This window comes from Rhinatrema bivittatum, chromosome 18 (assembly GCF_901001135.1).
Source record: "Rhinatrema bivittatum chromosome 18, aRhiBiv1.1, whole genome shotgun sequence".
Classification (NCBI taxonomy): Eukaryota; Metazoa; Chordata; class Amphibia; order Gymnophiona; family Rhinatrematidae; genus Rhinatrema; species Rhinatrema bivittatum.
Genome location: NC_042632.1, coordinates 47,786,784 through 47,915,317, shown reverse-complemented (window position 1 = coordinate 47,915,317; position 128,534 = coordinate 47,786,784). Strand labels below are relative to the sequence as shown.

The 128,534-nt window shown below is 46.9% G+C and overlaps 1 protein-coding gene across 2 annotated transcripts; it reads left to right on the top strand.

The window, feature by feature from the left end:
* Nucleotides 1-8,630: 8,630 nt before the first annotated feature.
* JADE2 (jade family PHD finger 2) lies at nucleotides 8,631-126,360 on the top strand. Of its 2 annotated transcripts, XM_029584117.1 has the most exons (13): nucleotides 8,631-9,370; nucleotides 17,605-17,731; nucleotides 18,505-18,562; nucleotides 23,154-23,245; nucleotides 38,240-38,397; nucleotides 76,185-76,339; nucleotides 86,361-86,572; nucleotides 86,946-87,113; nucleotides 90,030-90,146; nucleotides 100,695-101,189; nucleotides 112,956-113,073; nucleotides 120,857-120,982; nucleotides 122,536-126,360. In XM_029584117.1, the coding sequence occupies exons 2-13, from the start codon at nucleotides 17,681-17,683 to the stop codon at nucleotides 123,417-123,419; spliced, it is 2,634 nt and encodes an 877-aa protein (XP_029439977.1). In that variant the 5' UTR covers nucleotides 8,631-9,370; nucleotides 17,605-17,680; the 3' UTR covers nucleotides 123,420-126,360. The 2 variants fall into 2 exon arrangements, with proteins under 2 accessions (XP_029439977.1, XP_029439978.1); XM_029584118.1 differs by lacking the exon at nucleotides 90,030-90,146.
* Nucleotides 126,361-128,534: the final 2,174 nt, after the last annotated feature.

The window sequence follows — 128,534 nt, the reverse complement described above, 5'->3', positions numbered from 1 at the left end:
CGCCTATGGAAACTGCTGCGTTATTGCTTAGAAGGGCAATATTTTGAAAGGCCTGACTGTTCCTGCGGGCTGTTCAGGTTGGCGGAGCATGCACACGTTCATTATTCTGCCTCTGCCCCCGCAATTACCACCTGCGCCAGGATCAGGCGCAAAGCACGCAGATGTCTCTGTTGCGTGCTGATTTTCACAAAGGGCACCGTAGGGGAAGCCTGTTTTGGAAAATCTGCAAGCAGGATGCACACAGGGGTCATTTCTGAAGGCATTTCGGCAGCTAAAATGGTGCTTCGCCCACGGAGACGGCTCACTAGGAAATACGTGGATATACTTATGCAGGCACATCCTGTATACAAGTTGGTTTCACTGGGGCTGAGCGGCCATGTTCCTGGTGGCAGGGTTAGGGAGGGATTTTGCATATTTTAGCAGGCGTGATTGTGTGGGGGTAGTTTTGGTGGGATAATTTTCAAAGCGAACATAGGCAAGCACGTAAGTCCGCTTTGAAAATCGGTGTAACTTAAGTGCATATGTGCCAGGGACGTGCAGCCAGAACATATTTTTTATTGTCATTTTGTTTTATTTTTATTATTCAGTTTGGGGTTTTTTGTTTTTTTTTGGTTCATTTTCATTTTAGTGCTCTCTAAACTGAGTTAGTGCACATTAAAACTAAACCAAAAAAAAACCAAACAACAAAACGAATGTTTGCTGACTTTCTTTTGTGGATTGTTATAAAATGACCCCCCCTAAAAGTAGTTTGCAGCTATCTGGACTATTTATTGTCCCCTTAATATTTCTGTCTGAAGCATTTAACTTAGATTCTACCACTTTAGTTAGCGCTGTTAGCTCTGAGAGTGATGTGTGCTGAATATTATTATCCCCGCCCTGTGAAACATCCACAGGATAATCTCCTATCTATTTAGCCATAGAACAATCACATCTTTTTAGCATACATTAAGCTAATCATACATAAGACATGTACAAAGAGAGAAACCCCCCCCAATGTAGCATGATAACATATATGAGCAGGCACATCCGCAGATCAAAAAGCAGCAGCCATGCGTACATACTAATTATCAGTGCACATTAATCTTATCAAATCAGGCTCATCTTGCTGGAAATTGCAGCACCTGGAAAGTCTTAAATGCCTGTCAGATTACGGTGCTGTTTAGCGAGCCTCTCTGAAAAGACAAAAGGAAGTTTATGGCATATCCGAAAAAGAAAATCCCATTTTATTTCTCCCTTCCCTCCAGGGCCTACCACCCAGCAAAGCTACCAGTGCACGGGTGACCTTTGCGAGCGACAAGGTCAAGACGGCCGTCAGCAGTGCGTGGAAGCGAATGCAAGTTTTTTTTCCTGCGGTTCACTTTCCTTGCTCGCCTGGAGGCCTGCCATCGAATGCCGCTCTCTGCTGCACGGTTGTCACCGGGCAGCTCAGGTGACTTCCAGCCTTCCGCACCCCTGCTGTTAATAAGTAATGTGTGGTGAGCACCGTGCGAGGCAAGTCCAGCTTTGAGGATCAACCATCTCTCCCGTGCTCGGCGGTGGTCTCTCAACCAGAAGACTGGTGGTGTCTGGCCCTGCTCACCAGCAGAACGTCGTTGCCACAGGAATTCCTTCTGTAATAGGGAATCCTCGGAATTTGGGAGCCACTTAGGAGTCCAGAGAGTTGCATAGCAAGAAAGACATTAAACAGCATTTCTGGAGAGGGCTTCCAGTGAAACAGAGCTGGAGCCGGATGTGAGAGCCGCACGACCTGCTTAGGCGATGCATCACTTTAAGAGCACCGCGTTCGAATAAAGAAAGGGCGGTCGGCGTTTGCAATCTTTGCTGTAGATGGACGGTAAACCTTGCAAACTGTTACATAACAAATTTCCTGCTAGTAGTTTGAATATGGGAAACACATGGACAGGTTTCTGACCAGTCCCTCTCTGTGACGGCTGTAACAAATCCAGTTCTTTGCTGCTGAAATGTCAAGGATCACTCGACTGCCCTAGAACCGCACAAAGCCATACCTGTCACACGCTGAACTTTCTAGGGACCCGCGGCATTAAGGGCGTTGAATGCTTTTTTTTCTCACGTGCCTGGAGCTAAGCTCTCGGAGCTTAACGCGTTGCTGATTCCCATTGCCTCTTGACCTCTTTTTTTGGCTAAGATCCAAGAACTGGGTATGAGGTATGTGGTTCCATCTTGGCCTTTTGGATGAGACTGAGAAATTGCACAGTATGAGGGAGGGATTTGACACCAATGTTCTCTCTAATTGTTGACAGGCGACGTTTGCCGGAATTTTCTTTTGTGCAACTTTTTATAAGACGAGATCAAATTTGTAAAATGCAAGTAATATCAAGATTTCTTGTGCGTGCTATGTTTTGCCGTGTGCACGGGGTTGCTGACCTTAGCAGGAGCTGTGGTTGACACCCTAGCCGTTTAACTCCACGGGGGGAACACAATGATGTTAGTTAGAATTGTTACCAGAGCAAGAGGATTAAACCACCTGCTAAAAATAAAAAATAAAATGAAATAAAACATCCCATGCCAAAGTCGTCTTTAAAATGGCTAGTGCTGGTTTTCCCGTGGCTCAGCATTGGGGGGGGAGGGGGGGGGGTCATTTTTGTAAATTTGTGGGCTGTCATGCCCTCAGGTTACACCAATTTTCAAAGCAAACATGGGAATTTGTTTTGAAGATTACCCTGGCAAAATTATGCACACAGCGTTCCACCAGCTAGTTGGTGCCTGTACGAATGGACAGGCACACTTTTTTTTAAATCAGAAAGTATGTGCTGTAGGCCAAACCCTGCCAGATTCCGTCCCCCTGCGCGCATCCCAGCACGTGCGTCCCGTGTGCCTGCGCAGCGTTGTACGCGCATGTTGGTGGTGCAGGGTTCTAAATGCCCATTTCCAGGGGACTAGCACCACTTTAACCGCAGAAGTCCTTTTGAACATCGCCCTACATAAAACCACTTTCAACACATCACAGCCCAATAATTTGCTGGAGAACTGAAGGGACACAGGCCCGCCTACAGTATCTGAATGTAATCCGCTTTCCAAGTGCAGAAAATCAATCAATCAGTCCTCAATATCGTTCAGTAAACCCCACTATGTACGCTTACAATACTGCGATACAAATATAACAACGGCACAAAGGGCTTTCTCTGGCACGTATTGCACTCATGGGTCAGAAGTAGTGCTGTGAGCTACGACCACCATTCAGGAACAGCTTAACTTTCCGCCATGTCAAGCTACACGAACACCATTGACTATCACATTAGAACCCAGGCCTGGATTTCCCACCTGGCAGCATGGCACGGGGAGGCAGCTGCCAGGGGCACTCCTCCCCCCCCCCCCCACCGTGGCACTTTCTCGCAGTTGCTGTTTAGGCCGAGTAGCAGCATCCCATCCAGAAATGGTCCGTTAAAGGTGCAGGGACTCGCGGGCTGGCAGCACTCAGAGCGCTATAAAATAGAATCGCTGCCAGCCCCCGAGCTTCTGCATTTCTAAAACAAGGGGGGGGGGAGGGGGGGAATTTCCAGTGTGACGAGACACCTGCCGCTCAGGTTGAGCGGTGCTGGTGAGAAGGCGCCACCAGGATAGAGGAGGAGGTGCTTCTTCACCTAGCAAGCAAATCTGGACCTACCATACTGTGACCCAAGTATGTACAAAATAATTGGTTTTCATTGTGGTGGTTCTGCAGGGGCATGGACAAATCTGCACAAACCCGGCCCAATGAGGAAGGATCTCAAAGCAAACCAATGGGCGTAGGTTTGCTTTGAAAATCCTGGGTAAAGGCTGCGTTACCACAGACTTTACTGCTATGCAGTTTTGCAATCCACCGCCTCTGAATTTTATATTCAGCGGAGAAGATCATTTGTTCTGAAACTGTAGTGTAAAAAAAACAAAACAAAAGCGACAATGTGCTGACCACAGGTCATTCGCTCTCCCAGTTATTTCAACCCTGTAACTCTCCTGGATCACCTTGAAAATGATGCTAGGATGCTCCGTCTCCTGTGATGAGGTCTCTTTCAGAGTTCAGATGAATTATTCTTCTGTATTTTGGGGGGGGGATCTTGTATGTCTGCTGTATGTTATACTGTGTAACACTCTAAAAGATGTAAGATGAAACAGAATTGTATTTATTGCTCTTCAGGTGCATACATAGACCATATAGTGGACCAAATGGCCCTCATATTGTGTAACAGTAGCACACACTGGCTGTCAAAAGTGTTGCTAATTTTCATTTTATTTATAAATTGGGAGAAAACATAAAACAACAGTGATGGCAGATGCTGCCTCCATGTTTTTTTGTTTTTTTTTATTATTTCTACTTAAGTTAGCACAGAAAACCAGATATGGTGTTAAAGTACATCGACACATTTCTCAGCATGAGTGAAATCAGAGGGTTCAGGTAGAGCTTGCTCCCTGAGGTGCTAGTGCTCCTCTCTCCCCTTCCTACAGCTGCTAGCAGTAGATAAAGTCCGAGTGATGCTGGACATGTCATCTGTAGTATTTGGAGGAATGCATGCAACTTGCAAGCAAATACTTACTACTACCAGATTATACTAGTACAAGAGTTTTTTGCTGTTTATAATTATTGTCGGTTATTTTATGTTTTGTGTTTTATTATCTTAATATGAATGTCTTGGCGGGAAGGCGTGTAACAAATAAAATTGGATTCATGCAACTTTGCCCTTCCAATCTTGTGAAGTATTTCTATCTTCCTCTTTTTTTTTTTTTTTTTTTTACAATTTCAAATTCTTCCAGAAGTGAAACTGCTGATCAATATTGATCTAGATAACAGGGCTTTTCAATGCTGGTCCTTAAGGGACACACACCAGCTCTGATTTCAGGGCAACCCAATTGTGCAAACCAACAGGGTCCTTTAACCAAATGTATGCAAATATATCTGATGAATATTCATTATAGATGTCTGGAAAAGCAGATGTTTGCAGCCTTTGAGAATCAGAGCAAAGAATGCCTACTCGAGAATGCCATCTTGTTTAACAATGGTTCCCAGCTGAATTATCAGGATATGCACCATGACTATGCATGAGGGCTTGTTTGCATATATTTCATGTGTGCAACTATATCTTATGCATATTCACTGTGGATATCATGAAAACCTGACTGGCTTGGTGGGTCTTAAGGACTCTTTGGGAGCCACTGTGCTACAGCACAACACTGGTGGGGTGTAAGTGATTCACACTCCCTCAGATTAAAGGCATCATGAGATAAAGTCAAGTAATATTTTTTGTGGGCAGGAAGAATGCAACATGTCCACTCTGTTGTTTGCAGCCTTCCTGTCCCTAATTACTGCAATGAATAGTTCAGATGTCTCCCTGAAAAACTAAAATGAGGGTCTTAAGACATGGCTAATGATTAATGAAGTTTGTGTAATTCAGTACCTTGCTTTGGGTGATCCAGATTGGAGCTGGAAAGAGATTAATACATTTTAATCAATAAATAATAATAATAAATAATGGGGCCATCCACATCTCCCCAGGTGTCACAGTGGCTCTTATGATAATGACTCTTAAGACTGTGACATGGCAAGAGGAAGAAAACTAAACAAAGGTAGCAAGTGAGTCTGAGGACAGTTGTGGGTCTCGTGTCACTAGGTATTGATTGGCATTCAGGGACTCACAGGGACTCGGCGCAGACACTAAGAAGTAGGGCCAAGTCAGTGCTAGATGCCTTAAAGTGCCTCCTCAGTGTTACCACTCAGCTTCACCATGGGGGAGGGGGGGTGGACATTTCTTGGGGCACTGGGGCTCCGGGCATGTGCCCTGGTTGCTCTCCACCTCTCAAACACCAGCCCTGGCTCTGTGTAAATGACCAGTCAACATGCAATGGTATAACAAGAATTCTTCACTCGGGGGGGGCCGATGCAATAAGCTGCACGTAAAAACGTGCATCCAAACTAGGCGCCGGTTTTAATGCATGCCAGAGGCAGTATGGTATATGAGAGGCAGCATGGTATATGAAGTGCTGCACTAAAAAGGAGGCGCACAGCCACGGGTTAGGAAAACGGACATCGGTAGATTGAGTGTCCGTTTTTCCCTAAGCTGGCTGCCGTCAAGACTTTTTTTTTTCCATGTTGCTGCTTTCTGTGGTTCCTCTTACTTAGCATCGCGACAATACTACGAGTAAGAGGAACCACAGAAAGCAGGATTTTGTTTGCTTAGTGAGTCCTTGACGCGTGGCAACACTCAATGCCAGCTCCGGGGCTGGCCTTCAATTTGCCACGTTAAAAAGTGTGGGTCGGGCGCACGGCAATTTTTGCATTTGAGGGTAGTAGCTAATAGCCTTACCTACGTGGTATTTACATGGGATGAGGGCTATTAGCTACGCATGAGTTTGGATGTGTGTTTTGGATGTGCTAATCCCCTTATTGCACTGGGTGTTAGGCTAGCGCATCCAAAATGCGCATCCAATCGCTGGTCAAGCTGTACGATAGCCTGAGCGCACGATATTGCATCGGCCCCTCAGTCTCAATAATATACAGTCCCCTTCCTGACCAAAGGCTGAAGGCCTTCCCGTGAAATAGTGGTGATCAGATCCTACTTCCAGACACTGCCCAGGCTCTCCCCTCTCCACTTTCTCTGTCCTTCTCTTATTCTGTGAGCGCTTTACAAAATATTGTAAAACAAACTTTTGGCAATGAATGGATCCCATTCTGTGTTTTGTATTTGTCATAAAACAATAAAGTCAAATAATAATAATACAATGATACTCAATCTGAACCACAGAAAGAAGGCAAGCTCATATTTTATTTTTGAGAGGAAATTCCCAGGCAGTTTTGACACATTAAGCATGATAAAAGAGGAGACTCGGTAAGCTCAGCTACCCCCCTAGAGTTGGTTCACCAGGAGGAAACTACTGATGATCGCATGGGGTGAGTACAGAAAAAGTGTGCTTCATGGGCAGGACACGTGTGAAAGAAGGATGGAGAATAAAGATTGTGTATAGGCATGGACAAATATTTAGAAACCACCCAGAGCCTTTTAGGAGCCAGAAGAATATGTTTTTTCCTCTTTTTTTGGCTATTTAGCCTACTTTTTAGGGGGGTTTTCCCCTTTATCTATCCTGCACGCACTCTCCTCCCTCCCAACCCCTCCCTTTCCACAGTTTCCAAGTAGTCTTCACTCTCCCTTTCAAGAAGGGCTGATCCTGGGGGAAACAGCTGATACAGGGCAATCTGCTGGAGCTGGGCCCCATCCTCTGGAGGTTGGGGGTATATGTGAGTGTGTAGGGGTGGGGAGTGGCCATCTGACCACCCCTTTGAGTTTGGAGAGAAGGGGGGCCCTGGAAACTGTGGCCAGCCGCTGCTTTTTTTTTTTTCTTTCACCCCTTTAAGGGCCAGCAGCCCGGGCGAGCCTGCAGGGGGGCTGAACCTCCCCCTGCTCCCACACAAACTGCCAGCTCTCAGATATCCGAGCCAGGCCATCTTATTCCGGGCACAACTGCAGTCCAAGGTGTCCTTTTCAATCACAAATGTGCAAGCGGGATGGCTCTGCCTGCGCCTGAATGACTGCTATTGCCGCCCCGATTGCACTTGCAAGAAAAAAGTTTGCTTTCTTCTGCAAGGAACAAATAGGCCGCGCTCAACAGCCGAGTCTGATTGTTACAGAGGGGCCAGGCCCCACGCCAGCCGCCGAATGCCAGCGCTGTGGCCTGGGCATGGCACAGGAAGGCAATGCTGCAAGGCTGCCAGGAGCTGGAGGCGGGCAGGGGGGGTGTGGCCAGCGCACCGTGCAGCCTCCTGACACGGAGCCGGGACGCACCGCCTCCCCCCCCAGCAATGCACGGGGTGCCGCTGCCAAAGCCACCGGGCAACGACCCGCAGTCCCGCCCGCAGCCCCTCAGTGGCGTGGAAGTTAACGCTCCGTTGTCCCCTTGCAGCCTCGGAATCCCTCCCCCCTACATTTCCATGGGGGGGGGGTCTTCCTCCGTGAAAAAAAGTGACGGGGACGCCGGGGGCAAAGCAGCGCCGGGCTCCCCGCACCTGGGGGGGGGGGGGAGCGCGGCAGGAGTTGGGCTCAGGGCTCGCGCACCATGCAAAGCGCGGTGCCTTTAAGAGTGGGCGGGGGCGCCCTCGTATCAATAAGTATTTATTAACCGTAACAATCATAATTTGCTAACAACAAGCCCGGTCCTTCCCCCCCCTCGCCAGCTGGAGCTGTGGTACCGCCCCCTCCCCGGGAGGTGCAGGTAGCAGCAGCTCGAGGCCCGTTAAAGAGCCCTCGGGCCCCTGCCCGCCACGGAGAGAGGGGGGGGGAAAGCCGAAGAGCAGGACCCAAGTTTTCTCCCCGCGTGAAAGCGGCGACCCCTGCACCCGCCGCCTCGCGCCCCGGAGCCCTCCCTAAAGCCGCTTAGCCTGGCAGGCGGGAGAATCCGGTCTCGCGCTCTCTCTCTCTCTCTTTTTTTTTTTTTTGCAAGAAACGTCCCATTTTTTGACGCAGGAGAAATGGCTAAATTTTGAAGTACGTCATTAATATGGCGCCAAAAGATTTTTTAAGTCTGAGCCGTGTGCTCGGCAAGGGGCAGCAGAAGCGGCGGTGCCCAGCGCCCGCCTGTGCATAACTCGGGACGGGGGGGGGGGGGGAGAGAGAGAGGAGGCAAAGCCTTAAAAGAGGGGGGGGGGGGGGGGGGAAGTGGTGTCGCTGTGCGAAAGCGAAAAAGGAGCCTGGGGTTGCGAAACCGACCTGACACTACTTGTTCGTGCAATCCGATCCGCCAGCGGCTTTGCTCTTTTGCCTTTTATTTGTATTATTTGTTGTTATTCTTCGTATTCCGGGCAGAGATGGGAGATTTCGGCAGAGTTTGAGGAGGAGGAGTGGCGGCGGAGGGGGAGGAAGAGAAATGGGATGCCCCCACCCCCTCCCTTCACACCTGAATCTCACCCCCCAACTCTCTCAGACCTACGGCGAAGGAGCCTGAGCAGAAAGTCCGGCAGAGAGAAGAAACCCCCGTGGGGGGGTGCAGGACACTTTCTCGGGGGTCTCTTCTCCTCCTTTTCATTTTATTTTTGCCCCATGCAACAGCTCGAGGAAGTCGGCAAGAAATTCGTAAAAAGAGGGGGACCCCCGACAGAAGCTGCTGGGATTGGCAGCAGAGCGGCCATCTCCTTTGGATGCAATTTTTTCTTTTTTTTTATTCCCGGATTATTATTATTTTTATTTTTTTTTTGGGCGATTTCTTTGGAAGGGGGCGGGGCGGGCCCGCAGGCATGGAGTGAGTCGGTGCCCGGCTCCTAGGAGAAGGGAGACCCGAGGGGCGTGCGATGGCACCGGAGTGAGCGCTCCCGCTCGCCCGAGCATCCTCCTGTCACCAACCTGAGAGGGCAGCACAACTCCCGAGGAGGAGGAGGACGCCCCGGGGCAAGGTAAGAGGAAAGAACGCGTGGCCGGGGGGGGGGGCGCTTCTCTTTATATTTATTTCATAGCCACGCTCCTTTTTTTTTTTTTCAAGGGGGGGGGGCGCTAGTGTGTGCAGCGTTGGAGGTGGCGCATGCTGTCGGGTTTGAAAGAGCGCGAGCCGGAGCCGCCCGCGGCAGCACCGGCAACGTCAACAACAACTTTTTAAAGGGCCCCGGGGGGGTGGTGGTGGCGGATTTAAAGGCTCCCCCCGGTATTAATTACTGCGACATCGCAGCCAGGAGCGCTGGAGTGGGCCTTGGGCCGCTTGCCTTTCCGGAACGTGGGCAGGCGGGGGGGGGGGAGGCGTAAAGAGCGGAGCCCTGCGATGAGATGTTCCCCGGGGGGGGGTGGGGGGCAGGCGCTGCCCGCCCCTGCCCCGCGTTGGCTCTTGTGGTTTCTAGGCGCAGCCCCTTTGGACCCGGGCTAGGTCGTGGAGCTGCTCCACATGATCGCCTCATCTCACGTGTTTGCAAGAAAAGGGAGGAGGGGAGGGAGGGAGGGAGGGAGAGGAAATCATATTAGCGGTGGGCAGGCGCGTGTGTGTGAGGGAGAGAGAGACTGACGCACACGAAAAAGACTTTACAGTTTGAGGGCCAGAGGGGTTGGCAGAAGAGCAGTTAGCAGTGCTGCATGGCCGATAACAGGCGGCCGGGCATGCCGAGGTTTGCAGAGGGGCCCGGGGGGGGGGGCGGATCTCTGTGGCCCTGGCTGCCCCCTGGGCAGGCTGGTGCTGCTGGCTGGGGTGTGGCTGGCAGTGCCCTGGAGGGGGCGGGGCAGTTGTTTACCTTCTCCGGCTCCCACTGTGCTCTGGGGGCGGGGCCGCCTGCTCATGACTTCCTCTCTTAGCCTCTTCCCTCCCCTCCCCCCCCCCCCCGTCCGACCGATGAACGCATCTTTTCCACCCCCCACCCCCCCTCCTTGTTTACACGGTTAGACTTGCTCTGTGCCCAGTTCTCCGGATTTGTTGCGCTTGTGCTGGGCCGTTAAAGGCCGCCTTGGGGGGGAAATCTCCGCAATCCTGGGAGCAGATGAGAGTCTTCGTTTTGATTTTATTTTGGAAAGGAGGGTCAGGTGCATTCCACTGCTGGGAGGGCTGATTTTCCCTGCCCTTCCTGGGACAGATGCTGTAACCTAGCCATGCTTGCTTCTGTGCTATTCTGCTTGTTCCCCCCATCATCTCCTTTCCTATCTTAAAACACAACAGGATCTACCTCCGCCTCTTCAGGCAGAGCAGATAATCTTTAACATCCTGCCTCCCCTGCCCTTATGCAAATGACTGCTCTCCGGGCGCTCTCTCTGGGTACACCCCCCCCCCCCCTTTTCTCTTGGTCTCTCCCTGCCAGCCCTCGCTCTCATCCAGTGCCTTCCCTCCCTCCCTCTCGCTCATGCCCATCTTTATCTCTGTCACGCTGCCCCTCGGATCCTGCAGCTGCTCTGCCCAGGCTTAGCCGCACTGATGCCCTCCGGTTCTTGCCCCGGGGACAGCACGGGCAGGACACTCCGGGATATGACGATCGCCTGAATCAAGCTGGCAGCCGGTTTAGTTTGCATGCTCACCGTTAACCATCTCCTTACCGGGATGGGAATCAGGAACCCCTCAGCCTTATTGAAAACCGGTGGCCAGACTGGTTTTTTCATGGTAGTCGCTTGACTGTCAACTTTTTGTGAATGGAACTGTGGGCTAGCTGAATTTATTTCTTTTTTTTTTTTTTTTTTTGCACGGTTGCCGCTCACCCTACCCTATGTTGCTTTGCTTTTCTCTGTCATTCTTCACTCTCACAAGATGTGTGTTTGTCTCTAATTCATCCCTCACTCACACAGGCTGTCTCTCTCCTGGCAGTCCCTTGCAGTCACACAGATTCTCTCTGCTAGCCCTTTCACTCTCAGCCCTGCCAGGCCCTCCCAGCGCTTCCTTTCATATTCCCGCACTCTTTCTTTCCTTGCTGTCACTCACGCCTTGCTCTGCCCCTAAGGCACAAAATGTTTTCTCCCCTTTTCTGACCTTTTCATACCTTCCTACTCTCAGTCCCTGCACTGCCTCCATCCCTAGGCAACCTGCTCTCACCCAGGCCAGAGTTCACTGTAGATCTGTTTGTTTTTTGTTCTGGATTCATGGGGAGGCAGTGTCCCTCCTTCTCTCTGACACTTTCGGAATATTGCACACCAGGTCCCTTTCTAAATTTCCTACTTCTGTGCTCCTTTCCCCATCCCTCAGATATTTCCCTCTCATGAGTTGCTAACTCCCATGTATAGTCTCTCCTCTCTTGCGGCCTCCTGTCCTGCTCCTCCTCTGCCTAAAATGTAATCTGCTTTGAAGTGTCGAAATAAAAAAACGGAATATAAAAAAATCTAAATAAAATAGAACTGAAATGCCCTTTGGTCCCCATTCTACACTCCCAGTTGGTACTTAAGAAGGGGTCTGCACACCTTTCTTTCTCCCCTTACTCATAAGAACATAACACTTGCCATACTGGGGTCAGACCAAGGGTCCATCAAGCCCAGCATCCGGTTTCCAAGCCACAAGTACCTGGCGAGTACCCAAACATTAAACATCTCAAGCTACTGTTGCTTATTAATTAATAGTTTATAGACTTCTCTTCCAGGAGCTTATCCACACCTTTTTTAAACCCGGTTACACTAGTTGCATTAACCACATCCTCTGGCAACGAATTCCAGAGCTTAATTGTGTGTTGAGTGTGTGAGAATTTTCTCTGATTAGTTTTAAATGTGCTATTTGCTAACTTCATGGAGTGCTCCCTAGTCTTTGTATTATCCGAAAGACTATAAATAACCGTTTCACATTTACCCGTTTAAGTCCTCTCATGATTTTAAACACCTCTATCATATCCCCCCCTCAGCTGTCTCTTCTCCGAGCTGAACAGCCCTAACCTCTTCAGCCTTTCCTCATAGGGGAGCTGTTCCATCCCCTTTATCATTTTGGTCGCCCTTCTCTCCACCGCAACTATATATATATTTTTTTTGAGATGCAGCGACCAGAATTGTACACAGTATTCAAGGTGCGGTCTCACCATGGAGCGATACAGAGGCATTATGACATTTTCCGTTTTATTCACCATTCCCTTTCTAATAATTCCCAACATTCTGTTTGCTTTTTTTGACTGCCGCAGCACACCCAGGCGATGATTTCGATGAAATATATCAGCTCTGATGCCCAGATCTTTTTCCTGGGTGGTAACTCCGTGTCAGACTAATACCCCTTGTCTCTCGGTCGTCTGTAGCTTTCTGCTTTCATAGCAGCAGCACCTCTGCAGCCTTCTGGCCAAGCTGTGATATTTCCTTGCGTCTCCATCTCCCCTGAGTGCTCTGGTTGTCCTGAGCGATGCCCAGACACCCTCCCACTCTCTCCTCGTCATAGATTCCCAGAAACTTTCTCCATCTATTCTTAATTATTTTTGTATCTCGCTCTTTCTTGAGGGACGTCCTGCACCAGAGATGGAACACAGTGAGCTGTGGCTGTTTCCCTGTCATTTACAGAGGTGCTTTTAAAATGGAAACACTTTTTGGGGATTAATTGTTGTCTGGCCTTGGTCTATTGCGTACACTGAACCATAAAAACGACTTCCAGAGCGACTTGAAGTGTGGAGCACTTATCTGCACGGTACCTATCAGGATCTCTTCTGTACCTGTGAAGGTGGTTTCTTAGCATTAAACAGCGCTCGGTCCCCGTCACTGGAAGTACTTGTGCTGCCTCTGCATTTTAGTTGACAGTGTCCTATCTTCTGGTCTCTTTATTGATAAGCATTTAATTTACAATTCATGGGGTGCACCTGTTTATAGATGCGCTTGCTTTAGGGGGGGGGGGGTTTAATGTGTTTTGTTGACCTTGCAGCTTCCTTCTGCTCGTTTGGAGCTGGGATCTGGCATCATGAGTCTTCTGTTCCCAATTTCCCCAGGGGGGGGGGGGGAGGGGGTGTGTGTGTGTCCCCTCTGTTTTATATCCACCCCCCTACTGATTTCCAGCCACTAGGTGCCACCATTGCATGTTGACTGCCTCCCTTCCTTCTCGGGGGCTGTGAATCGAACCCAGGACCCCTTGGGCTGGCCCTGAGCTTTTCTAACAAAGCCTCATTTGGCATTTTGAAGATAGTGGATAAGATCAGAGGGTGGATGATACTGAGCCATGTGGAAAGAGTGAATTATTCTCCTAGCAGCAGTCTTAAAGCTGAACCTTTGTACTGACACATGAGGAAAGTTTCTCAGAATTGATAATAGAAACTTATGAGTCTGTTTCCTTATGTTTGCAGTTTCACAAATATATTTAAAAACAAACAAACAAACTATTATGATTCTCTTGTGCCTGTAACCAGGGCACCATTCAAGAAATTACATACTCCTACAATGAGCTTGTGCCCTGAGAGGCTTATTACAGTCTAAAGCAGGCACCGGAGGCAGTAGGAGCTAAAATGACTTGCCCAAGGTCGCGGTGGGTCCAGAAGCTGGACTTGAACCGTGAGCTCCTGCCTCTCGGGCTCTTTACCGTAACCCACTAGGCCACGCCCTCTTCCCTTGTGCGTCACGTGGCAGCGAGACATTGCTGTGTCACGCCGAGGGGCGGGGTCCAGAGGAGAGAGAGCGGAATTCTCTCGACAGCAAACAGCGCTCTAGGATTGCTCTCAAGTCCATGAACCCAGGAAAGTGTCTGCGTGCTCCTGATCGAGCAGGCAGTGCAGAATCATCACGGACGTTGTTAAATATAGAAACAGAGACGCAGATCGTTAATGCCTGCCTCCCTCTTTTTTTTATTTTTTTTATTTATTGTGCAGTGCTTCTGTGTTTAGGGAAGGCTCTCATGAATACTGGAAAAGCAAACAGCACTCGGGTTTCTAAGCTGTTGCGGGCCTGGCTGTCCTGCCATGGTTGCTAGGGTGTGTGTGTGTGGTATCTAATCGTGCTCATCCTCTGCCACTGCTGGTATCTGGTTGCATGCAAACAAATCCGTGAACATAAAGAACCCCCGGTCCATGGCAACCTCTGAGGAAACAGATGGGAGCCACTCCGAGACGGGAGGGCTTAGCAGGAAAGGTTTTAGAAAGTCTTTTGCTCCTGTGTGCCGTGACACGAACCTGCAGTCAGCCTGACTTTAAACTCAACAGGTCTAGGGCAGATAATGCAGGCAGCTCGGGGAGAGCTAATAACTTGCTCTGTGCCTCCCTCTCGCTCGTGCTTAGCACAGAGTTGCAGTAGGATACTGGGGCTCTATGGAAAGGGGGGGAGGTGGGTGCTACTCAGAGAGAATCAGAATTGAAATTACAGAACAAGTGAGTTGGTGTTTTTTGTTTTTTTTCCCCCCCCTCCCCTTTCATGGATGCTTCCACGATGCTCTGTGAAAGTTGTTGCTGGACAGCTCAGGGCATTTCCAAGTATTAACTGGGGTGCCACATGACCTTTTAGAGACCTCTCCTGCTGATATCCCGTCTTGCTCTCCTCTTTCCCCCCATTTCTTTGCTGAAGAAGAGAGCCTGTGCCCCATAATTGCCCTGAAGCCCTGATTTTATCTCGGAGTTGCAGTGTTTGTAAAGAGGAGTTTGTTTTTTTTTTTTTAGATCACTTGGCCTTCCGCATAAGCGGGCATTCGTCTTTCCTGTGTGGTTTTGACGGCTCACGGTGTTACCGGGCCACACTCTGCCTCATAGGCTCTCCCTTCCGGGTCACCACTGCTACGTAATCTAAACCAGCTGGCCAGCAGTAAATATGCTAACACAGGAAAGAGCTGATTTTTATTTATTTAATCACGTTGCAAACCACCTTTCCTGAAAGTGCTCAAGGCGGTGTACTGATAAATAATACAAAACAAAAATTAATTATAGAAATAGCATAAACAATGCAAAACATAAAAGCCAGATCCATTACAGCAAGCAGTGAAAGAACATCTCTAAGAATGCAGAGCCATTTTAAAAAGACACTATGTATTTTTCAAACCCCGGAAAGCCAGCAGGTTCCCTTCCAAATGGGCTGCCTCTGTAACCGAGCTCCATAAAAGCCTAATGTCCTTTAAAGATGGCACCACGAGAGAGGCAGGGACTGTGGTGGCTCTTATTTTCACCAGGCACTGGCCTAAATGAGCTGGGCCAAAGCCATTTATAGATTTCACAAATCTGATGCATTTTGAAACAGGCAAAGTGAAAACCACCACCGAAAATCCCATAAAATTGGTGAAATTATGGTTTCTAAACCTGATGTTTTGTCAAGTAACTTCTTTTTATGGCTGACAAACCTTTCTTGCTGAGAGATAGTGGGTTTTTTTTTTTTTTATTGCTCTTTTGAGCATCAGCTCGGCCAAAACCAGCCCCTCTCGTGCTGCAGCACCATGAACCCCCTTCCTTACTATCCAGGGATTCTCCCCCCCTCCCCCTGTTTTTATATCCGATCCCATCTCAGCCCTTCCCGTGCTGTGCCAGTCGTGGGCTGGTGCCCAGGCAGCCTGAGCTCCTGCCACTGGATGTCAGCGCTGCACGACGGGCTGGGACAGACTTCCGCAGCAGGACCCGGGGAGCAGACGAGCTGAACCCAGTTCCCTGCACGTGGTGGGAGTGCCATCCTCGCCACGGGTGGAGCCTGCTCTCTCCACAAGGCGGGATGGACCAGGGCTTGCAGAAGTGGCTTTTCAACCTTGAGGCGAGGAATTTTTGTATGACCAAGTCAGAAGAGGCATGGGCAAAAAAAACTTCAGGAGTGGCGGTGATGTTCCCTAGACAGGTCACGTGCAAAAACAGAATATTTAATCACTAGTTACTCATGGACTGCTCCAGAGAAGCTAAAATTACAGCACAGGCTCTGGGAGTGGTACACACACTTAGGATCCCGTTTCCTGTCCTCTCTTCTTGCTACAGGGCTTCGCTACTTTAAGCCCTAATTATGTCATGTTTTCTCTGGTTCGTGCACATACATTAATTTGAGGAATCCCATCTTGGGGGCAGCTTTAGAAACTGATGACCATGGCTGGGTTAGATTCATTATTATTATTTTTTTTTTTTTGTAGAGAAAGTTTGATTTATTTTGTGTGTCTATTACTTTTTCCCTTTTTTGTTTTGGAGAAGGATATAACCTCTAAGGGAAAGTTAGCAATCCATGGTGCAATTTGCACAGAGCTGTGAAGAATACGCCGTATTCATGCTTTTGTCCTCAAACTTTGTAAAGCATCCTGAGTATGCTTTACTGAATAGTTATATCATAATATAAAGCAGAAGGTGCTACAGGCATGTGACAAAAATCAGGGAATCCATTTGACTTTATAGATATATAGATATATATATATATTTTTTTTTTTAATCTTGTGATGTTTTATTTTCATATTACTGTATTTTTTTTTTAAACTGTTCATCAGTGTGAACTGCACTCCTCCTTCCTCTAAGGCAAGTCACTCAATGGCTTCCTTCTTGCAACCTGTTAATAGCAGTTCATTTGTAAAGCGTTAGGTACCACAAATCCCAGCACAGCCGCTGTGTGCGGTTTAGCAGCGTTTAGTGCCAGGGGGGGTGCCTGGCTCGTGTCCTGCTGGTGAACACCCCTAGAGAGGGCTCAGCCGGGGACATGCGGTTCCCCCTCCCCCCTCCTGGCATTTCACCCTGTGCTGGCGTGGGGCGGCAGCAGCTGAACAGACCGACCTGGTCCTGGGAGTGATGCTGCGCCCTGTTCTTAAGAGAGAGAGCCATGACTCTGATTTCCAGGGCAGCGTTTCCTGGTGTTCTGTGTGCGTCAGCGGACGAGAGAGAGCCTGGTAAAACTGAGCAGTGTCCATGTGTTAATGGAACCAGACGTTCAGCTACGGGTTCAAACCTTTATCTATGAGCATCTTTGGCAAAAATTCATTCCCAGTTATAGACCTCATGTGGGTGCAGGCTTATTCGCATTATTGAATTTTAGTTTTGCTTTATTTGGGTATTTAAGGTATTTACTCTCTCTCTTTCATGATGTAGGTGCCTGGTATATATATATATATTTTTTCCCCCGTATGCCCTACACAAATTTAGGAGGGAGAAGGAAACTGCTGTAGATATTTCGTCTTGAGATTTTTGGCTAAAAAGAGGATAAAACATTTTTCTCTTCCGTCTGATTCTGAGGTCAAGCTGGGGAGTTCTGTCGGGTTAGAAAAAAATGCCTGAAAGGGGGTGGAGGAGGCTGGGATGAGACCTGGCGAGAACCTTGCTTTACTTACGTGATTTTATTTATTTATTTATAGGTGTGAGACGTATTCTTTGCTTTTTGCAAGCTTATCCCAGACTTCCCGGCTGCCGGGGGTCGTCGTCCTGTAAGACATGGAGCTGGGCAGCAGCGGCTTCCTGAGCGCCTCGTCCAGCCCTTCAGCGGTAAGGGGTTTTGGGCATTGGCGGCCCTCGCTCGCTGGAAGGGGGAAATCCCCTAGGCGGAGTTTGTCCAGTGAGTTCGGAGCCTGCTGGCTTCTCCGGTTCCTGGCGTGAAGAGAGGAAGCAAATTCTCCCCCCGTTTTAATTCTGGGATTGCCGCCTTTCTTATGAGAGATCTGATGGCTGCTGCCGCGGGGGGGAGAGCAGACGCAGGGCCCAGCGGACCCTCTGACTGAGCCAGCATGGCACCTCCTCTGTCTTTTTACTGTGGTTACCTTGTTAATAAAGGTCAATAAATAAGGTGATAGGGTTTTTTACTGTCCTTGCATCAAACCTTTAATGAGCTGCTGTGCTCCCTTCCTATCAGATCTGTCTAATAAAAATGCTAGTACCTGTAACGTTTTGGTTTTATTTCCCTTAGCATCTTTGGGGTGTGGATGGGGGGGGGGTCGGGGGTCCCCCCCAAAGCAGATGATGTGGGGAATCATTTGTAGTGCCTCCGAGAATGGTCGCGATGCCCTGAAATGCTTCACATAGTCAATGGCAGCAGAGAAGAGAGCGTCCATCCAGCCAGCCTGCGACTTTTCATGGGGAATAAAAAGCGGAATCTTTTTTTTTTTTTTTGCTTTCCCTTGGCCCGCATGCTCTCCCCTCGTCACGCCCCAGCGCTTGTTGGTGCGGTTGGGTTAATGTGACCCGGGGCTCGCTGTAGATAGCAGTGGTTTGGGGGTGCAGTGGCGAGCGTGTGTGACCGGCTGGGTTTCTTTCTCTTGCAGATGGAGGAGAAGCGCAGGAAGCACTCCGTCAGCAGCGATGACTCGGACACCACAGACAGTAAGGCTTTTCCTCCAGCAGGGAGAAGCGTTTAAGTAAACTATTTCCTCCCCCCCACCAAGCATCAGCAAGGCTGCCCGCACTGGAGGAAGGGGCCTGATCAAAAGAACTTTTTTTTTTTTTTTGCAGGCATCGATTTTGAAAACCATTCTCTTCTGCTCTGCGAAGTCATCTGCCCAGAGCAACTGTGGGTGTCTCTTATTGGATAAGAGGGCCTCTCACAGCAGTTCAGGTGCTAAGGTCTGCACTAAGGGGAGAGGTTTTCCTGCAAAAAAAAAAAATGCAAATGAGGCTAAGCTTGATTTAACTAATGAGGGGAATGCAGGCTGTAACTTTCATTTGAAGTTCGTAGATTTAACTAGAAAATGAATGAAATGTTTGGTTTGTTAGGGATGCTTACTTGAACAGACCACCCGTCTGGCAGTGGAGCCTTGTGTTTTCAGACTAACAAGGCAGCGCTGGGCCACTGGCGGAGCACACTTTGCCAGCAGGAAGACTTTAACCCGCATTTATTGAAAGACTTGTATGCCGCCCATCCATAAATCTCAGCGCAGTACAGCTTTACACACACAATCAAATAAAACACCACGAGGTGTTCAAATGCAATAAATACGAACAGGTTGGTTCAGAACAAGGTTTCATAACATAAGCTTCCCGTCAAGGGGGGCTAAGGACCAGAATCTTAGTGTGGCTGTAAGTAAAACTGAATCTGCACACAGAAATACCCCTTGTGTCATCCAGCGGCTAAAGAGAGTGCCTCCCAGTGCATGGAGCCGCTGCTAGAAGTCACGTTTACAAGACACGTGTTGCATGCGTCCTGCTTGCCTCTGGAAAGCCCCCCTGTGCTAATCTAACTTTCCTGAAGGGAACAGAGTAGGGGGTTTCCTCTCCCCATGAGACCCCCCCCTGGCTGCCCGTGGTTCTACCTCCCACCACCCCTCCCATTCCCCCTTCTCGTTCCTCTGGAATAAGCTTATTCAGAGGGTCCCCTTCTTCATGGGCGGGGGAGGGCTGTCCTGCTGAATAGCAGCATTCAAGAGCTGGGGGGTGGAGCTTCATGTTTGGGGGGGGACGGGACAGGATAGTGTGCTCAGAAGAGGCAGTGACTTGTGGGGGAGGGGAAATTCTCCATGAGGAGCGGCCCTTTTCACTTTCCACTCGGTTTGCACGGGGGGGGGGGGGGGATTTTCGGCTAGGTCGTATTAAATCTTTGTGGTGTACGCTTAAGGCCCTAACATCTGCTCTGAGGAAGGTGTTGATCCAGCATTTGAGTGCATGATAAATGGCGCGGGAAGGAGAGCCTGCCACACTATTTCCTGAACCCTTGTTATTTGCATGGCATGCCTGTTAATTTAAAGGTGTCCGCGGTGCTGTCTTCTGACCCCAGTTCAGCCCCCGTGCTAAGCTGTTACTGCGCAGCGCACATCTGCTAAACGACCTGAACACGTGCCAAGCTTTCCTGCTTAGGCCCAGCAGATTGCCCAAGGCACAGGGCTCGTGCTCTTAAAAGCCAGCACGGGAGAGCCCGTCGCAGAAGAGAGCGGTGTTTATTTGGGATGTGGGTGGGATTCACCCGCCGCGTGGCTTCCAAGGGCGAAGAACCAGCCTCTGTGCGCAGCAAGACGCAAATCTCTAAGGATGGGAAGAGATCCAAGCGGCCTGATACCGGAAGAGAGCTTCTTAGCTTAGCAGTTGGCGGCAGAGAAGGGGCCACTTGGACTGCTGGACTGCTTTCATTTTGTTGTGGGCTGCTACCACCTGTCCCTTGGCGATGTCCCACTGCGTGAGCCTGACCCCATCCCCCGTCAGGGTCAAGCCTGGCTGCTACCTTCAGGGTTGGCCACGTGCGAAGGCAAAGCCAGACCATGCCGGCCTCCTGCCCGAAATGTCAGTTACAGGTTGGGCTTTGATCAGCAAAGGCTGAGGGAAAGCAGAGAAGGTGCTTCACCACCACAATCCCCAGTCCTGTTTCCTCCGAGCCTCTCTCCCCTGCTGTTTAATCATTTGACGCAGAGCTTTGAGCTGCGCGTTTCCGTGAGAAAACCCAGACTCCCTGTACCCAGGGCCCGGGGAACCTGAGCCCTGACTGTCTCTCTCCTGCTGAAATAAGTCACATTATTGGCCCATAGCTCCTTTAAATATGAACTTTAAAAAGCTTTCTTTTCTCTGCCGCTCCCATGTTGTGCTCTGATTTCCAGGGCATCTTCCCGTTTTCTCTTGCCCCCCTAACTCTCTATTTCTTTTTTATGTTCTGCCGCCTTGGAATAAGAAATGCTGCTGGGGCCGCACTCCCCGGTCTTAAAAAGCTCCTTGCCCCAGTTGCGATTCATATAGGGGGAGGGGGGGGGTGTGATGCCTGCATGGGGTTCTGATGATGATCAGCACAGTAGCGCCCCAGTTTAAGCGGGTGAGCAACTGGAGCTTTCTAAAACTTTCTGAAGATCTCAGAAACTAGAGGGGGGGGGGAGGGGAAAGTGGGTGCTATTAATGCCGAATTATCTGCAGGAAGCTTTGCTTCTAAAGTCACAAAGGGGAGTGTCTGGCTGAGAGCTCTCGGTTGCCTGCTCTGGCGTTTCCCCTCCTTTTTGGATGTGAATCCGTCAACAGGAATCTTCCTTCCCCTTACTCAGGGAGACAGGGGAAACTTCCGCAGCCAGAACGTGTGTGGCGCACATTTCGGTAATTGAGTGGAACGGGGGGGCAGGACCCTTCCTGGGCACGGTAATTGTAGGGAAAGCTCTGAGCCCTTTCTAAGGCTCTGCTGGAGAAGGAAGTGCGTTCGGCTCTCAAAGTTCACCTGCCGGGATGCCATTTGTGTGGCTTTAGCTAAAGTTTGACAGGATTATCGCAAGTTAAGAGCTGCGAGCCACGTCTGTGGCCTCACATTTGTCCCTTGTGTGTGTGTGTGTATAACATCTGTGGCGAGGATCAGTAGTGTTGGCGCTGGTCAGCGAGTGCCAGCTCTGCTTTTTCTTTTTTTATCACCGCCTCTGGATCCCTAATGGTGAAAAGCAGGTGCCTTCAGGTATACAGGTGAACTGATGCTACCTCGGGCAGCTTGGTGGTGCATGCATGGAGGTCAGTGGTCCTGGGCTCTCTCTGTAGGTTGGGTGCACACACACACACTCTCTCTCCTTTGGGGGGGTCTGTGCGATCTTAAACCTCCGAGGGCTCGCGTGGCCACAAGATACAGCTCCAGGTGCCCGCTCGGATTGTAAGCGCTTCAGCGCAGGCGCTTGGCACACCTGGTGTGCAAGTTCTGTGGCTTTTCACATCCATTCCCCTGGGAAATGCTTTTTTTGCCTTTTTAATCCACATGGACCTACGTGTTAGCCCCTCGCTGTTCTCCTCAGAGATCCCTGTGGCCAGAGGTGCACGGTAACCGGGCAGATCTTTCGTCCACCCCGCCCTCGCTGGGCCGAGCTTCCACGAGCTTTTTTTTTTGCTTATTTACTGAAGTGCATTGTGCAGTTGAGTCTGACCTTGCATAGATGTGTGGAACTGCCTTCTGCAGGAGGAAATAACCGAGAGATCAGGCAGGGATTGCACTCCGCTGGCTGGGGAGCCGAACTGTCAGATTTAGGTGCCCGCTTCCGCCTGGTGGAATTTTTTCTATTTCATTCAGCAGCTCGGAGCAGATTTTTTTTTTTTTTTTTTTTGCTTTTTGTCTGTCATTGTTGGTGCATCTTGCCTGCCTGTCTCTCGTCTCTCTCCCGACTGTGCTGTGCATGGGAAGGACCAGCAGAAAGGCTCCGGTTTGCATTCCAAGCCAACTTCCATTCGCTCTCCCTTTTTTTTTTTTCTCATCCCCGTTAACTCTCTGCACAAAATCATCTGAATCTCAAGTAACTGTACGGCTGGGATTGATGCCTGGGGGGGGGGAGTGGTTGTTTTGAAAAACCTGTAAAACTCAGCATATGCCTCCTGCATGTTAATGTGCCTTGGAATAAAAGCTCCCATTGTGGATTTTGATAGGGGGGGGTGGGGATGGACACTATTGTGCTTTGCATGTGAATGATTGAAAGTTGTAGTCTTTCAGCGTACAGTCCTTTCAGATGTGTTACCCAGTCCCTCGCCGTGCAGTTGACTGCGCTGTAGACAGGGGTGCGACTGCCCTGCTCGGCGAGATCTCATGGGGGGGGGCGGGGGGATTTCTTCAAGGGATCCGTTGGCTGCGTGTGCAGTCCGGCTTCAAGGTCACCATGCGCTGGAGCGCCATTTGTGGAGGGAAGTTAGGGCCGCGAGCACAGGGCTAAGGCCAGCACTGCCGCAAGAAGTGAAATAGTCGCGCAGACGGAAGCCGCAGTTTTTGCTCTGCGGGCGTTTTGCAAAGCATTGTGTGTGTGTGTTTTTTTTTTATTTCCAGCTGCGTAACAGAAAAAGGACCCTCTCTGCTCCGGGTGCCGTGAGGGTTTTGCGCCAGCGCCCGGACGCTCCTGGCATGAAGTCCTTTGCTCGCTTTCCAGTCTGCTTGCCCCATCTGATAACTCCGCCCCCTCCCCCCTCCCAGTACCAAAGAGTTTAAGCTCCTCCCACTGCTTGCAGTGTCCCCAGAGAAGTTCTCACTGGCCCTTTTTCTCCTCCTCCTCAGGTCACACAAACTCCTGGTCCAGATGTTCCAAGACGCCAGCGATGTGCACCAAGACCAACTGGAGAAGGGAGAAGGAGAAGAAACCCTCGGAGGTTGGTGGGATTTTGTGTTTGTTTGGAACCCCTGGAGGGCGGCTCCGTCCGCAGGAGGCGGGAGGGCCTGATCTGCAGGGCCCAGGTTTATTCAGGCGTTGGTATCTGAATCAGTTTAAAGCAGCCTTCCCATGTCTTTAAAATGCTTCCTGAGGACTTGGGCACCGCTGCTCCTGATGTCAGCTCCTCTCTTCTCCTGCCTTCACTGTGACTCGGAGCTGTCGAGCTCCCCCTCTCCTTCCCTCCTGACCCGCACGCTGTATCGGGTGCATCCAGTTCTGGCGCTTTGCTCAGGAGGGTCCAAAACTTGGATTGGAGGGAGGAGGTTAAAAACCTGTGTGTCAGACAAACACTGAAGGCAACAAAACCCCGCCAGGATAAAAGTTTGTTTGTTTTTTCTCTCATTTGTGTGGAAAGTTTGTTATTGTAGCAAAAGTGTTTGTTGTGGTCCTGAAAGCAGAGACTCCATTTCATTCCTGAATGCATCCTCCCCCCATGTTTGGGGTATAGAGCATCGTATTTACTGTTACCGCCTGGACATGGAGCGGGAGGTCATGCAAGTTTAGAAGTCCTGTGCGTTGGAGGATAAGTGCCATTTGGGGAAGAGACTGCTCCTGGTCTCTGTCTTCAGTCCAGGCCTCCCCCTCACCCCTGCTGGGGATGTTGCATTGCCCCAGTATTGCCGGGCTGTTTTTTTTTTGCCATGCAAGGCGCCTCAAAAGCATTTTTGCAATAAAGAAAATATCGCTAAAAGTTGGATGGAGAAAGATATCTTCCGACAATTACCCTAATGTTTCATGTGTTAGGAGTGTAGCTCAGCAGGACTGAAAGCTTCTCTTCAAACCTAGCAGTCAGGGCCGTCTGCCTGGGTGAAGCCAGAAAGAGATGCGCCAGACAGACAGACAGAGGGAATTGTACATCTGCCCGACCCCTTTCTCCTTTTCAGTTAGCTCCTGTCAGAGGCTGCGTGCCAGGCAAGCAAGCCTTACTTCCTGGCCTTTCTGCATCTTCCACAGCTTACGTTGGTTTTCTGGGAACTGCTAACTACTTTTTTCCTTTATTTGCAGTAAAACTGCAAAACATTTGTAACTATTAAGAAAACCCAACAGTTTCTTGTGCAGGATTTCCTTCCCTGCAGAAGGACCATGCTTGGGATTCCCGCCCCCAACTCCCTCTTCACCCTCCTTGTTGTCGGGTTGCTTAGGTGCCTACAGTTTGTCACCTGGGGCTTCTCCCAGGCGGTGCCCACGCCAGAGATGCTCCCTGCTGCCAGGTGGCGCAGGAGAGGCTGGAGGGGAGGGAGAGGGCGAGGAGAGTGGTGGGAGAGAGGCTTTTTAGGGAGGGGAAGTGGGGGGGGGGGGGGGAAGGCAGAAGGGGTGAGGAAAGGAAAAAAAAAAAAAGATCCAGCAACTATGTGCCCTCCCCCCCACAAAAAAACCCAAACAAACCATCTGTGATAACGAGAGAGGGCAAAATAGTTTAAAAGACTGGGGCTTTCCCCTGCCCCCCCCGACTGGCACCCGAGGTCTCTGAATATTTTTCTGCCCCTGCCCGCGTCTTCGCTCCATGTTTCCTGGGGGGGGGGGCAGGGCCTTTCGCAGAGTCTGGGGGCGCGGTCGGGATGGCGCCGCTCCTGCTTGCGCTCGGCGGTGCTGGTGGTGACTCGCGGCGGCACCGGGGGGGGGGGGGGCCTTCGGGTCTGATACGTCCGCTGATGCCCTGTGCTCTTCTGCTGTCGCCCACCTCCCTCCTCAGAACCCTCCCCACCTTCTCCTTCTGTTTCTTCCCTTTTTCATTGCGTCCCTTGAGGAAGTAAAATGCCCTCTCTGTTCATGTTCAGGGACCTCTCTTTTTTTTTGTTTTATTGTGCCTGATAAATTCATATCGGTCGTTTTTCCACGGGCTCTCTCTCTTTTATTTATTTATTTATTGTGATAACATTGAAATTCCCAGGCAAAATAAAACGAAGGTCCCCATTCATGTTTAATCCTGTTTCGTCCTGCGAGTGACTCTGGGAAAGGAGAGGCCCCTAGGATGCCAGCAAAGCAAACTCCCGGGTGCGCGCCGTGCACCGCGGCCGCCAGTAAAGATTATTGTACAGGTTTAAAAGGCAAAACCTGAAACTTTAAATCCTGATCGGTGCCGTCGAGACGCGGTTTCAAGGACGTCGCTTAACCTCATGCCCTCGCTGTCTCGTCCTCCCTTAAAGTGTTTCGCGCTGCGCTGGTGAGATTTCTCTCTCTTTCCATCCCGGGGGGGGGGGGGTGGCTGCTGATGCACGGGGGGGGGGGGGTGTTTCTCTCATTTGGGGGACAAGCTTTCAAGGGATTTCTTGGAGGGCAAACTGGTTCCTGCAGAGAGAGAGCTCCTTAGGAAATTGCCTTGCCCCCTCCATCCTCCCCTCAGTATGGGCGAGTGTTTGGGGGGGGGGAGGGAGAGTGAGTCTGGGGCTGCCCTGGCAAAGTAAGCTTGGGGGAGCTTATTTTTAACTCCTTTGTACTTCCAGCAGGGAGTTTACCCGAATACCTACAGATGTGGCCACGGGTTTCCCCCCACCCCCATCCAACAAAGTGAGTCATCTTTTGCTCGTGTGTGAGTGTGTGTGAGAGTCTGTGTGTGTGTGAGATGGCCTTTTTTTTTTTTGGAGATTCAGCCTCAAGACGTGCAGGGAGCTGTGGCCTCCTGTGATCTTAAGAGACCCGGCCGGCCCAGCTAGCAGCAGAGAAAGGGGGGGGGGGGGGGCCCTGCTTTACTGAGCAAACTTTTCCCTTACAGACTCAGCGGGCGGGAAGCAAATCAGGCCCTCGGGTACTTAAGGGGTGAGGTGTGAATCATCGCGGCGCCGCCTGCCCGCAAAGGAAAACTTGCAGCCCGGTGGCTGAGGATGACAGCTGAAGGTTACGGAGCTGTGGGTTTTGTTTTTCCTGTGCCTCGGGTGCCGTTCTCCGCCTCTCAGATTAATTTAGGCCGTTCCTCTGCCATTGGCGAAAAGACGCTGTTGGATTTTTTTTATTCTTTTCCTGCCTCTGCTGTGCTGGAAACGCGTGGTTATTCAGTAGAAAGCAACACGAATGCGCGCAGAGGAGATCGCACTGATGCGCGTAGAGCGTCTTGGTTAAAATGCTTGATGTGGGCGGTGCAGGGGGGGGGAGAGTACTCCGAGGAAGGCCCTGGGAAGTTGTCTTGCACGTTAGTAACAAAATGTCGCCAGCGTTATCAGACGTGTTCTGAATGAAGCACCGCGCCCTAGAGCCACCAACCTTTTAAAGGTGAATAAGCCTGGGACGTGAAACTGATTCTTTGGGCCTTAAGAGCATAAGAGGTTGCCATACTGGGGCAGATCGAGGGGTCCATCACGCCCAGCATCCTGTTTCCAATCCAGCATACAAGTACCTGGCAAGTACCCAGACATTAAAAAGATCCCATGCTGCTGATGCCAGTAATAGCAGTGGCTATGCCTTAAGTCAACTTGATTAATAGCAGTTTATGGACGTCTCCTCCAGGAACTTGTCCAAACCCTTCTTTTTTTTTTTTTTAACCCAGCTATGCTAACTGCCTTAACCACATCCTCTTGTCAGTGAATTCCAGAATTTAATTGCGCATTAAGTGAACAAAAATTTTCTCCAGTTTTGTTTTGTTTTAAATGATCTACTTGCTAACTTAGCCCTTGTATTATCTGAAAGAGTAACGGATTCACAGTCCTATTTTTTTTGATTTTATAGAGCTCCATCATATCCCCGTCAGCTGACTTTTTTTCTCCAAGCTGAACAGCCCTAACCTCTTTACCCTTTCCTGATAGGGAATCCTTTTATCGTTCTGGTCACCTTTCTCTGTACCTTTTCCAGTGCAATTATAAGCTCAATATAAGCTTAATGGTGAGAAAATAACTTGCGAGTTAGCCGTCTAAATGGCTTTTGAATATGGACATTGAGTATTTCTAATCTCTGATAATAAATGAAGACTAATAGCGTAAAGTTGATGTTTATAATATAAGCTCTCACTTATCAGACTTTTTGAAAGTACAGTAGAAGGCTGAATTGAGAATTAAAATGTGAAGGTTCCAGGGCAGGATTAAGACTACGCGGAGGCCCGAAGCTATTTCGTATTTAGAGGCTTTCAAAGCATTGACAAAAAGTGCAAAACGTGAAAAATCCACAATAAATAGGTATGAGAGAAGTTCGCATATACCTGGCTTTCAATGTATGAACATCTATCTCATGCATATTCATGATGGGGGTCCTGAAATCATTGACTGTGGTGTGCCTTAGACCCAGTTGAGGGTCCAGTACCTGCTGAGCTGGAAAAACCACAAGAATAAGAGGAAACTTCCTGGTCAAAACAAAAAAATTGGACTAGAAGACGGTACAATAAAATGTTCACCAAACCTGAACCATTCTTTAAACACAGTTAAATGAGTGCAGTTGCCATGCACCCAATTAAAACTTATCTTCCTGGTGGAGCATTGCAGCAGTGAGGCAGACCAGCAGGAGAAGGGCGTCGTCGAGTCAGAAAGGCAGAGTCCTGACGCGCACGGGTCCTCTCCCGCTCGCGGTCCAACCACACGGAGACAGGGTCAGGACCTGCGTCGCTTCCTGGTGGCCGAGGCAGCGGGGAAACTGTTTTGGGTTTTTTTTTTAAGCCGGCTTTCACGATCCCCTTGTGGCGGTTCATTCGGGGGCCAGAGGTTCCCAGAGGTGTAGGAGTTGAGCACAGGTGAGGTGCATGACCCCCTATGATTCGGTAAGACAGTGCGACGGGGGAGAGGCAGTCATAGATTGAGTTTCTAAGAATGGAAAAAGCATAAAGGTGATTTTTTTTTTTTTTTTTTTTACCACCTGCAGCTTTTGCATGAAGCCTTGTATGGTTTCCTGTGTGGTGGAGAGGGGAAGGTTTCTGCTTTCTAGCCCTTCTCTGGCTGACACTGGGATCTCTTTTGGCTGAGGTCCGGAGAAGTCCCTTCGTGCACCTTCAGGGAGTTTCTGCAGCCCCGTCCGCCACCTTTCCCTCTCCTGAGATTGACTTCCTCGCCTCCATGCTGCGCCCAGGTTCTGCTGGGCCTGTTGGCCAGGAGGACTTATTTAATTGTCCTCCTCTTACCGTTGAACCCAGAGAGGGTCACGAAGCATCCATAGCACCTCCCACCCACCCCAAGTATTAACGCATGTAACAGTGCCCCTTAAAATACCCCCGTTCCTTCCCTTCCCAGCTAAGCGCTCGTCCTTATTCGCACCCTTCCAGCAGTTTCCATAACACTGTAACTCTCCCACAGCATCCCCAGGTCCTAATCCTCCTCCGTCATGCCAGACTTCACCCCCAAACAGACTATTTTAAAAATAATCTACTTTCTAACCTAATCCAGATGCTTGCTCGAAGAGCCAGGTTTTCACCGTTTTTTTGGCATGCTGATAAACGCAGCCTGCGCGGTCGTAGGGCCTACCTCAGTGATGGCGAGTGCCAGTGCTCGAGGGCCACAAACAGGCCGGCTTTTCAGGACATCCACAATGAATATGCACGAGAGAGGTTTGCACGCACTGCCTCCGTTGTATGCCAATCCATCTCCTGCATACTCATTGTGGATATCCTGAAAACCCGGCCCGTCCGTGGTACTCGAGGACTGGAGTTTGCCCTCACTGGCCTAACTGACAGAAACAGTGACACCGTCAGCAGTGCTTGGTGAGATCATCCTCACGCCCTGCAGGGTACATATTTACTGTAACAACATAGCTAAATAGCCCGGAATTCACCTTTAAAGATGACTGACAGAATTTTAAACTGCACCCTTGACTCTACTCCTGTTTTTTTTTAAGTGGCACTGGTTCCCAGTAATGTGATCTACTATTTTTCCCCTCAACCAAAAGTAGGGTTGAACACCTGGGAGTCCCTGACAGAGGCTGTTACAGAAGTTGATTATCCCCGAAATTAACATCTGTATTATTGTAAGTACAGTTGTATGCAAAAGTGTAGGCGTCCCTGGGTGAAATTGTATGTTTCAAGGAACCTCTAAGTGAACGAAACTGACACAGCCTCATATAACCGTACAAAGTTAAACGTAATAGGAGAGATACAAGTCCAAAATAAAGTCGCTGATTTCTCACAGTGAGTGCACGGTACGTGTAGGGGTTTCAGCAAGCCAGTGTGACATCTGGCTGTCGCTTTCAACCGACGTACTGAAAAATAATTTTCCAAAACAATTACATTCTGGGGTTTATGATGGAGAGGACCAGCATCGGCTGGAAGCGACAGCCAGATGTAACTTCGGCTTGCTTGAAACCCTTGCACGTAGACTCAGATTTACAATGAATGGTTTTCAGCGCGATAAATCGGCAACCGTGTTTGATTTCGGACTTGTCTCTTTCCTGTTTTGGGTTTATCATTTTGAGCAAGTTTATAGCATTTCTTTTCTGGATTTAACAAGAGTCGAACATGAGAGCTTCCTGCAGTTTGTAATGCAAAATGGCTATTTATTTGCTTCAGGATTAAAAACTAAAAGTGACTGAGACCCTTCCAGTTAATTCATTGCTCCTTTTTAAAAAAAAAAAAAAAAAGTTAAGGTCCAAAAAGTTGATGAACTCATTAGATTTTCAGTTGATCAGATGAATACAATTGCATCCTCGGTCCCTTCCATCTTTCACCTTGGGATTGCTCTGGACTGCCTCTCCCATTTCCATTCATTCTTCAGGGCAGGGACCGCGCACGAGGTGAATCTTCCGCGTACGTGGCACCCGTACAGGCTAATCGACATGGTGGTAGTGTTACCTGCCCCCAAAGATTTCCAAATTTGGGCACAGGGGGGTTTGGGCTGGGGGAGGCGCGGGGAGTTTAACCCGTGACCCTGTCGCTTTGCTCTGCTGAGATACAAATCTAGCAAAATGGTGTCTCGTTTCGCATTGGTGGCTGAAGGCTGGGAGACGTAGGAACGCCGCAGATACAGGCGTGGCTGAAGCACGAATACTGCAGAGGCTCGCTCTGACGGAATATGCGACTGTAGGGGGGGGGGATCCTGCTTTTATAGAGATGTGAATGCTGCCATCAAAGCGTCCTCAGCCCAGGTGGACCCGAGGATTAGAAACAGAGCTTGGGGAACTGAATCTGGGCATCGGTGCCGTCACTGAGCCCTCCCGTCGACTCTCTCCCTGTGTTTATAGTCTCAAGTGGCGACCTCTGACCAGAGATTGACAATCTCTCTCTCTCTCTCTTTTTTTTTTTTATTGCAAAGACTCGTTTTTCCCGAACTCCAGTCGTCTTATAAAAATGTTTATGTTCAGCATGCAGGATCTTCCCACCTTGGCCGCTCCTGTAGCAGATTTATAGAGCAAGGGGTTGTGCCAGCCTGCTACCTGTTGTAAATATACTACCACGCTTGAGCCAGACAAAAGGCCTTCCTTTTTTTTTCCCCCCTTATGTTCTTTGCATAATTAAACTCCACAAACATTGTGCCTTCATCTCGGTGGCGCAGAGAATCGGTGGCAGAAGAGGTAGGAAAGCGAGGTCCCCCGGAGCTCTCCTGCCCTGCCCTGCGCCCGTTCTTCTAACTCTACTGGCCCAACCTGACCGTTTTGGAAGGAGAATCCGTGATTAGGGCCTCTGGGTATGCGGTACGAGAAGGTGAGCTGCTCTGCCTCTGCCCGGGGTCTGGCCCGTACGTTTTAAATGGCCCTTTCTCGGGGTATTAGATTTGCATTCGGACCTGTAAACAGCTCCTTAATAACCGTTCTGAAGAAGCAATTACCTGGGCCCGAACGGATCGGTAGAACCGGTATCGTTAAACAGTGGGGAACTTTAGAGAATATTCCCCTCCAGAGAGGGGGGGGGGGGGGGAAATTGATTATCTTTCTGCTGTGCGACTTGGCGGCAGGCATTTCTGTTTCACCGCTATCCAATCCATGCTGTATTCAGCTGTCACAAATAATTCAGAAGCGAGAGAGAGTAGAATAACGGAGATTCGAAAGAGACACAAGATCCGAGGTCCAGTAGACGAGCTCATTTTGTAAACCAACAGGCCAACGATCTGTTTATATTTATTTAGCCACATCCCATTCATCCTAAAGCATTATCCTTTTCTACTCTTTAGATTTTTGTTTTAATAGGTGTTTAAAGCAGTATTAATTTTGGTGTTGGCATATGCCCAACTGTCCATCTGTCCATCGCAGGAGCTGTCCAGACCGTGGTGCTGAACAGCAGTGAAATGCACTTTTTAATTCGGATCTTTTTATTTATATTTAAAGGCAATAATCACATTGATTTCCCCCTTTTTTTTTTTGTCCGCTAAGCAATTTTTTTTTTTTTAAACACGTGTTCGAATTTGGTAAAATAGAAAAAAGAAACAAACAAAATCTGTGTCTTTGACACATAATGCCACAGTGCGAGAGTCCTATGAAATGTGGGCCATCTGTTCCTGACAAGAAAAATTAAACAAAACAAGAGAAGCCTAGAAGAAAACATATTTATTCTGCTGTAGCAACTGCTCCAGATTAACTGGGGCCTTTTCTTTTTTTTGGTTCCCTGACAGTCAGTTTCTTAAGATTGCACAGACACATGATTGAAGAAAATACCAATAAACTGGGGATGCTTCATTAAAGCTAGCGATTTTGTTTGCTTTCTGTTTTATTTTGAGGGGAAGGGGTACTCCTTTTGTCTGCAGGTCACGATTATGGCTCTCTTGTTTGTTTTTTCAGAGGAGGAGTCTCTTCCATGTGGCGAGTGATTTTAGCATCTGTACAGGTCCTGGAAAAACCCTGGATTCATGTGTAGCTTGTTGAGGTTGGACTGGCACGGGGGTTAGCTCGGCGGTGAGCTTCCCATTGTTCGTAGGTGTACTGATATTTGTCAAGTCAGGACCTTTCGAAGTGCGGCTTGCTGGCATTATGGGAGCACTGACTGACTCGGCGACATTCACAGACGTGCAAACATCTGGACAGCAACTTCCGAAAATCCTGTTCTTGGTGTCATTTGAACAATGCTTTCCCCATGTACTAGGCAGAAGTTATCACATGAGGGATTCTTTTGTTGATCCTTTTTTTTTTTTTTTTTATACCGTAGCCTTTGATGCCTTCAAATTGGTATGCAAAAGGAAGCACTTGGATCGCTGCCAAATTGACAAAAAAAAAAAGGAAGTTATCAAGATGCCTTCTCTGTCTTTCTTACAAAAAGAACATATTTTATTTTGGCATCTTTCTTCTCCCACTGTTGTGGAAGCTAACCTGCGTTTAAACTATAAATATTGGTTGTGTTTATTCCCGTGCTATTTTACTTCAGACATTACATGAAGCCTCTGTTAGTAATTAAAAAAAAAAACAATAGATGAAAAGAGAAAGCAAAGTATCCTTTTTTTTTTTTTTTTATGCTCTGAATGTAGGGTATCCTGGGCCTGATGTCTCAAACTTTTGGATTAGCAGCGTTCCTGTTGATCTGGTTGCGATAGAAGCGTCTCTCTGCTGCATTCCTGGTTCATTGGTGCAGGGGATGCAGCCTGAAGCTCTGTGCACTGACGCCAGGTCGGGCTTCAAGCCCCGGGCCCCTTTCCGACGTCCGAGGGATGCAGTTTAATTGAAGCAGATTCATCGGTGGCGGCGGCTTGGCTTTAGGGACAGTCCTCCTCACCAGTTATTCCGCTGACCAGAGCGAGGATGAGCCAGAAGGGAGGACGATGCAGGTTTATTCGGGAACAGAAGGCTGGTGTGCGAAGAACTGGGTCAAAGGTCCTATAACTTGACATCTTCCAGTCTGCTAGAAATGCCGTTTCTTACAACACCGCGAGCAGTAATAACCTGCAGGAGATAATAGGAACAGGAAATGATGGCAGATAAAGACAGAATTGGAACATTTTTGTCCCAGTGGCTGCAATTTTGTCTAAATGTTGTAAATTGGCTTCATTTAGGTTTAAAGTGCGTTCCGTTATGTTTGTTTACTTTTTTCCTAGTTCAAAACCGGTTAGCAATTTTCTAAATTTGACCAAGGATTGCATTATCTAACCCAAACCAGCAGTCCTCTGGCAGGGAATGTTTGCACGTTTAGCTGAAGAATCTGTAAACATGTGGAATGAGTCCAGAGAATCCAGACTTCCAGTTTTTGGAGAGATTCCAAGTAAATATCCTTCACCCCTTGCCCTTCTCTTTTTTTCTGTAACGCAATGGAAGACTATCCAGTGTGACTATCCTCGTGACTTCCTTTATCCTTGTTAATTTGGGGGTACAGGAGTTGGTCAACTGTGCGTGACCAAGAATTACATAAGTGACATTATTAAACCATATCCTGGTAGGACTGTCCAGATTGGTTGGGCTCCTCTGGGCATTTTACAGGACCCTCGCAATCTTTTTCTGGATTAATTGCAGCCGTAAGCACAGACGTGCCAGGAGGACCCAACGGAATTGAGGGAAATCTGTCGGCATGACTGGTAACTTTTTCATCTTTGGCTTCATGTTCAGTGGAAAAGAAGGAAGGCCGTAGAGCCGCCTCGGTTAAATATTGGTCAGAAGAATAACGGGAGTGTTGCTTTTGGATGAAATAGGTATGCGATAGCTTGATTACTGCATTTAAAGAAAATTATTGTGGCCGTAGGCTGAAGAGCCACTCGGAAAGTGTAGAGTAAATTGCTTGTTCGCGCCATGCGGTTTACTTCTTCTGACGCTGGAAGGTCCCAGAGCGTTCTGTGCACTGTACTGGTGCTTACAAATAGAGGGGACCATTTCGTTTGTTGAAGGGTTTTATTGATAAAGCAAATGAGTGAAGGCGCTTCAGAAATGGACAGGCAATTTAACTGGCTCACAGCGGTTTCCATATGGGGTTTGGGGAATCCTTAAATAACTGTGCTGCCAAGACAGACCTGTTTTCTTCTAAGCTGGAGGCAGCCATGCAAGATGTCAAGGACTTTACTACTTATTAAGGAGCGACTTGTTTCATCTAGGAAGTTGCAGTTCCTGGAAAAGCAATCCAGGCAGCTAAGCCTTTGTATGCCCGGTTTTCTTCTGTTTATTGGAGAACTGCCAGTTTTGACTTTTGAGGAAACATTTTCTCGAAGTATTGCATTTTGAATTGGATGTTCTCTCAGGTTTGTTTGTTTTTTTTGCCTGCTTCTCGTCATCCAAGTGTTTCTTTAAACCGGAATTCTCAATCTAATTTCGAATTCTTTGATTTGACGAATTACCCAGAAAATTCTGGTGCTGAGATCTTACTTTATTGATATATTTTGTTATGGAATCTGACCTCAGTAAAGTTACGAGTTTGTACTTCAGGAATCTTAATGCTCTTTTTTTTTTTTTTTACTGTCAGTCTCTTAAGATTTGGCTAGGAGAACTCAAGAGAGGCATAAAGGTTTCCTTTCTCCAAGGCACGCGACTATTTCAGTGTTGAAACAATTGCAACTATTTTTGGACTCTAAGGTTTACATCTTCTCCTGCTCCGTGCATTTTGTTTTGCAGTCCTGCTGTGTAATTTCTCTTCTTATTTGTTTGTTCTCCTGTAAATGCTGAGTCTTCTCTCCATAATGTTGCTTTGACCTAGATTTGGAATTAATTGAGGAAATAGATTCTGGAGTTTGGTTTTTTTATTTTTGTATATTTCCATGTTTCTGAATGCAAAGGTTGTTATGCTTTTGTATATTATTCTTGAAATTTAATAAATATAGAGTGAAAGAAAAATATATATATAATTAGTTCATGTGAGAAGCAAGTGCTTGAAGGTTTAGATTTGGGGTTATCCTTGGTCAGTGAGAGGGGCCTGCTTGCTTTGAAGAGATTTTCTTGCCTTAGTGGACTGCGTTGTGCCGTGTATTGAAACAGAGGTGCGTTCGGGTTTCCGCCGGCTTGTAAGATCTTTTGACGTGAACGAGGCTGGAGATTCCAAACGGACGCTTAACCTGCGCGTACGACGTTTCTGCTTCCGAAAGCCGGCACGCAGCTTAGGAGGAGGGACCTTGTTGGACAGCAGCGTGGGATATTCTGTCGCTTTGCAAAAGCCCCAGAGTGCCTGGCAGAGCTGTTAATATAGACGAAGCTGTTGAAAAGTCGTGGGATTTTTTTTTTTTCTTCCTTCAGGTAACTGGACCTTTGTCATGTCCAGTCTGACTTAAATCTTACAGATGTGGGGTTGGTAATTACACTTGTAAAAGAAGATACGGCAGCTATATCAGTAGATTTAGTGAAAAATTCTCTTTCAGATCGAGGAGATGCAGAACACTGGTTAGGCTGACTTGACTAATTAACTGAGATTGGGAGGATTACTTGAACTGACAGTTGGGTTAATGTGTGTTTTTCTTTTTCTTTATTTACCTTGCTGTTCTTATGATCATATTGGTTTTCGCAATACCCCAGGGCTGCGGGCTTCTCTTCTGGCCAACATCTGGTTCCATCTCTCACTTGCCATCCCAGCTCAGAAATGACAGTTGCTGTGGCGGAGGCAGGCGATATTCGGCCCTCTGCATTTTTCTCAACCTGCCAAAAAAAGTGGGGCCAGCTTGGGGGGGGGGGGGGGGGGGCGGAGAGAGGGGCATTTCTTCCTGTCCTGTGGAAATTTTACTTCTGCACCTGATTTTATTTTAAATTTTTTCTGTACCCAGCCTTCCCTTGGAGTTTACAGATGTGGAAAGAGAGGGATGGCTTGTATGAAAGGCACCTGATGCATAATCCAAAAGCAGTGCCCCCCCCCAGCCCTCTTAATGTGGAGCAGGCTCTCGCCTTTGCATTAGTGCTGGGAGGGGAGATGATCTCAGATGCTGGCGGATGGGCAGGGACCCGTCCACGTTCATCCAGGGATGCCCTTTTATCCTTCAGAGAGTCAGCATTGCTTTGGCCAGTCTTGCTGCAGAGGAATCCTTTTCTGATTATTATGGAGTGTGTGTGTGTGTGGGGGGGGGGGGGGGGGGGGTTATTGGGTTTCTCTACCTGTGAATCCAGAAACAGTTTTGGGAAGTGCTGAGGAAAGGAAAACACCCCAGAAGATCATTTTCTAGGGGCTGCAAACGTGTTGCGGACTCTGGGGGGAGTACCCGGAGCAGTTTAATGGGATGCTGAGATTTGCTGCGGGTTTTGGAAAGAGATACGGATGGTGGATATCATCTTTTTTTGTTTGTTTTCTCTTCTTCCATTCGTTGTACTGTAGGCTCTAACAATTACCGTGGCTTCAGCAGACTGAAGAGTGAGCCCTCTGCGGATCATTCGTAGGCTCGTGCAAAGCCTTTGTATAGAATTTGCTTGCCCTTCCGAATTGTTTTTTCTCTCTCCGTTAGGCCAGGCGGTGGAGGATGAGGGTTGCTCAGGCACGTTGCCTTGCAAGGCTGTGTGTGGGCTCTGCTCCGTCCATCCAGGCCAGGGTGAACCTCCCCATTTTTAAGCAGCACCACCAACGCTATTTAGACGACGCGGCTGCCAACGATGGGCGCGGGCTGAAATCTTTTCTTGACTAGTTTCACGGACGTCACTCGGTAATTGCTGCCTGCTCTGGGAGCCCGGCAAGGAAAGCTACGATGGCACTAGGGCTTGCCAGCCGGCTCTCTTTTTTTTTTTTGTAAGGAGCAGGCTGGTTCGGTCTCGGGTTTGTAGTTCCCCGCGTGCCTGCCAGTGGATTAACCTGTTCCTTTCCGACGTGGAACCGGTGGCCATGTCCAGATGTTGCAAGGCTCAGCGCGGTGAAGGCCTGGATTTTCCAGTTGTCCGACCTCCTGGCATCCGTTCGAAGGGTGATTTGGGGGGTTGGGGGAGACGGATGAGCAAAGATGTTTTCTCTGAGTTTGTGCCGAGCCCAGAGAACAAAGCACCCGGGTCTTTTCCCTGCAAAAACTCCGAGACCAGCAGCTCTAACGCACCTGTGGAAATTGATGGCTGCCTGGTTTGTTTGTTTTTTTTTTGGAGGGTTCCTGCCCCCCCATAACCTCTCTTCTCTTGCTTGTGAGGATTGGGAGCCACACAAATGTTACTAGTTAAGTCTGCAACCATAGTGCAAGCGTCCACGTGCTCGCCCAAGCATTTTCAGATTCTGTCCTTTTAAAATCACTGAAAAACTGTTTAAACTTTTTTTTTTTCTTTTTTCTTTTTTCCTTTTGATTCCCGGTCGGGTCTTCATTCCTCGGACGGGTTGGGGCTTGGATGTTACGGAGGCAGCGTTCACAGCCTCCGGCAGGGTGGGTGGGGGACAGCGGTGACACTTGCTGGCTGAGGTCATCGCACGCAGCCTTCCCAGCTAAAGTCAGCGCCTTACATTGCATTCATTCTTGTGTGGGCAACCAGTGAAGTTTCTTCAGTACTGGAGTAACTCATTCGTGGTATTTAATTTCTGCTGTAATCCTGGCTGCTGCATTTTGATCTAATTGTAGTACTCACATCATGACTTTCGGTGGCCTAAATAAAAGCGCATTATAATAGTCAAGCGTACACAAAAGCAGAGCCTGAGCTATTTGTTCTTAAGTCTCCATCAGAAATCTCAATTTTTTGGTTGCCGTACCATTATTAATTAATTAAAAAAAAAAAAAAAGATTTAGCCTCTGCTCTAATCTGGGATTTTAAACTCAATTTAGTATCGAGCGCTACCCCAAGATTTCAGACTTCAGCCCCTATAGGAGTAATGCAGTCCTCAAAGCCTTGGAGGGAGCGCTGATCACATGTGCAGGCCGGGGTGGGAATCTGAGGTCATGGGAGGGGGGAGAGGGGGGTGGAGCAGCAGTTCCTAGGGAAGCGGATGCAGAAATCAGCTGTCCCTGGTCGCGGGTGGGCTTTTGTGGTGTGCAGGTCTCGATCTGGCGGGTAGCGACTTCTGATCCTCTCTGACCATCGCAGATGCACAGATTGAAAGATTCCCCTTCCCCCAGACCTGTTCAGCAAGGCTATTCATATCCCCCCCTCCCCCTGCTACCGCATCTTATTCAGTGATCGGATCACCTTGTCGACTGCCGATCCTGGAATCCACCGACTGCTCGGCGCGCCTTCCGTCTGGGCGGATGATTTCCCTTTCTGAAGTCCTGTTTCCTCCTCACCGTTTTATTTTTGTTTTGTTTGCTTGTTTCAGGTCTTTCGCACTGATCTGATCACGGCCATGAAGATACCCGACTCGCAGCAGCTTGGCTCGGATGAGTATTACATCCTGGCCGATCCGTGGAGGCAGGAGTGGGAAAAGGGAGTCCAGGTTCCGGCAGGCGTGGAAGCAATTCCGGAGCCAAAGGTCAGGTAAGCTTTGCTTGGACGTGCCCGGGTCCTGCCCTCCCGGCTAGGGAGGCTTGCGGAAAGGCGTAGGCCGTCTTAACTTGGGACTTTCCAGTTTACATCCCCGGATTTCACAGAACGCCAAAAGAGAAGAAGTGCCAAAAAAATACATGATGTACCGGGCGGAATGTAAAGTAAGATGAATCGTGGGTTTGATAAAAAGAAATGCACCCCCAGACCCTGAATGAGACTAATTAGCAAATGCATCACGTCTATCCCTTCTAGGATCAATCTTAGTTTGTGACAGTGAAGATATACAGGCAAGGCACAGAGCAGTAAAGAGAGAAATGTTTGGTCATCAAAAAAGCAAATCTAGACAACATTCTGTTGTTTTTTATTATGGGTGTGCAAGAATATATAAATATGTATTTATTTATTTTTATTTTATTTTTGTTTTCATTCCATTTTAGTTTCTTGTTTAAAAACAAAGGGGCTGTAGCAGCCAGCAGCCTTACAGAGTTTGTAGGCTAAGAGGTCTAGTACCTTATTGCCTTGTACTTGGCCAAAAGGAAGATCTTATCTGGAGCCTGAGATGAAAATCACCCTTGAAGGCAAAAGTGCTCGGCTTTGACGTAGGAGGATACGCGGTGTTGCCCGCAGAACTCCAAATCTGATCCGCATTTCCCTGTAGCTTTAGGGATCTTTTGGACTGTGCACACATGCAGTAAGAGTTAATAGAGCCGTTCATTTTACGTTTTTGAGCTATCGGCTTTACTGTCCCTGCCTATAGAGTTAGAGGTGGGTGCACACCTGGATCAGGAAGCCCATTGTCTGGAGAGAGCTTCCTCTTCCCAATATGCATTTTTATCCCCTGTAGATGGAAATCCAATAAAGCCTGTGTGCAAATACAGGACTTCCTGCCATGCATCCTGTCCTGTGCCCTTACAGGCGCCCTGCCGGAGCATCGTTAGAAATGCCGAGTTATTTATGCACGAGATGTTAGCAGAGGAGTCACTGCTTGGTGCAGGGCGATCTCTCTTGCCACTGTCGTTCATAGTTTTTTGTTGTGGGAGATTACGATTGCAGGTCTGTGGAGGCCTGGCCGAAAGCCTCGCCTGCTGTCCTGTGTGTTATTCGTGCAGCCGTAGAGGATGAGATTTTAAACTTTTTTTTTTTTTCCCCTATTGAACGTGCTTGGAATTCTTGAGATTTTACTGACGTGTGACAGGAAACTGGTAGAATAATATTGATTTAAATAGCAGACAGAAGAAATGCCATTTCAACAGCATAGATTCAAACATTCTGGCCTCCAGCCAGCATCTAATTTTTAGTTTCGTCTTCCAACATGGCCAACTTTATAACCACGTCTTAAGCAGGGTATAGCATCCTGTACCTCTCTTCCTTGCTAACTCCTCTTTACCCTTTTGAATTATCTAGGACTGAGAATTAGATTTTTTTGTGATTACCCTTACAGTGCTAGTACACCAGGGAATGCTTGACTTTTCGAGCTCAGAATATTTAAAGACAGTTAAATTTCTATCACATATTTCCTGCATTCGTCGCGTCCTTTTTATTAATCTTCTGTGAAAACACGATCCTGGCCCATTAAAATTCATCTCCCTCCGCTGCTTCTGCTCTCATTAAAGCCTCCTAATCCTCTGGTTGTGATGTCAGAATAAGTTTGCCAGCAGCCGGGGCAGGAGAAACTCCTTAACTAACTTGACAGAGGCTCTGTCCTTCATACGAGCAAATGAGAAATTAAATATTTTATAAGCCGGGGCTGGAATTGTATCTAAATATAGTGTTGTAGCGACTGGAGAGCTCCTCCTCTCTTTCACTTAAGTGCGAGTACCTTGTCCAGGTCTTTGCAGGAAGCGCATTTTCCAGAGCCAGGGAAAGTACTTCAGTCATCTTGAAAAGAGACCCTGCGTCAGCAGATTGCTGCGTGTCACAGGAGCAGAGCTCGCTTCCCTGGCTGTGTGTCAGGTTTGCGTCCTTCACTCGTTTTTTTTTTTATTGTCCGGGTTTGAGAACGACTTAATTCCACTCGGTCGGGTGAACCACTGCGGTGAGCTGACATTTCGGCGCCGGCCAGCACTCTCTCCGTGGCGTGGCTTCCTTTTTTTTTTTTTTTAATCCCGACCCGCTTTTGCTCTTGGGGAGCAGCGGATATGGTTTTGGTGCGCACAGATGTCGATCCTCGAGTCCTATGAGTTTTTTTTTTTTTTTTTTTTTAAAGGAATATGGAGCGGCAGCCAAACTGGCCGAAGATTGCGTGGCTCGGTGAATCGGCTCAAGGGCTCCCTTTTTGAGTCATAGGCCTGCTGATTCTGAGGTGCCTCGTGTTGGCTTCAGAGAGCCATGTCGAAGTAAAACCTCAGTTCGGTCATGAGGGTGAAGCCCCCAGCATAAATGGCATTGATTGGCAAACGCATTGCGTACTGATGGAATTGTGTTTAACTCAATAAATCAACTAAAATCGATCACATCGGGCACAGAGTTTGCCCTGTTAGCACCATTTGCCGGTTCTCCGCTCTCTTCTCGCTCTAGTGCTGTCAGCCTAGCACCTTTCGTGAACTCTGAATTCGTTAGAATGTTAGACTGAGAGCATTGTCCATCGTGGAAGGTAATTTTGCCTTGGATTTGGAAGATCGGGGGGGGTAGAAGGGATTATTGGTGAAAACAAAGCCGTCTCCGGAAAACTAAACTCGTTTCAGTCTTTACTGGGGAGATTCCCACGCCAGAACTGTCCTTTGAAGGGGGATGAGTCAGAGGAACAGAAGTAAATCGCTGTTAACTGGAGGACGTATTAGAGCAGATTTGACAGGCTAAATAGCATCATATCCCCAAACCTCATAGTATTCACCCCAGAGTTTTGAAGGAGCTCAAATATGAAATTGACGTCTGGTTCTGTTAATCCGTAACCTATAATTAATCTGCCACTCTACCTGAAGGCTGCAGGGTAGCCAATTGTATGCCAGTTCTTTTTTAAAAAGGGCTCCAGGGTTGATCCTGGAAACTACAGACCAGTCAGCCTGATGTCAGCGCTGGGCTCAATGGTAGAAACTACAGTTAGGAACAGAATTACGGGGCATAGGGACAGGCATGGCTTAATGGGAAAAGGCCAGCGTGGAGGATTAGTCAACTCGCGCAGGTCACCTTCCCAACCGGGGTAGCCTTGCATGCACTTCCAAAACGTTTGCCAAGGGAAGTCTCGAGCTTTCGTTTAAATCGGGAAGTCATATCCCGCCCGCCTTCTTTCCTGATCCGTATATGCTGCCAAAAGAAGTGGCATTATGTGGGGATAAAGCTTTCTTGCAATCCTGTCTGTCTGGGCAGGACAAAAGAAATCGGGATATCCACGCAGCTCGCTGTCTGCCGTGATACAAGTAGGCCAGGAAGGGCCTGGATCTCTGACCATGCATCCGTCTTCTTTCCTTGCGTGGCCGTGTGTGTGTGTGCTCCTCAAGCCTGGACAGTGGCCACTTCCGCAGTGTATACTGGGTTGACCTCTGTGGCGTACGGCACGTGTGATTGCATCCCACTACTGCCTATAGGGGCTTAACTCCCATGTGGACAGTAGGGTCAGTCAGTTCTCAAAAATCAATTTTAAAATATAGGTGGACTAAACTCCTCCCACTATTGGCCAAATGGTATGGTTGACCTGCGGAGGCTGGATGGAAGCGAACAGCAAGACAAGCCTTGGCTTGGGAGTTCCCCACATGTGGGATTGTTCGTCCTGCTTGTCCATGGAGAAAGCAAAGTCCCGCGTTATCTCCCACCTCCCCATAGATTGCAGTCGCCGCTTTACTCTGCGTGCCATTGGCTTTCACATAGACTGAGGGGGGTTTTCCTGCAGGCAGGCTTGGTGCACTGTGCAAATCCTTCTAGGCTGCTTCTAGCCAATGAGCTGACTCTCTCCTTCACTTTTATTTCTGTATATTTGGGTGCACTAATGTGGCAGCCATACTGCCGTCACCCACACGTTAGTTCTGCTGCCCAAGGTGAGCACCAGCTGTTGTAAGCTTTAGCGTCTGGAGCGAGTCGAGTTAATGGCCCAGAATCATTCATGGTCACCGGCATACGGGTTATGATGATAGCCCACTGCTTCTGATACTTTTTTTGCCATGGTGTCGGGTGTGTGCCGCAGAGCTGACAACTCTGGTCCTTTAATGGGCTGCAGACTATCCGGTTTTCAGGCTATCCCAAGTGGGCATGAGAGAGATGCATACAGTCGAGGCAGAGTGCAGGCAAATCTCTGGCACGCATGCCTCACACTGGGAAGAATGTTCTGGCAGAGAGGGGATAGAAACTAGAAGGATGATCTCCAAGGGTGATTGGGGGTAAAACTATATTTTTTTTCCTGCATATTTATTTTTTATTTATTTATTTATTTAGAGTTTTTATATACCGGCAATCATGAAAACATATCTTGCTGGTTTACATAGAACGGGGGTGCAATAAATACAAAAAATGATAATAAATACATGGAACTAGAACTGTGGTGACAGAAGGTACAGTTACATTTAACAAGGGAAGCCGAACTTGGAAGGAAGAAGAGAGGAGAGACTAGTTAACAAAATACAATATAAATGTAGTATAGAATAAATATTAAATACAAACGGCAAGGTGTTTTATGAGTCATTGGATTGTGAATTCTGGGCCTCGTGAATTCTGGGCCTCGATGCAGTTGTATAGTTTGAAATGGCTTCAACTCGCTTTGCAATGGTGGACAAGAACCTGGTCTCCAGTACGGGGAAAGCACTGTTTTTGCCTGTAGAAGTCCTTTTTAAAAATGACCCTCCTTGTGTTCCTTAATTCTATACATTAGGGATTATTTTGTACTAATTGTATTTTTATTTGCTGTAAACCGTTTTTGAATTTATAATTGTGCAATAAGGCAGTATAAAATGGAATGTAAAAAAATCTGTCCTGCATACTCGGCTGCTTCCATCTTTTTTTTTTTTTTTTTTTTTCCTGGGGCAAGTTGAGTCAGTCCTGTGTCTACCCCAGGGCATGCATGGACTTGTTTTCTGCCTTTTTCTCAGAGAAATCAGGGCTACAACTTGCATGCATGCAAAGAGATAAAACCCCAGGACTGGCGCATATTCCTTTTCCTGGAAAAAAAAAAGAAAAAAAAGCAAAACAAAAGTCAGAGCCAGCTGGCAGCCCTCGTGCTGCCCGCGCTACCCAGGCTCTCGAGCAGAGTCACGCCATTGACATCCGTGTGAAAATTAAAGCGGATTGTACCTTTTTGTTTTTTAAAATCCTAATTCCTTCTTTTACAAAATGGCCAGGGGTCTGCAGCTGGCCTCGAATTCAGCTCTTGAATTTTCACCCCTAGTTCGCGTTTGCTTCGCACTCTCCATGCAGTTTGCTATGAACTGAGAAAGCAAAGGAAGAATTCTTTCCTGGCCGGCTTCCCAGACGTACTTGGCTGTTTTGCAGCCCTTTTCATAAGGTTAGGGGGGAGGCGGCCTGGAAACCGAGGAATTCTGTCACAGCCCAAATCGAGCATGGCACCAATAATATTATCCCAGCGGAGGTTGCCAGACACCTGAGCTTGTCGTGGTGCTTCTGTGTGCAGTTGTACTGGGACAAACTCCCAGGGACAGCAGCTGGTTAGCTGGCAAACTGCATGGTGAGCCTTCGCTTGCTGATTTGGCGTGATGTATTTTTTGGGAGGGTGATGAGAGGGGGCAGAAAGTTGATGGGGGGTTTCTATAGTGGAAGATGCCACAGGGTACACAAATAATTACCCTTAGTGTTTTACCAGGAAGCATGACCGGACTGCCAGAGTTGTATGCCAGAAGAGTTGCATTAAAAGTGCAGATGTCAGCAACGAGCCCATGCAAGCGTAAAATCAGGCCAAAGGACTTGAGCTGCAGCTGGTACTTTTCAGTCTTCTACTCGCTGCCGTACATGTAAGCCGCAAACGTGGACATTAGCGCTGCTTAGGTGGGCTCTTCTGGCATTTTCATCATTCCCCAAGGAGCGCAATGCGCCTGTCAAAACCAGAGGCTGTAACGTGCTGAGATGCTTTAGATGACTCGGCTGGTGGCAGAAGAAGCAGACGTAATCGTTGGGTGTTTGATCCAAAGTTGTGGTGGTTCGTGCTTCAGCTTTAGCTTTGTACTGAGCTTCGTGAGCCTGTGCTGCTGAGAAGGTAGTCCCAGAGGGGTGGGGGGAATAGCACTGATTATGCGCTTTCTCGTGCGACCTGTCCTCAGATCATCGGTACAGAGTAACATAACTCTTTTTTATTTTAAACAAGCTGACAACGTGCACGCTCGAGAAATAGCACAAATCAGGACTCACACACACACTCTATATTAATGCATCCACAGACTGGCGTTTCGGTCCCATGTTATGATCTTCATCAGGGATCTTGCTGTCGTTTCTATGCCTCTCTCTCTCTCTCTCTCTCTCTCTCTCTCTCACTCCTTTCCGTGAGATGGCCATAAGTTGCTGTTTTTCCTTATCATTAATGTTTTCAAATCATTAGTTCCATGGAAACGTCTCAGGTTCTGCAGCAGTGTGTGTGTGTGTGTGTGTGTTGCTTTCCCAGCAGCACTTAAACTGGGCAGCCTTTTCTTGGTCCGCGCTGGCTGGCTTAGCTGGCCGCTGACTCACCGCCTTCCCCTGAGGATTATTGGCAGAAGTAACAGCAGCGGCCTGATGTATCCAGCAGCAACAACAACAACAGCAGCGAAATCTGAGGTCCTAAACTTTCCTGCGATGCGGTGCCTTCTCGCCCATCCGCCTGTAAGGAGACTGGCTGCACGGCCCTCTGTACACAGCAATTTCTTGGCACTTTTAGTATTAAATAAATCCCTTGAAAAGAAGTTTCCCTAGGACACAAGCGTAATCTGAGCTGACATTTAGCTGAAGTTCATGTTAGACTGGATGAGGAAGAGGCTGCTGGGCGCCAAAGGGCCAGACCTAACCCGTAAGACGTGCAGGATGCCGAGCAGCTCTTGGAGGTGTTTCGCCTCTTGAAGAATCCACGGATATCGAGGCTGGTGTCGGAGCCTGGGATGTTTCCCTCTCTGTGCTGAGATGCATGGATTTAAGCATTTTGGTTTTCCTCTTCCCCTTTCTGAGAACTCCTCACCTTTTTGTTGTTGTATAAACGCGGTCACCAGAGTTAGCCCGGGGAGGGGGTCCGCCGTCATGGTTGCACGCCACGTCGCCGTGGTTGATATCTTCCATCCGGCGGTCTCAGAAATTTGAACTTGCAGACCCCCCCTCTCCTGAGTAAAAGGGCAGCTCCGCGAGAGCCGGAGCAGTAGGAGGTTTTTTTGGAAGCTGGTTTTGTCTTCCTTGTCCCGGTCACTTTACTCGTTTCGCTCCTGAAACTGGCCAGCAGGTATGAGACGGTGGAACCGTGTCTCCTGCCTCCTATGCTCGCAGGTTACCTGTGGGTTTTTTTTTTTTTTTTGTTTTGGCAGCACCTTTTGTATTTTTCCTACTTCAGCAGCAGGAAGGAGCGGATCCAAAATCTCCTGCATGGCGTCGCGTAGCTTCCCGTTCCCGGGATAGTGGCTGGATTTGTTTTGTTTTTTTTTTCTTTTCTGACGAGAGAATAGCCCCTGCAGTACGGCCCGCTGAACTCCTTCACAAGTAGCCTGCCGCCTGGCTGATTAAACCTGTGAGAAACCAACCCACCAGCTTAAACCGATAAGTCACAAAGGGAATGCAATATCCCTGCCTGCTTGGGTCACTCTTTGTAGTAAAAAAACAAAAAAAACCCCCAGATTTATTTTGCCTACTGCCGGCTACTCCCGCCTGTCTGAAGAATAGAAGTTAACCTGAAATTCTTGTTCCCCCCTTCTTTTCCTGGCATGCGGAGAGTGGATGAGACAAACGGCAGTTCAGCCAGAGCCCCAGTCAGGCGCACGCCGGCCGGCACAGTGAACTAGGCCCTGTGGTCTCGTAGAAAGGGCGTCAGAAGCCACTAATCCTTCCTTCCTGTATCGCAGCTGGCTCTGCTGCCAGGGTACTTTCCTTAGTTTATTTTTATTTTTATTTTTTTATGTTTTTTGAAGGTTTTAGTGAGGTCCTGTTTTGAGCTGTGCGTCTATAGAAGATCAGAAGGGTGGAAAAGAAAGTTAGCCTGCGGTTGGAACAAAGCGTCTTGTAACAAGTCAAAGGATGCTTTTATTTTCACAAGAGCGTGTTTTTATGGCTTAAAACATCTCTCCCCCCACGCCTCCCTCCTGCTTCTCTACAGTAAAATGCGATTCTGCCGCCCCCAAAAAAACGATGCAACTTTTTTTTTGTTTGTTTGTAAAATGTGAACTTCTTGCCCAGGTTACAGGAAATAACTGTGAATAACAAAAGAAAAACCAAAACATTGACTGTGCAAGAGCTTTGAAATATATTGAGTGGTTCTCCTGCTTCACAGTGGTGCATATCTCTTTGTTTCATTCTATTTTTTGGCCTGGCAGCTTCTTCCTGCTTTTTCTTGGGGGCGGGTTTCCAGCTCAGCTGGAACTAGGCCTCTATTGGGCAGTGAGCATCTCTCACGGTCATCTTCCCTTACCCAACCATTGTGGTGACCGTCCTTGGCCAGGAGCCACAGACCGTGATTACCTCCAGAAGCCGGGCTGCGTGCACCCAGGCCGTAGCCGGTAGGAGTCGTCGCTGAGTGACGGCTGAGACACCCCCACCAGGGGCTATGAATGCTGCCTGCTGGGCAGCGAGACCAGGCCTGAGAATCAAATCTGGGTCTGCTGTATAGCACTACCACTAGAATAGCCCATTTGAGGTTTGTGAATTGTGCAAGGAATGTGGAAGAATGGCTTAGTGGTTAGAACAGCAGGCAAAGCAGGTTTAAAATCCCACTAGCATGCCTTGTGAACTTGGGCCTCAGGTATAAACAAATTATAAGCCCTCTGGGGACAGGGAAGTGACTACAGCACCTGAATATATTTTGCTTTGAAGTGGCTGGCCAGTCACAAAAGATGGAATATAAATAAAAAATAACATTAAATCTCCCTTATGGACGGAGTGTTTATATCTTTGCTCTACAAGGTCATCATCAGTTTTGTAAAGAAGCTTTGGGTGATACCTGAGGAGTTTCTGATGCCATCAAAGAGAAATTCAGCATGTTCACAGTCTTGCAGGTATATTTGCTCCAGTCTTCAACAATTTTCATTGTCTTTTTACTGATGTAATTGCAAGTGAAAGATTTGTTTTCATCATTGAGGTTGTACTGGAAACATTGTCTGGCTTAGATAATTAATTCCAGATGCTTCCATATTTCTAGCTTGCTTTCCATTACACTGAAAAGCAGTTTTTTGGTTTTTTTTTGTTTGTATAGAGAAAGCATGCATTTAAAGTTCTTTGGTTTTACTGGTAGCAGATCCAGCGTATCAAATGCTTCATTAAAATGGAAATCAGCAAAATGTCTATTCCGTTGGCACTTCTGTCTTCATATGCTGCAGCTAGCTGTGGTCCAGAAGAATCAGTGGTTGGTTACAGTAGAAGAACAAGTAAGGCGAAGGCCTCAGTGTAGCTTTTCTGATGTCAACTTTGTGGATTGTCATCTCTGGCATCCAAAACAAAGCCACCGTCCCCACTGACCTCTACTAAGAAGACTATTCCATCAGTGTAGGTAGCGTAGGACAGATACTCTACTCATCACTTGTAGACTTAACTACTGATCTAATGATACAAATTCAATAGTTTTTTTAAGGGAGCAATTCTTGCACTTTTGTGAGGCAATCAGTCAGTTTTATTGTAGCATCTTAAGTATACAATATTCAAAACAATAAATTGTAGTTTTGTTGTTAAGTTTCTAGGTTTTTTTCTGAGCAAAGCACTGTTATAAAACATAAACATAAACTCCTGCGTTATCTCCAAGTCAGCTTGCATTTGTCCAGTACGCAATGCCAAACTAATTAACCCAGCTAAGAGGTAATTAAGCCAGTTTTCTCTCACCCTTAGCAGTTGGCAGGTCACATTCCTGCAGAGAAGAGCTGTTGGGAATCCAGCACCCCTGGCAGGCAAATGACATGTCTCAGATATCTCTGTGAGGTGTGCTGGTAGGAACAGGCTAAAGGACTTGGCTTACCAAAGTTCTCTTAGGGGCTAAGTTGGCAAGTATGAGAAGGTTACCGGAGCAGGCTAACCTGAGCACAGAACTCAGTTTTAGGCTTGCTAGCTCACAGGTATAGTGAACTGCAACAGTCAAAGCTCTCTCAGCAAGGCAACCACAAATCTGTCAGTTCTGGGGAATTGAATCTCTTGTGGGGGGAAAGTTCCTTGGGAAAAATCCCTTGAGAGAGATCCGCAGTCTGTACAGTTCAGAGTCCTTTTCTCTATTTGGAACTTATTGCATATTCAGTTCCATAGGCTCCAACTTTGATCTTGGTTGGATGTCGGCAGCATCTATAGCCACAGGATTGGTGGGATGCTGATGATGTCATCTGAGTCCAGATACATCGGCATATTCACTCCTGGTAGTGAGTGGACTTTTGCTAAACCAATACCCATCTCCTAGCTGGCTTCATGGCTAGATACAAAGTTTTCACCAAAGACGTGATCACAGTTCATGTGTCTGGTGCGTTCTAGCACACCGACAGATGTCCGATAGGAAGGAACAATTGCAGTCTCTTCTCCTCTCATGTGAAGTGGCTGAAGACTCCATCTTTGTGTTGCTCCAGGCCTGCACTTTGGTTCGGTCAGTGTGCGTGACTGCAGGCTCAGGCTCATAGTATGCGCACTGGCTCTTACCCTACCACCTATTTTCCATCTTCCCCCGTGTGGGTGGCTGCAGTGACCCCCTAGGCGGGGAGTGGTTTTGAAGGAAGCAGGAGAGTTTCTTTCCCTTCTGCATTTGTTTTGAACTGTGCGTTATTTAGCAAATGATTAGAATCTGGTGCCTTTGAAGTTGGGCCTTGCTTTTTCGGCTGTTGGCACGTTTTTGTGATACCATTTCTTGTCACGTTTTTGGAGTGCTGCAGTAGCAGGCTTCACTTGGTTTGTGGTAAATTTTCTACCCCGTGCCATCCTTCAGTCTCCCCTAGCTGTCTCTGATGAGTTCAGATTATGGAAAAATAAAGAATTTGCTCGTTTACATTTCTGCATTTCACCGACTGAAACGCTATAAATGATTTGTTTGTTATGCTTTCTGAAGAATAGAAACCTTAACCCTCTGGCGTCTTTAGTGTTGTGACTGGGAAACAAATGGAATGTGATAGCAGGTGAACAACGTGGAACAGGAAGAATCGAGGAACGAAAGTTGGGATAACTTCCTCTCTCGCATTAAGAGCTTGATAGCTTTTATCAGGAGCCGACGTACGTTAGGTGAAACGTACATTTTTACTTTTTATATTCAAGCGTCGTGCGCATTGCACCACCTCTGTGTGAAGGAAGTGCTCGTGTGCGCGTTTCATCATTGGCTGGCCCCGGTCATCGGCCCAGTCTGGGGGCACTTTTCAAATAGCCCCCGCAACTTCTACTCGGTGTCCCCGTATACAGAAAAGGTCTTCTAGCTCCATACCAGGAAATGAGCTCGGACAGGAGGGGAGCTAATGGTATATTTAATGCAAGTCAAGTAGGCTGTTCCAGTCCGTCCAGCTACCTATCAAACGAGCTGTGCACCTTTAAATGTTGTTATGCAGTAATTAAACTTTAATTTAGTACTTCTCATTTATTAAAAAAACAAAAAGGTGTACTCTTGTCCTGACTTACAATAAAACATTATTTTGTAGCCAAACTTTGCACTTCCATCATGACGTCATCAGAAGATTTGGTGTATGCATACCTTTTTTCCGTGTTTTTTCCCAGCAGTATTATTTATGCATAATCAGCATTAAAACATCGGCAACTTTGCTAGTGTGGTAAGTATACTTAATACCATAGGCTCTATGAGGTTTAAATAGGTAAAAATCCATAAATATGATTGCAGTGATCTATAGCTCTAAAGGGCTGGTACAGTAAATGTTACCAGTGAGGCATTCTTCGATTGCCATAGCATCGACCCAGGGGTCGGATGCTGATCCTAGCGCCTGCTGCCTAGGGTATGTGTGGATAGACTCCTACCTGATCATTTCCAAGGCCGCAGGTCCTAGATGGGCTGCATTTATTGATGTCTGACCGCTGAGCTGAGCTTAAAACATAATTAATCTTACTCGCCGTGCTGGCCCCTGTCAAATCCAGTCTCTGCATATCAGAATGAGGGAGGCATAAACATCAGCTCCGTGGAGTACCCCAAAATTATTTATACGATAGGAAACGGCTCAGGAGCAGAATTAGGAAAACTGTCAAGGTGTAGGGGAGGTTGCTGGTTGAATACTTTAACGAGATGGGTGATTTATATTGCTTTCTGTTCATTTGCGTTTCCTTGTTTCAGAGCGCTAGCGCCGTAGTGAGGGGTTTTTTTTATATACAACAGTATGTGTCGAGTCAGCAAAAAAGGCTTGCGTTATGTGTGTGTGTGTGTATTCTTAGAAACCAGCGCTGAATGTTTAACCAGAAATCATTTACCTCTGAAGACATCTCCCACCTCCTCTTCTTCGGCACGCCCTCCCAAAGCTAGGGTTGCCACGTAACTCGGGTCATCCCAGACAGACTGCTGCCGCCTCGTTGCGTGCGTGGAGATGTAGTGCTGCTTTTTTTAAAGTTTTCCTCAGACAAAACAGGAAGTGCAAGGCCCAAGGGCTAGGCACCGTGGCAGTGCTGGGTGCTGCGATGGGAAGGGGACGGAGTTGGATTCCTGGCTGTGGTCTGAGAATGGTGGCAGAGGTGGCATTCACGGGGGGGGGGAGGAGTCTGTGGATAAGTTTACGAGTGATGGCTCATGGCTCCAGTTCCCAGCCCGGGTTCTGGACCAGGAGGAAACTGCTGGGTCAGAATCCCAGAAACCTTTACAGCTCTGTGTGCAGTGGGGTGGGGAAAAAAAAACCAGAGCCAGATCAGTTTGGGGGGGATTAAGTGGCAACCTTCCTCACCGCTGGCTTCTGAATTGGCAGCTCCTTTTTAGAGCTCAGCTTGGGGGGGAATGGTAAAACAGAAGGGATCAAGTCGGTTGCTGATCTCTTGGGAAACCTAAGTGGGTCCAGGTTATCACCCTTAACAGAAGCGTTGGGGGCAGCCTGCACAGAGCACCAGTTGCTACTGCCCTTAAAAAAAAACAAAACCAAAACAAAAACCACTTCCTGGTACTTATCTGCCATCATTCACTGTTAAAACGTGCACACGTATGTTTATTTTGCATTTAGCTCATGTCTTCTCGTCAGTAGCGCAAGGCGACGACGTATGTTTCACTTGTAAACCTCTAGAATATGAGTGGAAACCACTCATTCACTAGATGGTGGTTTGGATCGTCTTATTTATTTATTTATTTTAAATTTTTATATACCGGAATTCCTGTATGCAATACAAATCAGTCCGGTTTACAAGTAACGAAAGAGGTTGCCCTGGTCTGGGAAGTTAGACCTGGGTTTTTTTACATAGAACATGGAACAATAACAATAAACCATTGTAGAAGGTAAAAAGTTACATCAAACAGGGAGCGAACAATGAGCATTGCAAACAATGAGCATTGCCTTGCATGCTCATTCATGAATTCTGTGTATCAACGTGGAAATGGGTTGTGGGAAGAAAAGAGGTTTGCATGCAAGGGTTGAGGAAATGGGGAGGAGTTTGGGGAAATAAAGAGGAGAGAGAGAGATGAGTAACAGTACGCATCATCTATGGGCAAAAAGGATGTGCAGGATAAGCAATAGGAAAAGCCAAGAAGTGAGCAGGGAAAAGGAAAACCATTAATAATGGGTAGCTAAGGTAAGGGCTCTCACAATACAATTTTGATGGCTTCATAGTGAGCTACCAACTCTTGCTGGTGACTATTTAATTTTTATTCTAAATTACTTGGAAAAACAGAAGCCCTTGCAACTATGTCTTTTATTTATTTATTTATTTTAATTCTCCTTCCCCAATTATCATGACACTCAACTGACCCTTGCTCATTTTGACGGTAACTTTCAAATTGACCGGCGCACGCACATGGACACGCCGATTTTATAACATATGCACATGTTTTAAAATCAGCAACTTGAGCGTACATGCACGCACAATTTTATAATTTATGCATGCATCTGTGCACGAATGCCGTGTGGAACGCGTAAGGGGGGGGATTTATTAGGTCTTGGTGCATATGAAATTGCCAGTAGGTTGGTTGAGACCGTGAGGGTCTGGTAAAGTCGCATCCATTAGGATTAGTTATTTTCTGCACTCCTATATTTCTGTAGATCCTTTTTTTTTTTTTTTTTTGGATCTGTCACTCTCTGCATGAACCGGAACGAGAATGTGGTTGTGCAGCTTTAGTGCTTAGCACGACGACGTGACACAGCCGTAGGCGTCATGTCAGCCTTGAGGACGTTTTTGAGTTGTCTCTCTAATCCAGGTGTCAGTATGTGGTCTAGTCTGGGGAAGGTTCCCTTCAGGGTTTTCCTTATCAGCTTAAAAAAAAAAAAAAAAGTTTTCTCAGGGGAAAACTAAAGGAGAAGTAGGAACAGTTACTGCTTTCTCATTGTTGTGTTTGCAGTCCTGGCAAATTCTATCAGTAATTGAGGTCTGGTATGAAAGCTAACTGCCTGGTTTTGTTTACTTGTGCTTTTTTTTTTGATCGGTTTCCAGTAAATTCTCAGTATCTCAAGATCTCAACCCCAGAAGTAATAAAAACAGTGCGTCAGGGAGAGTGATCCTTGAAATACCATTCCAGATTAAAGATGTAAGCATCAAAGTCTGATGATGATGATTACGCCCCTTAGGTCAAAGAAAGGAAGAATTCAAATGCAAAAGCTTTTGTAAGAAAGACAGAAACTTTCTGGGGTGCAGACGATCTATTCCAGCCAGTGTCTGACCAATATAGGACCTAAACCAGCAAGACGTTTTCCCCACTAAGGCTGTCGGTGGGGGGGGGGTTACTAAATCAGCGAGCCAAGTTTAGATGTATTTTTGTGTACGTACTTTTAAAATGTAAGTGCATATACGTATAAGTGAATATAGGAAGGTTAATGTTTTCAAACGCATTTCAAAGGGGTAACCTGCACGAAGCAGCAGTTGCAACCCAGAACATCTTACTGGGTGGACCACTTGGGTCTTTGTGCTCCCTTTACTATGTGATTTGCATACAACTGAGGCAGTATGCATGCATATTCATTAGGGATATCCTGAAGAAGCCACTGGTTTGTGGCCCTCGAAGACCGGAATTTCCCACCTCTGTCCTAAACCATCTTGCACTCATAGCATTTCTCTTCCCAGCTGGAATTGGAGCTGTCTGTGGTAACATTTGTTCTGCAACACGCCCGGCATGACTTATTGCTTACCTATCATCTGCCCATGTGTGGAAATTCCCTCGGGAGAGTACCACCAAAACATTTGGTCCAACTTGCAGTGTTTCATCTACTCTATATAATAGTTCATTTTTTCCTGCTGAAGGGTTTTGCATGCAAATTAAGAGATTCACTTGCCATAAAAGTGAATTACTGATGAGGGCGTCGCCAAGAAATGGTTTTGTGAACCAGTGGTCCAACCTCTGCCCTTTCTTTCTTGTCTTTACTTCTGTCAGTCCTCTCCCCGCCTGCTCCATTGCTCACCACCAGCGCAGAAATGGTGGAATTCAGCGAGAGAGGCTGAGCCTTGGCTTGTAGGATGCTCTACAGTAAAATCGAGTGATGTGCTGGCATAGTGTAGTTACCAATGCAAGCCATGTACAGTCATAATTTTGGATCCTGGTTTCAGAATAGGTTAATATCTTGCCAAAAAACTGGAGAGCCCCTTTTTAAAGTCTTAGCTGTTTAACAATTTTCCATTTTTTGATTTATATCTGGCAATACTGTTGCTGTTTCTATTGCATTTATTTCAGTTATTCATAATGTTGTTTATATTGCTATTTGGATGTTTTTTATATTGAGTAAAATTGGTGGTTTCATTGAACTTAGTTTGATTAGTTTTATTTTTATGTATATGTTGATGATATGGCTAAATTTATGCCATTTATGTTTTTTTTAGCCAGCATGAGCAATGTTTTGGAATTAGACAGGGCACAAATACATTTGATTGCCCTTTCGACCACTGGAAATCTGAAAGCAGAGATTCCCTTTCCCTGTTAGCATGTAGCATCTGTTCTAATATTTCCAATTGATGAGAAGATGTGGTTGCCTGGTCTGCGACTTGCAAAAGCAAGGTTGCCCATAAGTTAACACGAAATTGAAAACGTGTCCTTTGAAGCTACAGAGTGTGCTGTGAAAGTGCCTGCGTGCCGTGATGTGCTGGGTAATGGAGGAGGTCTTGAGTCCCCCGTTGTCATGTGATTTCATGAAACCAAAGAGCGCCTCGCTGAGCGGAGTAGAGAAACCCCCCCCCCCCCCATAAGAAGTTGGCAGGGAACGGGAAGCGCGTCATCGCATGTGATGGAGAACTCTGTTGTGAATGAAACCAGCAGAATAACAATATTAGTATCCAGTGAAGGCTGCTGGCAGAATTTTCCCTTCCACTGACTGCGTGCTAAGCTGATTTATGTAGAGGCCCTGGATGAGTCTCATTTACACAGCTACGTAGGGAAGAAGAAGATGACTAAGAGGAAAAGCAATGCAATAGAAAAGCTATTTGCAAAAGGAGGAGAATACTCTGCTTGGGTGATTTAGCTTCCCTATCAAACACATTATTAAAGGGGAAGCAGAGCACAGGTAGAGGAGGGGTAATAAAAGGTAGGCCATTTACTGCCAAAACTTTGTAGGCCGTGACGACAACGATGATGATGATAAACCATGGCAAGACATCTGTGTGTTCAGGGCTTCGTTTTAAAATGTGTTGGATATCCAATGGAAGTAGAGTTCATGTTCTCAGTATTGCTGCTGTGCTTATGTCCATGTAATAGTCTCTAGGGTTTCTTGACTTGTAATAGAACTGTTATTTATTTAAAAAAACCAAAACAAATAACTTCTAACCCGCACCCTCCTAAGTTCAGGGCTCAGTACAGAGGACATGTACAAGACTGTAAAAACACAGTAACGAAGACCACAGCAAAATCCAATGAGCCAGAAGCAGCCGACAAACAAAATAAATTCATATAAGGGGTCTACTTCAGCAAGTCAAAGGCTCTTTCAGAAAGGAACATCTTTAAAGCTTTCCTGTGGGCTTGTGAGTCCGATTATTGTGCGGAGTGTTACCTCTCATGTCTGCGAATAAAGGGCAACAAACAAGTCCTAGGCAATACTGTGTTACTGGACTAATGTAAAACATTAGTGACCAGCTTTAAAGAGCTATGTCCCTTCATCAGGTCAATGTGGAATGAGTCAAGGACGATGATGCCTTACAGTGGTGATGTACTGGTGTGTGTTTTCAAAGATGTAAAGACCTGTAAGTCGAACGGTTGAGGGGAGGGATTGATGTTTGAACGAGAAAAGAACAGAATTTACAGCTATGGGAAGATGGGTCAGGAATGGGTCATTCTTATGTTTCATTGCAATTTCAAATGTCTTATGTTTATGGGTTGTTTTAAAGTTCCTTTTAGTTTCCTGATCATAAAGTCGTTGATGCAGTGATCCGACCCTACAGGAGTGTCACTTGTCGTTCTCTGTGATGATGATGTATGTCTGTGAAGGGTTTACTCTTATCTCTTACTTTTGATCCATTTCACCGATGTAACATCCTTCTTCACGTTTGCATTGGATAATGTATACTGCGTTAATAGAAGAGCATGTATAGGATCCTTTATACTGAATGCTTCATTCGGTAACTCTTAAGGTCCTGTGATATGTGCCGTACAGTTTGCAGCAGAGGATCTTGCAGGATTTCATGTTTTATTCTTTTTGAATTTTCATGTGAGGCTTATTTCTCACCAGTTTTTTTTTTCTTTGGATTAGGTGGTCGTCGGAAAGTTATTACTAGAGGAGCAGTGATTCATCCTCCACTACCAGTGCTATGGGTCTTTCATTATTTTTCTAGATCTGGGTTGTATGTTACTGTCATATCTCGAACACGAATTCCTGGTAATCAGGATTTATATAGGGGATTAAGAGAACAGCTACTGACTACTGGTGCCGTTCAGAATCTTGTGAGGATGATGAGATTCTTAAACGATTTATCGCCAAGCTATTGGAATGAGCGTGTGGTGAAGTGTATGCTTTGGTTCACTCTTTGGGGTCGGGGTTGGAGGGCCTGCTGGAGGTTCCATCAGCAAATATAGCATGGTTAACAAAGATTAGACAGCACGCCTTCTCTTGCCATGACCCGGCTCTTTGGAATTAACTCTTGTAAGGAACTTCGTTGTATATCTAATCTTAAAACCTGGCTCTTCACTCAGGCTTTTACAAATTGAGGTTGATATTTGACTGATTTGTTGGATCAGTTTATGGAATAGGTGACTTTCTTTTTTGCTTTATAAGTTGGTTTTTATGGCAATGTGTTTGTTTTTATTCATTATAATTTAATAACGTATTATTTTTGAGCTTAGTGTTTTCTATTTTAACGTTGTCACCATGGGCCTTTCGAATGGAAAGGCAACTTAAATTAATCATGGATACTTGACTTGAGTAAACCTACACACTGTGTCTCGCCCTATGGTGTGGCACTTATCTGTGGAGAAATGCACTTTGTCCTTTCAACTTACTATTCCTCAGCGGCTTTGCCACACACAAACCCGATGTATATGATTCTCAGTGGACGCCTACCTATAACGAATTACACACTTTAATGGTGTGTCTGGAAGGTGGCAGCTGGTAGTGGGGAGATCAAGTATAAGGAATGGACCTGGAGCGGTGTAGGAGAGGTGGAGGTTGCAGGGACAAGAGAGGGCCGCGAGATGGGCAGCCAAGTCCCAGGGTGGTTGAGTAGTGTAGAGAAATCCATCGGGCAAGGCCATCAGTTAGGTTATCTGTGCTCATTCTTGGTACACCTGCTTTCACAGAACAGTACTTTTATTTTGGTAAAAGGCATTGGGAGAGTTAGTTTAAGGGCAGGGTTAACAAGTTGTTTGTTCGCATTTGGCGGCAAGAAAACTTTTTTTTTATTTCCTGCATTCTCTTCAGGCACAATGCATCCATCGATGTCTGGAATTAATTAGAAAATGTAACAGATTTTCGTGGAAAATCCAAGGAACCTAAGTCTTGACTAATCTCTTGCTTGGATAAACAGCTCTTTCGCATCTCCTTAAAATAAGGAATCCATGATTGCAGCAATATTTGTTTATGGGAACTGTAAAGCAGAGGGCAAGCTGTGCCACGGACTTAGTTACTAGTTGTGAATGGCCGTGTTTAATTTGGTGTGGAGTTATCCCATAGTTAAATGCTATGATGATGGCCAGTGTGGAGGGGAAGAGAGAGAGGAAAGCAGGAACCTATTTCTAAAAGAAAGTTCTTGTACTCCCTCTTAGTGGTGGCACCGTAGCACTTCAGCGGGACTATATGTGAGCTTTCCGTGCACCAGGCTTTCCGACAAAATTGGTGAACACCTCTTACCGGTTGCGCCCATTCGGATCAGGGCTTCACTGGGGTTGCATAACTCTAGCAAAAAGGTGATTTTTTTTTTCTTCTTTTTTCTACTTTACACAGAATACAGGAGCGTCAGCTGATCCAGTAACAAATTAATTACCTTAATCCACTTTCCACTTCTTTCCCCACCCACTTCAGATAGGGGTGCCTGGATGCCATTTTTCCTCCGAAGAAGTGACCAGACAAAAGAGAAAAACAAACAGTGTGCAAATAATGGCGCCGCACCCTGCCACAGAGCCTCGGAGGTTTCCTGCTGTAATACCGTTTGGCAGTATGGTACTGAAATGACTCATTCCTGTCGTTTATCATATCGCTCCTTCCTCTGGCCGAGGGCTGCTGCTTCAAACGGAAAAAAAAGAAAATCCATCTTCTCATGCAGAAGCACGTTCAGCAGTGATAGGAGTGCAATGCTCTGACATGCAGGCTCTGTCCTGTGGCCTCTGTGTAATTCCTGACCCTCTAAACCACATTTATAGCAGGAATCCAGGAGTTGCAAGCAAATATTCAAATATCCCCTCCTTAGACCTCAACATGGAAATATTTGTGCCCAATATTTTACAAGTAGCCTTTGCTGTGCAAGTGCTCATATGAGGTCTGGTGCATCGTTTGGGGAACAAGAGAGCATCTCTTCCCTCAGAAGAAAATCACGAAAGAATCAGACCCGTGTCTTCTCCGTATTGGTGTTCCTACAGCAATCTGGAACAGGGCTCCCCAACCCTGTCCTGGGGGACCCCACAGTCAGGTTTTCAGAATACCCACAATGAAAATACATGAGATAAATGTGCATACCATGGAGACTTAGTATGTGCAAATGTATCTCATGCATATTCATTGTGGGTATCCTGAAAACCCAACTGGCTGTGGGGGTCCCCAGGACAGATCTGGGAAGCCCTGCTCTAGAGCCTTCATCTGAAGAAGGGGACATACATGGTCTTAAAGGTTCATAGACTACAACATTTCTTTTTGTCCTGGCAGTTTCTTGCTGCTCCTTTTGGGCTTCCGGGTTGATCAGAACCAGCCTCATTGGGCTACAGTGCCATTAGCCTTTATTCAAATCTATCCAGGTTTTTCACCCTATTTTTATGTTTACATTGAAACTTAGCCCAGTCCTCAGCCAGGGGTCATCTGACCAATGGACATACTTGCTCTGTATAGGACTCCACCATGGCGTAAATTGCTCCAATGGTAGGTATCAGAATTTGCAAAGAATCTGTTGCTGCCTGCACGTTTCCTTTCCCAGTGCTAGTGCCACCTTCATCCTAAAAAAAACCTCTTGAGGTAGATCCCCAAAAACTATTTATGGGGATAACTTAGTAAGTCGTCATCTGGATAAAAAAAAAAGAGGCACTCTGGGAGGAGCTACGTATCCGCCTACCTTAGCAGGATAAGTACTGATAATTAATTGGCACTGCCGCACCACTGAATGTCCTGGCTAAATTAGTCTTATCCGGCTTATTTACTTGGGGACCTCTCGGAGCCCATCTGATGGACCTAAATGTGCCCTGAACAAAGAGAGGAGAAGGGACAGCAGGCCAGGAATTTAGAAAACCAGCCTTCCCTATGCAAGGTCTTAGAACAGAGGCGGATATTCAGATTAAACACTGGCTCTCCATTTGCTCTGAGATGAAGTGGACCATGTTCTTCACACGCGTTTGGTGGGTCCCCATGAACAGGGCTCGATCGGTTGTTTTGATAGCAAGCAGAGATTTGTATGGGACAGACGTCTATAGATTGGAGAGGATCGATGACATCAGTAAGACTTATTCATGAGGGGCACGTAAGGGGCTCTTGCCCCATTCCGTGGTTAGTGAATGACATTGTGGTTACGTAAACTCCAATGAATGGGAATCCACTGATCCGTTTTTTTTTTTTTTTTTTGGAGTCTGTTTTCAGCTTGAATTGGGTGTCGTCTTGTGAATATGAGCGACTGGCTGTTTTGACGTTTTCCTGCAGTGTTTTAATGTAAGTAGATCGGTCAGTCCCAGAAAGGATTCTTGTTGCTGTAGGAAGATGGATGGATGGCAGAAGCAACGGACCTGGATCGCTACCGAGATCCGGGCTGAAGATTTAAACAGATTGGAAGGTACTGGAAAGGTGATTGGGGGGGGGGGGGGGGGCTTTTGAGAATTTTCACTGGACCTGGCACTGAAAATTTAAACTTTCTTCAATGCAGGGGGATCGGGGAGTGGGAGGAGAGGGGAAGTGTTGGGCCCAACAGGCCAACCATCTTTTTTTTTGTTTTGTCTCGTTTCACCACTTAACTGGCTATATTCTTTTGAATTTAGCCGGTTATGTCTAACATTATCTGGCTAAACACAGTCGGATAACTTTACAATAAGGATAAGAACATAAGATTTGCCATACTGAGTCAGACCAAAGACCCATCAAGCCCGTTTTCTGTTTCCAACAGTGGCCAATCCAGGTCACAGGTGCCTGGCAGGATCCCAAGAGGTAGCTGGATTCCAGGCTGCTTACCCCAGAGATAAATGAACTTCTGCCACTCCACCTTAATAGTGGTTTATGGACTTTTCCTCCAGGAACTTGTCCAAAACCTTTTTAAATGCAGCTATGCTAATAGCTTTCACCACTTCCTCTGGCATTGAATTCCAGAGCTTAAATATGTGTTGAGTAAAACAATATTTTCTCTTATTAGTTTTCAGTATATCACCTAGTAACTTAATTGTGTGTCCCCTGGTCTTTGTATTCTTTGAAAGAGAAAACAACCAGTTAACATTTACTTGTTCCATTCCACTCATTACTTTATAGACCTCTGTCTTATCTCCCCTCAGCCATCTCTTCTTCATAGGGGAATTGTTCCATCCCCTTTATCATCTTGGTCGCCCTTCTCTGTACCTTTTCTAATTCTGCTGTATCTTTCTTGAGATGCGGTGACCAGAACTGCACACACTACTCAAGATGAGATCGCACCATGGACTGATACAGAGGCATTATGATATTCTCTGTCTTATTTTCCATTCCTTTCCTAATAATCCCTAGCACTCTGTCTGCTTTCTTGGCCACCAGTGTACACTGAGTATCAAAAAGAGTATCAAATTGTGTTTAAAGTTAGCCAGATTCTTTAATTGGAGATATTCAGTGGGACGTTTATCCCACTGAATATCCAGGACAAGTTAACCACTTAAATGACCTACTGAATATGGACCTCCCTATGTCTGTGTTCAGACTTCTGCTGGGAAGTGTTAGTCTTAAGGCTATTGCACCGATAGCCATGCCAAGACTGAGATGTGCAGGAGCTCTGCCAGCAGTCAGGATGTCCCGTCTGGCGAGTGGTGTGGTGCCTCCGAATGCACCGAGCAGGTCAGGCAGGTTAACTCCTGCAAGTTTCCCAAGGCTGTGCATTTCTTTCTGAGATTGTATCCTTTTTAATCCCTTCCGTCAGCTGCATCCCTGTTTTTTCTCTTTTCTCCACTTTGGGCTGCTGAGGACTTCTTTGGTTTGTGGTGCAGTTATCGGCACTAAAGTCGCCTGCCGGGGGCGGGATGGACCGCATCCCGCGTTCGTTCGTTGCAGAGATGTGTGTCACTTCTTCTTCCTCTCCCAGGGCAAATCCTTTCCCTTAAGCCGCCTTCCAGGGAGGATGTGGCGCTTTAACCAGCGCCTGCTAACTGTTGATTTACTCTCGCCCTTGATTTAATTGCAGTAGCAAGGGACTGCGTGGATTTCTGTTTTATCTTAGGTAGCACTGACTGTTGGGCTTTGTGCAGATTCCTTTCCCCGGTGCTTGAAATTACAGAGCACAGAGGCCCAGAGGGACCTCGTTCCCAGCTATAATCATTAAAGGCTAATGAGGGTCCCAGTGTACTAAATTGAAGAAGCAATGTTCTCAGCCGTTAACACCCTGGCTGTAAGTTAAGAGTTGACTTATTTGTTAATGGACATGTATTAATTTAGTCCAATAAAAAGGTATTGCCTTATATTGTTGTTATTTTTGTTGGACCTTCATTTCCGTTGATGGACCTGTAAGACTTGGGCTCCCCCGGAGCCCTGAAAACTGCTTTGCATTAGGCAGGATTGCCTCTGTATTTGGTTATTTTGGAGTACGGAGATGCACGTCCACCGCTGTGTATCTGAGCTTGTTGAAATCTCTTCCCAGGTGAGAGAAGGATTATGGCCATGTGCCGGCAAACCTCCAGCTCTCTAGGTCTGTAAGTGGAAAATGTGAATGAAGCTGGGGCCAGACAAGACTGGTTTGCCTGGTGAATCGCACTGTGAGAATGCCCAGGGCTATAGGATAGGAACGTCACCTTCCCCCAGGCCCCGATCCAGTCCCCGTTTCTCACACACATACACACACCCTCCCCTGAATTTTCCAATGGTTTCACTAATCAGTCAATAAATACATAGACTAAGGAAAAGAGAAATCCACTGCAGTCAGTGGGCCCAAAGCAGGATTGGATCTGCTTGTGTGATTGACCTGGGTTGAGGAGGCAATACCAGTGGTAAGGAGCCGAATCTCTCCTCAGCCTGCTCCAGTATGGGCGCAATAACGCAGACACAGAGCTAAGACGACAGCAGTTCTGTGCCAATGACTTTAGTGTAAAATGAACTTCTTGGCCATGGCCTCTAATGTGCATTGTTAGGAGTCTTATTTTGTTTCATTGCCTCGATTCAGGAGACAGCTCCGGAAGCAGAAATATTCTGGAGCCTCTGTGCCCAGATCCGGCATGGCCTAGACTTTTAAAGGGCAGGTGTCTTGTCAATAGCCTTTCATATGACTTAGCGCTGACTTTGTGTCCCTGTACGGGACGATGTTCAAGCCCCATTTGCACAAGTAAATTGGTTTGGCTGAAGGTTACACCCCTCCTCTGCCCAGCTTAACTGTATTGGGTGGCTTACTTTTAGGCTCGGGGGTGGAAAAAAAAAACCCAGCCATTGCCGTGGATGTGTTCAAGTTGGGGGAGTTTCACGTTTGTGGGGTTTTTTTTGGGGGGGGGGGGGGGGTTTCAGCTGTGCATGTGTTTTTTTTTTTTTTTAAATCTTGCTCAGCCGTCTGCACACCTTTTGCGGGTGCTGGTGCACTTTTGCTGATTTTTCAAAGGGAATCTACCCGGATGGGTTTTTTGTTTTTTTTTTGGGTTGTTTTTTTTTTAAAGAAAGCAGCTTCCTAGAATGCTTACACGCCAGAAGGCGCCCGCGTACTTCGCCAATAATGCGAGCGATTCAGAACTCCCATTCGGGGGCAGGGGAGGAACTGGAGCAGCCCCCCCACTGTGCCTTGAACTTCAGCAGGGTGGTTGCTTGGCATTTCGGTGAACAAATAAAGGCTAAGAATGGAGCTCCAGATTGCAAAGAAGACATGGGGGCAGCCTTAGCGTGTAAGAGGGCTTATTTGTTCTTTTCTGTTTTTTTTTTTCCCCTTGAAATGTTCCTCCTGCATTTCCCTGATTGAAAGCGTGGGGGGGGGGGGAGGAGAGAGAGCTGTTAATTGCTGTAGATGCTGTTTGTTTGCTAAGAGATTTTTTTTTTTTGGGTTCAGGGCACTTTTTGCTTTCCATGACTGCCCCCACCGCCCAGGAATGGTGCATTCGGCCTCTGATTTGTGTCTTTGGTGAGGGAGGGGGAATTGCCAGAGCCTGTGGAGGAGCAGCTTTGAGGGGTGCTCCGAGCAGGCTTTTCTTCTGGCAGTGAAGAGAGAGTCGGGGGTACGGCTGGGACGCGGTGCGGTCTTTGTGCCGTTGGCACGCTTTTCACAGCGAATGTCACGGACCCCCCCCGCAGCTGGAAACTCCTGAAGAAAGATCACAGAGGGAGGGATAACCCAGCGCTTCAAGCTCCCGTTTTGTAAAGATTTTGAAGAAAATGTTAACGGGATAGAACCACTGGGAAATGGAGTCGGAGAATTCCTCTTTCTGGCACCGAAGTGGCTTAGTTTTACACCCCCCTCCCCCCCACCACACACACACAAATCCCACCAAAATTTTTAAATCTCTTTGAGAGGAAGATTTGGGAAGAGAAAAGTAGGAACATGGACATGCGCTGGAATAAGATGCAAGGGACCTCAGAGGCTCCTGCGTACAGCACTGAGGTGGCCGGACTGCCGTACTTAGGCTGCCCACGTGTACTTCTGATTTGGATGGGCCCTGGGGGAAAATCAATCAGGAAATCAGAGCTGCAAGTCCATGCAGACGGTGGGGTAGAACTGGGACTTGATCCCATTATCTTTATTTCGGGGGTGGGGGTGGGGAATGTGGCCAGTCGGGAATCCTAAACCTAGCAGAAGGTGACATGAAGTTCAGCGCCCCTTGCTCCCTCACAGGCAAGCTGCTGTCCAGGGGTTTGCCGTAAAGTTTTCTTGTAGCACAGCTGGACTTCTAAAACGCATTGAGTGCCGAGGACGACGGGGTTAAGAAGACCCTTTAGTTTCCGGGAACCAGGTTTAATACCACAAGTGTGGTTTTTTGCTAATAAGAGAAATTAGCAATTAACCGTTTATTCTTTCCTATCTCTTCCTTCTTATCCAAGTTCTGCTACCCTTGTTATTTGTAACTGCTCCTTCGATCACCACAGTTCTAGTTGATGTATTTAATGCACTCCCGTTTCATGTAAACCAGCAAGATATGTGCTCATGATTGCCGGTATATAAAAACCTTAAATAAATAAAAAAATAAAAAATAAATAAATAAATTGCTCGCATCCCTCTGGCGATCCCTCCCCCGCCTTTTCCGGGTACCGATGCCGTGTGCCCGCCTGCTCGGATCGCGAAGGTGAGGGAAGCCGCCATTCGTAGCACAACCAGGAGAGCAGCTGCTCTGCCCGGTGGGCACAGCGCTTTCCCAGTACGCTGCATGTTTTTGTTTTTTTTTGTGGGACCGCGGAAGTGAGCGCCTCCCTTCCGGCGAGAGGTTTCTTGGCGTTGTTTTGGAGAAGTTGGGCAGATGCACCGGGGCTGAGGCCTCTTAGCACAGTAAGAGCCGAGCGGTCCACGAGTGCAGAGAGTTTCCCGTAAGGCAGCGTGAGAGAGCGTGCTTCGGCAATGTCTTCATGTTCCGCAAAGCGCGCATAAATTATTATTTTTTTTTTTTTTTCCAGTTTCGGGTTTGTATTTTAATTTTTAAGAAGTGCCTCAGGGAGAAGTCCCCCACCCCCTCACGGTCTGCAACATATCAGTCTTTACTGCTGTCCCACGTCGTGCAGGGATGACGAGTGAGGGCATATTAAGCAATCCAGCTGTTCAACTGCCTAAACGTATCCCCTCCTCTGTGCCCCGGTGCTTTAAAAAAAAAAAATTTTCCATAAAAAAAGAATACTTTTTAAAACAATAGCGAGGAGATGCCAGAGGAGCCCAGAAGCCATTACGAAACATCAAGCCCCAGTGTTGGAGAATGAGCTTCTTCCTTGAGTGGTCCCGTATGTATGATGTGAGCGTGGGGAGTTGCAACGTTTACCGAACCTGCAGGGTTTCAGCTTTCATCGGCGAGGTAAATTGGTCGGTCGTACGGGCTGCCTCGATTTTTTTTCCTTTTCATCCTCATGCGGGGCATGTTCGTATTAGCACTTTTTATGCCCGACTAAATATATCCTCCTCTTTGTGCAGAAGCCAGCGGATTAAGTTTCGCGGTGTCACCTGTTGCAGCTCGCTGCTCAGGAAGGGAATTCCGTAGCTGGAATGAATAAAAGGCTCGTGGGCTCGGCTTTCTTTACACTTTCATGTGGCTCTGCAGGAAAGTATTTTTTTCATTTTAGTGAAAAAAAATAAATGCTGAGTATATTTATTTATAGTGGTCAACTCTGATCCTTGAGGGCCGTAAACAGGCCGGGTTTTCAGGATATCCACAATGAATACGCATATGAGAGAGTTGCATACAGTGGAGGTAGAGCATGCAAATCTCTCTCATGCACATTCATTGTGGATATCCTGAAAACCTGACCAGATTGTGGCTCTTGAGGACCGGAGTTAGCAGCCCCTGGATTATAACAAGGTTTAAAGCAAAGAAACCTGTTTTCAGTTCCCTCCTCGGGTCTTCTCTTCTCCATCACAGCTGGGGATGCTACAGAGGCAGTGTGGGGGGTAGGGAGGAGTCGTTCAGTGCATAATAGTGATGGCTAGTGGCCAGATTTAGGGCCTGCTGCCGTTGCAGGGTTCCAGGAGGACACTCACTGCGATGGCTGGGCTAGAGGAGTTGAGATGCGATTTATAAAATAGGGGAAAAGATCCCTGGATCGACACAAATGAAGGCTCAGTTCCATTTGAATTGAAATCCCAAAGGAGCAAGAGGAAACTACCACCCACCCCACAAACTCAAAAGACACGAGTTAGCCTAATGCCTGGCATCTTGGAACTTGAGAGTAAACACGGGTAAGGGACACGTGCTAGGATGACATTTTGGCATTCCCTTTGGGACTGCTTACTACTTCATTTCTCCAAATGTCCTCCTCCTGGGTAATTTTCAGAATCCTGAGGGCATCCGTACCCATGGAAGGATTATTTTTCCCCATATTGTAGCAATGGTAGCTGCTGCAGAAGAACAGAAGGCCAGGTCTACAAAGATGGCTTGAGCCAACGTTTCCAATTATTTAAGAGCACAGACGAGGGCCATGTCAGGGGAAGGAGGAGTGGCACATCTCTGTTTTTCTAAGAAATGCACTGGAGGGAAAGGATTGCCTATTTTTGAGAGGCAGAAAAACAATCCCGTTGTTCAGCCAGAATGAGAGTAGCTCCTAATAAGGAGCAGCTAACTTCTTTGAAAGCTCAAAGCTAGAGTCACGCAGGTGCACAGAAGTGTCAACTGCCAGACCTCCAGGGCTGCAAACAGGTCTGGATTTCAGGTTAACCAAAATTATATGAATTTAAACATAAATTTTGAGCTGCAAATAAACCTGACAAGCATTTGGTGTGGTTATCCTGAAAAAACAGGCCTGTGGGTGGTCCTAGGTTCTAAAAGACCAGAGTTAGCAGCCGAGGCCTAGGCAGAATTGAATTCGCGGTTTATGCACGAGTCCAGCACAAACAAGGAAATGAGAGGAAAATCACAACACTGCAGAATGATTGCCAGTGACTTGAGCTTGCTTCATAGTCTCTTAGAGGAGAGCTTTTTATCACTTCTTCACTGTGCTGGAAGCTTTCCTTGAGAAGAAGGTGCAGTGGATGCTCAACGGCAAGCTTACGCTTGGGTTGACCATCATCGGTGGTGGTTTTTGCTGCTTGGAATGCACGTATTTTGGATGCAGGTAAATAGCATTCATTTTTTTGTTGGGTGAGGTTAGCACTCTTATCGTGGGATCTCCCTTATCGTCCAGAGCAATTTGATTAGGAAAGAAGACTTGCCTGCCAAGCATACCTCTAAAAGGATTTGCCTGAAATTGTTAGCTTTGACGACCTTCCCTTGTTGAAGAGATAACAAGAGGAGATACAATAGGGACTTACAGAATCATGAGTGGCATGGAACAGATCAACAGGGAACGATTAATTACCCTTTCAAACAGTAATTTAGCATGTTTAGCTGACCGTTGTGTCAGCTGTTAAACGTGGACTTTGTAACTGACTGATGTGAAGAGAAAATGTGAAATGAGCAATTAGGCTGAGGACAAGAGTCGGGTACTAGATTAGCATTGGGTGCTGGTAAAGACCTGGCCTGCTTTGGAGCTAGGAGTCACAACTTCAGATCCAGACATCCTAGGTTGCTAAAAATAGGCTTTGTGTATGCAGCCCTCACATTCTGATCTAACTTAGTTCTTGCATTGCCTGGCTCTTCGCCTTTATCTGTTGGGAATGATAAATCAGCCATGTCGCTTGGCTGTATGACAGATACATCCTTTTGCTGTGTGGGAAGCAGGTCTCTGACGCTGGATATATGATTCATGCAGTTTGAAGTGCTGTTGCCCTTTTGCTAGAACAAGGAAAATAACATTGTGATAGAATGGCAGTTGCATTCATGCTACAATCTTATAAATACAATATTTCACTCAAGCTCCTGGCATTCTCCAGAGCCTTCCACAGGTTTAGGGATGTTACAGAGAGAATGGTGTATTCACTAATATGCTTAGTCAAGGGTGGTCAACTCTAGTCCTTAAGAGCCACAAATACGACTGGTTTTGAGAATATCCACAATGAATATGCTTGGAATACATTTTCATGCACTGCCTCAATTGTATGCAGCTATATCTTATACATATGTGTTATGTGCTGAGCTGAAATGCACAGTGATTCCCAAACCTGACCTACTGACCCCATTTCCAGTCGTGTTTTCAGGATATGTTTGTTTGTTAGGAATTTATTAGTTGCCAGTACCAAAGCCCAATGCAAAACAAAGTAAAACATTCATAAAATTCCCATATCAAAATAAAACTCACAATAAAATAACTCAATATAAAAATAAAACATACAATAAAATCATACAAAATCACATTAATACACATTAATCAAAATAAAACATACAATAAAAATCATAATATCCACTTTCAACAATGAAAATATATTAAAAGGTTTCTTAAAATAAATGAAACTTAAAACTTCAAGATACCTAGCAATCATAAGCCAGCTAGAATAAAAAGGTCTTTAGATTGCTTTAAATATCTTAACACAGATTGTTAATCAAAGTTTTTTAGGTGGTGACTTCCACAGGATCAGAGCGGCAACAGAAAAGGTTCACTCCCTGGATTCTGTTGGGTGTCCTTGCCGTGCTGACGGGACATCCAAAAGACCGCTCTGAGAAGAGCAAAGAGCCTGGGTAGAGTTGTAATTTTTTTAACTGTATATTTATTAATTTCAAAATTATAAATAAACCTTACAGTAAAAGATGAGGATATACAATCCACAAAAGAAATAAATACAACAAAAAACAAATATATGTGAAATAGTTATTGTAAACCATTCATCATCTGAAGATAAATAAGAGAGAGAGGAGAGAGAAAATATTAGGATAAACAAAGGGAAAAATAAAAATGAAGGAACTGCCATAACATGACTTCAGCAGTAATAAATTTAAATGGATTAACATCTAGACCTGATTATTCCCAAGAGAGGAAGATGGAATACTTCTGAAATTGATGAAGGATTTAAATTGTTCAGGCAGAAAGAACACAAAACAATCCATTATGATATCTGATAACACATTTACAAGGATATCTGAGAACAAAAGAGCACCTTAAAGAAATAGCCTGAGACCGAAAAGCAAGAAATTATTTTCTTCTCTCCTGGGTAGCGCGAGCAAAATCAGAAAAAATATGAATTGTTTGTCCACAGAATAAAGAAGAAATATTCTTGAAATATTTCTTCATCACCTTACTCGCATCCTGTTCGGAAATAAAAGAAACAAGTAGCGTGGATCGCTCAATAATCTCGGCACCAGAATCTTCTAGGAAATTGGTCGAATTTTCAAAGACATTAGGTAAACATTCAGTCTGGGACTGCTGAGGATTCCTTTTATTAGATAAAGGGGAAAAAAATACATCTTATTAATAGGAGGAAGCTTTCCAGAATCAAACTGAAGATTCTCCAGGAACTACTTCTTCAGAGTCTGGCCAGAAGTTCAAAAAGTGTAAATTCTCGAGTCTACGAGAGAGATTATTCCGATCCTTAACCACCGAAGCATTAAAGATCTGGATATTCCACATAGCAGTCTCAGTAGCAGAAATTTTAGTTTGAATTTCAGAAAATTGGGTGTCCGTGATTATTCCCCATAGCATCCACTTTATTAGAAAGTGGGTCAATTTTAGAATTGCAGTCTTTGATAGGTTTTGATTGTTCTATCATCAAGTCCCAGATTGCGTCTAAAATGACCACCGCTGGTTTACCTGGAAAAAAAACAGGAGACTCTGAAAGAGGCCCACAGGGCTCGAATCTTGGAGCGTCGGGAATCTTCAAAGCTGAGGAGTCCACCGACTCACCCTGATTCTCAGCGGGGGACGAAGAAGGCGAGCAAATCGAAAAACTGGCTCTCCCCACGTCCTCGGTTAGCGACGCAGACGGTGGCAATTCCAACGTCGAGCCTCCGTTTGCTCCCCCCTCCACGGATGCCGAATGCGCGTCGACAGATTTTGCCGCAGTCAGCAAAAGGGAAGGCGAGTATCTACACTGGCGGTAGCCGAGGAACCGGAGGGGGGGCTGAGAGTGAATTCTCCTGGTGAGGTGGATTCTCCTTTACCTTATGTCACAACGGAGTTTGCAGCCGCCGAGTGCACTGCTGAGCCGGAGCGAAGAGATGGTAAAGATTGTTGTCCAGGCAAGAGGGGTACATCAGGAGGGAAGATACGCATTGTCTTTACTCTTGCTCCCCTGGGGTTGTAAATTTTCAATCTTGTGTTTAGCCCCAGGAAGTGAATCAAATTGCAACAACTTTAAAAATTAGAAGTGCAACCTTATATTTCCCGTGACTTTCGACAGGGAGCCAATGCAGATCAAATACTGGCGTAATATGCTCTCATAGTTTCTTTCCTGAAATTATCTGTGCTGCAGCATTTTGCAGCAGCTGCAGTGCCTTCAAAGCATAAGCCGGCAATCCAATATAAAGTGAATTACAATAGTCTAGTAATGGTAAGATCATTTCCTGCACAGCTGTTCTAAAAGTCAGATCCGTGTAATAGTGGCTTTAAACCCCTAAGGAAACGCAGTAAATATGCATGAGATAAATTTGCTTATGCTGGGGCTGCAATATATGCAGATATATCTCATGCATATTCATTTTAGATATCCTAGAAACCAGACTGAGATGGTCTGGGGTAGGGAAGGGTGGGTCAGTTGGTCCAGGTTTGAGATCTACTGGCTTAATTGAGAACATAAGAGATTGCCATGCTGGGTCAGACCAAGGGTCCATCAAGCCTAGCATCCTGTTTCCAACAGTGGCCAATCCAGGCTGCAAGTACCCAAACACTAAGTCTATTCCACGCTGCTGATGCTAGTAAAAGCAGTGACTATTTTCTAAGTCAACTTGATTAATATTCGATATTTATTTGTATTTATTTATTTTGTTTGTTTCCCTTTAAACAAGCCCTACTTCCAGCCTAATCCTGGAGCAACTACTAGGCCACAAACATCTGCTTGGCAGTATGCACCCGGCAACTCTTCAGCTGACTTATTTCCTCCTCTCCATTATTTACAAGCTCACAGGTGCACCCCATCCCATGTTCCTTTCATTCTCTCCTGACCTTGGCATGAGAAACACTTGTACTCGCAGGAAGTAAGGGGTGCCCGAGTCATGTAAAGGATGATAAATGTACAGTCTGTATTGACTTTCTCGTTTACGGCTGAGCGGCATCTCTGTCTGTAGTCAGTCGGTCCCTTACATGAAGTTTCAGAAAGGAAATATGATTTAGGCAGGTGCAGTTGTTTTAGCTCTTGGCTTTGCGTGCTCTGTATCTGTTGGGCTTTTTGCTTCTGCAGCATTTCAGCGACAGGCCGAGCATTATTAAAATCTTAGATCCGTAGTAGGGAAAGAAAATGGTTACACTGCTTATTCTGAAGCCAGAAAAGTTCCTAACTGTGTAAATAACCAAAAGTCTCAAGATATTTGATTTCTGGCATTTTTTTTCCTCATGTTACAGAAGAGAGATTTGGGCTGGCTTAGGGAATATTCAGTTCTGTCTCGTAGAAATTTATGTTTCTACATGCATCGCCACTCTGCATGCCACTATGTGCACTGCTTGAGTTGAGAGACGTTGTCTTTCATTGCTATGTTGATGGTCTACAGCTACTGTTTTCAGTGACTGATGATTGGGAAGGGGATTTACAGTCAGTTATCAACATTGTAAATGAAACCACCCAGTGGTTTAATAGCAAATGTGAAAACAAACCCCCAAACCCTGAACTGATTCCTTTTGCACGATTGCAGGGATATAAGTACATTGATATCCTTACAAAACTGATGGATCAGATGTTGAGTCCGTTCAAGACCTAGGGAATTCAGAATGCGATTAGTTACAAACTCTTGTCCAGAGAGGTGCTTTTAAATTAAGAAAATTGCGAGAACTGAAATACTTGATTGAAAGGACTGATTTTAGATATATTGGGCAGGCATTTGTGAGATCTTGTTGGATTCATTTATTTATTTTTAACCTGCTCGTTGCCTGAGATTTTCTGTGGCATTTTTCTTCTCCCTTTCCAGAAGTTGCACAAATGATGTGCTGTCGCTAAGTTGTATGAACAAGACTGGCTTGCAGGAATTTTGTACTTTCTATCTATTTATTTCTGGCCAGAACTTAAACATGGTCCTGGGGGCATGATAGAACTAATGATAAGGAACCTCCCGATTTCGGATCCCTGTCTGTTGTGGGTTTTTTTCATTTTCTGAGTGACTCTGAGAGCGTGGCCAGATCGCTTCGCCATGACCTCGCCCTGTAAAGGGCGGCCGCCCTTACGTTTCGGAAGCAGTGCATTTGTAGAGCAGCCTGGGGTCCTGTTCAAGGGAAAAGTGCTAAGCGTCCAGGGTTACGCCACTAATTTTAGTGCCCTTCTTCCACCAAAAAATATATATATATATTTGTGGATAGAGCTTTGTTTTGACAAAATCCCTTAATCTTGTATCTTTCATTTTGGATATTTGGGGGATGTTTGCTGAGTTTTCCAGTCTCTTCCAAGCCTTTTTATCAGTTTTGCTCTTTGTAAGTTATGGATGGTTTTAATTATGTATGTTAATATTATATTTTGGAAACCGCCACAACCATGGGGAGTGTGTGTGACAGAATTATTTTAAATAAATGAGAGACTTTATTTGCCCACTGTATATCCCCGGGGCATTCAGAAGGCTTTCACGTGCATGTTCTTTGGGGCAAATTTCCATGAACTAGAGGTATCCAGTGTTCGAATTAAGGTTTGCAGCTTCATTTGTAAAATGTTTGCTCTTTCCTAGGAGAGAGTGAGAGGGAGAGCCCTATGTGAAGTTTAACCAGTAAATTGTTCCTCTGACAGTTTCATTTTCATAAGAATAGATCTTCATCTTTCAGAACAGTCTGACTTGTCTATCGCACATCCTCCTGTACTGCGTACACCTCTTTCTGTGCAACTGACTCCTCTCTCAATCAGGAACTCCTTAGGACCTTTCCTTGGCTAGGCAGCTTTTCTTTATCTTATTTTTCTAAAACACCCACCAAAGATCCTTCTTAATAAACATAATAACAACAACAACATAATAATTTCGAACACAAGTTTCCCGCAGCTAATTCCTCATATGAACTCTGTGACTCATTTGGAAATTTTTTCCAATCAGAAATTCAAAAAACATGTGATACCTTTCCCTACCACATTACCTCTTACTTCAACCATATTGCCAGGATACACTTGGGATTCATTCGAAACAGTCGCAAGTACAGAAATTGTGCAGATTATTTCACAAATGCACTCTTCAACCTTTCCTCCTTCATCTTCTCCTCAAGCTTATTAGAGATGACACAGCCTTGGCAGTCGCTCACATCGTCAGCTCTACTTGTATTTTTCCAGACTCACTAAAAAGAGCAGTGGTCATGCCTGTTATGAAAAACTCTGCAAACACTAACCATGAATACAAATATTTTCATCCTATCTCTTCCGTGTCTAGTCAAGATTATCGAATTGGTCATTTTAAAACTATTTACCACTTATCTAGATGATCATTCACTACTCTGTCAATAGCAGTTCTGTTTCCGACTTAATAATACAGAAATGCTATTACTATCCAGTATTGGCATTATTCACTGTGGTTTTGATCAGGGTACCTCATGTATCCATTTTCTTAGATTTAACAGCAGCTTTTGTTACCATTAACCATGAAATTCTACTCTCCAGATTATCCAATACTGGTATAACTGGAAGAGTGTATGCATGGTTTAGCTCCTGTTTGTCAAATCGAACCCAACAAATACACACAAACCACAACTACATCTTCTCAATTCCCCTTAAACACAGGAGTCCCTCAAAGCGCCTCTCTGTCTGCTGTGCAGTTCAATGTTTACCTCACTCCCATTTGCCAACTTCATTCAACTCTAAACGTTAGAATAGAAATTGTGGGGTCCATATTCAGACACAGTCCAGAGAGCAAAGATAGCACTATTGAATACAGCCAGCTAACTTTACAGCTAAGTCATTGGGCCTGTAAATCTGAATATCTGACTTAGTTGATTAACTCAACTCCTCCCAGTTTCGCTCCTGGAACGCCCCTAAATTATCTGGCTAAATCCTAGCTGACTAGCTTATCCAGCTAGAATTTAGCTGGATAAATGCCCAAATATATTCATTTAGCTGGCTAACTTCTGAGTTAACAGACTAAACGTTTTTGTATATGGATCTCTTTATAAAGAAGTACATTTCCCTCCTCTGCTTCCTGGCAGCTACTTCAGAATTCAAAAAGGTTCTCCTGTTGCACCCCAAGAACTTGTATTCCTGAAAGTAGTGGGAACCTCTAACCTTGGGCCCTGATTCCTTTCACCGAACAGCAACTCTCCTCCCCATCAGGTAAGAGGTACCCTCCCTGTGGAGGAAGAGGACCCCCCCTCCACTAAGTAGCTTCTGCAAGAAGAAGCAGTCACACCCTCGGCCCTTGTGGAGCTAGGGCCGGCTTCTGTAGAACTCCCCCCCCCCCCCCCCCCCCCCGTGTATCGCTCCATGGTGAGACCGCACCTTGACTACTGTGTACAATTCTGGTCGCCGCATCTCAAAAAAGATATAATTACGATGGAAAAGGTACAGAGAAAGGCGACCAAAATGATAAAGGGGATGGAACAGCTCCCCTATGAGGAAAGACTAAAGAGGTTAGGACTTTTCAGCTTGGAGAAGAGATGGCTGACAGGGGATATGATAGAGGTGTTTAAAATCATGAGAGGTCTAGAACGGGTAGATGTGAATCAATTATTTACTCTTTCAGATAATAGAAGGACTGGGGGTACTCCATGAAGTTAGCATGTGGCACATTTAAAACTAATCGGAGAAAGTTCTTTTTCACTCAACGCACAATTAAACTCTGGAATTTGTTGCCAGAGGATGTGGTTAGTGCAGTTAGTATAGCTGTGTTTAAAAAAGGATTGGATAAGTTCTTGGAGGAGAAGTCCATTACCTGCTATTAATTGAGTTGACTTAGAACATAGCCACTGCTATTACTAGCAACAGTAACATGGAATAGACTTAGTTTTTGGGTACTTGTCAGGTTCTTATGACCTGGATTGGCCACTGTTGGAAACAGGATGCTGGGCTTGATGGACTCTTGGTCTGACCCAGTATGGCATGTTCTTATGTTCTTATTTTCTTTTTGTTGCAATCTGCTCACCCAAGAGCATAAGCAAATTGAGATCCCTGTCTTTAGTATTACCTCCCCACCCCTCCCAATTTTTGCCAGATAGCAAGCTGTTAAGACCCTAAAGTTAATTATCCTTGTCATATTAACGCATTTTTTGCTAATACTTTGCCCAACGCCCAAGTATCCTAAAGAGGTGAAACTTCTCAAGAAGGTATTAAAGTAGTACCTCAATAAGACAAATTTCTAGAGGGAATCTGAACAATTGTTTCTTACGTGATGCAAGTAAGAAGGGTCTATCAGCATCTAAGACTTCCATCTTGAGATGGATGAGATCTTATTTCACTGAGTCGTAGAAGAAAATTCATTGAACTCCTCCTAGTTTCCTTGGAGTTCGTCTAACAGAACAATTCGTTTCATATGCAGAGAAGACATGTGCCTCCATGGAAAAGATATACAAAGCAGCAAAGTGAGGCTCCATTCGTATCTATCGTGTGTTGATGCACTGGGAGACAGGTTCTCCGGTCTTACCGTCAGAGATACTATTATGCTGCATCTTACAGGTCATGACTGCTGGGGAGCATGGTAGAATGGAAATTTTACACACAATTATTCCTGTTCTAGTCGTTCCTACAGCAGTCAGGGCTGACCATCACAAGAATGTTTTGCGTATGCTGCTGCTGCTTTCTGTGATGTGTATTAGTCTAATATAGACCAATACACGGTACTGATGAGCACTATTGAGCTGTGCATTTCATAGCAAGAGTTCCTGGAGTGGGTAGGAACAGGACAGGAAGTGCTAATGATGCAACTTCCAGTTTGAAGTTGCTGGTCTCAATTATACTCCCTGGTTAGTAGTGTCTGCAGGTCCTGTTTGCTCTAGGAGTTAGAACAGATTTTGATGGCAAGAAAATTCTCATTCTTTCTTCCTTGTTATGACATTTTCAATGCTGAAGTGGCCTGTTGTGCGTTGTGGCATTCCGGTAAACAGTTACTAGCTACTGTGTGTGGCGTCCTTCCTCTCTTCCTGTTGCTGTCTGTTTGATTACTGCCAGAAAGGGAGAGCCTTGCATTAAATTACATCTTTTTAGGAATTTAAACCAATGAGAAAATGACACATGCAGTGCCTTCTTGTGTTTCCTTTCCCTAGGGTTGTAGAAACGCTTGAAGCTTCCCAGAGCACAGAACCCGAATCGGACTATCCAGAGGTGTTCAGGACCACTTCCTGCGGACCATGCCGCTACGACCTGGATGAGGTAGATTCGTACTGGCTGGAGCTTGTTAATCTGGAGCTGAAGAACTTGGGTAAGCATTGTCTCTTGCTTTTGTGGCTTCCTGGGGTACCTGCACAGTTGGCAGTGTCTGCCTTGGTAGACATTTTTAAAACTGACCTTCATTTTGTCTACTTGGACTTTTTGTAACTCACACCTGTCCTACTTGTGCGCCCAGTGGCGAGACACAGCACCCACTTACTGGGAGCGTTCGTCTGCGGGATCTGGCAGAGTACTGTGTCTGCAGTGGCTGAACTAGACTGGATAGGGAGGAGGAATTAAAAATGGGGACTTGACTGAACAGAGACTGGCGGCACTGTGGCCCCAGTACAGACCGATTCCTATCAGGGTGGAACCCCAAAAGGAGCAAAAGGAAACCGCTGCGCCAGAAAAGCAAAGAATCTCCAGTTTGGATTAGCTAATGGTTTGACTGGGATCCATGTCCAGCCGAAGGTGCTGGGTGACCTTGTAATAACTCGCTTTTTCTTCTCCTGCAGCTCTGGCCACCAGTAGTGTGTAAAATGTAATGGCACTCGGGATGTTGCTTGCTCCGCCCCATTTGAGAGGCTACCAGTTGCCATCCAGGAACTCGGATCAGGAGTTTGGGGCTTCCACCCCAGGCATGGCCACATGCGTTGTAATCACAAAGCCTCCAGTTCCACTGAAAGGTGCAACCAAGAATCAAATGAGGATTATTACCATTTTAATTTTATGCACAGCGCTGGGAAGATATATGGAGAGATTGCTTACATGTCATTTGAAGAAGACCGATTTCTCACTGCCTGAAAGGATGCCAGGGCTAGGATTGTTTGCAAATTGTGATAAGATGACGTACGGCTAATGAAAACCAGCTTTCTTTCCTTAGCACAAGTGGGTTCCTTAAAAGAGCAGCTCGTGTTGAAGTGCCCCCCGCCCTCCTGAAGATGCAGAGGTGACCATCGATCTTTCTAGAAGGGTGGATGCTGCATGAGATAGCAGCTTCTTTAAAAGCAGCTGAAATAAAAGGCCGGTGAGACGTTTTTGCAGAGTTGATTCCTTGCTGACCTGTTGGAGCCGGTGGCGGCCAGTCCGTCGAGTCACGCGTACAAACGTAGGCCTTCGATAACTGGCTCAGTAACAACGCGCAGGAGACCTCTGAGTTCCCGTTCCTCAGACCGGAGGGGGCCGGAGACGCTGGGAAGCCAGGGAAAGGGAATAAGAAGAGAGAAAAAAAAAAAAAGCCCAGGTAGCTGAGTTGAAGGCTCATGACGTAGGATCCTCGGCTGGGGCGGGTGCCAGTTTTAAGCGTGAAGCCCAGAGAAGGCAGGAGGAAGAGGCTAAATCCAAAAACAGCACAAATTCTCTCTTGAACCGTAGCAGCATTGATCACAGACTGCTTTAGTTCCAAAAGGTTTCTCCACTTAGGGCCTTAATAAAGACAGAAAGGGGGGTGTGTTTGCTGTTACTTGCTGTGTCAATAAAAATGTTCATGTCAAAAAAAAAGAAAGGGGGGTGTGTGTGCAATTTTAAAACCATGTTGGGAGCTTGTAGTAGGGGTCCATGGAACTGCAAGCTAATTTTCAAAGGGAAATGCCCTGCAGAACCAGCGGAGATCAAAGGAGCTTCTACGCCTATGAACGATGGACCTGCTTTCCAGTGAGCGCAAAGTACGCACAGTAGAGTTTTTTTGGTTTTTTTTGTTTGAATGCAGGACTCATTTTTCAGCGTTCTGCAGTGCCAGCGGACGACATGGAAATTTGCATCCTCGGCTGCATGGATTTCCTATCCAAGGCATCTGGTCTTGTTCTCGAAGAGAAACGTATGGGACCCGAAGGCACTTTGATTTCCGGGCGCACCTCCTCAGCTGCTGCAGCCACGCGCTGCTTAATAAAAATCTCCCATGTGTAAAGGCTCTCCCGCTGTCCGCGGTCGGTTTGGTATGAACAGATGATTAGCTGCCCCTCGGGTGTCTGTTCAGACGTCCTCCTGCTGCATCGGTAGTCCACTCTTAAGTCTTCCACTTTCGTCAGACCTGACCTCGAATATCGTATTTTTCTTTGCGATGAGGGTCGGCAAACGCCGACGCGTTCCTTAAATACAGACCCAGGCTCCTGGCAAATGCGACGCGCGGCCTTTTCCCTGCACTGCGTGGCCGCTCTCTTCTTCCTCTTCTTCCCTTAATAGACATGTTGCATTGTATATTCTTGCGCAGGGTGGTTCAGTAGGAGCTCCCACGGGGGGGGGGGAAATTGAAGCCTTAAAAGTAAGGTACAGCACAATTGGTAGAAAGTATAGGACAAATATTAGGGAAGGAAGGCTTAACCCCCGTGCTGGTCACAGCTTCCTTAGTACTGCTGCCCTGAGTCTGAGAACAAATTCAGCATATCTGAATGTGCTGGGGCGGCAGTGGTATTCTCACAGTAACAGCAATTACGCTCTCATTCATTATTTTCAAACAGAAATCCTTAATGTAGTAAAAAAGATTTTCATGTTTGAAAATAATCTGATGGCTCAGCTTGGCCACTCTGACATGGAGCCGTATGATCACCCTACCTAAGCAGGTTGGTTTTGTTTTTTGGGGGTTTTTTTTATTAAGATTTACTATAAATGAACTTTGTGGATCTAATTGCAAAGGCCACACTTGAGTTAAAATAACCAAACAGTATATAACCTTGTACGTCGTCCTCGCTCCCTTACAAAATCGTTTATTAATAAGTTCAGGGCCTTGTCCGAGTACAGCTGTTGGGTTACCGTCTTCCACTTGCGTGTGTTGTTGTTTTGGCACATTGTGGAGGCAGGGGCAAGGGTGTGGAACAGATTGGGTGGCTCCTTTTTGTAACCATAGAAGGGGGATTCAATTCCTCACCTGTGGGGGGGAAAAGTAGCTTTTCAGCATTTGATTCCTCTAACAAGGTAAACTATAATCCGTCTCGAATACAGATGGCAAATTCATGTACGTTGGTAAATCCACGTCTTCTGTAGATTAATGAGGCTTTATGGTGAATGTGTTGTTATTCTATGAGAGCGTTTCCTTGCACTGCGTAGGCATGAAAAACACTAAGTGCGACTGAGCGTATCTGAACCCAAACGGCATCCAGTTGTGCAGTTAGTGTGGCATCTCGCCACCTTTACATTCAATAAATGTTTTGTAAGGTTATTTTACTCCTTTGCAATAGATCCACGAAATTGATTTAAATCTAAAAACAAAACAAACCCCCCCCCCCCCCCAAATGCTCAGCTTGCGTGATTGTACAGCTCCATGCCGAAGCCAGCCCTGGTTTTGCTACTCCCCTCCACACCCATTGCATGCTGGGAGATGTAGTTCTGATTTTCCCCAGTTGATTTCTGTAGGAAGTCCAGGATCTAGATCTCCCTGCATGCCCTGGGGTAAAACCAGGTCCTGTGGAGCTATACGGTTCCCCCCCCCCCCCCCTATGCCGAGATCCAGCGAGGGCCCTACGTGCTGTGTGATGCCTCCTTGTTGATGGCCCAGCTATTTCCTTGCGGCAGTGAGAAGCACCGTTTGCCTGACTGCTAGTGCAAAGGTGGTTAATTTGTATTTATTTATTTTTAGTCCAGATGATCCATTCCTTCGTATCGTCCATTCTAAACAATGGTACTTCAGGCTTTATAGAGTGGACAGCTGGGTAAGCCAGTGCTTCTGAACCAGGGGCCTGTATACCCTGTAAGAGAATACGCAGCCAGTTCACGATTACTGCACAAAGAGGAGGCCCAAATCGCGAGACGGCAATATCGGATCTCTGTGAGAAAAAAGCTAGTCTGAGGTTTTCCAAACTCCGAGTGCTAGGAGGATCCTTATTTTGGACCATGACGAGTGCTTGCTGGGGTAATAAAACGCTTTATTCTGCACCCTCTGAGGAGGAAACGGCTTTGGAGTAAGCGGGGTCAGAACTGAGGGGAACCGTTGCGCCACCAGGCCTCCCCCGCCAGTGACTCGCAAGCCCTAAAACATGCCCCGGGGTATTCTGACCTGGGACTGATGCACTCAGTTCAATTAGTAATTCATTTATCTGGTAACCACCTCTCACGGTTTCTCTCCCTCCCTGCGCGAGGCGGTGTTTCTGAAGCCGCTCCTGGAGTATCCCAGCCCGGCCTGGGGTCTCGGGAGGGTAACCCACAGTGAACGTGCAGTGCCCTAGGGCATCAGACAGGCGTTCCTGGTGGCCGACCACCCCCCCGCCCCTGTGTCTGCCCACGGAGAAAGCTCTCTCTGCTGCCCGCTCGCCTTTCTCGGATCGTGTGGGCTGACACGCCCCGACCGTGAGCGAGCTGGGGGATTCCCTCCCCACCCCCTACAGAACGGCAGCTGCTGGCGACAGAGTTTGCCTCATTTTTGATACCTGCCCAACAAAAGGTTGCTGCACACCGTTCCCCCTCCGACCACCACCGCCTCAAGCTAGAGCATGTGATGAGTCCATTGCTCATTCCTTCCAGTCTATAACTAGGTCTTCTTTCTTCTTTTTTATTTTGTCAGGATACACTTGGTTTTTTTGTATTTCACACTATTTGGTTCAACCTCCTTTTTAAAGGAAAAAAATCACCATCTTAGCGTCCGATCTTCAGCTGTTAATACTACAGATGTCTCACATGTACCCCCTCCCTATTCCCCTATCAGTAAGGTCCTTATCAATAAGACCTCTATCCCCTTCTGCTAGGTACTATTGATATTCCCCTATCAGTAAGGCCCCTGTCAATATGGATCCCCTTCTGCTAGGTACTATTGATATTCCCCTATCAGTAAGGCCCCTGTCAATAAGACCTTCATCCCCTTCTGCTAGGTTCCATTGATATTCCCCTATCAGTAAGGCCCCTGTCAATAAGACCTTCATCCCCTTCTGCTAGGTTCCATTGATATTCCCCTATCAGTAAGGCCTCTGTCAATAAGACCTCTATCCCCTTCTGCTAGGTACTATTGATATTCCCCTATCAGTAAGGCCCCTGTCAATAAGACCTCTATCCCCTTCTGCTAGGTACTATTGATATTCCCCTATCAGTAAGGCCCCTGTCAATATGGATCCCCTTCTGCTAGGTACTATTGATATTCCCCTATCAGTAAGGCCCCTGTCAATAAGACCTTCATCCCCTTCTGCTAGGTTCCATTGATATTCCCCTATCAGTAAGGCCCCTGTCAATAAGACCTTCATCCCCTTCTGCTAGGTTCCATTGATATTCCCCTATCAGTAAGGCCTCTGTCAATAAGACCTCTATCCCCTTCTGCTAGGTACTATTGATATTCCCCTATCAGTAAGGCCCCTATCAATAAGATCTCTATCCACTTCTGCTAGGTACTATTGATATTCCCCTATCAGTAAGGTCCCTATCAATAAGACCTCTATCCCCTTCTGCTAGGTTCTATTGATATTCCCCTATCAGTAAGGCCCCTGTCAATAAGACCTCCATCCCCTTCTGCTAGGTTCCATTGATATTCCCCTATCAGTAAGGCCCCTATCAATAAGACCTTCATCCCTTCTGCTAGGTTCTATTGATATTCCCCTATCAGTAAGGCCCCTGTCAATAAGACCTCCATCCCCTTCTGCTAGGTACTATTGATATTCCCCTGTCAATAAGACCTCTATCCCCTTCTGCTAGGTTGTATTGATATTCCCCTATCAGTAAGGCCCCTATCAATAAGACCTCTATCCCCTTCTGCTAGGTTCTATTGATATTCCCCTATCAGTAAGGCCCCTGTCAATAAGACCTCTATCCCCTTCTGCTAGGTACTATTGATATTCCCCTATCAGTAAGGCCCCTATCAATAAGACCTCTATCCCCTTTTGTTAGGTTCTATTGAGAAGCTGCATTTGAGCATCCAGACGTGCAGAGTAAATTGAGGCAGTGTGCTTACTCTCATACAACTTTATTCTTCTTCTAACGTGACGATTCCATCGTTAGAGGAGCGCATGAGAGGCTGGATCTAATATTTTGTGGCATAACAGAGCTGCGTGGAGCGTCCCGAGGCGCCACGTTTTAACTGCCAGGCCTTGGATGGTGTATCGCCACTGCATGGCATGGGGACTTTTTTTTTTTTTTTTTTTTTTACAGGAATTTATATGGCGCTTACCTCCGGGTAGCGCGGTTAGCTTCTGCACGTTACGGCGTCTGTGCCAGAAAGAAGCTTGTCTTGTCCTGTTGCACGGTAGCAGGGTCAGGCACGTCTCGCGGGCTGGCACCTGAGGCCTCTCGTCGCTGGGCAGGTTAGACTTCGTTGAGGTGCCGCGCCATGGGACCTGTTGCTTTTGTTTTCACGGCCCGTCTTCCTGCCAGACGTGCTGTCGGGCGTGGGGCCATCCTGCTGGCAGGCACAGTGAGAGCCTGTGTTGCTCTGCGGAGGGAAACGCTCTGTTCCTTTGCATCCACGTTTTCAAGCTAGTTTGCAAATAGCTCTTGCAATGGTTAGTTTGCCTTCTAAGGATGTCGAAAATGTCATGCCCGGCGGGGAGCATTCAGACAAATTGCCAGCCTAGAAGTTTAGCTGCGTCAGAGTACGGGTTTAAGCCAGAGCTCTGTGGCTTGCAGCTGGATATATTTTTTTTTTTACTAGTTTAATTCTGGGATGATCCGAGGTGAGAGTCGTGAAGTGTGATAGGCTCTGTGTGAACCCGGGTGGTGAATACACACAGATTTTTCTTATCCTGCTTTTCCAGAATTTTGAAGACATTGGTGGGTGGTGCGTATTTGGGATCGGCCAGGGCTTTTTTGATTTGTGTTCCGTCTTTCAGGCACTTCAGAGCGGATTACGTTCAGGTTCTGTAGGGGTGTTTCTCTGTCCCCAGAGGGCTCCCCATCTTAAGGGCGATGTGACTTGCCCAAGCTCGCAAGGAGCAGCAGCGGGATTTCAACCCTCGCTTCCCCGGTCCGCAGCAGGGATTGTTTTTTGCTGCTTGGAAACTTCAGCCCTGAAACAGGGGAGCGAGTACTAGAAAACTGTGCTTGCCCGGCATAGGACCCTCCTCGCCTACCAGAGAGTGGCAGTGCGCTGGGCAAGGACCGTGCTGTGCAGCATGCGTAACTCATTTCCCTATTTGCCGCCACCATGTTCATTTTATTTATTTATGTATTTGTTTGGGTTCTTCTGTATTTTATTGTTTTTGTAACCTGCTCTGTGGGTGTAGCTGTGCGTACGGAATCACTTGGGAAGGGAGAAGATGATGAGATGTAGCTTGCTTTTTTTTTTTTTTTAATTCTTGCCTTCTGTATCCCCCTCTTCGTTCCCCAGCTGAGAATTTGCCCCTGTGGAATGCCCCTGCTGCCCGCCGGAGTCTGCGGGAGGCTCTTTCAAGGGCCGCGTCGGCTCTGGCTGGAGGGCATTTTCTGCTTCCTGGCGGTTCGCGTTTATCAAAGCGTTCGTACTTCTGTTGGGTGGGGGTTTCCTACCCAGTGCATCAGTCCATTGCAGTGAAAGCTTTAAATGCGACCGGAAGGGTTTCTCTTGTTTGCCCCTGCCAGGAATATACGTTCTCCTTCTTCCCCCCCCCCGGTGATGGCTCCAGATGAAATCTTCACTTGCGCACGGTGTCCAGCGCTCGTTATAAACTCCAGCCCCGTAAAAAAAAAACCAGCCCAGGTTACGGGAGGTTTCCCAGTAGCGCTGCTGCTTTTTAAGGAACTTTATGGCAAATTACATTAAACGAGCGTGGTTTACAAGACATTTTTATTTCGGCTTTATTTAACAGCAGTTTCAGGAGATATCGACCATAACTGCCGCCGCCACTTTCTGCTAACGTTAGGATGATTTGCTAACTTTTGCAGAAAGCTTATTTCATAGCTTCTCATTGATTCACAGTCATTTCTCCCAGTCTAATCCCGTCGTCTCCTGAAGCGAAGGACCCCTGGGTAAGATTAGAGTGTAAGGCTCTGCGCTGTGAGCTGAGGATCGTCCCTTCTTGGCCTTCTGGCTGCGATTGAGTTACCCGTACGAGATAGGAGGAGGAGGAGGGGATGCTATGGCCCTTGGCAAAGCAGGAAGACTCTTGTTTTAAAAAAAAAAAGAGCAAATAAGGCCAAACCCCCCCCCCCCCCCCCCCCCCCGGACGAGCACCTGCCTTCCCAGAAAGAGAAACCTTTCATGGCCGCCCCATCATCGAGTGATCCTCGCGCGCCGCCGTACAAGAAACAAACGCATGACCCAGGCTGTGAGATTTGAGGACGGCCTTTCTTTTATGCCGCGTTTGGCCGGGAGGGAGAAGACCGAACGTGACGTTCCCCCGGAGACCGCTTACCTGGGGGTTGAATCGGCCCTGTGAAAACCGCCGACCCTCCCGTCGGGCAGGGCTGAAAGCAAGCGCGCGAGCGCGTGCCCTTCTCGCACGCCTCTTAAGAAGAGGCGCGGCCGGAGCGCACGTGATTAGGTCGGGCAGAGGAACCGGGGGCGCGCCACGCGGCTTGCCCCTTCAGATCTAAACGTGTTTTCCGTGACAGGTACCACGGGGAAAAGAAAAAAAAAATACAGGCGCGTTGCACCCGCGCCGGACTTCTGATCAAATACTGACCATTGATGCACCCCACCCCCCCCTTCAATGGGTATCCTTAATTTGGGCCTTTGATTTTGAAAGGTGCAATTCTAATTTTATCCTTTTTTTTTTTTTTTTTGCTTTTCACCTCTTCCTCCTGCCACCGAGACATCCTGTCCAAACGGTTATAGAGACCCCTGGCCAGTCCAAGTGTTAGAGGTGCACCCCCCCAGCACTGCTCTTTGACCGGCAGGGATCTCTTTCCTCCCTCCCTCGGGCCTGAGCGTGCAGCCTCCACGGCGCACCCAAGCACTGCTCCCACCCCACCCCCATGATCAGGGGATCCTAACACAGCACCGGGGGCAGTTTCCACAGGTTAAAGCACTGAGTTGGTCCGGGCCCGTCCGGCATGTGTGGAAGACCTTCTCTTTTTTTTTTTTTTTGTCTTTTTAAAGGTTTTTAAGCTGTCAGATGTAATTATCTGTAACAGTGGAGCTCGATGGATTTTCCTCCTAGCCCAGAAGCCGTATTTTGCTAACTGCCCGGGAAACACAGCCCATGTCCTAAATTAGAAGCAGCAGTTATTGGAAACGCAGATCTTATCGGCCTCCCCACCATCAATTTTCTACTCAGACTCAAATCTAAAACTGTCCCCTTGGTGGAAAACATCCCCGTGTGTTGTTCCAGAGAGAATCCCGCGATGCCGAGCGGTATTCGTGTGCAGGACATAGCGGTAAGGTCACTCAGTCCAAGCCTGGCCTTAGACCTTTTCTTTTTTTTTCTTCGTGAGATACTAAAGCCAAAAAGTAACTGAACAAATGCCAGTTGTTCTGTCAGTACTGTTGTGGATGTGAGACAGAACCTCCACGCTAGAAAAAAAGCCACTGAGGGCCAGATGCCGCCTTCCTTTCGTCATGATATGTAGTCATGGAATATAAATGCTCTGACTTGGACCCTTCATGGCTTGCTAGGGTCGACGATTTACCTTGACCGACTGTCCCTTGGAAGTAATTGGCTCGCCCACAAAAGGGGAAATGTTTGTTGCTCCCATCAGAACCGCACATTAAGTTGGAATGTTTACCATATTATTACTAAAATTGGTATCTGATGTCCAAGTGACTTAATTTATCTCTGTGTACGTGATATGTAGATGGCTGTGTTGTGAGCACCTCCTGTGTGTGGTGCCTCGCCTGTGAAAGATCACAACCCCCATAAGAAGACCACTGACGCCATGGTTGAGGGTTGGTTTTTTTTGTTTTTTTTTGGCAAAAGCGGGGTCATCTCTTTTACCAGAAGACTTAGCCAGTGTGCTGTAAATGTCCAGATAAACTTCTTAAAAACAGACTGTGCTCATAAAAAAAAATCCTAAATTGTGCTAAAGTTACAGTACAGTCCTCCTAACTTTCCTGCCAAACTGGTTTCAAACTGGTTTTAAATGCATCCCCATAATGGCTGGATTGCTGAAGTATAAAACTAGATTGACTCTGGTTTCCAAACTCCTTGTTTGGGGGGGGGAGTGGCAGTGCAGAGCTGGACCCTCCTTGCCTGTACGGTGGCCCCGTTGTCCGGCAGTAAAATGGTGTTCTTGTTCCTTGCCTTTTGCAGAGATGCCGGAGCTGGATGAGCCGACGCTGGAGAAAGTGCTGGAGGAGCTGGAGGTGCTTTGCTATCAGAATATGAACGTCGCCATTGAGACGGAGGAGGGTCTGGGCATCGAGTATGACGAGGACGTCGTGTGCGACGTGTGCCGCTCGCCGGAAGGGGAGGACGGGAACGAGATGGTCTTCTGCGATAAGTGCAACGTCTGCGTGCACCAGGTGGGTGCCTGGCCTGTCGCTGCTCACCTTGCCACCCCCCCGTCCAGAGAGCGCAAATCAGTCCAAGGAGAACGCCAAGTAAACTGAAGGTGGCATTTCCGTTCACTGAAATAATAGCCTTTCATGCCTGCCATGAATTGTAAATCTGAAACTCTAGGTCCGTGCGGTTAAGATGCTTGTTTTGGCAGCGGAAGCAGCGTCCGTGAGGTTCCCACAGTAAATTCGGCGCACAAGATTTCAGCGCGTGCAATCCTTTTTTTTTTTTTTTTGTAAATTTACCCCGAAGGCTTGCGTTGTTGCCGTGGGACCCCTGCTGCCTTTCCCGGAGGAGCATCCGCTGTGACTAAATCTGTTTCTTTCCTTCTGCTCGCAGGCTTGCTACGGGATCCTGAAGGTCCCGCTAGGTAACTGGCTTTGTCGCACCTGCGCCCTCGGAGTCCAGCCAAAGTGTCTACTTTGCCCTAAGCGAGGGGGAGCTCTGAAACCCACCAGGAGCGGGACAAAGTGGGTCCACGTGAGCTGTGCCTTATGGATACCTGAAGTAAGCCATTCCTCGGTGGCGTTTCTGGAAGGGGGGAGAGATGTATTGGTAGAGCGGTGCTGCTAGGAATGCGTCCGAGCCCTGCCGGGATGTAAACGGTTGGATGCCTGTCAGCTTGATCCCAGACTTTTAGTAATGCTGTAGATACTCATCGGTAACATGGCAGCTCCATATGGAACTAATAAACTTCTGGCATTGTAAAGAAGGCTTAGTATGCGAAGGTGAAGGCCAATGCCACACCTTGCTCTCCGCTCGAGTTACCCGGGCATCCGCTAATAGCCCGGCTTGCAAAATAGAGCACATTAAACTCCTAATTTATTCCGCACAGAAGAATGTTCCTCTTAGTGGGATCCATACGGTGCAATAATTTATTTAACCAAAAAAAAAAAAAAAAATGCAGTTGGTTCATTTTATTTTCTTTCTCCCCTCCCCGGACGGCATCACCAAACATCTGAGGGCACCGTTGCCAGTGTCCGTCCCCCCGGGCTGGAGGGCTCGTGGGCCAGCAGGGGTCATCCAGTTAGCGGGCCAGTCACCCGTCCCTCCCTGGGCCTGGGCGAGAAGCTGCCGGGGCAGGCGGGTTTCTCCCTCGTTTTGTCGTGCGGCGCTCCCAAGTTGTGGGGACGCGGTGGCGAGCTTCTGTCTGCTTCACAAAGAAGCTGACAGAAAAAAAAAACCCCCAAAAACCCGAGGAGGGCATCTTTGTAGACTCTCCTTTGTGTTTGTGATTTACAAGGAAGGAAGCCGTGTGCCAGACCCCCGTTGTACTGCTGTGTCTTGGAGGATGTGCGGCTGGGAAGCAGCGGGACGCCTGTACAAAAGTCTACTTCTAACTTGTGCTCTCAATTAGCTTCAATTACCCCCACAATTAACTCACATCCTTGCTCACTTAACCTTCCCTGTGGCTCCTTTTGTGTTTTAACCCTTCTGGTTGTGCGACTGATAAAGCTGCAGCTGTTTGTTTGCACTGATGAGTTTTGAGGATTTTTTATTTTTTTATTTTTTAATTGTGATGCGAGCCACAGTTAAATAATTTGGTGGGGGGGGGGGCGAGGAAAGAACAGCCAATGAAATTAGCCCATTCAGCTAGCCTGGGGCTCATGGGACATGTAGTTCTGAAGGACATTCCACTGGAAGTGTGACCTTCAGTGCAGCCAGTTTAGTTCATTGTTTTCAATTAAAATAATCCTATGCACGGCGTGTAGAGGAATTCTGCGTTTGAAAGACTGATGAAACTGGCCCAATTTTGAATTTGAGGGAACAATGTCTGCAAGTCACTGTTTTTAACCTCATTATGGGATGGACGGTGGGTATTAGAAGTAAAATGCCCGCATGTTGCTTTCCAGTCACCTAGAGATTGGCATGAATTGGGGGGCAGGCATAGACTCCCCCCACCCCCCACACACACTCACAATCTCCCACCCTCTCCACACATTCTCTCTCTTCCCCACTTCCCAGGCCCTTTCTCCTTCCTACCTCCAAAGCTTCACCAGCCTAGATCTCCCACTTCTTCACCCCAGCTGCCGCTTTCTTTGGCCAAGGGTGACTTCCTCCCCCCTTGGCAGTGTGGTCTGATTGGGGGCGGGGGGGAGAGTCACCCTGCCTGCCTGCCTCTCCTCACTTCTCCCCTCAGTTCCACAAGGGCAGAAGAGTCTCCTGCTGCTGCTTTCGCTCAGCGCAGGTCCCAGGGACCTCACTTGCTGCTTGAGGCCCATGCAGGCGGAAAGGACTCCTCCTGCTTCCTGCCAGCCTGAGGACAGCTCTGCCTGGGGGTGCTGAAATCCAGTGTCAGTAGCTGGAACTTTCTGGCAATCCATGCAGAATCCCAGAGTCTTTGGATCAAAGCTGGAGCACTCCCAGGCGTGCCCCATGAAGTCAGGAGGGAACGGGATGTGAGAAGCATTCAGGTACCTTGTAGTGTGCAAGAAATTAGCATTTTTTTGATGGATAGATCATTCTAGAACGGGGATAGACAAATCTGCTCCTTGCGTGCCACAAACAGGTCTATTTCTCAGGATATCCACAATAAATATGTATTTGCATACGATGGAGGCAGTGCATGTAAATCTATCTCGGGCCTGTTCATTGTGGATATCCTGAAAACCAGACCTAGTTGCTGCACTCAAGGGCTGGAGTTGCCTACCCCTGTTTTGTTCAAGATCGTGACGTGAGACTGAAGAGAACCAACCTAAGTGAGGTAAGGGTGTGTATCTTGACAGAAAGGATGGCAGATACTTGGAAGAGCCTCCCACACAGAATTCAGGACAGCAGGGGATAAACCCAGAGGTGGGAACACCAGTCGTGAGCAAGACAGCGTGATAGAGGGAGGGATGCGGCCAACCAGGCTAGGGTAGATTGGGCTTTCCTGTTAGCACATGTAGGGGAACCGTTGGTTTACTTCAGCAGGGCCATTCCTGGTAGGGCATCAGCCGGTTGCAGGCTGAAATACTATAGGTTCTCGCGCTCTGAATTGCGTCAGGAAGTGTTAATGGTGCATACTGGGTGGAGTTGGAGACACAAGGTCTGTAGCCTAAATTGGGGTTGGTGATCCTTAACTTTGATCATTGTCTGTATTTTTACATTTCTCTTTTATTCTATAATAACTTTACTTATACTACAGAGTTTTACTTCACTCACATACACAGAATGTGTATAACATAGCTAGGGAACCTTGTTTTTAGTTTTCCTGGGAATTTATCAGCATTTTTTTTTACAACAAGAACAAAAACAGGAGAAATCAGTGGAAGAAAATGACTGCCCCTGTTTCCAGGTAAACATCATTTCTGTTCTTGTTGTAATGAACACTGATAAACTCCCGAGGAAAATTAAAATGAAGGTCCTTATATAATAGCATACTGCAGAGCCTGATGTCTTGCTCGCTGGTTGAGGCACTGAAATAATGCCTGTCGTACTCAGGTTAGTATCGGATGCCCTGAGAAAATGGAACCCATCACGAAGATCTCGCACATTCCTGCAAGTAGATGGGCTTTATCCTGCAGTCTCTGTAAAGAGTGCGCTGGGACATGCATTCAGGTACGTAGCTCTCTGGTTCTGTAAGTGCTCCAATTCAGACAATGCGGACAAACGCGGGTTACAAAATTAAAAAAAAAAATGATGGCACCTACACGTTAACATGAGTAACAGGAGATGGGGAAAAAAATCTCAATTGGTGAAAGACCGGCTTAATACGATGCGTCTGAGATGTCCAGTTAACCATGTCGTCACTCCTGGAAGGAGCAGTCATTTAACTGCTTTAAAATGCGACGTGGGTCCTTGGTGGGGACTCTTTATGCTCGTGAACCTTCTGGGCTTGGCTGTTTTTTATTTTTAAGTACATCTGTTCATTAAATTTTCACAAAACAAATAGCTACACGGTGTCTGGTGGCTGAGCTCACCACGAATATATAGCCGTTTTATTTTTAATGAATAAATGTAGCACTATAAAATGTTATAAAGTTGGTGGTCCATTGTGGTTCCCTGGTCCTTGGCTACATATCTCTCATCTTAGACTTAAAGATCTAAACATGTACACCCTGGAGGAAAGGCGCGATAAGGGAGCTATGATAGAGACATTCAAATATCATAAAGGTCTCCATGCACAGGTGGTGAGTCTTTTTCAATGGAAAGGAGGCTCTAGAACGAGGGATCATGAGATGAGGGTGAAAGGGGGCAGACTCAGGAGTAATCTTAGGAAATATTTCTTTACAGAGAGGGTGGTGGATGGTGGAACAGCCTCGCAGGGGAAGTGGTGGAGACAAAAACAGTATCTGAATTCCAGAAAGCATGGGACAAATACAGGGGATCTCCAAGGAAGTGATGGGAATTATAATGTTAGATTAATTGGACGGATGGGCAGACTGGATGGGCCATATGGTCTTTTTCTGCCATAGGTTTCTATCTAGAAGTGTAGTCTGAAGAAGAGTCATGAAGATTTTAAAAAGTGAAATACTTTACTAGAAATAGATTTGACCCTTGACCGTCTTCATTAGCTGGATGTCAAATGCTGTGCTGATAGCATGTAAGCCCATGAACGACCTATGCAATGGACGGTGCGAGTCTTCACTGTGAGGAAGGACGAGCCGCAGTGCTCTTCCTATATATCGAATCTTTGGTGACGGCTGTAAAGGAAGCTGCTTCATGCATTACGGTCGCCGCTAACAGCAAAAAGGAAAAATAACTATAAGGAATGATACTAAGTACAGGTTATAGTAGCAAATTATTTCATGCAAATTCCTGAATTATTCTCAGGATTAACATCTCTTTGGCTGTCTGCACCATTTATTTATTTATTTATAAAATGTATTGATCGCTTTCCAGTTTTTCGATAAAATTTCCAAAGCAATGTACACGTGTTAGCAGCAGAATCATACGAAAACATAAAATAAATCGAAATTGTAAAACAAATAATTAACATTAATAGCAGCCCTAAAAACGGTACCCATCGTTGACTTTGTTAGATTTGCGCGGCTGCAGAGGAGGGGACCCCACCAGACAGGAAGCTTGCCTGCCCAGCTGCCCCTCTGTCTTCCTGGACTTATTTTATTTATTTAGATTCTGCTTTTCAGCGATTCAAAGCGGATTTCGTTCGGATGTGCTAGATAACTTTGATTGGATGGAGGGAAAGGCCCACCCTGAAATTCATTTTGTTCCCCTCTGTGCCCCTCATAGAAAACGTAGTTGGCCAGATAACGTGGCGGTAACCCCGGGGGGCGTTTCTGGGTGGAATTAAGTTATCCAGCCAGCTCTGGTTGTGCCTTAGAGAGGGGTCCTAAAGCGAGCCGAATTGTTATCCCGCTAACTTTTTTTTTCATGGTAGCTGGGTTTATTCAGCGGTGCCGCCACGCCACGGAATGTCCCGCCGAAAGCCAGACGCGTTCCCCTGGCTGACTTCGCCGCGGTGGCTGCATACGTGTCCCTGTATTTACTTTCTCCCGCGCTGATAACTTTCCAGGCTTGCAGGTCTTGGTGGCTTTAGCAACCTGGTGTTCGTATAAACCAGAAGGATGGATCCTAGCAGGAAACAATTTAAACGAAATAAAAATGGATGTGTGGCTGGTGCCTTTCATTGCAGGCTCAGCACATTGCAAAGCGCTCGACCGCTGATGATCTCAGACTCAGGAAAACAATCAGCAGATTCTCTCCTTTTCATCGGAAGAGCTTGTGTTGATGCCATACCTTGCTGAGGACTTCCTGTTATGCCGCTATCATCAGCCTGTTGCTGTTAACACTTCAGAGCGGAAGAAAACCTTTTTTTTTTGTAACACTATTTAATGTAAACCTCGGTGGCAGGAAAGGAAGTGGTTGATTACTGAGCCCAGGCTCAGTAGGTGTACAAACCGCAAGTTTCCAGCTGGGACAGTAGCCTGGTTTTGCACTGACGAGAGTGATTAAGTGTCTGCAAAGGCTGCGAGCTGGAAAGTTCCTTGGCACCGCTGCTGTGTGTACCGTATTTTCCGGTGTATCAGTCGCACCCCTCCAGAAACATCAGTTTTGCAGAAAAAAAGTTGGTGGATAGGTCGCGTCTTACCAGTAGGTAAGACGCACCTGTTTCTCCTGCGCCGGGCTCGCGGATTTGGCGCGGTCTTGGAAGCGAGCCGTCGTGCGAGCACCGTACGTGAGTGCGCGCCGAGTCTAGTCTTCGGTTGGCGGGACACGGACGCGCCGGTGAGGGGGAGAGAAACCTTGCTCGGCGGGGTATGGACTGCGCCGATGAGACAGAGAAACTTCGGTGGGTGGGGGCAGGGAAGTGCCGGTGAGCAAGAGAGAGAACAAAAGCCGTGCATAGGCCGCACCGGTGTGTAAGTCACGCCAATTGAATTTTTTTTTTTTAAAAAGCCGCGACACCGGAAAACATGTTTCATTAGTAAAGTCTGGTATTGCGCACGTGCAAGCTAATGTTCGGTGACCAAGTAAGTTTTCTCCCAGATGTTCAGCAGGGTACACGTCCCTTTGAATATCCCCCGAATAAAGTTATCCGGCCGCTTGTAGCGGAACAATTTTGAACCTGACCAGCCACCTTTTGAATGTCGTAAGCTTTCCTATGTTGCAAGCCACCAGGACGGTGCTACGAGCAGAAGCAGGGTTTCTGAAAGTCCCGGGACATTACGTTCACGATGTTGTGTCGCTGGGGAGAAGGGGCGGGGGAGTCGCCTAGCAGACACCCCCCCTACAAAATGTATTTGTAAAAGTGCTCTTGGAGGGGCTCGGCCCGACAGAGTGCTTGGGGTTGGGGAACTGGCTCGCAGGCCTATGTGCAACTCTGCTCCGGGGACAGCTAGAGCCAACTGAAGAAACGTTTTTGGGTTTTTTTTTGGCTGACTCTCAATACTGTAATTAGCTGGATGATTCTCCCAGCTACCTCGCCTCTGCCTCTAAAACGTCCACCACTTATTCACCTAATTTTTAGCTGGCTAATGACTTATCTGGCAAAACGTTAGCCAGGTAAGTCCTTAGGATGTTGAAAAGTCAGCATTCAGCCAGATGACACGAGTTATCCAGCTAAATACCTTTGAATATTGCCCTTCGTATAATGTAATCACGTAGTACATGCAAAAATGTAATCACTGAGCAACTTTAGAATAATAGCTAGATTATTATTTAAAAGATTTGTATCCCAGCTATCACCAGTTCCTGGCCGGTGACATTTTGTTTTCCTCTCAAAAAAAAATGGATTAAAGTTTTGATCTGTTTTGAGTTAAAAACTTCCAGAGTTCCTGGCCATTCATTACTGCTATTCCCTAAACTCTCCAGAATGCGGGAGCTCCCTCAAGGGACATCCAGATTCATTTTGTGGACATTCTTAGATCACGGGAGGTTTAATGGATTTGTGTCTTTCATTTTGACTTTTTGGAAGATCCTTTCAGAGTATAATGCTGAACGGGTACATCTTATCAATGCACTGTCAGCTTAGCTTGATAATTATTTTTTCCATTTGCATTTTGAGTGCAGTGGCTGACAACAAGATACCATCTGTCAGATGAGAAATCCAGAGCAAATGTCATCTTGTTTGTTGTATTTCTGCGATAGCATGGATTAGCTTTCCCATGAAAGGGGCATTATGTAAGCTGTTATGGAAAAAGACAGAAGCAGGAGAAGGTAATGATATTCAATACCTAACATGACGTAAATAGACTGTGAGCTGAGAATTATTCAAGAGGCCTGGGCTGCAGTGCACAGAGCTGAAGCATAACATGGATCTGTGCCCCAGTGATTGCATCTCTCTTGCTTCTTTGTCTCTCTGCTTAGAAGCAGCTTCAGCGGGAATATTCCTGCTGCAGTCCCAGGCACTAGATCATGGGCAGAGAGAGTTTCGTGTTGGTCCAGCACAATGAGAGGGCAGTGTAGGCCTTCCCCCGGTCTCTAACTGTGCTTTCCGAGAAACACACACACTCTCTCTTAGAGAATTTCCAGGAAGGGCATGCATCGCTGAGATACAGTCCTAAAACAGGAATGCCAACCCTGGGCTGAATCCAGTCTTTCCCGAGCTCTGATCCACCTTACGTCAACTGTCATGCCTCCCGAGTGACGTCAAGCTGCATTCACAACTGCAGACCATGCTCCTCCCATCTCACAGAGATGGTGGCACCATGCACCTTACAGAACCCACACCGCTGAAGGAGGAGCTGAGCCCCAGCCACCCTCCATGCAGACCGAGGGCAAAAGCTGGGGACCTTGGAGCAGCGTCGACTGCCGGAACACAGACCAGGAGCAAATCTGGGCCAAGGAGAAGTCCAGCCCTCATCTCCAATATGCCCTGGCCAATCTCCTGTGTCCCATGCATACGTATATTTAAAAGTGAGCAGCAGCAGTAGCTGAAATGTTAATTTTCATTCTAATGAACTAAACCATTAAGACCAAACATTCGTTACACTTCGTGTATCCATAACTGTGAGCGTTCTGAAAGGACCTCTCCATTGGAAGCACCTGGATTGACACCTGTCCTTCACGCCTCTGAATAGTGAGAGCACGCGCTGCCATCCGCCTGTGAGTATCCACGTTCAGGCACATTGAACCTGAAGGAGAGGGAGAACTACGTCAATGCCTGACTCCAGGTTACAAGAAACAAATGATCATCTGTTTAAACTAGGACTTTCTTCAGCTTCCACGGCAAATACTGTGCAGGTGGTTTCCTTCAGCATGAGAAGATTTTGAAGTAAGAGGTGAAAAGCGAGGGCTGACTCTCTGAGATTTGTCTACCAGTTTGCCCAGTCCATCTGCAGCACATGAAGACCCTCCTGGCTCTTCATCCCCGCATCCCTCCCCCCATTTCCCCCTACCCGGTCACTTTTTCACTTTTAGGATGTTTACAGTCCCACACCAGATGTTGAGCAGGAGGAAATGTACGCCAATAAGACCTAACCTTCGTCGCTTTGGTAGGTAGTAAAACAGCAACTTATCCGCGTAAATGCTGGCCCCTCCCTGGTTCGTCCCCAGCCCTCCCCTTTTTTTACACGCGCAAATTTGCTTGCGGACTGTGGTTCATGAGCGCCTGTGCTAATTTTTATATGTGCAATGTAAACTCTCTGGGGATAGGGAAATACCTAACAGCACCTGAATGGAATCCGCTGTGATGTGCTGAAAGGTGGAATATAAATTAAATAAATAGACCAATGTCAGCCGTGGCCGTGCAGGGAACCCGGGAACTTGTAATCCAGTGATTGGAGAAAAAGTATAAAGCTAAAGGAGAACCATGCTTTAGCTAAACAGGTGGCAACAGACAATACAGGGCTACTGAAGTTTATCTTGCACAGTTTGCCCACCATAAAGTTGTTCCTCTAAGATAGATGATGCGCTTATCCGCAAGGCAACTGTTTATAAACAAGTTTTTACCGTCGTCCTGATAGGAAATGCCCATCTTCAGGATCTCCGAGTCATTGCCCTGCAGCGAACTGCAACTGTTTACGATGGTCATGGTGGTTATGTTCTGCCCGGTGGTTCCGCCCAGTGGTTATGTTTTGGGGCATACTTCCAGGCCCATGAGTACTTTGGGATCATTATTCAAATAGTTTTGTCGGCTAATCCCCACACTCGGATTGCCTCCCAAGTTGTCCAGCTAAGCAGTTAGCCAGACACAGCTTATCTGGAAAACTTTGGGAGCTTTCCGGAGCAGAGTCAGATAAGCTATTTCTAGGTTATTTCTAGAACACCCACCTCTTGTTTTCTTTTTGCCATCGTAAGATTGTCCTTGGTGACTCAATAAGCATTGGTATGACGGAATGACCTGCAGCAGTTATGACTGCATTAGGCATTCAAGGAAGAATTGCGGTAACCTGCACGGGGGTGATTACAACCCCTAAACAGTGGTACGATTGCATTGGGGGCAGGCCAACACTATAATAGATTTTGGGCATGCTTGGGACAGATGAGAAGAGAGCTGAGAGGTTGGATAAAAGACATAGGTGAGGATGGAGTTGGTATTGGGTGGTCTTCAGGAATTTTATGTGCGCATCTATCCAAAATGGATGAGTCTCAGTTAGGAAGACTGGTTGGGCCATTTCTATATTTTATATGCTGTTTTATATGATGTGATCTTGGATGTTGAAAAACAAGCAATGAACTCGCAGAATTCTTTAATGAAAAAATCAAAAACCTAATAAATAACCTCAACAACAACAACTCACAAGACCGGAAAATACAAAATTCTCAAACATTAAGTTGGCCCAACTTTGAAACTGCATCATCTCTGGAAATCCAAACAATCATCAAAAAAATGAACCCAGCTAAACACTCTATCAACTCCATTCCCATAACAATTAAAAATATTGAACCTTCAATAACTAAAATTTTAACTGAAATCATAAACCTATCCCTCACCGAAGGAAACTACCCAGAATGCCTAAAATCAGCAATCATCAAACCCATTCTGAAAAGAACAACCTTGATCCAGATAATCCACTGAACTACCGACCCATATCAAACCTACCCTTCATAGCCAAAATCATTGAGAAAATCGTCCACTCCCATCTCAGCTACCACCTTGAAGAAAACAATATCCTACTACCCACACAATTTGGATTCAGAAAACAACTAAACACGGAAACATTATTACTATTATTGAACAACACCGTACTCAAAGATTTTGAAAACGGCCACAGCTACCTTCTGGTTCTACTCAATCTATCAGCAGCCTTTGACACGGTAAACCACTCTATTATGATTGAACGACTATCTGAAATTGGTGCAAAAGAAAAAGCCCTACAATGGTTCACATCATATCTATTACAAAGAGCATACCAAGTATGGTTCAATGACACCCTTTCAAAAAAAGTAAACCTTGACACCGGAGTCCCCCCAAGGCTCCGCGCTATCAGCGACACTCTTCAACATTTATCTCCTTCCGATCTGCCACCTCCTATCAAACCTTAACCTAACCCACTTCATATACACAGATGACATTCAAATATTAATCCCAATAATCAACTCATTCGAAGAAACCTACAAAAAAACAGCCACCTACCTAAACAAAATAAAACAACTACTAACCAAATTGAAACTCATACTAAACTTTGATAAGACTGAAATAATCATACTGGATAGAAAGAACAACTCTCCTCAACTACCAACACTCAACTTAATAAACCAAAAAGTGGCTATCACTCCAGCCAATCATGCACGTAACCTCGGAGTCATAATTGACAAAGAACTCTCCTTCAAAAATCACTTCACAGCTAAAATCAAAGACGGTTATCACAAACTCCTAACATTACGTCAATTAAAACCTTTCCTCTCCCCCAATGACTTCAGATCAGTCCTTCAACTACTCATATTCTCCAACCTGGACCAACCTACCTTTTAATACCATCCGCCCACTACAGATCCTGCAAAACGCAACTGCAAGAATACTCACTGGATCAAAAAAACATGATCACATCACTCCTACCCTTATATCTCTACACTGGCTCCCAATAAAATTTCGGATTGAATACAAAATTCTATCCATACTTCATAAAATAATATATGAAAAACAAACAAACTGGCTTAGTCCATCCATAACCTCAGTTATGGATGGACTAAGCTTAGTCCATCCATAACTTAGCTTAGTCCATCCATAACTTTGGGGCTTAGTCCATCCATAACCATAACCTCAGTAACCTCAGATCAGCAAATAAAGGACTATTAAAGATCCCACCTTCTAGATCCAAACAACTGAACTCACCTCAACTCAAAAGAGAGCAATTTCACTTGGAAGCCCCAAACTCTGGAACACCCTCCCAATAGAACTCAGAATACAAGAAAACTTAAAACTTTCAAAAAAGAACTAAAAACATGGATGTTTACGAAAGCCTACCAACTCACCCAATGAATCAAAACTCCGCTCCCATCATATAACACTAGGAAAACAGATGGACCCAAGAAACTTATGATTATTTCTAAGTTCTATAATTTTTTGTTTAATCTACAAACCTATTTCATAAATGTTATCTTCTGTTAGCAACCATTTGAACCGTTTTTGGAAACACTGTTAAACATCGTAACTTTGTAAACTGTTGTGATGGCAAAACCGAATGACGGTATATAAAACTCGATAAATAAATAAATACTGTGTTACTATGAAGCACTCTTTTTCAGGGGTGTGGCCAGCTCTGTCTCTCGAGGGCTATCAACAAGCTCGGTTTATCAGGGTAATGAAAATATGCAAATTAACCAGATTTTTCAATGAAATATATGTAATTATAGTTCCCTGTACATACCTGGATCAGTCCAGACTCCTGGGTTTATTCATCCATGCCAGCAGATGGAGACAGAGAAAGCTTCACTGACACTGCTTGATAAGCCCTGGTGCCACCTGCAGTACCTCAGTATTTCTCTGTCTCCAGCAGATGGTGGCTGTTGCATAAATCTGCAGTCTTTTTTTTTTTCTGTTTTCTTTTTCAGGTGAGCCTTCCTCCCAGGGGTTTGGTTCCTGAGGGGACTCTTTCCCTGCTTGGTTGAGGTGGACGAGCATGATTATTCCTAATTATTATTCAGAAGAAAACAAAAATTTGCAGACAGGTGACTGGACGTTGACCGTCCCTGGCATAGGCAGTTCATTGGAAGTAGATTGCACTGACGAATCACCACTTGCCCTGTATATAATCATTATTTGTTTCTGTTGATGAGGAACAGGGATCCAGTTCTGACTTTGGAACAAGAACGTATAGCTCAGTAATAAAGGAAATGACCTACTCTTGCAGTACCTAGAAAATGCTGTGGGATATTGATTTTTTTTTTTTTTTAACCACATGCAGCTTCTCAAATAAAGGTGCCAAAACACCGAAAAAGTAAGGGGTTAAAAAAAAAATTTAAGAGGATGTGATTTTAAAATGACTTCATTTGCTGTCAGAAAATGATCAGTCTGGAAGCTGCTGTTGAGCCATCAGTCTGGTTTTTGGAAGAATTTGTGTCGACGAAGCGTGGAGCAAGGCTCTAGGAGATTAAAACCAAGTCAAACCGGGGTTACGAAAATATTAACCTAGGGTAATAAGATTTTGGTGTACTAACAGCAAACACATTTGAGGCAGTTTGATTCCCCCAGCTCTTGAGCCCGCATTTCACTATAAGCTTACTTAGACACACCTAGGCGTGTCACCTGTACCACATCTCTTCAGATGTGGCTAATTACGTTGAGGATAAGATCTGAAATGGCTCAGGCTGCCACACTGTATAGTGTGAATCAGCAGTTTCCCCACATCGCCCTGTGCTTGACCCTGCAGCGACATTCTTGGCCTCTGTTCTTTTTTTTACATGGGTGTGGTTTTTTTTTTAACGTGGTACCTATTTATTTGCTTAATGTCTTTGATTTGCATATTCTTTATTTGATATTTCCATTCAAGGATGACATCACTTTGTAATGGCAAAGCCCATCTGCAGTCTGTTGTCTTCCATGTTTATCATTGCATTTAGGGCATGCTATCCATAGGATTCATAGTGCTAGACAACATAAATTTTGATTTATGAGGGTCCTGTGCTAAAGGAGATATTGTGTAATTGAGCACGTAAGATCGTAAATGATGGTAGATAAAGAGCAAAAAAAAAGCCCCTAGTTAACCCAGCAATGACTGTATGGACGTTTATCCAGCTGTGAATCCTGGTGCGTCCCCTTTAGGGTTGCCACTGCTGCACTGTGCAGGCTATGGCCATGACTTCCAGGAAACACAACATAGCCGTATCACTGCCGTCATGGGGCTGCAGCCTTCGCTCAGGGAAGGTCGCCCAGTGCTTCGTCGCCATTCTCGTTGACCCTAGGAATCCTCTGTGCTTATGCCGGGCTTTTTTTTGAAGTCCGTAATTGTCCTCGTTATCACCACTTCCTCCTGAAAGGTATTCCAGGTGTCCATCACGCTCTCTGTGGGGAAAAAATACCCCCCTGACATTGTTCCTGAATTTCCTCCTTTGGAACTCCATATCGTGACCCCCTAGTTCTACAGTTTCCTTTCCATTGAAAACGTTTGGCTTCCTGTGCATTAATACCTTTCAGGTCTGTATCATGTAGCCCCGATGTAGCTTTCCATGTGGTGATTGTAATTACTTGCTCTGCCTCACTCAGGAGTGTGTGTTTTTGGGGGTTTTTTTTTAAATTCTTTCTTGTGTTTTTCCACCCAGTGTTCCATGCCCTTCTGCGTCACCGCATTCCACGTGACCTGCGCCTTCGATCACGGCCTGGAAATGCGAACTATTCTAGCGGACAACGACGAGGTGAAGTTCAAGTCCTTCTGCCTCGAGCACAGCGGCGGCGGCGTCCCCAGACTGGAGGACGCGCGCCTTCCCAGACCGTCGGGGTCCCTCGGGGCCCCAGGCGACGCTGACCCGGCGAAGCCGGACTTGGAAAAGGTCACCTTGCGCAAGCAGAAGCTCCAGCAGTTGGAAGAGGACTTCTACGAGCTCGTCAGCCCCTCGGAGGTGGCTGACAATCTTGACCTGAGCGAGATGCTGGTCGAGTTCGTCTTCCAGTATTGGAAGCTGAAGAGGAAGGCTAACTTCAACCAACCCCTTTTGTCACCAGAAACGGATGAGGTGGACAACTTGGCCCAGCAGGAGCAGGACGTCCTCTACAGACGCCTAAAGCTGTTTACGCACCTGCGGCAAGACCTGGAACGGGTGAGTTCAGCGTCTCTCTCTTAAGGGTCCTCTCTGGGGTTCTTAACAAAATAATTAGGCAGGTGAGGAAACCACCCACCCCCCCCCCCCCCATCTTAATTTATAAGAGCCGGCGGAGCGGCGAAGCCTGCGCACGCGTTGCACGCGCGGACTTTATGGAGCATTTTCAAAGCAAACTCGCGCACGCGATTTGGGAAAAAAAACCCTCTGGGAATTGGCCGAATGCGTGCACAAATCACCCCGCGCAGAGTTACGCCTGCTCCAGACAGGGGACGTAACTCGTGTGAGGCAGCACATGCACGTGCTTTGTAAAACAAAAAGTATTCTCATGGATATCACAACCCCTCCCCCCCCGTCAGAACGCATGGAACCGGGATATGTGCGCTGTTTTAAGTGCAGTGAGCTTTGAAAATTACCCCCGTGAGAACGGCCATTCACCAACCACATGCAAATCTTTGTACCTCCTCTAGTGACGTCAGGTGGCGGGTAACGGGTCCCAGCGCAACGCTGACCGCGCCACCCAGTCCCTCTAATCACGCGCAAGTGTCTTGGGCAAATACAAAAGCAACAAACCATGGTGGCCAGAGCTAAGATTCAAGCAGAAAACACGCCGGCCCCCTTTTTTTTTTTTTTTGCTTGCTTGCTTAATTTAACTGCAGTTTCTGGACGGAAAACAGTTCCACAGAAACAGTTTTGCAATCGGGGGGGGGGTGGAAGTGCTCCGTGGGACTTTGCTTCCTAGGGCTAACTTCAAGGGACTGGGCAGACGTCCCAAAGCACTTCCTGCACCAAGGGTCTCGCTTGCCCAGCTTTTCTTTCTGTGGAATTGCCTCTCTCTCCCGAAAGCTTCCAGGAATGGGTCAAAGGATGCATTGTTTCAGAATTGCGAAATCAAAGCGGTTTGCAGGGGTTGGGATCGGGGCAGGCTCCCTCTCACTGCCCAGTCTTCCAGTCTGTCTTAACTCCTTGGCAGCGCGGCCTGCATCGGATGCTGAATGAGAAAGCACAGCCGGGGATCGATCGTTCTGGGGCAAGAAAAGGCCGGGCAGCTGGGCTTGAAGGCCCCTTGGTGTTGTGGGGTCGGGCGAGGCTGGTTCCAGTGACCTGGAAGGAGCAGGAGGAGATCTGCTGTACTCGGGGACAGGCAGAGAGAGAGAGGGCAGGGCGATGGACGGGGGTAGAGTTTACGGTTCTGAACGAGCCGAGGAGGGCGGCTCCTGTGCAGTTCTGCCACTTTTTTTGGGCCGGGGTGGTTCCTGCACGGGAAGGCTTCTCGGGTCATTTTGCTGCCGGCTGTGCCGATCTCGTGCATCGTGAGATCAGTGCAGTTGGCCTGTAAAACTGGGAGAACCCCAAAACACCCCAAAACCCCCTCCCTTGTGTGTTAGACATTGTTCAGAAATGTTCAGCAGAGCTGCCTTCTGGACAGCTCCGGCTGGATTTAAGCTCCTGGCAGATCCGTTCCTCGTCGAGATTCCCAGGAGGTGCAGATGCTCAGGTCTTCCTGGCTTCTCTCTACCGGAGGAGACCGCCAGAGACGTTTAAAGTGAAAGAGCTGGTTTGCTGTTGCTTGGGGGTTGTTCATGGAAGGGACCATTCTTCTTCCCATGAGGACTGATTTCAGATATTCGGGGGGGGGACAGCTTTGAGTAGTTTGGTGCTTGTCTGAACACAAGCGGTCTCACTTTTTTTTTTTTTTTTTTTTAGCCTCCTCCAGGCATTCAAAGGGAAAACATCTATGTAGTTTGCTTAAAAAAAATAAAAAATTAGCAACTGTAAAATATGCAGCCCCTTTCAGCTTGTACAGCAGCCGACCCTTCCCCTCCCAGGCTCTGGAAACGCATTTTTTTTTTTTTTTAACCCGGCTGAGAGCCCGTGCGCCGTGCAAGCCGCATCGGCTTCCAGCCAGGCTTCGGCCCGTTTTTTGTACCTGGCTCAATCGGGCCATGAAGAAACGCACCCCCCGCCCCCCCTGAATTACTGTGACTGCATTTCCTTCTCCGCCTCTGAAATCCATTCCTGCCATTCTCAAAAGCGTCCCTGGGGTTTTATGTTGTGCTGCTTCCCCGGTGACTGTGGCTTCGGGTGCGAAGGTCGGGCCTGTGGCCGCCTTTTCATGACAAAGTGCTGTGCTGTGCGATGCAGATTTATATCGAAAAAAAACCACCCCCCTCTGGTGATCTTTAAATTGCTATGAGGTCATCGTGACTCACCCAGAGCCATCCAAAACACCCACAGATTCCTTTTTTTTTATTTCCAGCACATTCTGCTTAGGTGCGTTAAACCTAACCAGGCAAAACAGAGAAGGTGCGTTTTGGCTATCGCGGCCGCATTCTGTTAGCAGGGTTTGTAAAAAAATCATCTGCTTGCTTGCCCGGGGCGAGTGGATGTCCTGGCGGAGGGAAGCAGCGCTGGCTTTAGCCCCCGATCTAGGACCCCAGTAGATAGAGGGGGGGTAGGGCTGGGGGGGGCAGAAGAAGAGGCGTAACAGTAGGGAGCTGGAAGAGAGGGGAAAAGAGAGTGAAGGGGTAGGGAGGGAGAGAAGAGGGCAGTGAGGGGATGGAGACTGATGGAGGAGAGAGGATTGCACTCGGGAGTGGGGGAGGGTGGCTGGGGATGTGCACTCAGTGAGCGAGTATGCTCACTGAGTGTACTCGCCATCCCTCCACCCTCCAAAAAACCACTTACAGGGTTGAGGGGTCTGTGGTGAGATTATCTGACGGATGCATTTCAGCCCTGGAAGAATCTTTCAGACCCGGTCTTACAGCACTGCTGGGCCTTTAACGGCCTCTCTCTTATTATCGCACCGTAGTATGAAAAACACTCAATAAAAGCCTCATGGTAAGAAGAGTTCAGGGCTGTCCCCACCGTTCTGCCGGATGTCAGGATAGCAGAGAGCCAGCGCGTTGGGGCTCAAAAGTAAAACGGTCGGGGGACTTTTTAATTCACCAAGCACTGAACGTCTGCTGCTGACCTTTGAAGGTGAACCTTTTGAGAGCGGGGAAGTAATGGCCCAGTTGGAGGAAGGTGGTGTCTCTCACAGTCACGCCAAGGTGCTCACGGTCTGAAAGTGCGGCCGCGGCTGAGCCCACGCTGTTCTCAGAGGCGTGGGAGCGTTTCGCGTCCGGCCGCACGCAGTGCTTCTTACGAGAACCGAGCTTGGATGGGGAAGTGGGATCTGCCGCAGGGGGTGGCCGACTCCGGTCCGCGAGAGCCACAAAGCCAGGGCCAGGTTTTTCAGGAGTGTCCCCAGTGAATGTGCCCGAGAGATAGATTTGCATGCACTTCTTCCAATGTATGAAAATATAACTCGTGCATACGTGTGGGGTTATCCTACCAACCTGGCCTGTCGGTGGCTCTCGAGGACCGGAGTCGGCCACCCCTATTCTGCTGGTTAGAAGAATGGGCTATGGGAACCACGGAAGGAAAGTCTCCCACTCCTTGCAACACTGGGCAAGTTACTTTTAGCTGCCAGTACGTTATATGTCTGTTCTTACTCTACCTGAATCCGTGTGCTTTTTGTGTGATAGGTCTGGTGTGCAATCCTAACATTTTTACTGTGCAAAATACAAAGGTGATTTTTAGTTCTTTTCTGTCTTGTGAAATTCACAGATCAGCCTCTTGGAAGCCGTCAGGTCTGCTTTCCACGATGTGACTTATCCCTTACTTAAAGTAACAGTATAGAAATGTATATTCAGTAATGAGCTACCGGGTCCCATAAAGCAACCAAAGATCGCTCTAGGAAGAGATTGGCAGTGCACACCAAGTGCTTCCTCGTGCCGAGGCTCCTTTGCTGTTCGTTTCTGCCTCCTTCCGCGTGGCGTCTCATTTTTATCTCGGCCGCTCTAGGAGAAGATGCTAAACCCTTTCGCAATCGATTTGGAGAGAAATTAACTGTTCCCGCTCCGTCTCTCCGGGCTTCACGTACGCTGCGCGTGTGCCGCCACCGCTGCGCAGGGCTGGCTTTCGGGAGTTTGCGACCTGTGCCCGACCGCACGGGGCGCCATGCACGAAGGGGGGGGGGGGGGAGGGGAGGGGGCCAGCACCGACCTCACTTTTCATAGGAGGCATTGGCTAGGACGAGAGCCGGCCCTGCCTCTGCATTAGAAGCCACAGTAGACTCTGGGCACGTGGACTCTGTCAGGGCAATTTTTGAAACCGCTTAGGAAGATTAAATAGAAATTTGCCTGTTTAAGTTGGCAGTGTAATTGCCCTCCCTGGGTTTGGGCAAAGGTACGCGGAGGGCTCCAGCCGCATTTTGGGGAAGGTGGACCCTAAAGGAGCTCTTGCGGGCTTTCCGTACCGAATCAACCTGCAGATAAAGTGAGGGGCAAAAACCCCAGGCAGGTCTGGAAAGGAACGCATGCCCGTGCTTTCTCCTTAAAACCTGGTGCAAAATCCGGCTTTTAAAAAGTATCCGAGGACACTGAGCCCAGATTGGACGTTGCAGAAATCGCCTCCTGTATCGCAGGGGAAAAGGAAAGAGCAAGGCAGGCACTATCACCCCCCCCCCCTGTCTCATTTGGACACCTTGGGGCCCGGAGGAAGCGTCACGTCGCCGGCCCAGTGGCAGACGAGAGATCAGGAGGCCCTCGCTCCCCCCGTTCAGTGCTGTCAAGAACCTCGAGGACAAGGGGTCCAGTACGAAGCTGGAAGCCATGAAGCTGGGAAGTTTGTTTTTTTTCCCCTGTTTTACTGGGGAGGGTAGCGAATGCCTGAGGTCATCCACCAGCAGTGGGGGTAGGAGGAACTGAGAGAGACAGGATTCAGTCGTGTTTTGGGGAGGGGGGGGGGGTGTCAGGGATTTCGGGCGGCCCTGTGGTGGGGTGGATGCTGGCTCCCTGCCTGAGGCTCTGGAGGCGTTTACGTTTCGACGGTAGAGACCCCCCTCCTCCTCCTCCGTAGTCGTTGAGACCGATGGATGCTTTCCTGCTTCCTGATGCTCTGTGCACTGGTGCCAGGTCGAGGGATGCAGTTTAATTGAAGCAGGTTCATCGGTGGCGGCGGCTCTGTCACGGATTCGTTCGTACAAAGCAGCGGGGGCCACTGGTGGCAAGTGGCAGCCCTAGAGGGGCAGTGCAGAGTCCTGAGCCTACCAAAGGGGATGGGTCCTGGGCTAGCGTTGAAGCTTTGTCTGTGGCTCCGGTGGTCTCAGGTGAAGTTTCTTCAGCCTTTGCTACATTAAAGAGAATTGCAGGCCTTATTCCTAAATTGAATAGTTTGGGGGAAAATCTATTTTGGATTTAAAGGGGCAGATATTTCAGTAAATAATATTGTAGTCAAGAAATTTTCAGTCAGCACCTCTTGATTTTAACAAATCTTAAACTTTTATTTAAGAGAGCACAAAAGATTGGAAAGTTTTTTTTGGTGTAATATAGGAATGTGAGGACTCTAAACTTTTCCAGTGGTTTAGAAATATTTCACCTCTTGAACTTCTTGAGAAATACGTCTCGTTGTTTACTTGTTCCCAAGGAATTGATTCCGCCTGTGTCAAGATGATTCTCCCTGCAGAAGAGGGGTCCGTTTGCAGGAAGGCTGGGACGTGAATCAATCTTTGGGGTGGGAGCTGACTGTTTTTTTGGGTTTTTTTTAGCCTCCGTACTTGTGCTGCTGGATTTCCCAGCAGCATTTGGCGCTGTAGATCACGAGACCGTGCCATCACAGTGTTGTGGGATCTGCTAACGGGTTAGCAATCTGTTGGGATCCGCTCTGCGGATGGGAGGAGCCAGCAGAGGAGAAGAGCAGTCTGATAGAAGCCCCTCCCCAAAGGGGAGGAGTTAGCAACCTGTAGTGTGCTGCCTCCTAGGGGTCTGCTAAGGAATGGCAATATGTTATGATGTAGACTGCAGAGTTGGCAATCTGTACCAGCGGAGAACTAGAGATGGTGCTCAGCTGGGCAGAAAGTAAATAGGTGAATCCTTGGGCCGATGGCAGATGACAGCGCCCCCAGGAGGGAGTCCCGAGAGGGACCACCGGCTAGGCTGGAGTATGGAGACTGACACAGATAGTTCTTTTATTAAATGAGCAGTACAACCACCAGAGGTGGCAGCACTGAGCTGGAAGAGCCCGGCAGGGCTGAGGTCCCTCAGATACTGAGTGCACTGCGATTCCAAGGTTGCTGAGCTGCAAAGAGACTGTAGATAGTGCATAGACAGGATGTGCAGTTATACAGAGCCAAGTCCACAACCCTAAAATTCCCCACTGAAAGTTCCACAATACAAAGTCTCCAGCCCCTCCCGCCGGACTACATCTGCCCCTGGCACAATCCCCTGCAACCCCTCCTGCTCCAGAATTACAGAACAGAGGTTCTGGTGGCTCCACCGATGGCTTTTTCGGTTCCCTTAATATCCTCACTTTTCCTGCTTCCATGCGGATCTGATCGTCCGTCCTTCCGCTTCTCTTCCATTTATACTCCCGATTTCTACCTTTTCCATTTGTCCGGTATTTCTGCTTTTATCCGTCTCCCTGTGCGCGTTCCTCTTCTCCTTGCAGGCCTGTTTGCGCGCCACCTACTTTCACTAAAAAAAAAAAATATATATATGTCTGCATAGGCCAAGTGTTCGTCCTCTGCCAACAACTGTAGGTTAGTAACCGCACGTTGCTTTCCCAGAGCATCCGAAGCCCCGCCAGCAGCATGCTTCGGGCCACTGGTGCAGAAAACACAGCCGCTTGCCAGCGAGCAGGATTCCAGCGCTGATATTTGCTTCCTGTGTGAAACCGATATCTGGCATCGATAAAGAGCTCTCCTGAAATGTGTGCCCAGAGCACTGGAGAAAGACGAGGGTTCGAACTCCAACCTGCATTAACTCGGCAGCCTGCTGGCGCTTAGATCCCGGGGGGGGGGGATCAGGTATTAAAAGAGAGAGTTAAATTTCTTGGTGTGCATGTGTTACCCACAGACTTTGGGGGTGTGTTTGCCTGGCCTGTGGTTTCTAAGTCAGATCTTTAGACGCAGACCCGCTTTACTGCACTGAAGGCAGGACTGACGAGATGGAGGGGGGGGGGCCCTGCTGTTTTTTTTTTTATTCGGTTAGAAGACATTAAAGGGAGGGGAGAGAGGGCTGACCTGGTTTGCTGCTATTACAGGCCCCTCCCGAGTGTTTGGCGCATGAGTGAGCTCTGAATCGTAGGGAAGGTGTGGGGAGATTTGCAGTGTGTGTGTGTGTGGGGGGGGGGGGGAGAGGGTATGGGGGTAAGAGGGCAGGGTTATGTGGGGCGACAGGGTGCCTGCGTGCATGCTGGAAGCACGTGTTTGGGGATGTGAAGGTGGGTGTGTGCTGCTATAGGCTGGGGATGATGCGTGGGGTTGTATGTTCTTGGTTTGTGTGGATGGGAGTACTTTCTTGGAGGGGTTCGGCCGTGTGTTTGTAGGTAATGGATGTGGTGGTGAGGAGGTTTTGTGGGTGGGGGTCTGTGGGTGTGAGGTTTGAACGTACGTGGGGGACAGTGTGCAAGATGGATGTGTATAAGGGGGGATTATGGGAGTATCTATGGAGTGTGGTTTCTGGGTTTTGAGCTTGTTCCAAGGTATTCACATTATCTTCCTGTATATTCCACTTCTCTTACTTGGTTGCTGAAGCAGCCGCTCCGTGGAGCTGACAGGAGAGGCGTTTCAATAGCTGTCAGATAAAACTGCTTTCATGTGAGCAGTGGTTAAGTAAACTCATACTGCTATTAAATGAACCTGCCATATTATTTGATTGTCAAAGTTGCAGAGCTGTAGGATAGATTTGAAGATAGACAAAAAGAAAAAAGTGGCAAAAGCAGCCTGTCTATTATATGGATGGGGGTAGACGTGGGATTTCCTCGCATGAGTAATTCGATCAGATAAAATAATTCTCTTTTCATTCCAGCCCATTATTTCTTCAAGGGATTTTCCTACCCGTATCCAACGGGTGAGAATAACACTGCCCGACAGTGGTGGTATTGTAGTCCTCAAAAATACTGTTGAAGATAAGTGGGATTTATATGTACATAGAATAAATCAGTCCTCCTTAGCTCTTATTTGTCTTCAGTATTTGAAAGTGCAATAGATTAAACCCCTATGAATCGCTCCGATGCAAGTGAAGTGACCTTTATAAGGCCGAGCGATAAACGTAAGGTGCATATAACGTTGATGCCTAGGGTGAAGCTCATTTTACTTGCATCGGAGCGATTCAGAGGGGTTTAATCTACTGCGCCTTCAAATACTGAAGACAAATAAGAGGTGAGGAGGGCTAATTTACTCTGTATTGTTGTACTCCTTCCACAAATAGTGAATAGGTTTCTGAGAGGGGGGCGGAAATAGCAGTCTGTATTCGTTCTCTAGCACCACCCCTGTAGGAAAAGAAGTTTGGTAACGGCTTCCACCAAGGCAGATGTGGCACATCTGTGCTGTGCTGAGCGAACTAGGTCGGCTCGCCCACCGCATTTCTGAACAGGGTGGCAGAAACCGGATATTAACGGAGCAGTGTCCTCCTCTTCTTTGGGCAGAGTTTAGTTTTAAGCAGCTATAAATTTCAAAACTTAGATTTCAAAAAAATCTCCTTAAATATTCAAGAAACGCTAGGATGGCACTGAGCAGTATTTATTTTTTTCTCTTCTACATGTTGAAGATGGGTGGTTTGTACATGAGTTTGTAACAGCCCTAATGGGATATCGCACCTTCGTGGTTTAGCACTGGGCATCTGGAAGTGTTGTACTCTGCGTACAAACTGTTTTATCAAGGGCTTTCCAGCCAGCTCATCCTCACTTAACCTGGAAAATGATGACTATCCTCAAAATTAGTGGTAGCCGTTTGGTGGCTGGGAATTCTGCCTGTTTCAGTGATTATGAAGCCAGGAATACAGGGCCCTTTACCTCCAGCCTCGCTCAGGCGGGTAGTGCAGAGCCAAGTTGTCGCCTGGTTCTCGTGGTCCGGTCGTAGTAAACCTGATGATGAGCCAGCTCAGCTGCCAACAAGGAGATTAACCACCTCCCGTTGCCGCTCATTGGCACCAGCCTGGCAGTCTCGGCAGAAAAGGCCAAAGATTAAATGGGCAATCGGACAAAAAGAAACCCCTCCCTCCCCTGAGTAATGGCCTCTGCTGCTGCTTGTACGCTGCGTGAATCAATGGAGGATCTCTGTTTACCCTGCTCTCAGCTGGGCACCTTTCACTACCATTGAAAAAAATCTTATTTGTGGTAGCTTGAAGCCTTTGCTTGGAAAGAAAGCATGGAGGAAACTCAAACCCTCAGGGAAATAAATCTCTCCGTGCAAAACTAGCGTGGAAGCTGGGCCTAGAACCAAACTCTGCGCTCGGACTGTATGTCGTCTTATGTGCTACTTTATAGTCATAATTTAGTCTTAGTAGTTTTGTTATTTTTGTCATAGAATGGTAAACCCTCCTCCGTCTGTCCAGCAGCTGCTGGGATCATATTCTCAGGCAGGAACCAGCTCCTTAGCGACTTCTTGTCAGATCTAAAAATCTGCAAAACTGCATTGCTTTAAATCAAGGCATCGCAGATGGTCTGACCCTCCCCCCCCCCCCCCCCCCAGGGGGATACATGGCCCAGGATGAATCGCCTGCAAGATCAAATAGGTGGGGTGGAGATTTAATCAGAGAACATACTCGTTCTCTGCTGTTGATTTCTCTGCGACTACCTCCTAGTCTGCCGGCGCTGGGAAGTGAAGTCAGACCATGGTGGCACAAGGCTCCCCCCAAAATGCAACACCTGGAGCAGTTACCCCAGTTTGCCCCCTCACCCGGGTACATCTCAGTATTCCTGCTGTTCCCTTCTGAGAAGCATTTGAAAATTAAATAAGCATAGAGTTTATGGGGTTAATTTTTAATAAGCTTCCCAACTCAAAAGTTTGCATCTACGTTTTAGACCCCCACCCCACCCAACAAAACCACCCTGATCTTCAAACGTAAACTACCCGCAAAGTTGTGAAAGTGGAAGTACTTTTAGGCAGCTGAAATCCACGTAAACAGGGTCAGCCATGTCACCTGCTCAGTCCCTGATTTTTAAATACCTAGGTCTCAGTTAAGCCTTTGAAAACTTACTGCTGTGTGAGAGCGCGCATTTCTCTGTCAACAAGCAAGAATGAATCTGTCATGACGTGTGGGGCAATATCATCCAACAGTGCCGCCACTCACTCAGCTCTCATAGCTCAGCAAAGGTTTATGACGCAGGCACAGGAGTTTCCGCGTATGCACGCTATCTCATGAGCCCCTCAGACCTTCTTTGAGATATCAAATGGATGTGTTCCCAACATCTCTCAAGATTTTTTTGGGATGATTCTTGGTCTGATTCTGCTTCCGTGCATCTTTTTTTTTTGCTGAGAAAACAGATAAGGACTTAAATGCTCAATTTTCGCGGTGGATCTCCCTGTGTGTCAACCTCCTCCCTTAAAGTCCTTGTAACCACCAACTGTTCCTGTCAGCCCCTTGCTCACATCACCATCCCAACCTCATCTCCTCCTCTCCAACCCTTCTCGCACATCCTCTCAGCTGATCCTCTTATACCTCCCAGCTCCTCGCCTTCATCTGCCAGTCAGGTCTTCTTTCATTCTCCATCTCTCACCCTCTACAGCCGTTCCCTCTCCAGCTGATCGAACCCTCAAAACTCTCTGGCATCTGATCCCTTTTCTGAACGTCCTCTGGGCCCAGGGCAAGCAGCAACATATTTTTCTTTGGGCTCTGGGCCGAAGATGGATGACAGCTGGTGAGGGCAGATGATGACGGGGGAAACATTTTTGTCTTGAAGAGGAGCTGTGGCAATCGTCGCGAGCCCATGCACTCTCGGCCCTTCCCTCCTTGCTTGGTGGGTCACAACTCTTGACAGTGATGTGCAAGAGGCAGCAGCAGAATCAGTAACGAAAGCCACCACGACGGGGCCTGTGAGCCAGTGCGAGCAGCGGCCCCACTCCCTCCTCACTTAGGGCTTCCTGTTATCACTGAAACTCCTGCGCGGATAGGGCCTCTGCAGGACCTGCGAGTGTGTGCTGGCTCGCAGATCCCCACGCTGTATTTCTCCTTGGGAAGGGCAGTTGATTCGTGGAACGGTCTCCTAGAGGAGATGATGGAGACAAAAACAGTAATGGGATTCAAGAAAGCCTGGGATAAATAAAAAGCATGCCCAAGCTGAGAAACTAGCAAGGGGAAAGCCAGCAAGCAGCAGGAAGAAAACTGGGCAGACTTAGATGGGCCCCAGTAGTCCTTCACCTGCCGCCAAAGTCTGTCATTCTGTAATTCATGACACTCCTGTGCACTGTCTCGCATAAGGTTTGGGTTTAATTCCTAAGCCCAGTTTCTGGGGATACTGTTCAGAGAGGGGAGCCATCGGGCATCAGTGACACCCGCTGGCCAGGCTAAGGATAGGGGCCACGCCCTGTGGCCTTCAGTTGAGATTCTCTGCATTGACTGGGCTAGGCGGGAGAGGGGTTAAAAATGGGGAAGGGACCCCAGGTAGTTGTGAATGCAGGCTTAGGATGCTGCAGCCCTAGTAGAGGCCTGTTCTGATTGAGTTGGAAGTACTGGGTCAGAAAAATAATCAGTCACTGGCTTGTCTTGGGTGACTAGTCCAAGCTAGAAATACGGTGTATGGCAAGAGCAGCCAACAGAGGTAAAAGGAAGATTAAATATACAGTATAATAGGATTTTAATGGTTAAACAGATAAGGTATGCTACCCAACAGCATGAGACCATGAGTTAGCTTCATTGGCCACTTGTGACATTGCCAAGAAGCATATGGAGATTAGTCTTCGTTCAGTAACTCGAGAAACCTTGATTTATGTTTCAACAGGTTAGAAATCTCTGTTATATGGTGACAAGGCGTGAAAAAATGAAGCACTCCATCTGCAAACTTCAGGAGCAGATTTTCCAACTGCAGATGAAACTTACTGAGAAGGATCTTTATCCAGGTAGGAAGCTTCTCAAGCCTCTAGCCTTGATGGGGAAAGCCTGGTGGTATAGCTGGCTGCTGTCCAGTTGCACAAAAGTATGTGCAAAGTGCAGATACAGTTAAAGGATGCCAAATCAATCCCTTTCCTTCTCAATGCAATAGTCCTCCCCTACACCCAGGGCGCAGAGTATTACAGTTTATGAAATGGGCAAGACCTCGTGGGAGCTTTGCAGCTCGTGGGAGAGAAGCTATGAGCATGTAGTTTGGTTCACCACTGTTCCATCGCAACTAAGATCAATACAATCATTAATCAATTTCCAATCTAAGTCCTCAGGTTAGTGAGGGATGCAATATAGAAACATAGAAACATAGAAATGACGGCAGAAGAAGACCAAACGGCCCATCCAGTCTGCCCAGCAAGCTTCACACATTTTTTCTCTCATACTTATCTGTTTCTTTTAGCTCTTGGTTCTATTTCCCTTCCTCCCCCACCATTAATGTAGAGAGCAGTGATGGAGCTGCATCCAAGTGAAATATCTAGCTTGATTACACAAGCCAAGGAAAATTAGTAAGAAAATAGATCAATTGGTAAGAAAATGGATCAATAATTACAGCGGCCCTGCTTTCTAATAGAGAACAGATTACTGAAATTTCAAGGAGGCGTTGTTCCAGGGGAACTAGCAGTTATCTATTTTATCCCTTAGAAATTGGGTCAATTGAGGAGGGTCAAAAAACAAAACAAAACCCATGCATGAGATGTCCTGATACTTGATCAAGCATTTACGAGGAAATTTAAGGGAAAACGTTTTTGACCCTAGAATGCATAAGAAGAAACTGCTTTGGTTTTATTTGAGTCTGTTTGGCGACGTCAAGAAGTACTTTGACTTTTGACTGCAGGAAAGTCTCAGACCGATGATGAAAGAAAAGTCTTAATAGCTAGTCCTTGTCGGGTTCTAAGGTCAAAGATACAGTCATCGTGGCCGGGGTAGCCACTTCAGTATCTGTCTTCCTCTGAGCTGACCATGTCCGTACGCAGCCAAACGGCGAGCTTTAGCAGCCCGATAACTTTTTCACGTTTTATGTTCGGTTTACAGTGCGGTTTTCCTTCTTGGCTCCTCTCCTTCCTCTCGTTCATTTTTTTGTTTCTCCGTAAATCTCCATTCACAACCACTGGGGGATGTTTCCCTATTTTTATACCCCCCCTCTGAACGTACTCTCGTCCGGTCATTGTGGCAGCGCTCCTCGGCCAGGGGCCATGCACCAAGGAGCTCACCAGCCTGCCACCATTGCTTGATGACGGCGGCATCCCTAAGCGCCAGTCAGCCCAGGGTAAGGGAAACTGGAGCCGAGAACTGAACCCAGAGTAACTCAGCCTGGCCCTTCAGCCACTTTTATTTTCACTGAACTATGAGTTTATTTATTTATTTATTTATTTATTTATTTATTTAATGTCTCTTATATACCGATGTCCGAGTTGTCTGTATTTGTAGTTAATTCGGGGAAATAATTTCTATACAAGGCTTCTGCTGCTAGCCTATAGTTAGGACTAAAATAATCTGCCTTGTGTCTGGATTATTTCATATAAGAACTTTCTTCCTCTGACAATAAATTAAAATTTTCACAGTTACCAAGAGTTTAATAATTGGCTAAATCCAAATTGTACCAAGCATTACTGTAAATCATTCATACTGATGGTGGTTTTACAAGATGGGTGTCGGACCTTCCTACAATAACTGACAGATAGTCTGTCCAGTCCTGTGGAGAGATGAAAAGGATCAAGACAGCTCTGTGTCTGGCCTAGGGTTGGAAGCTGTTAGAGTAGCTGGGAAACAACGGCGCACGGTCTGTGCTCCGTGGAGGAAGAGTGGCAGGATTTTAGTTAGTGAATATTGTCTCTCCTTTTGGCTGTTTTTAAAGCATCAGAGAAACCAGGTGAGGGCCTAGGATCGGAGTTTCTGGGGGGAGGGGAGGGGGGGAGCGAAGAACAGCAGTCACCCACATAAACTACATTACAGCAATGCCTATTCGTTTAAAATACGGAAAATGGGATGAATGAGCCCGTTTTTTGTTGCGTGGCAAACTAAATGAATTTGGTCCCCCTAAAAAATACCACGTGCTATTTGCAATACTTTGCCGAGAATGAAAAAACAGAAACCGGTGTTTTAACCATGAACGTCCCTACCAGAGAACCATCGGTACTTTTAATCACTTTGCCTTCACGTCTTTCATGTACACAAACGAACCACTGTACCAAGAATGGCTTCTCACCATGGCTTTGTTTATTTTTGTGTTCCTTGCTTAGTGTGAGGTCTGCATTGAGTGAGCTGGAGAGCGGTAAAGTTACCTGAATAAAAGTTCTGCTGAGTATACCCAGATAAGGTATCTTGGATAGCTTTAGGACAGGGATTTGTCTGAACTGACTTAGCTGGGAATTCCCGCAGCACCACCTCTTTGTAGCCAGGTCAATTTTGTGCAAGTAACGAGTTGCCCAGACAAAATTTTAGCTGGAGAATGAGGGAAATATTCAGATCTCAGATTTTTTTCCTTGAAACTCCAGAAGTTACCTGCCCAACCTTACTATGCTCTAGCCTGCTATGCAGCCTCCCTGCCAGCAGAGGTCCCAATGGAGCTACACCTGCTCTCGCTCCATCCACAGTTTCCAAAGGCTCATGACTCAGCAGGGCTTGGCCTGTCTAGCCCTGCTTCCTATGACACCTGGTGATGCCTTGTCATTGAGTCTGCTCTGCTCCTTGCCTGGCCTAACTCTTCCTTTCTTACTCTGTGGCCTCCTCAGGCCTTCTTCCTTCCTTGCAGGACAAGAGAGCATTTAAAGAAAGAGGGACAGAAGAGAACATAATAAATGTGGCAGATAAAGGCCAAAGTGGCCTATCCAGTCTGCCTAGTTAAGATTTATCCTCGTTTGATAGATGTGCAACCCAATACCAACTCTCCCCTTGGGTCTTCCACGCAGTCTCTCTCAACCCTTCTCTCATCTGTCCAGGGCATGGTCAAAGCCCGTCACAGTGGTGGTCTCCCCATACGTTCTTGGGCGTCCTAATGCAGTCATTCTGCTGCTGTTTAGGTTGCAGCTGCTGCTCCGTGCAGGTTATCCCAATGCAAATGCACATTGCTGTTTAGGGTTAGCCCCTGAGTTTGTTTTTTGGGTTGTTTTTTTGTTTGTTTGTTTTTTAATTCTGCTACTGTTTTTGTTTCCATCACCACCTCTAGAAAGGCCTTCCAGGCATCCACCACCCTTTCCAAGTGACCTTATTCCTGAGTCTCCCCTCTGATTTCACAACTTCCCTTCTGTTGAATAGGATTTGCCTTTTGTGCAGCGTTAATCCCTTCCAGGTATTCAGATATCCCTCCTGTATGTCCCCTTCCCCGGGGGTACATATTTAGGTCCTTCAGTCTTATCTCACAGGGCTTTTGGTGCAGTCCCCTCGCTGTTTTGGTTGGCTTTCCCTGAATTTCTCTCTGAGACACGGCCCCCGGTGTGAGGCCTCGCCGACGACCTCTCTGGTCGTCGTTTCCTTTTATTTGTGCCTCTTCCGCGTAGACCTAAGCATCTTCCTGATGCCGGCCCTTGCCTTATCTCACAGTTTGGCTGTCATGCCGAGATTCTTCTCCTGATCGGTGCACGTCACCTCCCCCAGCGGGCACCGCTCCCTCGGATCCCTGTATCCCACAGGCACGACCGACTCTGCACCTTTTCACATGGATTCTCAGCTGCCAAGCATGTTCACCACAGGGGGGAGGGGGGATTGCGGAGAGCCAAGAGGAAGGGAGGGAGAGGGCAGAGAGCAAGCGTGGGAAATGAGGGGCGGGGGGATTCACTGTTAGTCACAAACTAGTAACTGTTTATGGGAGATGTGGTCTCTGTGTACAGGTGGGAGGGGAACAGGAACCAAGATCACACAAGTCCTCTAAATCAGTCTGCAGGGAAGCCGCAAAAAGTGGAAGCAGTTTTACAAAAATGTCCCCTCTTACCGGGAGGGTCTTTGAGTTATTGAAGCTGATGGGGACAGTTTGTACAATTTGCTGACGTGGTCTTGGTCCATGGAAAAAAAAAGGAAGGGAAAATATCCCTAAGCCCTTAACGTTGGTGTTTTGTTTTTGTTTTTTCTGTAAGAAACGTATAGAACTCTTTTTTTTTTTTTTTTTTTTTTCTTTCTAAGGAAAAGCTTGGGAGGTGGATTCTGCAGTCACAAACTCTCTTCCTCTGGGCTGAGGTGACGAGTCTGGAAGTTTTTTCCATCGGCAGCTCTGGCCGGCTGGAGGCTGTGGCTTGGGCTGTGCTTCTGTCCGTCACGTGCTGGGGGTTTCTTTGCACACTGTCTGGGATGTTTAACACGTCCTGGGCACGGCGTTTCTTTGATTCTTTCTTAGCTCTCAGCAGTTTGTGCTGTTAAGAATCTGCTGCCAGGCCACTCTCTCTCGCTAAATAAACCCATCAGCCCCTCCTGTGATTAATGAAGCTACTTGGCGTGGGGATTGGCAGGAGTGGTAACATGTTGGGGTTGTTTTTTACGGATGATGCTACATTGCGGAAATGCGCAATACATCACTGTAGCCTATGCCAGAAGCCTTTTTTCTGCTTTTAAAGAGATGGTGATTTATATTTTTTTTCCACTTTTAACATTTTAAGTTAAGAATGCAAACCTCTGACGTTCTCTTGGTTGATTCTTGCAGTACATGACAGTCGTATCCCAAACTGACTATATAGCCTTTTTTTTTTTTTTAAACAATTTAAGAGAATAGTAGCCTTATTTGTTAAAATAAAAGCTTCTGAGCTCTTGGCATGAAGCCACGGGATGTGCCCCGGCTGACCACTTCAGGACCCCTCTTCTGACTCTGTAATCTTTTCTCTTATACGTTCTTTCTGCCCTCTGCTGTCGCTTCCCGTTTCTTGGCCCTGGCACTGACTAATGCATCAGGAATTCAAGCTGTGGGAAGGAGCGGGAAGTCCAAAAAAAAAAAAAAAAAAGAGAGAAAAAAAACCAGAGGGGATAATAGTGGAGGAGCTGAACAAAGCTCTCTTGATGCTGTCCATTCCCAAGAAATGCAGAAATAACCGAGGCGGGACAGGCCACGGCACAAGAGGAGATGACTCTAGGAATGGGGGAATTTGGATTAAGGCGGGCATGGCACAGTCTGGGTATTTTCAGACACCTGTTTTTTTGGGGTTTTTTTGGATCGTGAGTCACTGTTTATTATGGACCCAGATTCAGGCCCAGCTGATGAGTGATCTGAGAGTGCACTCGGGTCCCGGAGAACGAAGGGGAGCCGGCACGGCTGAGGGGCAAACCTCCGAGGAGGTAACACCCCCCCCCACCCTTAGGCAAAGTTCCCTTGAACCATCCTGGGGAAGGGGGAGAAGCAGAGGATGAAAACAGGAACAAAAAATAATTTGTATCAGGAACTTAGTTTCTTTTAATTGATTTTTGGATGAAAAAATATATATATCTGAATTGTTTCACGTGGCTGAACATGTCCTAAAGTACCCTAGATAGAGAACCTCAAAATCCAGAAACTGGCCGGTCCATAATTACTGCCTTGGATAAGAAAACCCCTTAACTGAATATGCTTATAATACTGATAATATCATATTTTAGCTAATGTTCAGGTTCCCTGCGTTCTCCCTTCTTACGCTGTAGGACATTGGGCTTCGTGAGACACCGATTGATTCATAGGTACAACTTTCTGAAGGACCTTTCTAGCTGCTGTAACCCTCGTTTTTGGGGGGTTTTTTCCCCCTCTTTCTGAAGTCTGCATCCATAACCGCCGTCCAGTCTCTCGTCACAGTTAGGCAGGCCTCCCTCTTCACCGTCTCTAGAGGAAATTTTGCTGACGGTCCGCTTCGGCGGTTTGACGGCACGGCGTTCGGGAAGTGAAAGCAGCGCATCCCTCGTCCTCCGTTCATGGCCGTGATTACGCTGCTCGACAGCAAGGAAGCGAAACCGCGATGCGTCTTCCAGTAACTCGCCTGCAAACGTGCTGTGGGGGGGCCGGACTGGCTGCTCGTCTTTTTTTTAATAGATTTCTTTTCATAGAAAGCGGATTTGGAACTTGGGTTTTGCAAGTGTTGTGCTGGCAGAACTCTGGTTAAGCAGGCTCGTCCCAGGGATCCCCCAGATATTGTCCGGTGGGCGGGGAGAATGTCCCCTCGATGATTGTACTTTCGTTCTCTTATCCTGTCGGCAAGAGGCAGCGTATGGTGAGAGCTTCTACCGTATTCCCAAGAGGGTCGAGCTCTTTCGGTGAAGGATGCTCCCCCTGCCCCCGGGCTGAATCCTCTGTTTATGTTCCCTAACTCCCCCAAAATACAGGTGGGGATATGTTCTCTTCGGATGGTCCCTGTTGAAAGCAGGTAGTTCACAGGTGTGTGGCAGCCACGTTTCACAGCTTGCAAAGGGAACGGCGTGCTAAACTGCGCGAACACAAGTGAAAGCATTGGGTAGCAAGTGCGTGAACGGGTGGTGGGGATATGCGGATGAAGCGCACGTTAACTCTGACGTTAAAGGACGCGCCTTAATGCAGATGTTGATACATAGAAGAAGACCAAACGGCCCATCCAGTCTGCCCAGCAAGCTTTCACACTTTTCTTTTTTTCCTCATACTTATCTGTTACTCTTGGCCCTTATTAGTAACTTTTTGGTTCTGCTTACCTTCCACCCCCGCCATTGATGTAGAGAGCAGTGCTGGAGCTGCATCTAAGTGAAGTTAGGGGTAGTACCTGCTGCAAGTGAATTTGTATCTCCTGAGATGTAGTTAAGATTTTTACATTAATGTTATATTTTGAGCATTTATCGCACATTATATTTTGCTGTGCTAATAAGCATTGCGCTGTTTAGCATACTTTTGCATCTCATTACCTCAGGATAGAATTTGTTAGCACTAGTGCAAGCTACTTAACACAGTAACAGTAAATATTAGTGCGCATTAAATGCACGAACATTTTAATGCATGTAATTTGATACATTATCCCCAAAGGTAAGCTGGCGTGCCCTTGACACGGTTTAGAATGCAGTCATGCCCTGAATATTAGCATCAAGAGCAACTTTGCAAAAGGTCCTGAAACCTTTTGTGAGATGCAGGCGATCGATCAACTGCAAACGTGTGCTTAGCTACAAAGTTTAAAACCTCACCCTGGCACTGTGACCTCCTGTGGAATACCTTGAGCTTCACTTGAGATGTGTGTGTTGCATCACCCTTTGAGCTGAATGTATGTGTACAATATGGGATCACTGGCACCCTTTGCCTTCGGGATGGCACGTGGTGGGTCCACTTTCCAGAATCTCCTCTAAAAAGAACAAAAAAAAAAATACTGTCCATGCACTGAAATGGATGTTCAGTAATGAAGACGGTAGCCGTCTGGTTTTATTGAAGGATAGATTATTTCTCCTCCTCACTGCAGACTAACCTAGCTCATGGCATTCCAGAAGGTCACAGGGACGGCTGCCTTCCCGTTCTTGGTGATTAGGTAGTCTCTCTGGCTTTCCGTGTCTGCTTTGCTATTGCAGTTCAGTGTACTGAAATCTTTATGGGAGCAAAGACATGTATGGCCTTAAGGCCAGTTTCAAATTTTTAGTTTAAAAAAAAAAAAAAAGCCCCCCACCCCCCCAAGTCAGTTGTCTGCAGTTTTGAAATTGTGCACCCCTTTCGCTGAAGGATTTAATTCCTTGCTTCTTCATGAAGGGAAAACAAACCAACAGAAGATTTTGCGTGAGAAAAAAAACCTTCTATGTATTTTGAGTATGTGTTGCTTATGCGTCCTGTTCAATTTATGTTTTTTTGGACAGATCAGGCTGGGAAAAGGGCAAAGGGAAAGAAAAGTGATCCTAAGAGGAGAGGAAGAGAGAGCCGAAGAAACAGCCCTGAGAAGGAGAGAGTGAAGGCGGGGAGTGACTCTGTGCTGGGGCAGTTGGGTAAGTTCCTGCTTGACCATGCTGGACAGGAAAAGGATGCTCGGCCCTTGCTGCATCTCAGAAAGCGTGACTGCCGCCTCTCACCTGCTCGCTTTTGCTCTTCTGTGGACATTCTGCTATCTTTTTCTTGATGAAGCACTTCTTTATTTTTTTTTCTTCTTTTTTTTCTCTCCTATTTTCTGTTCTCGAGGACCGAACGCCTTTATCAGAGCCAGTCCCTAAATCACAGCCCTGCATTAAATATGGGACAGACTTGGTTTTGGAAGAAGCCACAGTTTGTGGCTTCTGGTCAAGGATGGTCACTGCAGTGGCCGAGCTAGGTAGAGGCGGGGGGCAGTCATAAATATAGAGGGAACGCCCTGGAGCGGTTGCGAGTGAAGGTTCATGGTGCTCTTGGCAAATGGAGGCCTGTTGCAAGTGAGTTGGAAACTCAGAGGAGCAGGAGTATAAAAAGGGATGTGCGAGGCTGTGATGTGTCAACGTTCAAAACTGTTGGGGTTTTCTCCGCAGTGCCACATTCCTTTCCCCCCAAAAAAAAGCCTCCAGGGAAACTTTAACCCCAAGTTCCTCAAACTTCTCCCTTTAGCAGAGAGATGCTGGGACCCTTGGACTGATCTCGTGGGTGATATCCAACAGCTGTTACCTCCAGGGATCTTTCAGTTCCTGTCTCTGCACCGTTTCCAGCAATCAGTATCCAGGCTTCTTGCCCCAAAACTAGCCAAATCACAATTGTGGTGCTGTCAGGATCTTGCTGTCGCTACCCATGTTAGCATCCCCCAATGGATGGCGTTCTTCCTACCTACAGCTGGGAAATACTTCAGTATTTGAAATGCCCTCCCCTATTTTACTGCAGCTTGGGGATCTTGGCTGCATTGGAAGTCCACGTGCGGCTCTCTCTCTCTCTGGCTGTCGGCTTGCTCCACATGTGGCCCAAATGCCATGGTGCATCACTGCAGGTTTTAGAACGTCAGGCTCGTATGTTGCCAGTGAATCAGTGCCTGAAACGCAACTCCGACTCGCCTCTTTACTGAGACGTTGCAATTTTCGTAGATTTCACCAGCAATAGACAATCATTTTATGTGGACTCTGTGTTTAGCAAGCCTACGCTCCATCTCTAGTTATTATTCAGGTGCTCTAAACCTACTTTTTAAAATGCCGAGTCATACTTACTGAGGATTTCTCCCGTAGAGGGCAAGGGAGCTAAGCAAATGTTTCACCGAGGCTATGCACTTACCTTGGCCATGCATGCGCCTGGAGTTTGCCGACTGTTCAGTTTTTACCAGCCTGTGTGCCTGCTTGAATTTAATGGCTGCCTTTTTAACAAAACCATAAACGCGCCGCAAGTCCGCGGTTGAACCTGTTGTTCACGTGCACACCCACGCACTTGCAGAGGTGGAAGTAACCGGGGATGAAGCATGAGCAGCTTGGGTTTTCCCTGGATCAAAACAGAAAAGGGAATTAGTTCCCCAAGTTGGCATTTATATGAAGCATTGAAAGGTTATAAATGTAATATTAATACCGTGAATGCATTTTTTTTTTTTTTTTTAATGCAGGGTTATCTACACCTTTTCCAATAGATGGGACTTTCTTCAACAGTTGGTTGGCTCAGTCTGTTCAAATTACCACCGAGAATTTGAATACGAGCCAGTGGTCTTTGAACAATGGACACCATGAAGACAACACCCCGAAGCTTCTTTCCGAGGAGCTCTTACAAGACGAGGAGACCGTGTTAAGTTTCATGATGGATCACTCCCTGAAGTCTCCGTTCAAGCAGACGGATGCAACTAAGAGAGTCAGAAGCAAAGCAAGAATGAACAGTAAGAAAAAAATGTCCAGGAACAGCCTGGAGACGATCGTCAAGAGTCAACAGGAGGACCCGGATCAGTGGAACAATAGGAGGTACCTGGCAGACCATACCATGAAACCCCTCAACCATGACGCTAGGCATAAGCCAGGGAAAGGGGCAGCAAAGCCCCACGCGGACCGTAAAGGAAGCAGCGACGTTAAAAAGGCAGCTACAAAGGGGTTGGTGCCGCCTCCTGCCCAGAAAGCAAATGGCTCCCCTGCGTCTATGGACCTGAGACGCTCCGTAAGCAACAGGGAGGGAGCCGTGAAGCGAGCTCAGTCCGAACCCCATTCTCTGGTTAAAGTGCCTGACTCGGCGGGCAGTCCGAAAGCGGCGGTGAGGTTTAAGTTACCAAAGGAGAGCAGAGCGGATAGGGAATCGCCCAGCAAGAAGCCCAACTCGGCCGGCAGAGCTCTGCCCGGCAGCAGGCCCAGGGTCAGCTTGCATTTCGACCAGGAGACAGAGGGCTACTTTTCCGACGCAGAAGTGAGCGACTCCGAGAACGAGGGATCCGGCGGTGAGAGGGTGAAACTCGGCCCCTTAGATTCAGGAAAGGAGGATATTGTCAGAATGAGCATTTTGGCTTCCTAATTCTGCAGGATGCAGCGGCTATTGACAAAGTTCTGTGAGGCCTAAAAAAAAAAAAAAAAAAAAAGAAAAAAAAAAAAGAAAAACGCCCCAACTTACAACTGCCATGTTCAATTTCCGCCTGTTCTCATAAGAAAAGGTTTATTTTCCTTTGTTCACATAGTTACGGACTGAGAACTGTTGTCTTGTCTTTCCTCTGAGACACAGTGTACACGTTCAGTTTTCACAGGGGTGTAGAGTACCGTAGCTCTCTCCTTAGTTACTCCGTGTGCCCGGATTAATAATGTGATGCTGACACGCACACTTGACAGACTTGTGTTCTTAGGCATCCAGGATGGGCTGTGTAAGCGGTTAGTGGAGGAAAAAAAAAAAAATACATGTCAGTAAAAATGTAAGCGATGGGGGCCTCTCTGATGCTATGGGCTCAGGCTCTGCCAGGCGGCGCGGCTCGGTAGCTGGGAGCTACATTTTGGAGCATAAAGGAGTCAGTCTTGGCATAGTAAGTCTAGTTGTGCACAAAATGCCAATAAAGACAGGCTATTGGTATTAAAAAAAAAAATAAAAATATATATATATATGAGAGAGACTATCAGTAAAAAAAAAAAAAAAAATTGTTTTAATAAGTTGGGAACCCTGTGTCTAAGGATGTCACTCATGACGAGCTTGTTACTTCCAGTATCCACTTTCATGCAGGGATGATCGTCTTATGGGCATTATTTAAAAAAAAAAAAAAGAAAAGAAAAGAAAAACCAAGCCAAGAGCAAAGAACGTTGTGTGCTTTGTGCAAACCAAATGAACAAACGCTGGTGGCAGGCACAGTAAGCTGGCGCACGTGTATAGCACTTAACGTGAAGAAGTGAATCAGGTGGGATGAAAAATAAACAGACCTTAAAGACAAAAATATTAGGAAAGCACAACAAAAAAAAAAAAAAAGCTTATGTGAAGGAATCACTTATGGGTGGAGAAAGACGTTTGTTTGTTTTTAATTCATTTTCTCACGTTTTCTAGTCTCATCAGCCTGGGGCCTATGAGCCAAGACTGAGTCTGCACTCAGACTTATGAAATGCAATGTTCAGGAGCGCCTTGAACACGGCGCCATCTGAAAAAAAAAATGTCATCTGTCTGACCGTTTCTAGCAAAACCAAACGCTGTATACCATTGGAAAAGAAAATGTATATTGGAGCTGCCTGGTGGTGTACATAGCAATAGAATTTGGAGGAGATATCATCACGCCAACTTGCATCCAACTTTTGATAATCAAATGCTGCCCCTTGCGTGGGTCTGGAAAAGGGGCAGGGAGCTATGGGATCAGTTTTTGCAACAGCCTGGCCACCGCAGCAGAGGAAAGGGGATGGATGTCTTTCTTTACTTCCTGATTTTTTTTTTTTTGCCTCCCCCTGGCAGCGTAAAGAGCTTTCGGGGGGGGCGTCTCTGATGCATCTACCTGGCTTGTGACTCTCACCTTACTAGAAACGGGAGCTCTGTGTCCAGACAAAAAAAAAAAATCAAAAACCCTCTTGAGAACTCCAAAAAAAAAAAAGTCTTTGAATTTTTTTTCACTGTTTTGCTCAGGTTCGTTGATTAGGCTTTTACCAAACTGACAAAAGAAAAAGGCCTGCCTTTGGAAAGAAAAAAAACAAAAAACCTAAATATTGGTTTCAAAGTGTAGCTAAGCTGCCAGTGAATAGATAAAACACCTACCCTGGCCCAACAACACGTACGCCAGCGTGGACTAACCTTGAAAAGGGATTCCCTAGACCAAAAAAAAAAATAAATAAAAAGAGGAAATCCTTTTAAAGATGTATCCTGTGTTGATTAAGTTTTCCCTGTGGCGGATGGGATCTAGGGATTAGGAGCAATTTTATGCAGGTCGTCTTAGGTAAGGCCCCCCATGGTGTGATCTTAGTCTCAGAAAGCAGAAACTCAGCCTTTTGCCTTTGATAAAAGTTTTTTTTTATTTGTGATTACAAAATCCTACACCTAAAACGGCAAACTTCGCCTTTTTTTCTCGGGGAAAATGAAGAAATGGATGTATTTTACACTCTGCTGAATCGTTGGTGGAGGTGATTCACCGGAGTCGCTGGTACAGGTTCTACAGGAACGAGGGAACGAATTTCTCAAGCCTTAAATGCTGTTTCAGAGTCCATACTACTGAAGAGTCGGGCACATCTTCATGTCTTGCACTTAATAAACGAGATCTTTAAATCTCTTGTCTTTCTCCAGTTTTGGCTTCAAAAGGTCACATTTGCTTCATGCTACCTGTTTTATTGGAGTGACCCTCTCTCCCTACCCTCATCCCCCCCTCCCTATCTGAGCTCAGGGAACCAAATAAAAAAAAAAACAACCAACAAGCAGGAAAGAAAGCAATTTAGCAAAATCATTTTATTCAAACCCAGGATGCGTAACATAAAAAACAAACAAACAAATATCAGGACAAGAAAAATAAAAAATCAGTGATCAACTTTGCAAAACAACCGATGAATCCGTTAAAATCATTTTTTTTGGATGCCAAAGACTATTTTGACAAAAAAAAAAAAAGAGCAGCACAGACAGAAACCCGGAAATCACGTTCATCCGAGGAATGATCAGACGCTGTTCTTGAGGAATGAGGACCGGGGGAATCACCTATGCCGGGACACACACACACACTCTCACGCATTGTAACAGAACTGTTAGCTTCCAAGCATTCTGCAGAAGATGCATTTTGTCATTGGGAACTGCACCCAGCGCTGTTTTGATTTTAACCGTTTTGTGTATCCTTCTCAGAATTCATCTCGATTTAAAATAGAAAAAAAGATTTCTTTTTTTTTTCTTTTTTTGCTGGGCACTGGTGTGCAAACCTGTTCCAGTTATGAGGCGAAACTTCTCAAGGGATCACAGTGTGAGGTAAAACGGAAATGCACGGCTGGTTTCCGGAGAGCGGGGAAAAAAAAAAAAAAAAAAAGCAGACGGCAGAACATGCGAAGGGTGTTTCCTCCTATGATAAAACTTTGACTGCAGGTTGGCAGTAAGGCAGGCAGGACAGCCACACTCCTGTGGTTTGTAAGACTAGCATAATCCAATCAGTTTGGAAGCTAAAGTGAGAGCTCCTTAATTATAAGGCTTGGTATGTTCTGATAATGTTAAATAACAGTTATTAGGACTTAGTTTATCTTTAACATGCTTGGTAGACCGTAGCTACAGTAACTAGTATAGGAGTCAGACAATATGCTGCTGCTGCTACCTTTTTTTTTTTTTTAATGGATCTTGCTTCAGTGTGCTTCAGTTCAAATATGGTTAAAAATTAAAAAAAAAAAAAAAGTAAATAAACTTTCCACAGATCACTGTGCGCAGCTTCGTTGACCTGCTTCTGCATTACTAGCCTAACAGTACAGCAAGCAGAAAGGGGTGGGGCTTAGACTTGAACAGCAACCAAACCCGGGGCATTTTGTTATATTAGGCGTATGAACGCTTCCTCTTGTTTCGTTATGCCCGTGGCACTGTGATAACCCTCCGCCGTAGTCCTGTCCGCGGGGAAACCCGGGCGGTGAAGAAATCTACCCTCTCCCCTCTCCCCCCCCCCCCCCATCCCTCCCGCGACAGTGACGCTCTCCCGTGATGAGGGACTTGTAATGGCTTTTGCACTTTGGGCTGCGATGGTGGCGTCCGGCTCTTATCCCTGTAATGGGCGGGGGCGCAGCGTGCCCGGTGCCAGACTTCACCGGTACAAATATCCCTACGGGCAGTTGTAAAGAATTTACCATGCGATTAGAGGACGCAGGACATTAAATGACAGCTCACGCCGTATTTAAAACAAAAAAACCCCTAGGAGATTAATCTCGTGTAGTAGGAATTATCCGTGTGTCTGTTTTGTGTGTGAATTTGCAGTGGGATTTTTCTTCCTTCCGAGCACTTGCTCCCCGCAGTAAGATCTTCAGCTTTTCCCTACCCTTGGCAAAGCAGGCAGGCACTTAGCAGTCTGCTTTCGAGCAAAACTCGGAAAGTTAACTACTTTAAAATACACGCGCAGGTTTTTTTCCCCCCCACCATCACCACCTCTCCACAACCTGGGTCTTTAGCCCGGCTGAAGGCGCACACGACGGAAGCCCACACTCCACCCCTCCCCCTCCCAGGAATATACAGGCTGTGGAAGTGCGCATGGACTTACAGGCGGGGGCAGAAAGGCCGGTTTAGCCAGGTAAATAACTTTGAAAATTGCCCTCTAAGAGGATAAAAGTACAAAGGCGTATCCACAGGTAAAAAAACAGTGGAAGTGGCCTTTTTACAAAATCGCCTGCCCAACTTGTGGGGGGGACGCAGACTTGTAAGTTTACCCAGAGTGAGCGGAGGTGTTCATAGGCTGGGGGAGGGGCTTGCGCTCACCCGCGTACTTCTGCATTTTCAAAAGTGTGCCCGCAAATTTTTCCAAAAAAAAACATTTTCCCCGCACGTAAGAGCAGGTGTCGGTATGGTGGAGCCAGGAACGGGTGACTCTCGTGTGCCTGAATCCGCTCTGGAAATTGGAACTTTTAAGTGCATTTCTGCTGCCTAATAAAATTATCCCCTAAGTGCCCCGGGAGGTAACATCTCAGATTCGTCACCGGCTTCCTCGGGATTTAAACAAACTGTTGTGCCATTCTCAGTGGTTTGGGAAAATACAAGATCTGTCGTGTCCCTTGGCGTATCTTGTTTTTATGTAAAATTTCATATTGCTGACTATCTCAGGCCTTGGTGAAGAAGGCCAACAGCCCCCCCTGGAAACCATCTTTCTTGACTAAGGCCCTGTATGCTCCACGGTGTGGCTGAAGACCTCTTGTTATTTAAGGTAGAAAACTTCGTAGCTCCAAAACCTGATACTGCCAAACCTACTAATGTAAGCGAGCGATGCTTATGTTCTTTGAATCTTAGCACCGAGGATTTCCCCAGACATTGTGCTGGTAATACCAGCAGTAAATCTTCCCTACTGCAGGGGTGACTGATTTATTTGCTGCTTAGAAAGGCAAAGATGTTTGATTAAGCTGTTTCTCCTCTTTTGGTTCTTCCTGACAATCAAGTTGAGCCTTTGATATCCCTGACAAAGGGCCTGCACTAGGTAGGGGCCAGATGGTTGCTGAACCGCACCGCTCTTGCCCACTGGCT

Bases quoted from the DNA above. Each gene is read 5' to 3' on its own strand.
- JADE2 (XM_029584117.1), top strand. From the start codon at position 17,681: ATGGAGCTGGGCAGCAGCGGCTTCCTGAGCGCCTCGTCCAGCCCTTCA. The intron at 17,732-18,504 runs GTAAGGGGTTTT...TTTCTCTTGCAG, and splicing joins CCTCGTCCAGCCCTTCAGCG to ATGGAGGAGAAGCGCAGGAA. The intron at 120,983-122,535 runs GTAAGTTCCTGC...TTTTTAATGCAG, and splicing joins CTCTGTGCTGGGGCAGTTGG to GGTTATCTACACCTTTTCCA.